Source organism: Malaclemys terrapin, chromosome 2 (genome assembly GCF_027887155.1).
Source record: "Malaclemys terrapin pileata isolate rMalTer1 chromosome 2, rMalTer1.hap1, whole genome shotgun sequence".
NCBI classification, from domain to species: Eukaryota; Metazoa; Chordata; order Testudines; family Emydidae; genus Malaclemys; species Malaclemys terrapin.
Genome location: NC_071506.1, coordinates 37,921,298 through 38,052,721, shown reverse-complemented (window position 1 = coordinate 38,052,721; position 131,424 = coordinate 37,921,298). Strand labels below are relative to the sequence as shown.

Genomic DNA, 131,424 nt, shown 5'->3' with positions numbered 1-131,424 from the left:
ACTAGTCACATGTAGTGTTGCCAAATTAAAACATTAATACACACTTTAAAAGCATATACAGCATATGTATCTGAAACAGTATAATAGATTTGAAAAGTATGAACATACACTAGCTTCCTTATACAGCTGTTGTTTCTTATGACAATGTCAGTCCATTCATTTCGGTGATGTTGGCCAACCTAATCATTTCAAATGATGATTTGTAAGCAAAGTCTTTACACGAGCTCTCCCTGACAGCTAGTGATGAGCTGGGGGCTGGGGGGGAAATACAATCAGGACCAGATTGTATTTACATTCACACCTAATCTACCCAGGTATCCAGCAAATAGAGCTGTGTTGCCCAAGTGATAAATTTTGGCTAGGGTTGGGTTACAAATCACTTGAATGCGGGGTCGGTACTGAAATTTTGTTATTCTTATTGTATGAGTAAAGGGCAGTAGAACTGTACTTACCCTGTGCCGATTGAGGGCGTCAAGAGAGAGGGTGGGGCCAGGTGTTTTGCTTGATGGTCTGCCTCAGTCACAAGTACTAGTTGACCTGCCCCTCTCCACTGTTTAAAGACAGAGCTGATTAGGTTCATAGATAGTCTTTTGGTTTGTTAAGTGACCACCAGAGCTGAAATCACTGATAATCAGGTCTAAGTGCTTAGACCTGCTGTGGGACAGTGTTTCTGTGGAAGAGACGGCCCAGCCTGCACTAGCAGTGAGATTCCCCCACTGAGAGCTCAGCTGAAATCACTGAGAGCTGGGTGGAATCTCGAGAGACCGACTTGCAGAGGTCACAGTGGCAGGTGGCAGCAGAAGGTGACAGTGTAGGGCCATTGTGACGGAGCAATAGAGTGAGCGGTGGCACGACAAACAGCAGCAACCAGAGCATTGGACTATGTTTTAGTGACTTCACTCCAGAATGCTAGATTTGTGACTGGGAAACTTATATAAATATACATTCCCTAGTAGGCCAACATTTTTTAAATGCATTATTTGCTAAGGTCATTATCTCACATCATCGCTATCTCAAGAGGTCATTATCTTGGGGAGTTTCTGTACTAAACTTTTTGATTATTATAATTATTTTTTATGTAAGAACAGCCATATTGGGTCATACCAATGGTCCATCTATCCCAGTATCCTGTCTTCCAACAGCGACTATTCCAGGTGCTTCAGAGGGAATAAACAGAACAGGAAATCATCGAGTGATCCATCCCCTGTTGTCCACTCCCAGCTTCTGGCAAACAGAGGCTAGGGACACTCAGAGCGTGGTGTTGCATCCTGGCTAATAGTCATGGATGGACCTAAGCTCCATGAACTTATCTAGTTCTTTTTTGAACGCTGTTATAATTTTGGCCTTCACAACATCCCTGGCAAAAAGTTCCACAGGTGACTGTGCATTGTGTGAAGAAATACTTCCTTTTGTTTGTTTTAAACTTGCTGCCTATTAATTTCATTGGGTGACCCCTGGTTCTTGTGTTAAGTGAAGGGGTAAATAACACTTCCTTATTAATTTTCTCCAAACCAGTCAAGATGTTATAAGCCTCTATCATATCCCCTCTTAGTTGTCTCTTTTCCAAGATGAAAAGTCCCAGTCTTTTTAATCTCTCCTCATAATCTGTTTCATACCCCTAATAATTTTTGTTGCCCTTCTCTGAACCTTTTCCAATATATCTTTTTTGAGATGGGGTACCATAAACATATCATGAAGGACTGGAAGTACCGGACATAGAAGAAGACACCAAAGAGTGCAAAATTACAACAAGAAACCAAGAAGGCTGTAGATATAGTGCTTCATGGTAGGCTTGAGTAGCCAACTTTAATTTTTGTGATGATTTTAAAATGTGAGTTAAATATAATAAAATGGTCATGAAACATTTTTCAGTTTTTACTCTGGTGCCGTACAGCCCACCTTTGCCCTCATGGTCTCAACCCTCATCAGCCTTCACCTCCTCTGAATATTCCAACACCCCCCCCCATTTCAATTCCTGGGGAAAACTGTACAGCAGTGGTCCCCCCTTATCCTGTCAACCATCCCCTCCCCGCCCCATGGAGCCAAGTCTGGGAGCTGGGTTGCGGGAACAGATCTCCAGGAACAGCTGGCAGTCAGGGCCCCTGGCGCTGGCTGGGAGTGGATCCCTGAGCGGGGAGCCTGGGGTTGAGCCAGGAATGGAGCTGGGTGCCACTCCCTCCCCACGCCCTGTGGGGGCTGGCCTGGGCCCCAGCCGTGCCCCCCTAGTGGGGACACCCCACAGTTTGGGGATCTCTGATGTACAGGGTTTGCAGTTTGGTTCAATGGCTTTCAGCACCCCCACTATAAACATTGTTCTAACACCCCTGCGGCCAACCCCAGCGAGCTTTGATCGAGCAGCGAAGCCTGGCTGCAGGAGCAGGGGGAGGTGGGCACCACTCCAGGCTGGGACCGGGGCAGGGGGCTAGGCTAGCACATGCAGCCCCACGTGCCTTACTCCAACTCACAGCTAGCTCAGGTAGGGCTGTCTAGGGGTGCTGCAATCACACCTCCTGTCGGCAGTGTTCATGTACAACTTCAGGGGTTCAGGTACCAAGGCAATGCCTGCCTTAAAATACCAGAAATAGCTCATAAGTCTTGAAGTGATAGCAACTAGCCATAGCATAGGAACATAGAAACTGCCACACTGGATCAGACCAGAGCTCCATCCAATGCAACAACCTGTCTCCAACAGTGGCCAGCACCTGATGCCTCAGATCTCTAATGGTTAGAAAAATGCACCAGCATTTAACGTAAAGGTTTATTTCATCTCAGTAACACCTAAAGAAGTGGTTATACACTTAAAACTCTTGCATCTAAAACAGCTTTTGCTATATTAGAAGAAATTATTTCCGTGTGGGTAAGGTTTGTAAATTAACTTGGTAAACTTGCTAATTAATGATCATGCAGCTCTTTAGCCCGCAGCTTTTTAAAAATCTCCTAAAGGAAACAAAATATTCTCTTTACAACATGGCTGCCTTTAAAGAAAATAAAAGTGGCACTGATACTGAACTTGCTTGTAAAAGCAGGCTAGTTTGCTCATGGCAGTATGCTGGAAATTAACATGAGGTGAAAAGTATTTCACCAGTATGCTGAAGAGTGACATTGGGACTGTTCAGGGCTGCTGTCAGAAGCTACAAACTAGTTTTATAAGAACATAAGATTGGCCATACTGGGTCAGACCAAAGGTCCATCTAGCCCAGTATCCTGTCTTCCAACAATGGCCAATGCCATGTGCTTCAGAGGGAATGAACAGAACAGGTAATCATCAAATGATCCATCTCCAGTCCCCCATTCCCAGCATTATGTCTGCTTTAATAGTGCCTTATAATTAAGGCTAAGATTTTGTCATGGATATTTTTAGTAAAAGTGAGGGACAGGTCACGGGCAAAGAGGGAAGAAAGAACATGATAAAAGGGAAAGACGTTTGCCATGCTCTCTCTCTTCCACCTCCATCTACAGACACCACCACTAAGCGACTGAAGTGCTGATCAAAGGGGAGAGCCTGGTTGAAGGGCAACCAGCCAGCCTGTGGTGAGAAGCATCTAAGTTTGTAAGGGCATTGAAAGTGTTAAGATCAGCTTAGAATGTATTTTGCTTCATTTGACCAAATCTGACTTGTTATGCTTTGATTTATAATCACTTAAAATCTGTCTTTTGCAGTTAATACATTTATTTTTTTATTCTACCTGAAGCAGTGACTTTGGTTTGAAGCGTGTCAGAGACTCCCCTTGGGATAACAAGCCTGGTGCATATCAATTTCTTTGTTAAATTGATGAACTCATATAAGCTTGCATTGTCCAGTGGGCATAACTGGACACTGCAAGACTGAGGTTCATAGGGTTGTGTCTGGGACCGGAGATATTGGCTAGTGTCATTCAGTTGCACAATCCAAGGAGCAGCTTACATGCCAGAGGCTGTGCATGAACAGACCAGGAGTGGGGGTTCTCACAGCAGAGCAGGGTAAGGCTGGCTCCCAGAATTGAGGATTGGAGTGACCTAGCAGATCATCGGTCCCAATAACACCAGGAGAATGTCACACCCTCTACCCCCTGTGGTGGCTGAGGGCTGTGGGGATCCCCCTGCCACCACGGCTGGCAGGGAGCTGCGGGGGTCCCCCTGTCCGCCGCAGTGGCTGGGAGCTGCAAGTTACCCACCCTGCCTGCGGCAGCTGGGTGCTTGGGGGCCCGCTGCCTCAGGTAATGGCGGCACGTCACAGCTCCCTGTTGCAGGTGCTGAAATCACGGAGGTCTTTGGAAATCATAATTCCATAATTCTGCGACCTCCATGACAAAATCGTAGCCTTACTTATAATTCATCATTTTTTAGCCTTAATTTAGCATAAAATAGTGAGAATTTTTTTGTTTTTGTGCTTCTCCTTTTGGTAATTCTCACTTTCCACTCACGTTTCTTAATAAGGCTTTGTACATTTTTATTTTTAAAACAATGATCTTAAGAATGTAATATTCAACCATTTAAAAAGAAGTTCGTCTCAGGCCAGTTGGAAAAAAAAATAGTGCTGGCGAAGGTGCCACACAGACAGCCCTGGAGCTATAAGTCTTCACTGTGTACAGAACGGGTACAGCATGAACTGGGGCTGTGCAAGCTTCCTGCACCCTAAGGAACACAAAGTCTGTCCCAGATAAGTGTCATGCATAAGAATAATTGCCAGTGATGTTACTGTTTCTCTTTGCACAGTCACAGATTCTTTTCCCTCACAGAGAACTGGTTATAGTATCTTACATATACTTAGTCTGATCTTCATTTTGTTTTGAATTATTTCTTTCACGGGGCATTTTTTTAATTCTCTTCACAAAACTTTCTGACCAGATTCTTTACAATGGAATAACAATTTGTTCAAACCATTTCACAGGGACTTGTTACCCAATTCCCCTTACTGTCACAGATTTACTGGAGTCTTTGGCATTCCTCTTATAGTCAGCTTTCCCATGCTAAAAGTGTGTACCTACAGGTTAGACTGGTCTACAAATGCTGTGGTTGGGGCATAAGAGCAAGTTGTGACACTTTTGAAATTCTTTCCTCTACATCGTGTAGTGGTTAAAGTGTATTCTGCCCTATTTGGAATTTATTATAGGCCCCCATGATAAAACTAACACATTTCTAAATGTTTACCATCAGTCTACCATGGCTGGTCTTGCAATTTGACAGGAATCAAAGGAATATATGCATCAGACATAAATGAAACACTTGGATCATTTTGAGAATGGCCTAAAGTATGGGCAGCAGGTAGCATAAGCAGGGGAAGGCTGTGCCTCCCCAAATAGCCTGGTGTGGCTCCGCCCATACTCTGCCCCCAGACACTCTCCTGCCTGCTTCAGTTCCCTTCCTGCTCTTCTGTGGCCAAGAGGCTGGGGCAAAGGCATACAAGGCTGGGGCTGAGGCCATGCCGCGCCACCCATCCATCCAGTGCTGGGACCGGGCTGCCCCCCCGCAGTGCTCTGGGGCAGCTCTGTCCGCCTAGTGCTCTGGGGCTGGGAGCGCTCCAGCCGTGCTGCCCACCCAGTGCTGGTGCTAGGGGCACTCCAGGGTTAGGGGTGCTCTGGCCACACCACCCGCCACTCCACTAAAGTGTGTATTTTTGTTCATACTGGAGGGTTGGTGCCAGTGGAAAGCAGTGCTCGGTCTCTGAATGGTCCTTCCTGCTGGTTCCAGTTGCTGAGGGGCAGATGGAAGGTTGGGTTTGCTGAGGCAATAAAGACTCTTTTTTCCTAGTTAACTCTTAGGTTCCAAGCAGTGGCTTGTGCTTAAGGTTGCCCCAGAAGGAACCTGAGGTATGAAGATAATAATTAGACACTTTTACCAAACAACAGCAAAGGTTCTGATCTGATTCTTGATGTTTGTTAAAGCCTAATACCAACAATATTTCTTATTCATTGTTAACATTTTTTGGCATTCAAGTGATTTCCCATCACATGCTGCTAAAAATGTTTGTACATTTTTAAAAGTAGCAGCTGTTACTATTAAGACAATAATGGACTACAGGTAATTTAAATTTTGTTAAAGCAGCAATGATTTCATTCTTCAGAATGACAATATAATGGGTATGATTAATGAAGATAACTGCTACCATCCTCAGCTTAAGCAAAAGGTGGCTATTTTAGTTATTAGCATTATTCTACTGTTCATTGTAGGCTTGTGCCTTTAGTTTAGTATTAGAGCAGTTGAAAACTTTAAATCTTTAAAAGAACATTTCAAGCAGTTAATAGATGCTTAGTAATTGTTACTCATCACTTATACCACTGACAAATCTTTCCCTATTGAAGTTTATCAGCCAATTTGTATCATATGTACTGTAATTTTCTACTGTCCAGTTATTTGTTAAGCGTTGAACTGTGTGAATTTACTAAAAACAGTGATGTTTATTTCTAAAAAAAAGCACAAGTTGTAGATAATTGAAACAGATCAGACTTCAAAGTTGAGAACATGAAAGTGTTGTAAAGCACTTCAAACTGTTAACTCATTTTTAAAAACTGACTAGATCAACATCCACTTCATTTGTGAAGTACTGCCCTGTTCCTGAATCCCACTACCAAATGTTATGATTTTATAGACATTTTCCTAGTTTAAAGAACGAGGAGTACTTGTGGCACCTTAGAGACTAACTAATTTATTTGAGCATAAGCTTTTGTGGGCTAAAGAAACGGATGCATGCAGTGGAAAATACAGTAGGAAGATATAGAGGACATGAAAAAATGGGTGTTGCCATATTAACTATAACGAGATTAATCAGTTAAGGTGGGCTACTATCAGCAGGAGAAAAAAAACTTTTGTAGTGATGATCAGGATGGCCCATTTCCAACAGTTGACAAGAAGGTGTGGTAACAGTAGGCGGAAAAATTAGCATGGGGAAATAGGTTTTACTTTGGCCTGGTCTACACTACGACTTTAATTCGGATTTATCAGCTTTAATTCGAATTAACCCTGCAACCGTCCACACAACGACGCTATTTATTTCGATGTAAAGGGCCCTTTAAATCGATTTCTGTACTCCACCCCGACGAGCGGAGTAGTGCCAAAATCGATTTTAGCAATTCGAATTAGGGTTAGTGTGGCCGCAATTCGATGGTATTGGCCTCCGGGAGCTATCCCACAGTGCATCATTGTGACCACTCTGGACAGCAATCTAAACTCGGATGCACTGGCCAGGTAGACAGGAAAAGCCCCGCGAACATTTGAATTCCATTTCCTGTTTGCCCAGCGTGGAGAGCACAGGTGACCACAGATAGCTCATCAGCACAGGTAACCATGCAGGCTGATAATCGAAAAAGAGCACCAGCATGGACCGTGAGGGAGGTACTGGATCTGATCGCTGTATGGGGAGAGGATTCAGTGCTTGCAGAACTTCATTCTAAAAGACGAAATGCAAAAACTTTTGAAAAAATCTCCAAGGGCATGATGGAGAGAGGCCACAATAGGGACTCAGATCAGTGCCGTGTGAAAGTCAAGGAGCTCAGACAAGCCTATCAAAAAACAAAGGAGGCAAACGGTCGCTCCGGGTCAGAGCCGCGGACATGCCGCTTCTACGCCGAGCTGCATGCAATTCTAGGGGGGGCTGCCACCACTACCCCACCTGTGATCGTGGATTCTGGGTCGGGGATAGTCTCATCAGCGACGCCTGAGGATTCTGCCGATGGGGGAGAGGAGGAGGAGGAGGATGAGGATGAGCTTGCAGAGAGCACACAGCACTCCATTCTCCCCAACAGCCAGGATCTTTTTATCACCCTGACTGAAATACCCTCCCAAGCCTCCCAAGCCAGTACCCAAGACTCTGACCCCATGGAAGGGACCTCAGGTGAGTTTACCTTTTAAAATATAAAACTTGTTTTAAAAGCAAACGGTTTTTAATGATTACTTTGCCTGACTTTGCATTCGCGGTCAGTTCAGCTACTGGAAAAGTCTGTAGCTACTGGAAAAGTCTGTTAACGTGTCTGGGGATGGAGCGCAAATCCTCCAGGGACATCTCCATGAAGCTCTCCTGGAGGTACTCCGAAAGCCTTGCCAGAAGGTTTCTGGGCAGTGCATCCTTATTCCCTCCTCCATGGTAGGACACTTGACCACGCCATGCTTGCAGCAAGTAATCTGGTATCATTGCCTGACAAAGCCTGGCAGCGTATGGTCCCGGTGTTTGCTGGCATTCAAGCAACATCCGTTCTTTATCTTGTTGTGTAATCCTCAGGAGAGTGATATCACTCCTGGTAACCTGGTTGAAATACGGGAACTTAATTAAGGGGGCAGAGGTGGCCGTTCCTACTGGGCTGTTTGCCTGTGGCGGAAAATAAATCCTTCCCTGCAGTTAGCCAAGCGCAGATGGGAAATTGGCCCTGAGTTTTTCGCGTTTGGCTAGCAGGGATCTTCCCTGTTACCAGCCACGCGGTGGGGGGAGGGGTACCGTGATCATCCCAGAGAATTCATGGCGGGAGGGGGGCGGCGGGGGGGGGGTTAGTTTGGTGCCTGCAGGGATCTTCCCTGATACCAGCCATGTGGTGGGGGGGAGGGGTACAGCGATCATCCCAGAGAATTCATGGCGAGAGGGGGGGGTGGTTAGTTTGTTTTCTGGTGCTGCTGAATGTTAACAGAAAAACCACAGCACTCTACAAGCTATGCTTGGTATGTGGGAAAGGAGGGCGCAGAAGCTGTAAGACAATGGCTTACCATGGCCGCATGCAAGCCGAATTCTGTTGCCCAGACCTGTGATCTCTAGCAGCAAAGCCACAGGCACTCAGCATTAAGAGGCAAAATTCGACCTTGCACAGAAATCACATGTGCTATGTAATGTGAATAGTGTTGGTCACCGTGAAAGAGTATAAGCATTGTTCTGCAAAATGTAGCTTTTTAAAAAATTCTCTCTTTTTTCCCCTCCCTACAGCAGCTGCAAATTCCTCAAGCCTCCCTCCTCCATCCTGAAGGTTATCACAGATAAGGCATCGTAAGAAGAGAACGCGAGAGGAGATGTTTTCTGAAATTATGGAATCCAGCCGCAGTGACAGAGCTCATCTGAATGAGTGGACGGAAACAGTTTCAAAGTATAGGAAAGAAGTCAGTGAACGTGAGGACAGGAGGGACCAACGTGAGGACATGAGGGACCAACGTGAGGAGAGGAGGGACCAACGTGAGGAGAGGAGGGACGCTCGAGATGAGAGGTGGCGGCAGGAAGACCAGAGGATGAAGGATGCAACGCTGGGGCTGCTGCGTGAGCAAACAGACATGCTCCGGCGTCTGGTGGAGGTTCAGGAACGGCTGCTGGAAAACAGACTGCCGCTTCAGCCCCTGTTCCACCCTCCCCCCATCCCCATGTTCCGTATCCTCCTCACCCAGACGTGTAAGAACGCGGGGGGGGGGGGGGAGGCTCCGTACACCTTCCCATTCCACCCCAGTAGACAGCCCAAGCAAAAGGCTGTCATTTTTTTAACCTTTTCTTTGTGGCTTTTTCCTTCCCAGCAATCCTCCTCCCAAATACCACCCGGGTTCCCTCCCTCTTTTTCTAATCTATTAATAAAGAATAAATGATTTTTAAATGATAGTGACTTTATTTGGTTTGAAAGAAAGCTGGGGGAAGGGGGAGGGTGGGTTCCTTACAGAAAATCAGTCAATAAAGGGGGCGGGTTTTCATGAAGGAGAAACAAACAGATATTTCACACTGTAGCCTGGCCAGCCATGAAACTGGTTTTTAAAGCTTCTCTGATGCACAGCGCTTCATGGTGTGCTCTTCTAATCGCCCTGGTGTCTGGCTGCGCGTAATCAGCAGCCAGGCGATTTGCCTCAGCCCCCCCACCCCGCCATAAAGGTCTCCCCCTTACTTTCACAGAGATTGTGGAGCACACAGCAAGCAGAAATAACAATGGGGAGATTTCTTTGGCTGAGGTCAGAGCAAGTCAATAATGATCTCCAGCGACCTTTTAAACGGCCAAATGCACATTCTACCACCATTCTGCACTTGCTTAGCCTGTAGTTAAACAGCTCCTGACTCCTGTCCAGGCTGCCTGTGTATGGCTTCATAAGCCATGGCATTAAGGGGTAGGCTGGGTCCCCAAGAATAACTATTGGCATTTCAACATCCCCAACGGTTATTTTCTGGTCCGGAAAGTAAGTCCCTTGCTGCAGCCCTTTAAACAGAGTAGTGTTCCTGAAGACGCGAGCGTCATGAACCCTTCCCGCCCAGCCCGCGTTGATGTTGGTGAAACGTCCCTTGTGATCCACAAGTGCTTGCAGCACCATTGAAAAGTACCCCTTGCGGTTTATGTACTCGGTGGCTTGGTGCTCCGGTGCCAAGATAGGGATATGGGTTCCGTCTATTGCCCCACCACAGTTAGGGAATCCCATTGCAGCAAAACCATCCACTATAGCCTGCACATTTCCCAGAGTCACTAACTTTCGTAGCAGCACCTGAGTGATTGCTTTGGCTACTTGCATCACAGCAGCCCCCACAGTAGATTTGCCCACTCCAAATTGATTCCCGACTGACCGGTAGCTGTCTGGCGTTGCAAGCTTCCACAGGGCTATCGCCACGCGCTTCTCAACTGTGAGGGCTGCTCTCATCTTGGTATTCTGTCGTTTCAGGGCAGGGGACAGCAAGTCACAAAGTTCCATGAAAGTGCCCTTACGCATGCGAAAGTTCCGCAGCCACTGGGAATCGTCCCAGACCTGCAACACTATGCGGTCCCACCAGTCTGTGCTTGTTTCCCTTGCCCAGAATCGGCGTTCCATGGATAGAATCTGCCCCATTAACAACATGATCTCCAAAGCACCGGGGCCCGTGGTTTCACAGAATTCTGTATCCGTGTCCGTGTCCATGTCCATGTCAATGTCCTCATCATGCTTGTCGCTGCGCTGCCGCCGCCGCTGCCTCCTCGCCTCGTTTTTCTGGTCCTGGCTGAGCATAAACTCCACGAGAACGCGCGAGGTGTTTACAATATTCATGACTGCTGTCTTGAGCTCAGCGGGCTCCATGTTTGCCGTGGTATGGAGTCTGCAGTGTTCACCCACCCAGGAAAAAAGGAGCGAAAATGGTTGTCTGCCGTCCGTTGCTTTCATGCAGGGAGGGAGGGAGGGAGGAGGTGAGGCTGTACCCAGAACCACCTCTGACGATGTTTTTTGTCCCATCAGGCACTGGAATCTTAACCCACAATCCCAATGGGCGCGGGAGACTGCGGGAACTATGGGATAGCTATGGGATTGCTACCCACAGTGCAACGGTGCAGAAATCGACGCTAGCCCCGGTACTTGGACGCACACCATCGAATTAATGTGCTTAGTATGGCCGCATTCATTTCGACTTTATACAACCTGTTTTTCAAATCCGAATTATATAAATTCGGATTAATCCCGTAGTGTAGACATACCCTTTGTGTAATGACCCATCCACTCCCAGTCTTTATTCAAGCCTAATTTAATGGTATCAAGTTTGCAAATTAATTCCAATTCTGCAGTTTCTCGGGATGAGGTAGTATCTTTTTATTGGACCAACTTCTGTTGGTGAAAGACAGAGACAAGCTTTTGAGCTTACACCGAGCTCTTCTTCAGGTTTGGGAAATTTACTTGAGTGTCACAGCTAAATGCAAAATGTGACACTCTGAGTACGTTTTTCAGACTTGAAGAAGAGCTCTGTGTAACCTCCAAAACTTGTCTCTCTCACCAACAGAAGTAGGTCCAATAAAAGATACTACCTCACCCACCTTGTCTCTCTAATATCTTGGGACCAACACAGTTACAACCACCTTTCTTTTATAGGCCAGTTCAAGTGGATTCTCCTGAGGGTTACCCCTCAAAGCAAAGTTTATTCAAACAGTAAAGGAGACAACATAGAGTCTAGTGGGAAGGAGGCTCCATGCTCTTTCTTCTCACCTGTGTTTGCTGAAATGCAAATGTGCTTTGTCTCCTGCCATCTCCTCTCCCTGATGTCTCAAGGACCCTGTTTACTTTTTATATTGTGCAGGGCTGTTTTGTTGGGCAGGGCTGTGTGGTTTTGAATGTGTGCTAATAAAATCATACAAGGGATTTCATAGCTTTACATATAATGTTGCTACATACATTTTACCATGATATTATTGACCAGTGAGTTATAAGTTTTCAAATGATACCTCACAAGGCATATTTTGTACAAAGATTATTACAATCGTGTGTAAGGTGTGAGTACAAGGGTGCTTAGGGTCACAGAAAGGCCCAGACAGAGGAAATGACTATTAGTGTAACAAGAAGACAACATACAAACTAAAGTTGAAAAAATGGGAAATATTTTCCTTCTATTCTTTCACAGGTATAGTAATATTAATCACATGGTGCTGCTGTGTATGTGTGTGACATACTGCCCTTTATCTGCTTTATATCCATAGACCATGTTTGCGGATGGGATCCAAATTTTATATCTAGAGCCCTGCAAATCTGTGGATATCTGCTTTATATCCGTGGCCCATGTTTGTGGATCGCAGATGGATGTAAATACAAATTCTGTATCTGCGCAGGGCTCTTCTGTAAGGAGATCCCTGCGGGGAGCAGGGATAGAAGCCTTAGTGGGGAGAGGCTTTAGAAAAGGTCAGGCAGCAGTTTCTGGATTTCAGGAAGGAACTATGGAGCTTATTATAGATTTGTTTTGGGCTGACACTGAACTGTTTTGCTAAATAAAGAAAACCTTGAAGAAAGGAATTGAAATTCTGCTCGGACAGCAGCTTTATTTGATATACTGGCCCAGGCACTAGCCCATCAGCTTACGTGTGACAGTGGGTAAAAACTCAGATGAAAGTGTGATTTAAGTTGAGAGACTCTCGAATTAGTCCCCACCATACCTCTGTGAGATAGATAAGTATTTGCTTAAGTTTCTCCATCAGTAAAGTGGGGTAATTGGTTACGTGACTTGGCCAAGGCCACAGATACAACAGAGATCAGAATTTAGACATTCTTGGGTCCCAGCTCCTTTCTCAGATCACTCACAGATATGCCTGTCTTTTAAAGAGAGAAGGAGGTAGGTCAAATGATGGATCAACCACTTTCAGCGTTTCTCTCTAAACCTTCTGCTATTCAGCTGAATACATAGTTCACATGAAAGACTCATTTACATATAGAGTAATTCAAGATACAGCCAGCCAGCAGGTCACATATCCACTAAAAAGTTTTAGGAGACATCTTGTCTTACTAACCTTGTCTCTAGCACCCCCCCCCCTTTTGTAAATTCATTCAGTCCAGACACCTTCCTCCTATGATTGCTAGCTTCTGCCCAATGTGACATCAATGAAACATGCTTTCTGCTAGTCTGTCATACAAACCAAGGCTAGAGCGTGCAGGCTGCCTGTAGGGGAGAAGCAATTTGCATTTTTTTTTTTTTAAACGGCAGCTTTCTGTGTATAAAAGTATAACAAGACATTTAAAAACAATTGGATTTTCCTTACTGCATTAAGAAGATTGTATGCCAGTCTAGGCTGAGTTTCAGAGTAACAGCCGTGTTAGTCTGTATCCGCAAAAAGAAGAACAGGAGTACTTGTGGCACCTTAGAGACTAACAAATTTATTAGAGCATAAGCTTTCGTGGACTACAGCCCACTATATGCATCCGAAGAAGTGGGCTGTAGTCCACGAAAGCTTATGCTCTAATAAATTTGTTAGTCTCTAAGGTGCCACAAGTACTCCTGTTCTTCTTTTAGTCTAGGCTGAGTAAGTTTAAGTTACTAACATCCTGAAATGCCTCTTCTGCTATTTGGAGCCAGTCCTGTATGCCCTACCACTGAAATTGCAGGAGAGCCTGTGCAGGAGAGGGCCTTTTCTGTGGCATTCAGCATCTTCCAGAAAGGTATTCTTTAAATTTTGCAGATCACCTTTAAACTGCAGTGTGCTGTATTTTTGTCTATCATAAGGCATCTGCACATCATACTACAAAGCACGCATAAACACAACACATGATCAGAAGAATCATCCAGCCCAACTTCACATTCAGTCAGAACCCTGCAAGTTGGCACAGAAGGATTCCTGACAGGCCTCATAGTATCCACCCCACCAGCTTGTGCAAAATATGGGGATCAAAAACTGGTCAAGGATTGGCCAAGTGAAATTTGCAGGGTTTGCAGAGTGCCCTAGAGGCTGCCAAGGAACCTCCCTCTCAGTAGTTCTTACAACCCAGGGTGCCTCGACTGAGAAAGTTCTCCCTGTAGCTTGGTCCTGGCTGAAATTAGGGACCAAGAACAGCCTCAGCATAACCGCTGGGCATGGACTCATCATTTTAGAGATTACACTTTGAAGGCCTTTATATATGAACACTTAAAGGCTTGTCTACACAGGGAAAGAGACCCGGAATAGCTATTGTGCTTTAAATTCACACCCTAGCTATTTTGCACTAACTTCCCCATGAATTCCCTGTGCAGACAAGTCCTAAGACCTTTAAATATGTTCTTAGACGTATCAGCAGCCAATGTAGATTCCACTGTGTGGGTTAATAGGTACAACTGATTCCCTTCCTCTTATGCCAGGAAGTACATTAACAGCTGCATTCAGCAACTGTTGCAGTCTCCAGATCAGCATTAAGTGAAGCTCAGTTAGAAGCATGGGGGCATTGTAGTAGGCTCACTGCCCTTGATAAGGAAGAGCATAAATGACCATGGCAAGGTATGTATCCAAGGGAAATGGGTGGACCTCCCAAATAATCCAGAGATGGCGACACTGAGCTGCATTCAACCACTGTCACAATATTTAAACCAACACTCAACTAATTAAAACTTTATATTTTAATGCAAAATAAAATTCTCAAGCTCTAACATTTCAGTAGACTGTTTTCTATTTCAATTTTTTTTAATTTCAGTTATAAAAATACACATATATAAGAAATGTGAGATGTTTTTATGTTGCCCTGTCTTCACTTTTTCTTCAAATTTGTAGCAAGTTCTAACTCCAGGGAGTGGTTAACTGGATCTTTAAAACTACAAGATCAAGAATGTTATAATTGTCAAGGAATCAGAAAAATGTATAAGGTATTGTTAAATTGAAGACTATTTTAATATAATTGATACTTTGCAACATATTTTTATAGGCAATTCTAAATAATCTATCACAGATCTTCCTCTCTTATCTTCTCAAAAACACCATCCTCTTTATTTGGTCTAACCAAAATCCTTTTTCTTGGTATAAAACCAGAGTGAGCTATCTGCAGAGAAACAAATACACAGTTAAATACAGTAAGAGCACACAAATCACAGTAACCAAAAAAAACCAATAGACATTCAGCGATAAGTATGAACATTAATGCAACTAAAAAAAAGCTTATCAGACATTATCCTATTTTATTGATGCAATGGATGGCACTTCTAGCTCAGCATTTAGGAGACAGATAATTGCTTATTGGAGCAGGAAACTGTAATGTTTACAGTAATGTTTATTTCAATGCTCTAATGATGGGACAAATTGGGACATTTGGGGCTGCTTTTTATTGGTGTTATGCCTGAATAATAATGTCCCAATCCAGCAAATACTTACAAGCATGTGCTTAACTATGTATGTGAGCAATTTTATTGAAGTCAGTGGGAATACTCACATGCTTTAAGTTAGACATGTGGGTTTGACACTTTATACCCCAAAGCAACACCCTGAAACCCCCATATTTACCATGGTGATATAATTATGATGTGTTTTGTAAAAGTATGCTTTGTGAGGTATCTTTTAAAAGTCTTAATCTGTTGAACATTAATATCCTGTTAAATTGTATGTGCTATCATTGTAAGTGGAGTTATGAAGTTTTGCTATATATATGTTACTGAAATATGTTGTGAAGTTGGACACACCCACAACCAGTCTTTCGGGTACAACAATGGTGCAGCCAGAAACTGATGGCGGCCCATTAAGAGGAATACACACAATCACAAGGATTATCCAGGAACTGTATAAAATGGAAACCTCTCGGAGATAGCACGTACACAATGGAGGTTGTTTGACTCACATCATAGCAAAGGATCTTTCCAGCAAGCTAGAAGAAGCTGTAAAAGGGGGAAGTGACATCATCATTTGGCCTCACTCCTCCACAACTCAACACCTGGACGTATGTCCAGAGAACAAAGACTGAACTGGGAAGGTGGTCCCAGGTTGAAGGGAGTTTCCAGCCTATGTATGGAAGATCTGTGACCAGCTTGTATTGTCTATCAGGGTGAGACCCTGCTTGATTCAAATCCTGTTTAGTTTACAGAACTCAGATTGTGGTTTTGCTTTTTATTTCTTACGTAACCAACTTTTATCTGAATGCTTACAATTTATAATCACTTAAAATCTCTCTTTCTGTAGTTAATAAATCTGTTTTATATGTTTTACCTAAAACATTGTGTTACTTGAAAACTGAAGGGAAAAGTGCTCAGGAACAAGGGCTTATGCCAGTCCTCTCCACAATGAGGGAGGAATGGACTGGGGAATAAACTTACACTGGTCAGGCTTCTGACCAAGGCAAAACGGTACAGCTCTAGGTTCCTAGGCTGGGGAGCTGGGGGGAGTTAGCTAGAGCCTCTCTCTTGTTAGTTCATGGGTGGCTGGGAGAAGCATTTGTGTAACTCAGCTGGATGTGTCGCTGCCTGTGAGTGCAGGACCTGGAGGGACCTGCAGCTTGTCACAGCATCACAGTGTGACAGGGAGCTCAGATTGGTAAGACAGACAGCTCAGCAGTACCCCAGTTCCAAGTTGCACCCTGGGGAATCCATCACAGTGGGCAAGTGTTTGCAGGACTGGGGCCTACATAAAGTAATTATTTATATCCAACCTTTGTGAATGGATGCATTGCATTCTGCTCTTCTTCTGTCCTCAAAGAGCCATCATTGTTCTAAGCTTTCAGTTGGGAGAACACATCTCTTCCAATAGGTGATGGATACTACTTCAAACTCTCCCACTACAATGTCACCCAATTCCTCTAGTGTCTAAGTTTGCATTTAACATGGGCCTGCCTCTACACTAATGTGACATGTATTTGTAGATTACTTTATCTGGAGAATTTAGAGCATAGGTTTTTCTTTTATGTGTCTTGCAAACAGCTGAAATCTTGAGTTACACATTAAATACATTGTTTAAAGCAATGTATAAAAATGTATGTTATATAAATTGTGGCAACCTTAGTTTTCTCTATCATCTGTACAAAATTCTGTTTATAACTTCACCTAGCAGTAACACATTAGTTATCTCAGTTCCCTTGTTCAGAGATTCCTCAAAGACTCAGGGCTAGTGTACACTACAGAGTTAGGTCAACATTAAGGCAGCTTATGTCGACATAATTATGTCAGTGGCCCCACTACAGCTTTCCTCCCACCGATTTAAGTGCCGTACTACACCAAAATAATTACTCCGCCTCTACAAGAGGTGTAAGGCTTATGTCGGTATAATTAGGCAATGCAATGTCTACACAGACACTGTGTCCCTCACATTGGTGGTCTTGTCAGTGGGGAATGGGGAGAAGGGGCACAGCCTGCTGGAAGCCCATAAGCCAGTGGGGTTGCCAGGCTCCTGGCAGAGAGCTGCCAACAGAGCTGAGGGACCGGGCTTTCAGCTCCCCACACAGCCTCTCTTAGGTTGGTGGAAGCACTCCTGGTGAGGAGACACACCCTCAACCCAAGAAGGGTAGTGTGGACATGCACCACCACAGTAATTACTGCGGTAGCTGTAAGTTGACCTAATATAGGTCAACTTAGGTTTGTAGTGTAGACATACTTTCAGTCATTCTAAACTTGTCTAGATGTTGGAACATTCCATAACATGGCCTCACTGTATTTATGGACTGCCTATCTACTGCCTGTCAACCATTGTTTTTATTTCCATCCAGCGGATGATTCTTGAACTTCCTATTAATTTTTTTTATAGCTGTACTGTATAATCTACAAAACAGAGACTCTTTATGGGCTATCTTGGTGGTCTAATAGTAGCATCCAAGAGGCGGCAAGAAAAACCAAGGTCAGATTTCTTGTTCCCATGAGTAGACAAAAAATACCCAGAAATAGTTCTCTAGAGATTATTTTGGGTAAACACTGGGAGAGTGGTTCATTAAACATCCATCCCTCCTGGGCAAAGGGGTTAAATTCAGCTGGAGCTGTCTGGAGTGGAGCTCTGGTAAATATTTTCAAATCCACAGGTCAGAAGCCCCAAACCCTGGGGCTCCAGGAAATACTCTGAGAATTTACTAGCTAGAAGGAAGATCAGCAAGGTGTTTGATCAAGATGGTAGTGGTGAAAGTAAATAGAGGCAGCCCAAGCAACTCTCTCTTTAACCTAAAAAAACCTGTTAGGGAAAGAGTAATTTTTATGCAAGGTTTTTCAAGCATCTTACCAAGTGATATTAAGGCTTCAACAGGGGGGGGTGGGGTAGGGAAGCCTCAAGAACCTTAACATTGAGATGTGTAGGAGACGTTAAGAGGTTCAACTGAATAAGATTGAATCAAATTAAATCTTTATTGTCTGCATTTTTGATAATGTAACAGTGCATTCCACAGACAGGCTGTCCAACAATCAATTCCCTCCTCCCTCAGGTTGTTAACATTACAGAATATTTACACTGCAAATTACAGTCTGGTGTCTTAAAACCAGAAATAAAGATTGAAGACTTACCCCACTGGTGGTCTTATAGCTTAGAGAAAGGATTTTGAAGTTTAGGCAGAAAGTATCAGCATCTCATGTAAAGATTCAATAAAATGGCTAATATTGTAGATAAAAATCAGCTCAAGCAAGCACTTGGATCTAGCATAAGTGAACAGTTTACTTTTTAGAATTCACTATGAGTGACATTCACTGCAGTACAGAGAGCCCTCAAGATCATATGCACCTCTTAAGCTGCATTTAAAGCTTCTGTATAGGGTCTTGTGTGGACCTCTGTACTGGAGTAAATGTCACTCTATATGTTACCAATGCTAATAAAGTAGGTTGGATGAGAAGTATGTTAGAATCAGAAGAGATGTCTCTCAAATGGACCATTCCACACAATTGAGAAAAAGAAGAAGTGCAAAAACTCTCACTTCTAATGATGCACCAGACGAGGCTATTGGCTCAAATTCTATGGTCTTTTCTCAATCATTACAAGCATTAGGTGAACGATTGACAGTGAACGATCTATTCAGACAATTTAGTTCCCTTTTTCCATTGACAAGTTATCTGCAAACAAATGTGGATTTTTACATAGGAATTGCAATACTGGAGCAAACTAGTGGTTCATCTAGTCCAGTAGCCTGTCTCTAACAGTGCCCACTACCAGATACCTCAGAGGAAAGGGACAAGAAACCTCTCACAACAGACAATCATTGAATAATTTGCTCATGGAGGAAAATTACTTCCTAATTTCAGCACATTTAGTGGTTGGTTAATAGCCCTTATACATCTATTTTTCTCTTGGTCTTATCATCATGTGGCAATGAGTTCCATAGGTTAACTCTGCATTGTATAAAAAGGACTTTTTTATTAGGTTTAGATTTGTTACCTTTCAATTTTTATATTTGGATCTTATTCAACTATTGGTTTAAGTGAACATATTTTAACCAATAGGTGCGCAAGAAGTATTAGCCATGAATGATGCTTTGAGCAATTACTACATGTAATTTGTTATATGCTCTATGTGACTGTGAAATTTTCTTGAATTCTTTTTACTTGATTGGGAGTTATCTAATCAGAGAACAGAAACAATACTATGTGAACAAATAATCCTAGTGAAATACTTGTTTGAGTATATAACTTGCACAAACATTTGCCAATGGATACACATACATAGACAAGTATGAACTTTTGCTTTCCACAAACATTCTTGCAAACAAAAAATTTCTACTCATGCAAATATTTGCAAAAAGCAAAAAAACCAAAACCCAACTCCCCTTCCCCCCGCAAAAAAATACATGGGTGGGGTGTGGGGTGCCCTTAAACCCATCAAAGCAAATTAGCATTTTTATTTAAACAAGATTCAATTCCTGTATTTGTCCAGCTCTGACACTTAGTCAATTAAATTTCCACTGAACTCAATGGGAGTCCGCCCAGGTAAGGAACCCAATGGTCTGATCAAACAGCATTAACAAGCAAAGCTGTTTGCAATTATGTTTTGTTTATACAATTTCTCACTTTGATAGAATATACCTGTGTTCACTTCCTACATTATTGTTTGTACAAGGTATGCTTTGTGAAGTATCATTTAAAAACTCAATGTGCTGATCAATAATATGGCAAAATGCATGTAGCAGCATTATATGTGAAGTTATAAACATAAGTTGAGATCATGATTAAAAGTATGTTTTCCAGATAAGTCTGGGGTTTGGCCAAACCAGTTCCTCAGAGACAAAGGGCGAGCTGATGCCTCAGCCAGGTGTAAACAAAGCTGATGAACCATTACCTACTAAGAGGCCATTCTTTGGCAGGAAGGGGTGGGAGAAGGGGGGCAAAAATCTACATCTTAGCAAAGAAAGAGCATGGAGTTTCCTTCCACGCAGACTGCCCATCATCTTGCTCCCAGCTGTAAACAGTTCTCAAAGTGGGGGACAGGACTATAAAAAGAAAGGGCAAACACCCCTTCTCTCTCTCCCCTTGTGTGTCTCTAGTTGCACGTAAGATGACAAAGGAAAACAGCCATTGCACTTGGGTTGGAAGGGAAGGTCCTGACCTGAGAGTTTGGCCAGTAATCTGCTGCAGCATATGGTGACAAACTTTGCTTGAATCTAATATCATTTGTTAAATTAGGCACCAGTAAGCAGTTTCTCATTATTTTTCTCATAACCATTTCTGACTTTTACACCTTATTACTTATACTCACTTAAAATCTTTTTGTAGTTAATAAGCTTGTTTTATTTGATCTAATACAGTGTGTTTAAATTGAAGTGTTTGGGTAACTATTTAAAATGATAAACTGGCATATTATTTCCTTAAATGAATAAGAGACTTAATATATTTGTGCTATCCAGGAGAGGGCTGGGCAGTACAAGACATACATTTCGGAGGGAAGATCTTGGACTGGGGATATGTTCAGGTCACCCTGCAGCGTAACTATTGCTATAAAGAGCCAAGGTGTGGCTGGCTGGCTGCAGAACACACAGCCAGAGCTGGGAGTGACTTACATGCTGGAGGCTGTTTGTGAGCAGTCCAGGTTGGAGGCTACAGCAGCAAGGCACTATAATGGGCACGGATGACAACTACTCAGGGCTTGTCTTCACATACAGCACTGCAGCTGTCCCGCTGGAGCACTTTAGTGAAGATGCTCCTACGCCTACGCGAGAGCGTCTCCTGTTGGCGTAGTTAATCCACCTCTCCGAGAGGTGGGAGCTATGTTGATGAGAGAAGCTCTCCTGTCGCCATAGCAGTCTACACAGGCGGTTAGGTCGGTATAACTATGTCACTCAAGGCTGTGGATTTTTCACACCACTGAGCAACATAGTTATACCGATACAAGTCTGTAGCGTAGACCTGGCCTCAGTGTGGATTGTACCTCGGTATGTCACACTCACTCACTGACCTGACTTTGTTGGACGCTGGATTTTTTACTCTTCAGGGATTCAGGCATCTCAATCTGCTACACAGAGTAATGAAATTTAAAACACAGTAAAAACGCAAAGAAAACAAGTATACAGACAAACCATATTGGGCCTGGCCCAGTTTCCATTGAATCCAATGGGAGCAGGAGTAGGGCATTAGTTCATTTATTTACACTTCCTTAATTCGGTTCAAAATCACTATAGCTACTAAATAGTAGTAGCAGCAGCATCTGAAAATTAGCCTCACTGCCACATTTAAAATGTTAGCATATCTCTACTACAAATAACTTGGGGTTTAAAGATTAAGTCAGTTTCAAATTGGTCTCCATCTCCATTTACCCAATGTTTGTTTATTAATTGCTTAAAACGGAACATAGAAGTCATTTGTTGCCTTCCTGTTCACTTTAATGAGCATGGCGATATCATAATCCAAGTACTAATCTGGCAGCCCACATGCATTCTCTTCCTTTCACTTCTTAAAGAAAAAGAATTGAACATAACAGCTGTTCTACAATACCATCAAATTTCAGGATGTCAGCAAAGGTATTGACATTTAGCACTCAGTCACTATAGCTAAGACCACCATAGAAACACCTATTGTGGGATAAGTATAAAAGTAAAGATTAATTTGGTCAAGGAGATATATATATATAAAAAAAGTGTGTGTGTGTGTGCGCGCGCGCGTAAGTAAAGAAGGCCAGAATCAGCAAGTAAAAAAAGTCCATGAGAATAAGTAGTAGTAGTTGTAGTGTGGGAAGGATGTATGGTTCCAAAAGTAACTAATAAAATAAAGAGCTCTAATAACAAGACAAACTGTCTTAAAAGAAACAAGCCTATACCTTCCCATTGTTCTGCTGGTAAAAAAAAAAAAAAAAAAAAATAATGGAGATATCCCATCTCCTAGAACTGGAAGGGACCTTGAAAGGTCATCAAGTCCAGCCCCCTGCCTTCACTAGCAGGACCAAGTACTGATTTTGCCCCAGATTCCCAAGTGGCCCCCTCAAGGATTGAACTCACAACCCTGGGTTTAGCAGGCCAATGCTCAAACCACTGAGCTATCCCTCCCCGCCAGCAAGGAATGGCGGGACAAGATAAGAAAGGAAAGGCCTTGGGAAGAAAGAAGGCTGTAAATCTTATCTGGATTAAGACTGGAAATAAGGGTGAGCTGTCTCAAATTTGTTTTTAGCAGAAGTCAGTAATTGGCAATGACATCACTTGTTTGTTAAAGGGTATAAAAAGTAAACTCTTAAAAGGGTTCATTGCTAATACAGTACCTGCCTGACCACATTGAGCAAACCAATATGGGTCTAATCACTCCTGGGTTTAGCCCATTTGAAAGTATCTTAATCATATGCTTATAAATGTTTTGTTACTGTTTGGATGTAGTAAATTGCTTATTAGTTAGGCTTTTAGGCATCTTTATAGCAACTGCATAAACTACCATTTGGCCTTTAGATTTCATAAAAAGAATTTATGGTTACATTGGTGTTTGGTGCTTTCCCATATTAATAATTTCAAATATTATGAATAAATCTAACACCTATAAAAGATGTTCCTGTTTAAATTTAAAAAAACATTTGAGGGCAACAGGGAACTTTCTGACTATTAGCCTTTTTACTTTTTAAGTTTACTAAACTTCTCTCTTTTTAAAAAAAGGCCCTTTCTGTCTCTGTGACTTTTTCCAAATTTCAGACTGATCACTGCAAACATGGTGAACAAAATATCTTAGCAGAAAACAAAAATTCAGACAGGACCTGAATACAGCAAGTGAGGGAAGACACATAAGTGTGGTTTGTCATGTGTGATTAAAGCTAGAGGGGGATAGAGAAAGACTAACATTAAACACCATTACGACAAAAGATCATCTTTGAAATCCAGATCACAATATTTTTTGCGACATTTCCACCACCTTGGCAATTCAATCTACAGTAAAAATACTGGAAGCTGCAAGAGCCTTTTCTACACTGCAGATGCCACTGATGCAGCTGAATTGATGGTAGCAGCAATGGAAATTTCATTCCCATAAAAATTCCCTAGCATAGACAAGTGAGAGTTGCTGGCCAGCTGCCATATACTTGAGCACCAAGAGATGCGGATAGATTGCTTTGCTCACCATTTCTTGGTCTCCTTTGGTTGTGTTCATCAGCTGTTCTGATATTATCTTTTTTAAGCAGCTACTCAGTAGAAATGCCTAAGTAGATAAACAGAATATATTCTAGTTTCTTTTGTTAAAGATTTACTCAACCCTATTTCCCCTCCCACTTTTCTTGGTAACTACTGAACTATTACTTGCCTAATCTGGTTAATTTTACCATGTGTTTAAAATATTTGTGCTCACCAAATTAGTTGCAATCCAATCTCACTGTGACTAAACCCTGACACCACCACTTAGAAAATTTAGGGTAGGTGTCTTTATTGTGGGTTCTGTACCACAAGTTATTCTCTTATCATTACCCCTATTTTGTGCCTCTAGAGCAGCTGAACTACATTCAAGGCTGGCTTAGGCAAATTGCATTGGTATTGACAATACCAAATTAAATAAATATAGTACCTACCATACTTCTAACACACCTTAGACTCAAATTTCTGAAGGGCTGAGAACCCAGAACTTCAACGGAAGTAAATGGGAGCAGCAAGTGCTCAGCACCTCTTAAATTCAGATCCCCTTGTGTCCACATGCAAAAGTTGTTGCAACAATGCAAATAGTATATATTTGACAGTATATTGCAATTGCTTGGAGCCAATCTCACTGCCATGGTTACAGTGGTAGTGTGAACTGAAAGCAGTGGGCATGGCGGCAGCACCACCAGTTCTATTGGGGCCGGATGCAAAGCCCATCAAAGTCTATAGGAGTCTTTTCATTGACTTCAGTGGGCTTTAGATCAAGCCCTGGGGTCCTCCCAGCACCTTTTCAGGCTATATTTTCTCTCTCTCACTTTTGAAGAAAGGGTCGCAGTTTTCCTACTTCCTGGAGCCTAGGGACAGCTCTAGTTAACAGATTCAGCAGGAAAATTAACAATGAGGGAATTTCAATTTGGCTGCTCTCTTCCCATAACAGTGACCAAAGTGGAAAGCCTCTTGGCTTGTGAATATGGGGGTGATTCATGTTCTTGTAAAACTCCGAGTAGCAGCAAAATAATGAGCTACTACATAAGTGGGTGGACAATACAGAGTCATACTGGAATGTAGAAATAATGCATGAAAAATTAAGCATTCTGATTTCACTTGTAAAGTCTTATCTGCTATTAATTTTGGCAGGTTTGGGGTGTGGGGAAGGAAAGGGAGGAGAGAGAAGGGGAAAGAAGAGAAACCGCTTATTTGAAGAACACACCATATTCCCTTGTTTGCTTTTTTTTTTTTTTTTTTTTTTAACAAAAGCAAAGCACTAGGGATGGGCCTGTAGCAAGACCCCCAGATTCCACACACACCCCTCAAAAAACCCTGGGTTTTTTCATATCCAGCTCTGAGTTTTGCAGCTCTGGTGCATAACTGTATATTGGCTACTTCTCTTTTTGAGCACCTTTTTCTTTGAACAGCAGCCAGAGACCTGATGAGTGAGGTGGGACAGTACTGAAGGAGGAAAAAGGGATTTTTAAAAATTATTATTATTTACAATATGCTGGTATAGATTTATATCTATCATGTACCTGTTTTTTATTTAACATGTACTTGTGTGTAATATTCATGTGCATCATCTACCATGTGGAAGATAGTGTCTAGTCGTTAAGCATTTCCACCACATTAAAATTTGTGACTATCCACTGGGCTAGTAAATAAAAAAAGAAAATTAACACCTCTGCATACCATTCCAGGCTTGCAGCCCAGTGCAGGGCAATTTCTTTTGCCAATCTCAACCCTCTCTCTGAGGAGAAGCATTTGAGCTCCCATGTAAGTCTGTCCTTAGACTGAACTGGCACAGACACAGCAGTTGTCTAGTTATAGGAGACACACACAAGCACTGAAGAGTAAATTCCAGCTCCAGTGGCTAGCAGCTTACTTTTCATCAAAGGCCTTTTTCTTTACTGCCCTGAAGCTAACCTGTTTTGTGTAAAAGACGATCCATCTCCATGAGTCCGAATCATTGTACTCGAACCTGAGCTCTAGGGTCTGCTCGTGTCCTTGGTCTTTTGGCTGTGTAATAGCGCCCTGAAGAGAAAGAGAAGAAACTGCCACAAAGAGGTATTAACTCAGAATCAGGGCTGGACTCTCCAGTCAGCCAGGTTCAGTTTGTGTGGCTTACAGGGCAAAAGTGAATTTGAAGCAGATTGAGATCTGTACTGGAAGAGTCCCTCTGTGAAGGGTGAAATCTCCACTAACATAAAGTTGACTAAGGTGGCTCTGCTACCTCATGTGCCAGTTCCGCTGTCCCACTCCACCTTCTAGCTTAGGGGAAGGCAGCTGAAGGTATGTATGATGGGGGCAAGGTATCTGAGAACTAGAGAGCTCTGACCGGCTCCCTGACAGCCTTGATCTCATACAGCCTTGATCCCTGACAGCCTTGATCTCAAAAGTCATTTTGAATTAAATGTGTTGAAATATTTAGGGAGCTGCAATGTCAACAAGGTACTTACTAGAAAAGTGACCTGCCAACACCTCACCCTGTTGATCTTGAAGCTGACTTCTTTGGTCTGGTTACTAGGTAACTTTATGCAGCAGCTAATCTCATTATTTCCTACATGAACAGCAGCAGAACAGCCTACTTCTGGATAGTCACAGGTGCAGGGATCAAGCTGTATATATCCATAGTGCTGCACTTCCTGAACCAGCTCTAGAACCTGCATCAGAAACACAGAATCGGAAAGTGATGAAATATAGTGTCCTACATGATCTTCTGTACAGAGGCAGTTGTGATCTAGTAACTGAGCAAGGCACAAGGAACCAAGACCTGATTTCTAATCACAATTCACTGTGGCCTTGAAGTCACCTCTAGACCTGGAAAAGTTTTTCCATCTGAATTTTTTTTTTTTTTTGGCTAAAAATGCAGATTCAGTAACACCAAGCCATCTTGCGAATTGGTTTAAAATTCACTAGTTGTTTCAGTCAAACCCCTCTCTCCCCGTCCTCCTCGCCATCTGAAACAATGGAAATGTTTTATTCTGACATTTTTTAAATTAAACTCTTTTTTTTGCTTCAGAAAAACGTTGTTTAGAAATTTCCTTCACTTTTATTAAACATTAACAGTGTTTAATAAATGCTCATAATTGAAACATTTTGTTTTGGAGTGAATTAAATGTTTAACCCAAAAAATTGTCTTCAATTTTTTGGAATTGCAGTGAACCAAAAAAATCCATTATTCACCCAGCTCTAGTCATCTGGTGTCTCTATCTCAATTTATCTGTAAAATGGGTCTGAAAGGCACCGGGGGGGGGGGAGGAAGAGGATAAATATGGAACTTTATGATGCCATTTTTAGAGTCACTTTTCAGAGAAAAACCACATTAAATATATGTGGCTGCAGCCTCAAGGGTCTACATCCTGAAATATATTCTCTCAATAGGTTTATATCATTTTAAAAGAGCACTTTACCTTCATTTTGTTTGCCGCTTTTTGTAGCGATTCCAGTTTCTGCATCTGTCCATCTGTGGGTTTGACCCAATTTTTCTCAATTTCCTGCAGTGCCTTATTTAGAAGAGTTAGTAAATTTTAAACTTAAAAATGGGGGGGGCAGGGGTATTTCCATCTGCCCTTTACTGTGGGAGTGGGGAAGATATCCCAACATCTTTTAAAACACGTGCTCAGATTTTTGGACAGCTGCACACAACTTTTAGTCTACTCAGCTCTTAGTCCCTGCACCAAAATGGTTTCTAATTCAGCGTTGCCCAATGTACCTGCAAGCCCCTGACCTCTGGTTATGAAAAGCAGTAACTATCGTTACTCTGACAACCTGCTCGTTTGCTTGTGCAGAACATGACTCCAGTACACAGAGAAAATGTAACAACACATGGAATGATGGGGCACAACTACCAATTTTAAAAATAAAATGAGCAAGCAAAAATGGTAATTAATCATGACACTGAAGGACCTCCCAGCACAATATAGTGGTAAGGACATTGGAGCCCTGTCTACACTACAGCTTCCACCAATACGATCACGGGTGGAGCTGCACGAGGGTGAATTACAACCGTGAAATTTGTTAACAGAGATTGCTTAAGACAATGCACATGCCAGGTTTGAAGCCTTTTGCGTTGAGTTCTCAATAGAAAAGGAGGAGAGGAAAAGTTATTACGGATATTTATTTTTTTCTACCTTCAGATAAAACAGAAGAAGCCTAGTGGAGTTTTATGAAATCTTCCAAAAAAAATTAACCTCTGGGCAGACTACCAGGAGACATTTTAATCCTCAAACGATTTTTTTTTTTTTTTTTTTGAGAAAATGGTAAGTAGTGGAAGTGTTCAGAACGCTAGTGTGATCTCAGCCTTAACACCACTAGCACATAATAGGACTTACATATATTGCCATGAGAAGCAAACGGACCAATGTCTAAATAAATCCCCTGTATACATGGAATAAATTACTTACACTAAACAGAATTTGCAAACTAGACAGTGTTATTTGTACATGAAAAAGTCTCATAGAACAAGCTCATCCGTAGTTATTTCTTTTGTTTTTAAATAAGAAAAAAAGAAAAAAAACATTAGGATAGAAGTACTTGGCCATACTTAATATTCAGATAACTTGCAACATTTAAAACATAGCTTTTACATTATGAAAATGGAAACGCATTTTGGGAATTAGCTTTTAGAAGTATCAGGAGTTTTCTTCTTTTGTTACCTGCATATAGAGTAAATTCACTGAAGCTCTACAGTCCATTAACATTTTATCAAGAGAGGGATCCATATACCTGACAAATGCAAAAATATTAAACATTACATTTCTAAGCACAACAATTAGCATTTCCATTCAGCAATAAATATGCACTTGGGAGTATAACCAAACAGTAATAGATACAGAAAGATCCCACTATTCAAAAGTAATAAAAGACAGCAATATGTCACATCTTTGAAATTACACATCTGTGAAGTATGTAAAAAAAATTACTCTTTACAGCATTGTAGCAAATGGGGGGAAGGATAGCTCAGTGGTTCAAGCATTGGTCTGTTAAACCCAGGGTTGTGAGTTCAATCCTTGAGGGGGCCATTTGGGGATTGGTCCTGCTCTGAGCAGGGGGTTGGACTAGATAACCTCCTGAGGTCCCTTCCAACCCAAATAATCTATGATTCTATGAAATAGACTGCAGTATGAAATAAATTAAATTGCTCCTCTGCTTTTATCACAATAATATGGAAAACAATGATTTAGAATCCAAGTATTAAAAAACTCCATTTAATATTTCTCTTGCATGTGTCTAAAACTTAGGGCTTACCTACACCGGGAAGTTTAGTGGCAGAACTATAGCAGTACAGTTATACTGTACAATACGAGTGCCTTTTTGTGGTTTAGCTTACGCTATTTCCAATACACATAAGCTAAACCACAAAAAAGCACTCAGACTGGAATAAGTGTCCACACAGGAAGTTATAGCAGTATAACTGTACTGCTATAGTTCTGCCACTAAATTTCCCTATGTAGATAAGCCCTTATAAACTGGAGAATTTAACAGAAGGGCTTATGTATGCCAAGCTTCAGTCCAGTTAAATTTAAAATTGACAAGTTACAAGTGTCTGAAAATATTTTTATATAGCTCAGTGACAGACACGTAAGCATAGTGGCACTGCTATAATTCAGGTCTTTTGTGATCTAATATTTAGCAATGAGATCTTTAAAGACAATTCCCAAAAAACAACCTCCTCCATACACACTGCAATTTGCAGCTCAGAACCCCCAGTCCTCCCATTTTTCTTGTAGGAGATACAATGCTGAATATAAAAAACAAACAAACAAACACCATTAACTAAAGAAAAGAAAATAAGTATAAAAGGTTTCCTTTATTGGTGGCTTTGGCAAAAAAACAAAAACAAACACAAAAACCAACAACAACAAACCATCTGTATCTATAGATTTTGAAAGTGTTCAAGAGTAACTGGCTGATTGCAATAGTGGAAATTCCATCAACAACTGTTACAGGATCATATAAACTGGTCAGTTCCAACATTACACTGAGAGGTCCAAAGACCAGCAGTTAGGAAACATTATATTCCTTACAAAAAAAAAAAAAAAAAAAAAAAAAAATCAGCTGTGTGTGTTATGCTCTCAGGCCAAATACACAGAATTTAAGTAGTGAGGATTCTCTTTTCTAGTACATTTATAATTTTAATGCATCTTCCAAATTTCTCTTCAGCTTCCAGCTCACCATTTTCTGATCCCAATCTTACAGTCTGACTCTTTCATACTCTGAAGACTCACGTAGGGAAGTTCAAATTCTGCCACTTTTTTCACCACTGGGGACAGGGCAGGTAGGAAAAAAAAAGGAGAGACAATCAGCCTGATTGGTTGAAACCGCACTGAAGCAGAACGGCTATTTTACTATTTCAGTAAGTGCTCCATGACAACATATGTTATGTAAAAGAAATGATAAAAAATGGTAGGTGACAATCATGTTGATTAGACACTCCCCACCCCCACCTCTTTACCTAATCTTTAAGGAGCAGTATACCAGTGTCTCCTTATTCTGCGTTATACTAATGCAAGGAGTGCAAGTAAGGAGGCCTAACTGAGAAATCAAGGAAAGGAGATTTAAGTTAGTATAGATCTCAAATAACGCTGAGCAGTTAGGGGCAGCTGCAATTATGGGAGGCAAAATAAATGTTTTGTGATTCGGATGTACACTAATAGGGTTGTGGCACTTTAGGTTATTCATTGCTTGAATAAAACAGAAGACAAACCACTATCACTAAAGTGCAGTAAGGAATACAAGTCACACAAGAGGTGACTGCTTTCAATAAGAAGTTTTCCAAACATAAAATTAAGGGCCTGATCCTGCCAGTGCTTACTCCTGTGCTTAGTCCCTAATTCAGCAACGTACTTAAACGTGTGTGTAACTTTAAGCATGTGAGTATTTAGGTGTTTCCTTAAGGTGGTTTGACTCTGGGGGTTATGCTGCAGCTTGGCAGGTTTTATCATCCATCACTGATTGACGTGTGTGTGTGCGCGTGTGTATATATATTTGAAAGCAGTTTGTACACGTACTTGGAGAATTCAATATGTCCATTTTTATAAAGTTTTAAAGTAAATAAAAGTGCAATATGTGGAAAATTTATTCCAATATGCTATGTATTTTTATACAACACAATTCAGAGATAAGTTAATTTGTGAATATGTCAAATAGTATATAAACAAATACACTTAACTATAAAACATACATCTTACCTAGATGTAAGATTCCAGGATTGCCCCTGGCTGTGTCTCACACTGAAGCCTAGAACTTCTGCTGAGTCAGTGTGAAGCAATGGAAACAGCTACAATCACGGTTGAGAGCAATTTTTGTTCAGAATGTCAACAGGTTGATAAGTGTGGTCTGTTACTGTCCAATTTTTAAGTTCTCAGCCACTTGGACTTTATGAATTACACTTGTGAAACAGTAAGGAGTGTGTCTATGCCATTGTTACACCCTTAATCACAAGACTCTGCTTTTCAGTGTAAACATTGTTTATTCTAGGAATACAAAACCTTTTGCTTTAGGAGTTTCTTGCAGACAGAGATCTCCTCAGAGCCCAGCTACAAACAGCCTTCTCTTGCATCAGCACATATTCTGAACACTCTAGGCCAGGGGTGGGCAAACTTTTTGGCCCAAGGGCCACATCTGGGTATGGAAATTTTATGGCAGGCCATGAATGCTCACGAAATTGGAGTTGGGGTGGAGGAGGGGGTGAGGGCTATGGCTGGGGGGGGCGGGCTCCGGGGTGGGGTGGGAGGGGGCTCCAGGCTGGGGCAGGGAGGGTGAGGTGCGGGGGGGGCCCCTCTGGGCTGGGAATGAAGGGTTTGGGGTGCAGGAGGGTGCTCTGGGCTGGGACCAAGGGATTCAGAGGGTGGGAGGGGGAATCAGAGCTAGGGCAGGAGGTTGGGGCATGGGGGGTAGTGCAGGCTCTGGGCTGGGGTGGGATGAGGGGTTTGGGGTGTAGGAGGGTGCTCCAGACTGGGACCGACAGGTTCAGAGGGCGGGAGAGGTATAAGGGGGTTTGGATACAGGCTCCCGGCCGTACTTACCTTAAGTGGCTCCTGGAAGCAGTGATATGTCCCCCCTCCGGCTCCTACACGGAGGCGTGACCAGGCAGCTTGCTGCGCACTGCCCAGTCTGCAGGCACCGCCTCCGCAGCTCCCATTGGCCAGGGTTCGGGGGCAGTGCCTGCGGACGGGGCAGCGCGCAGCAGAGCTGAGTAGGAGCTGGAGTGGGCACATGCTGCTGCTTCCGGGAGCTGCGTGGAACAGCCCCTGACCCTGTTCCCCAGCTAGAGTGCCAGAGCGGGGTAAGCCCCAGACCCGCTCCCCAGCCAGAGCTTGAGGACTGGATTAAAATGTCTGCCAGGCCGGGTACGGCCTGCGAGCCATAGTTTTCCCATCCCTACTTTAGGCCCTGCAGTAGCTCACTCAGTGTGCTCCCACCCTATTCTTAAAGGGGCAGCTCCTATTTCTCTTATAGAATTTCTATCAGCATTAACAAATATATACACAACAAATATTTTTATATTTAGTAATTTTGAATATGACTTTATAAAACATCATCTATTCCAGGGACCTCATATTGTGCCAAGAGTCCTAGACCATTGTAATATCAGACGTAATTAGACAAATCACCACCCTAACTCTACAGCTAAATTTGCATGCAACAATTTCATTGGTTGTATGAGGGAGAATGCACTGATTGGTTACTTGGCTCAACTGCCACACACGCAATAGCACAGACTTTCACCTACTACTCATGTAATAAAAGCTGGGGATTCCACACTCAGCATCACATTCATCCTTCCACATCCATAAAAGCAAGACATAGTCAAGACAGAGAAATGATAAATAAAATAACCATATGTAGTGAAGTTTAGCAGCGATAGTTGTATTACAAACCCATCAAGGGATTGAACACCTGTCATGATCCTAACACCCAGAAGTCTTTCAGCCTTAATCTTACATACATTTAAAAAAATCTAGATCACTGTAAAAGGTACTTCTACAGCACATTTTTTTGTCTATGGACCTGAAAATACTTCCAGGAGATTATCATCATCACCATTTTGCAGACTGGAAAACTGAGGCAGAGAGAGGTTAAGTGACTTGTCCAAGGCTACACAGAATCAGTAACAGAGTCAGGTAGCAAATTCAAGGGTGAAATCCTGACCTCACTGAAGTCAACAAGAGTTTCGCCATTTACTTCAATGGGGCCAAGATTTCAACCCAGATCTGAGTCCCAGTCCCGGGTTCAGTCCACTAGATTACAGCTGCCCAAATGGAGGGAGGGGCAGAGGGCATATGTGTATCACCAGCCCATATTGGACAAAAAACACACAGTACTCCAAGAGCCTTCTACATTTTGTGAGCATAGAGAATCACACCCTAGATTTAGGGCACATCCAGTTCCATCACTGTTATGACCTTTCTATGCTTATCAATTAAAAAGTGAAATAGTGGAATAAGAGGGCATAAATGAAAGCAAATTAAGGACTTCATTTTATAAGGGGCTAGAGGGGGAAATCTTCCAAGTGTTCAGATCTGAGTTTGAGATTACATAAACAGTTTTTACTTCAAAGTATAACCATTTGCAGAGAAGCCTGAAATAAAGCCAACCTAGCTCAATATTTACCAAAATAACCCACACAATAGTGACCAAATTACTATATGCCTTGTAAATTAAATGCAATGCAAACTGTGCTTATAGGCAAAGTCCACTATGCTATAGATAACCCCAACCCACCTGTGATCCTCTGTTCCTCCCTCGTGGTTGCTGGGCTACATATAGAGATTCAAAGGCTGGAAGTTCATCAGCTAACAGCGATGAGTCTTATAGCTTAAGTAGCATAGAGTAATGCTTTTAGATCCAGAAAGCCAATCCCCACTGGCAACGGCCCACCCAGGGGTGCATTATGTGACACATACTGCACATGGCTTACCAGAGAGAACTCCATTGCTGTGATCTTGAATAAAAAATAAGCTAAAATATCCTATTAATTCTCTTGACAGCCCCATCTTGTATGAGACAACCTTAAAAACAAAAAATGAAAAAAGGAGGTCACCTATGCATCCGATCATGAATTTATACAAGGTCTGGTCTCCAGCCATTAATGCAGTTTCAAAAAAAAAAAAAAAATGTTTTTTTTTAAACTGCTCCTTTATCCCTCTAGGCAGAAGCAGCCGTTAAGACTTAAACGTCAACCCTCCACATTCTTGCTACTGGCATCTCATGAGAAAGAAAGACCTACCTAGCTTGACTCTCAGAAGTAGATTCTGTTTTGCTATGGCCCCTTTATGCCACCCGAAAGATGTAAAGGAGGAATGGCCCCCAGCCCTGCTGGCAAAGAATGTAGGAACAGTCCTGTGCCAGTCCCGCCCCGCAACCTCAAGTGCGGGACGTGTGACAAGGAAGGGGTGGGGCAGGGAGAGGAATGGAAAGTGTAGGGTGGAAGAGGAGCTGAAAACACTCCACTCTGCCTATTTTCTGCTTCAGGCATCAGAAACCAGAGCTTAATTTAAAGCAGCCAGAGCCTACCCCCACCATTCCCACACTCAATAGGTACCACAGAACCTCCTGGGCTCACAGGTAAAAGAGTAAAAAAGGTGCCTCTTTCAATTATGAGCAGCCCATTTGATCAGGAAGTCATTGAGATGCAACTACGGAGAGGCAAGGACATGAAAAAACTTTCACCAGGAAAATGATTTTTCCATAGTTTAGTTGCTGGGTGTCTGAGTTGGCAGAAGAAGCAGTGGGAGAAGCAGGACTTGTTTGGTCTGAACACAAGGTGGAAGTACAAGTTTTCAGAGCGCCTTTAGAAGGTACCAATTCTACAAACCCATCCAGTTGAGAGAGCTGGAGCATAATATCACTTCCCCCCAACCCTCACTTAGAGCACTAGAATAAATGTTCAGAGGCCCAGGCAGAAAAGACCCTGACCAGGACTAACTTTCACCCTATATTTTCTTGACCCAAAGTCCCTATTAACTTGTTACCTGAAATTGCAAGGTGGCACTACAGAGTGTCAGAAACTCATCACTTAGTACAGCATCTCGCAGTGATCCAAATGAAGCACCTACTTCTATTCAACACACTTCATAGAGCTACCCAATGTGAAACATTCAGTTGGTATTGAGCTTAATTTTCTAATTCTTGGATCAAGGCATACCCCAGTGTACATTACTTCAAACCCCTGTAGACTCTACGCTATTAATTGGGAAGCTACCAGGGGGAATGTGGTGAGAAATATATAATGAAGAAAGCTCACACATGCCCCTAAGCCTGTCCCATGCTAACGGGAATCAAAGAACAGGCAGCATTTACAGTGCCAATGAATTATCAGAATCATTGCTGTTTGCCTATAGTGCCATAAGTGTACATGGCACTTTATTGTGAAGTGTACCCAAAGTACTACTGCACAAAGAGTGCACCGGCTTGAAGAGGATCTGGCCTTTAAACAGGACAAACAAGGGTATCAGAACAATATGCACGAGTGCTTAGATAGCAAGATATTTTTATGGAGAGATGGGATTGAAGATGCCAGTGACGAAGAAGGAAGCTACCGTCATGCTGATATAAATCTGAAGGGTACAGTATCGCCTCACTTAAAGTCGTCCTGGTTAACGCTATTTCGTTGTTACTTTGCTGATCAATTAGGGAACATGCTCGTTTAAAGTTGTGCAATGCTCCCTTCTAACGTCGTTTGGCAGCCGCCTGCTTTGTCCACTGCTTGCAGGAAGAGCAGCCCGTTGCAACTAGCTGGTGGGGGCTCGTAACCAGGGTGGATCGGCAGCCCCCCCACAAGCTCCCCCTATCAGCTCCCCGCTCCCCTAAGTTCCCTGTGCTGCAGCCACCCAGCAGGCTAACAATTGGTAGTTCAGCTGTCCCTCCCCCACTGCCATGTGCTGCTCCTACCCTCTGCCTTGGAGTTGCTCCCAGAGACTCCTGCTTGCTGTTCAGGCGGGGAAAGGGGGGTCTAATGTCAGGGTGCCCCTTCCCCCCACTCCTGCACCCCGCTTACCCCTTCTCCATATAGGGCAGGGAGGAGACACAGACGGAGAGAGACAGAGAGCCTGGGGCAGCAGCTGCTGTCCCAACTTCCTGATCCACTTAAAAAGACAATACACTTAAGAGTGGGTCAGCTTACTTAAAGGGGCAGTGTGCATCTCTCTCCCCCTCCCACACACAAGGTGTGTCTGTCTCGGTCTCCCCTCCCTCCTGTTTGTGCTGCCTTGATGAGAGGCTACATTAACAACAGGGAGTTAACCTTTGAGGGCTCAGCCGAGTGCTAGTTCATCATTTAGCAGCAAGGCATTCCCTGGGAAATATCCCTCCCTCTTCCACCCTCTAACTTCACCACCTCAACCAACCTTCACAATCATCATAGCTGTAAACAGTATTAAATTGTTTGTTTAAAACATATACTGTGTGTATATCTATATAATATATAGTTTTTTGTCTGTTGAAATTTTTTTCCCTGGAACCTAACCCCCCCATTTACATTAATTCTTATGGGGAAATTGGATTTGCTTAACATCATTTCGCTTAAAGTCGCATTTTTCAGGAACGTAACTACAATGTTAAGTGAGGCGTTACTGTATGTGCTTTTTAGATTAACTGATTTTCTTGTTTTGCAAGTCCTTTTTTTTTTTTTGGCAACTAAGCCGTGAAGAGCTCCAAAGGTAGAAAGAGGCTCAACAAACTTGAACATGATGCTTTTCAAAGGGGTGGGGGAAAATCGCTGTAGGAAGGTGTGTGGAATTCATTTCACTTGCATGATGTAGAACTGCTAGAACAACTTATCTACAGAATTAGTAAACAATGCCAAATGTATGTTTTCTTCAGGTATTCCCTCAAATAAGCATTTTTGCCTATGTCCTGCTAAAATATGAGGGAAAGCATCTCAACTCTTCACACACTTTTCCTTAAATTTAGCAGTTTCAACAGTATCCCATTTAGAAACCCATTACCTCTAGTACTCTTTCAGCAGTGTCCGATGTCTGGATATCAAGCTTAACATTCCTTCCATCGGCCAGGTAAACATCCAGAGAGGCTCTCTGTGTCTGGATCTTAAATGTATCCTGTTAAAGTGAAATATGAATGTGTTTTATTGCTGCCCTTCTTATTAGAGCCCTGCTGAAAAAGTGCTGGTGCTCTGCTTCCCTGTTTACCTTAGAGAAATGAACTGGACTATGGGGAAGAGACCCTACAGCATGATGAAGGCCTCGTCTACGCTTTACATTTAGCTTGACCCAGATACATCACTCAGGGGTGTGAAAAATTCACACTTTCAGCACCATAATTAAGCCAACCAAGCCCTGGCATAGCCGCAGTTAGGTGGACAGAAGAATTCTTCTATCAACCCAGCTACTGCTGCTAAGCAAGGTGGATTTCTTACACAGAGACAGCAAAACTCCTATCAGTGTAGGAAACGTCTACACTGCAGTGCTACAGCGACATACATGCAGCTCTATAGTTGTGCCATTATAGCCCCCATAGAGTTGACATGACCTGAGGGTCTGTAGGAGGGAAGGGGAAAGTACTGTATTGACTAGATTGCCACCCTTGTACTATAAAGCCAAAACCCAAGACAGGCCATGTGTGTTTAGAAGAATTATCCTTTCCCTGGGAAATTCCCGGGATTTAGTGTTACAATTCATTTTCCTTCCGAGGTGACACAATTTCCAGTGTGGTGTTGCCAAGACGAGGAAGGCTCTTTTGTCTTCCTCCAAGGCTGCAGATCTCTCTGCAGTTTGGGGTCTTCAGCTGATCATGGATAAGGGTAGACAGCAAGTTTTGGCTATGGCTACACTACAGCTTAAGTCGACATGAGTTATGTCGCTCGGGGTGTGACTTAGCCACCCCCCAACTGACAAGTTACACCGACCTACATGCCGGTCTGGACACGTTGGCGGGAAAGCTTCTCCTGCAGACATGGCTGCTGCTACTTGTTGGGGGTGGATTAATTAAGTTGGCGGGAGAGCTCTCTGCATCGGTGCAGCTACGCTGCTGTAAGCTCTCTAGTTAACCATACCCTTTCAGCCTTCTGTCTTCCTGCTTTGTTTTACATAGTTTGCCACTGTGACCAACAGGACAGGGATTGACTTGGATTTAAATCTTTTCTAATGGAGACAAATGTAGCACCAAAGAAATAGGCAATACAGTATGCTCAGACTACACAACTGTAAACACACACACACACACACACACACTATATATGATAATATGCACACTGAGGTATACAATAAAGAAAACCCATGAAAATACAGCCCAAATCTGAGAAAAGAACTATGAGGTCACTTATCTTATCCGAATGAGGAGGATGTATAAGGACCTGTTAAATAGGACTATGGGCAGAACAATTTGGATAGTGGGGGTGCTGAGAGCCATTGACCCAAACTGTAAACCCTGTATAGGATGGAAACCACCTCAAGCCAGGAGGTGCGGCAGCACCCCAAGTTCCACCACCTATGGCTAGGAAAACAAGCTTATGCAATTTAATGTTTATTTTAAAACATGGGCAGTTTAATATCCTGCCTACACTGTGTAAAGCAAACTGTTAACTACACATATATGTAAGGCGTAATATACACTACATTAATGGGTATTATGTGCATGGTATTAACATAATATACAAGTTTTGTGAGGTTATGTTAATTGAATGTATTAAGCTCTTCCATCAATTCTGTTCCCTTTTGCTAAATATCCCATAACACTTTGCAAAGCTGAAGTCAGCTTTGGCTCTAGCTGATATGAAATCTGTCAAAAGTCAAGATACATTTGTTCTATGTCCTAGTACAGGGACCTTCACGGGCAACTGGTTTGAAATGTAATATCCAAAACAGAGATAAGAAAAGTACAGAACAAAATGGCAAGTTAAGGAACTGTTACAAACTGGAGGGTTGGATTTTAGTGACAAATAGAGGGGTTTGTAACTTGTAAAACCACACTATAAATATACCTAGTTTAAATGCATATTTCCAAAGCACACCTACTATGTAAGGTGAACATGCTGTGAGATAAGAATTGCTTCCTGGAAGGAGGGCACGTGTCTTTTTTGTACTTTAGACAATAATTGGGTGAGAGTGGTTATTTGGTCTCGAACATTTTTAATATCGAATCACAAGTGTCATCAAAATTAACCAGCTACATATTAGCAACACAATCACATTGTGTGACCCAGTTACAAAACAGCAGCACCTGATTTGATTAAAACACAGCGTGGTCCTGTAGTGTAGGCAGAACTGAACCAGGCTCCCAAGCAATGCTGAACACCTGGTGAGGTTCAGATCATGGATTGTGGCTAAAACACTATTCAGTATTATCTACACCACAGGATTAAACTGGGTTTTAAGCACATTGAGATCTACTGTGTTGTACTTGCAAAAAGAACATGAGTACTTGTGGCACCTTAGAGACTAACAAATTTATTAGAGCATAAGCTTTCGTGGACTACAGCCCACTTCTTCGGATGCAAACAGAGTGGAATAAATATTGAGGAGATATATATACACACATACAGAGAGCATAAACAGGTGGGAGTTGTCTTACCAAGTCTGAGAGGCCAATTAAGTAAGAGAAAAAAAACTTTTGAAGTGATAATCAAGATAGCCCAGTACAGACAGTTTGATAAGAAGTGTGAGAATACTTACAAGGGGAGATAGATTCAATGTTTGTAATGGCTCAGCCATTCCCAGTCCTTATCAATCCTGAGCTGATTGTGTCTAGTTTGCATATCAATTCTAGCTCAGCAGTCTCTCGTTGGAGTTTGTTTTTGAAGTTTTTCTGTTGTAATATAGCCACCCGCAGGTCTGTCATTGAATGACCAGACAGGTTAAAGTGTTCTCCCACTGGTTTTTGAGTATTATGATTCCTGATGTCAGATTTGTGTCCATTAATTCTTTTGCGTAGAGACTGAAACCTGTGTTGTACTTGGGTACCACAATATGGTGGCTTTCCACAGCATAGACTGGATCCCTAAAGGACATGCTTGCACCGATGTACTTGCCTATGCAATTTTAAGGAAGCTCACACTGCAGCCGTTTAATTTACGCAAGTAATTGGACAAGCGAAAGTATGTGAGTAGCCAGCAAACTGGGCTGCAAAGGGAAACATCCCTACATACTTCATTCCTTCACTAAATTTGCTTGAAACCCACTTGCTCAGACAAGAGCTAGCCAGGTACAGGGCAAGATTCACCCTTTGGAGAGCTCCCTAGTTTTAGGATACATATAATAGATTCCAGACCTATATCATTTTTTCTTCTGAAGCTCAGTTTTCATCTTGAAACACTGCAAATATGTCATACTAAAAATACTTTTAAAACAGGAACCGTTGGAGGAGAATAACGTAAAAATCTAAGATAAATTAAAAACCCAGGACGCTCTCAGCATGCTAGGGCATAGGGATAAAACCAACAGTAGTTCAGTGTTCCAAAGCTGTCTTAGCCACTGACTTAGGAGACCAATAGAGTTCATTTGGAGAGCAGAAAATGTGCATGATCAAAACATCAGGTACGCTCATGCCAGTGGAAAGCAAAGGAGGCTCCAGACTTAGTGAAGTGCAGAGGTAAACCAACAAAAAGAGTGACAAAACAGAGGATTATTCAGCAGGGTTTCCTTATTTGGGAAGAGTCCAGGAACTCACTACTCCTATGTTTCCGTGCCCAATTTCAATCCCTCTACTAATGTTTATTATAATCAGAGCCCTGCACCTACTGCAATTCCACAGCTGGATAATAAATCCAGATCAGCAGAGTTGACTAGCAAAAATAAGTGTAGATTAATCACAGTTAACTCACACGATTAACTCAAAAAAATTAATTGTGGTTAAAAAAAAATTAACCATGATTAATTGCACTATTAAACAATAGAATACCAATGGAAATGTATTAAATATTTTTGGATTGTTTTTCTACATTTTCACATATATTGATTTATATTACAATGCCGAATACAAAGTGTACAGTGCTCACTTTATATTATTTTTATTACAAATATTTGCACTGTAAAAGTGATAAATAAAAGAAACAGTATTTTTCAATTCACCTAATACAAGTACTGTAGTGTAATCTCTTTATCATGAAAGTGTAACTTACAAATGTAGATTACACAACTGCACTCAAAAACAAAACAATGTAAAACTTTAGAGCCTACAAGTCCACTCAGTCCTACTTCTTGTTCAGCCAATCGCTAAGACAAACATGTTTGTTTACACTTACAGGAGATACTGCTGCCTGCTTCTTATTTACAATGTCACCTGAAAGTGAGAACAGGCATTTGCATGGCATTTTTGTGCTGGTGTTGCAAGGTATTCATGTGTCTGATATCCTAAACATTCATATGCCTCTTCATGCTTGGGCCACCATTCCAGAGGACATGCTTCCATGCCGATTATGCTTGTTAAAAAAATAATGCGTTAATTAAATTTGTGACTGAACTCCTTGGGGGAGAATTGTATGTTACCTGTTCTTTTTTACCCGCATTCTGCAATATATTTCATGTTATAGCCATCTCGGATGATGACTCAGCACGTGTTCATTTTAAGAACACTTTCATGGCAGATTTGACATAATGCAAAGAAGGTACCAATGTGATATTTCTAAAAATAGCTACAGCACTCGACCCAAGGTTTAAGAATCTGAAGTGCCGTCCAAACTCAGAGGGATGAGGTGTGGAGCATGCTTTCAGAAGTCTTAAAAGAGCAACACTCAGATACGGAAACTACAGAACCCAAACCACCGAAAAAGAAAATCAACCTTCTGCTGATGACATCTGACTCAGATGATAAAATGAGCATGTGTCAGTCCGCACTGCTTTGGATTGTTATCGAGCAGAACCTGTCACCAGCATTGACGCATGTCCTCTAGAATGGTGGTTGAAGCATGAAGGGACATATGAATCTTTACCGCATTTGGCACGTAAATATCTTAGGACGCCAGCTACAACAGTGCCGTGCGAATGCCTGTTCTCACTTTCAGGTGACATTGTAAACAAAAAGTGGGCAACATTATCTCCTGCAAATTATAACCAAACTTGTTTGTCTGAGCAATTAGCTGAAGTAGGACTGAGTGGCTTTATAGGCTCTAAAGTTTTACATAGTTTTATTTTTGAATGCAGTTAATTTTTTTTACCTAATTCTACATTGGTAAGTTCAACTTTATCATGATACAAGTATTGTAGTGCAATCTCTTTATTAAGTGAATTGAAAAATACTATTATTTTTTATTTTTACAGTACATTTATAATAAATATGAAGTGAGCATTGTACACTTTGTATTCTGTGTTCTAACTGAAATCAATATATTTGAAAATGTAGAAAACATCCAAAAATATTTAAATAAATGGTATTCTATTATTGTTTAATCACAATTTTTTTAATTGCTTGACAGCTCTAAAAATAAGCTATTTAATTAAAAAGATAATTCAAGCTTCTAGCCACGTATTAGAGAAGAAAACTTCCACACTGTAAAACAAATGCAAACCCAGGCAGTGTTGTCTTTCAGAGTCTGCTAACAGACAGCCTTAAACACCTCAGAGGATGAACTGTCCCATTCATCTCAATGAGATGTTAAGTTGTTGCCATTATGATTCAGAGGGCTTGTCTACACTGGCAAGTTTTGTCAATGAAACTAATGTCGACAAGGACAAAAAGCTGACAAAAGCAAAGTCTCCAAAGCGTGTCTACATTTGCTCCCTCTCTTGAGGGATCATGTCCACATTCAGTGCACCTTTATCAACAGCGAGAGCAATGGACAGTGGGTACGTATTCCACAGTGTCTGGCGACACCATCCATTGCTAAGTGTTGTAGGAATGCGGAAACGGAGTGTGACGCATCCTGGGATGTGCAAAATGTACCGTCATGCACCGCTTTGTGTCCCACCCCTCCAAAGATCTCTGGCTTCCTTTCATGCCGTTTTTCCAACTGTCATTCTTTTGTAGTGCACGCCAGCATCTGCAGCGAGAGAAGTTGAATCTCTCACTTCTCTCCTATGCGTTGTTAGCTGTCATGAGGACATTGTGCATGGCAGCACAGTTACTCGCAGAGTTACTCACAAAGTTAGCAGAGGATGAATCACAGGCACCAGAGTGTGATATGGACGACAGCAACTTATCAGTGCTTTGTGCATTCACAGAGCAGCTGCATACGGTAGACTGTTGCTTTTGGGCTGGGGAAATAAGCACTGATTGGTAGGATCGCATTGTCATGCAGGTGTTGGATGACAACCAGTGGGTACAGAACTTTAGGATGCGTAAAGCAATCTTCATGGAGCTATGTGCTGAGCTGTCCCCTGACCTGCGGCGCAAGGACACCACACTGAGAGCTGCCCTTTCGGTAGAGGGGCATGTTGCAATCGGTGTGGAAGCTGGTGAATCCAGACGGCTACCCGTCAGTTGCAAATCAATTTGGAGTAGGAAAGTCCACTGTTGGGGCTGTATTACTCCAAGTGTGCAGAGCAATAAATCGCACCTGCTGAATAGGACCGTGTCTCTGGGAAATGTGCATGAAATAGTGGACGGCTTTGCAGAGATGGTTCTCCCTAACTTGTGGCGGGGCGATTGATGGTACGCACATTCCAAGGTGCCTGACCACCTTGCCTCTGAATACATCAATAGGAAGGGGTACTTCTCCACGGTGTTGCAGGCACTTGTGGATCACCGGGGGTGTTTCACGGACATCAGTGCAGGCTGATCTGGAAAGGTGCATGACGCATGCATCTTCAGGAACAGTGGCCTGTACAGAAAGCTGCAGGCGGGGACTCTCTTTCCAGACCACAAGATCACAGTGGGGGATGTGGAAATGCCCATAGTAATCCTGGGAGATCCGGCTTACCCCTTACAGTCCTGGCTCATGAAGCCTTACACAGGGCACCTGGAGAGCAGCAAGGAGCATTTTAACAACAGGCTGAGCAGGTGCCACATGCGTGGCCATTTGAAAGCTCGCTGGAGGTGTCTCAATGGCAGGCTAGACCTTACCGAAGATAATATTCACATGGTCATAGCTGCGTGCTGCACTTTGCATAATCTGAGGGTGAAATGTTTGCTCAGGTGTGGAGCACTGAGGCAGAGCGCTTGGCTGCACAGTTTGAACAGCCAGATGCTAGGGCTGTCAGAGGAGCCCAGAGGGCTGCTATTAACATCAGAGAGGCTTTGAGGAACCTCTTTGACAATGAGGGGCAGTAACACGTCTGCTTTGGAGTTGCTTCCCTGGTGCATCCAAGTACAATTTTGGGGCCCAAGATCCATGCAACACAATGCTTTAGGAACCTGTTCCTGAGAGTGAATTGATTGCTATGCACGTTTGTAGAACACAGAATAAAAACGCTGTACCATTAAATACCTTAGCCTTTATTTATTGTTAAAAAGGGTAAAACCTCACAACTGTGTGTAGCTCCAGCTATCATCGTGCAATCTGTGAAAGGGGGTGGAGTGATGGGAAAACTCAGAAGTGCTGTGAAGTGAAAAGGAATGTGTGGGCACAGAGGGGGTGGGGTTGGCAAAGAATTGTGCATCTGCATGTGCTGCAGTGGAGGTCAACCACCGATCTGCTCAGTCTGCAGCTGTATCAAAGACTTGAGCATCTCTCTCTGATCCTCCATAACTTTTATCATCCGCTCTGTTGCTTGCCTAGCAAAAGCAGCATTCTCTTTTCTGTCCTGCCTTTTGGCTTCCCAGCACTCTTTCCATTCCCTGGTCTGTCTCTCATCGCGCTGCAGCACCACCCAGAACATGTCTTCTTTGCTGCGCCTAGGGTTTTTTCTTATCTGCCGAAGCTAGTCCACGGGGGTGCATGGCATGTTCTTCAAGGTCTGTGCTGAAAGAGAAGAGGGATTGTTACGTTCCAGCAAATGATTGAAACATTTTAGTAAAAAAGGCATTTTGCTAGTAGAAATCACTTTCTCTCCGAGACTCTAGGAAGGCACACAGCTCCGCGAGCACCCCAATCATGGTGAGTGGCGGGAAGGCGGTTGTGCATACGGACAAGAAGGTCATGGCTTGCAGAGCAGCTTTGCAGGGAACTCATTCTAAAATTATCCCACACTTTTTCCACAGGCAGACAACCTGCTGGCTGACATTTCGCTGCTGCGGGTAACCAGAGAAACCAGGGCACAGCTGCTGAATGCTTGCAGTTTTCACCCCGGTCAATATGCAGCTCAGTTATCTGCTGCTTTGGTCCCAGCTCCGGTGATTGCTAAATGGCAGGGGACAGTTTCCTACAATGGGGGAACTAACAAGGCTGCAATCCCTTGGAATCTGCAGCAGAAGATTAACAAGTACCTCTTTGAAACTTTTCAGAGCCTCTCTCCGGAGGATTCCCTGCAGGTCTCAATGTCCATCGACACCCTGCGTGGCCATGCAGATTAGCTACACAGGGCAATGTCCAACTCACAGAAAACACTACCTGCCTCCCACTTTTCGATTCCCTACATAAGCCACAACAATTTACCCGACATCTCATCTGCTTCCGGCTCCCCACTGAGCACTTCTGGAGTGGAGAAAAGTTCCTGGCTGCCTGCCCCACTGAGAGCACCACATCCTCTTCTAGCTTGACTTCTTCATCCAGAATTTCAGCCTGCGGGTTACCCTCTCTTTCTGCCGCCTGCAAAGTATCCACGGGGCTATCGGTGATGAAGGTGGGGGCACCACCGAGGATAGCATTCAGCTCCTTATAGAAGCAGCAGATCTTAGATGCACCAGTGGAGTGATGATTCGCCTCCCGCGCCTTATGGTACGCCTGCCTCAGCTACTTTATCTTTGCTCTGCATTGCTGCGTGTCCCGATCATAGCTCTTTTCACACAAGCCTCGAGAAATTTGCCCATATGTGTCCCAATTTCTATGGGTCACTCGCAGCTGCGACTGAACAGACTCCTTTCCCCATATACTGATCAGATCCAACAACTCAGCAATGGTCCAAGCAGGGGCACGTTTGGTGCGATAGCCAGCCATGCTCACCTGGGAAGCTACCTGGGAAGCTCCTCTGGGAAGCCCTCAGGAAATGAGATTTAAAATTCCTGGGTCTTGCAAGGGGAAGGGGCGGGTTGGCTACAGGGCAGCAGAGTTCAAACCGCTGACCAGAGAGGCAGCCTGGAAATTGTGGGATACTTTCTGTAGGCCAATAAAATTGGGGGGGGGGAATCTTGGTGTCTACACTGCATGTCTGTCGACAATAAAGGGAGGGGGAAAGACAATTCTCTCGCAGGGGTGGAAGTTGTTTGTCGCCAAAACTAGGCGTTTTTTCGAAAAAAGTCACATTGCAGTGTGTATGCTATCGCTGTTTTGTCGCCAAAAGCCAGTTTTTGGTGACAAAACTTGCCAATGTAGACAAGCCCAGAGTTAAGCATGGGCATTGTTAACTGTTTTACTACCAGTCATGAGAGTGGAATCATTCAGCAAATAAGCACATCTATTGTTGATGGATGAAGAGTGGATGTTTTGGATGCCACCAGTTGCATCCAGTGTGGTTGAGCACTAAGCCTAATCCACATTAGAAAATGTATCATTCCAACTTGAACCAGTGGGATTACACCTGAGCAAGTTACAATGGTGTAAAGCATTCAGACTAAGCATCCTGTTTTGGAGCCACAGTGAGCACTGCATCCACAGACAGGATATTCCCTGCAAGCTTTGCAAGACCTGTGAATTGCTGCAGAACTCCTAGCACAACTGCCAGCAGCAGGCGCATGTCTATTTGCACCTGTACATTACTTTTTCTGCCCATTGCCTGTCTAGACTGGTTCTGAGGTGCATGAGCACTGCTTACATTGAGAGGATCCAGGACTGGGCCCTACTACAACCTCATGCTACCAATACCAATGGCACAGGACAGGCTCCGGCCCCTCCCCCAAAGCTGCTGCTGCATAATTATGCAGAGTTGCACCTCCACTGGGTGATGGTGCTTGAGGAGATAGAGAAGATTTTTAGTTATTTTCATTTAATTTTTCAGTAGGTTTTTGTGAGTTTTATTTTGCCTTTTTTGGGTTCTTCAGTTTCTTTTTATTCTTTATTTTGTCACTGGACAAATGGTTTCCCTTTCTTTCTCTTGTGTTTCCCTCTGGGGGCCAATGATGGGAGTGATCTGGACTCCTCCATACAGTTCAGTCTCCTGTCCCACAATGCAGTGGGGTCCTGGAAAGGAGGGGGAGAATCCTCAGGAGAAGGGGTAGAGTGATGAGTAGTTGCTGGAGCATCATGTGGTGGCAAATGTGTTTACATAAGGGCAAACCTTGCTTGTATCATTTAATTAATGAGCCTACACTATTTAATATCTTTATTAATGACCTGGAAGAAATTAAAATCATCACTGATAAAGTTTTCAAGTGACACAAAGATTGTAGGAATGGTAAGTAAAGATGAGGACAGAGTGATATGACCACTTGGTGTCAGGAATCAGGGCTTGCAGCAGAGCCAGTCTGCAAGCAACCTAACACGCACAGCTGGCCTGTAGTAGGCTGCCTGATTGGTTGGAAGAGTCAGCAGACTGGCTCTTAAGCCCAGCAGCAGCAGGTCTGCAGTGGCTTCTCAAAGCATTTGCCCACACTTGTGATAGCTCCTGCCTTGGACCCAGCCTTGCCCCATTCCAGGTAACCCAGCTCTGAGCCCATGGCTCTGATTCCTGACTTTGGACTCCTGTTCCAATCACTAGGCCTGACTGCCCACATCCTGGTCTCTAACACTTGGTAAGCTGCACAAGCCAATGTGCATTTCAATATGGCCAAATATAAAGTCATACATCCAGGAACAAAGAATTTAGGCCATACTTACAGGATGGGTACTCCATTCCAGGAAGCAGCAACTCTGATGTGGTGGCCATGGTGAAAAATCAGCTGAACATCAGCTTCTAGTACAATGCTATGGCCAAAAGGGCTAATGTGCTCCTTGGATGTACAAATGGGAATATTGAATAGGAGTAAGGAGGTTATATTAGGTGATTTCCCCCCTCTCACACACACACACTAATATGACCACTGCTGGAACAGGGTGTTTAATTCTGGTGTTCCCAATTCAAGAAGGATGTTAATAAATTGGAGGGGGGTTCAGAGAAGAACCAGGAGAATGATTAAAGGATTACAAAACATGCCTGATAGTGACAGACTCTCTTTATGCTAAATAGATCCAGCTTCTTGAAAGTTAAGGGGTTGTAAACTTGATTACAGTTTATAACTATCTACACAGGGAACAAACATTAGATAATGAGCTCTTCGGTCTAGCAGACAAAAAGATAACACAATCCAATGGCTGGAAGTTGAAGCTAGACAAATTCAGACTGGAAATAAGGCTTTTTTTTGTTTTGTCTTTTAAACTGTAAGGATAATTATCCTTTGGAACAACTTACCAAGAGCTGTGGTGAATTCTCCATCACTGGCAATTTTTAATCAAGACTGAATGGCAGGAATAGGCTGCCATTAATTTAGACAGAGCTGTCTAAATAACACTAGTGGTCACTCCAGCTCCTGCAGTGGCCCAGGATCAGGTGGATGAAAGAGTGGCCTAAACCTACCTTAGCCCTGCTCCACCTGGGTTGAGAGGTTGGTGCTATGCCTCTTAGAGGCAGAGGACAGGATCTCACCCCCAGTGTCCAGTCACCTGTCCAGGAAGGTGAGGAGAGGCATCCCCTCTTGCATCAGAAGATTCAGCTACCTCCGAACCGCCCAACACTTAAACTGTCGCCAACCTTCCTGAATGTCAGAAATACCAACAAGTTTCAGAGTAGCAGCCATGTTAGTCTGTATCTGCAAAAAGAACAGGAGTACTTGTGGCACCTTAGAGACTAACAAATTTATGCTCTAATAAATTTGTTAGTCTCTAAGGTGCCACAAGTACTCCTGTTCTTTGAGAAATACCAACTTTTCCCTGCCCAGCTGTTGATCTCCAGGTTCCCCTCCATCTATAGTTCAGCTATTGTATCTTCAATACAAAACTTAGCCAAACATTTAAAATTTAAGGGGACCATAAACTAAGATGTATTCGGTTTAAACAACAAACAAACAAACCAACCTCAGACACCACAAGGGATAGCGTATGGGGTGTATTATCTGTTTTAACAGCATAGACTGGGGGAAAGTGCACTGGATTAAGTCAAGAGACTTGAGGTTTTCTCCCAGATTTATTACCAGTTTGCAGGGTGACCTTGCATAGGTCACATCATCCAGTGCCTCAGTTTCCCCCCCTGTAAAATGGAGACAAATACCATCTTTTGTAGGGCCCTTTTAGAGAGCTTTTCTTCTGTACATCTTAAGGAGCTAGATGTTGCTGAATTAAACTAGAGCTAGAACTGAGCTGCTGAATTAAAGTTTACCTGAATCTGCTGCAGAAACTACAGGGCCGTGGCACAACAGTTTCAGCTTGCTGCCGAGTCCCAATTATAACATTAGTATTTACTGGAGGACAAGCCACTAAGTTAGGTATTTCTTGAGAACTAGATAATGCACCGGTAGTCAGGTTAATTTGGGGATCTGCTGAAAGGTGGGAGGTAAGTGCAAAGAGAGAAAAATATGGAGAAAACCTACCCCAACTGGAATGACCACATTGAGTCACTCTGGAACTGCATAATACATAGTTTCCTTGTTTGCTGTCTTAAGTTCACACCCATCTGTCTCCACTAAACTACAGGCAATTGTTTCATTTTACAGTATTGCTGTAACAAGATCTCCATTTCCTTATCTCCAACATTTGTCATAGCAACATTAGTAAAATTTACTACAACGGAGTAGCTTCATTAGGAAAATTTACTACAACAGAGTAGCTGCTCCCCCCAGAAAGTTCACCTGTACGTTAAAAGCTTTTGGGTGAAAACAACTCAGACCATCTTTACCCAAAAAAGGTCGAAACCACAATTTCCATACATTAATTTAACATCTTACATGTTTGTCATATCCATGTTCAGCTAACTACAGTACAGACACCACCCCCCCCCCGCCCCAGAAAAAACCTACTTATGTAAAAGCAAAAGAAGAAAATAGCACTGTAAATTATATATTCCCCTGGATAGCTGTAAAAGTACTAAGGGAATTTGGGGTTAATTTGTTCCTGACATATTGGGAACAGTTTTATCATAGCTAGAAAGGGAATACAAAAGTACATTAATCTCCATAACACAGAAATATAAATTTGTTTATTTAAAAGTCCACAACTTTGGGAGTAAAGTGTGGCCAGGCTACAGCAGTGATGCAATTACCTGAGTGATTAGTCATTTACTTCTTATTCTATGCTATTTTAATTTTCTTTGAGGAAAGGAGCAAAGGCACTGCCCCATTACTCAAAGCCCAGAAACTTTCTCCAGACTCCAACTTCATGTTAGCTTTAAAATAAATAAATAAAATAATAATAATTTGGCAACCCCACCCTTCATAATTTATGCCATTATCCCTCTCTATATTCCCTAGGTCTTCTTGCCTCTCAAATACGTAGATTCCCAAGATCACATGAAACACCCACCCCACCCATCCAAATCCTTCTCCCTTAGAGTTGCTACTACTACCACCAGTAGTAAAATCTTTTGAACTACAAACGTTTGCTGCCCCCTCCTCACTATACAGTCCAACAGTTTTCTAACACAAGAATCCAGAACAATAACTAAGCTATTGAGTAGAGCTGGCCAGGAATTCTCCATCAAAATATGTTTTTGATAGAACAAAGCAGTTTCTGCACAATCAGTTTTCCCTGGAAAAGTTTTGAGTTTACCGAATTTTTTTTTGGATTTTCCATTGTTAAGTTAAAAATGAAATATTACATTTTGGGTAGTGTCAATATTAATATGTCTCGCCTGAGCGGATGCAGTGCCTCACTGGAATTGTAGGTCTGGTACCTCACACTCCCATTCCCCTCTATAGGCCAGTCTCCCTAGCTGAACCACCCATAGTGCATACAGCAGCCTCCCCTCTGACTGAGCTGCTGCAGTGCATTATGGGAGTCCCAAACAGGGAGTCGAGCCCATATAGGAGAATGGAGGGAAGGGGCATCCAAACTGCAGTTCCCATGAGGCACTGCAGCAGCTTAGGGGGACACAGATTAAAGTCAAAGCAAGTCAAAACTAAATGTTTTGACATCTCCAGATCGCGATTTTTCACAATGCTGCATTTTAACTTTTCATCCTGATTCAGGATCAAAACAAATTCTGAAATATCAAAATTTAGTGCAGGATGGAAATTATGAGAATAGTACAGCAGGTCAGATCAACGTTTCATAGATTTTTAGGCTGGAAGGGACTGTTAGATCATCTATTCTGACCTCCTGTATATCACAGGGTGTTAAATTTCACCCAAATACTCCTATATTAAGCTCAATGACTTTAGTTAAATTTGAGCATTTCAGTCCTCAGGAGACTCAATTGTTGTGTGCCGCAGGCAGAGAAGAGAGACCAAGGTGCCACCTAGGCCTCAGCTATGGCAAGGAACTGATTAGGTGAAATATGCCCAGCAGGTCCAAGCAGGCAATCCACACCGAAAAGGAAGGCAATCCTTGCTCCAAGATCCCTGACAATCTAACCTGGGGGAAAATTCCTTCTTAACTCCAAAGCTAATGATCAGTTTAATCCCAAGCACTGGGAGCAAGATATACCAGCCAAGTATCTAAGAAAGAGGATTCTCTGTATCACTTCAGAGCACTGGTCCATCCTGTCCAGTGTCTCATTTCCAGCTGTGGTCAGTCTCTGATGCTTCAGAGGAAGGCAAAAACAAAAAACAAACCTCAGAATACATCTGGTCAATTGTGCATCAGGGGGGAAAAAAATCCTTCCTGACCCCGTAGATGACCCACAAACTCTGAAGCATGAGATTTGTTTATAGTTACTGTCTGAATGCAGAGCTGCGAGTGTTAGGATTGCAGGCATTCCCCTCAATATGCTCCTGTCCTCCCCATGTCCATGAAGGAAAGGAAGGGGATGAACCAAGGAGATTCCAAGGCTGGAAGGGACCATCATGACCATCCCAAACTCTCCCCCTCCTGTCGTGGGCCATAAAATTTCTCCCAGAAACTGGATTAAAGCATAACTTTTAGAACGATATCTAGTCTCGATGCAATGACCAAGTTATGGTGCTTACGCCTCACATTGTAAGGCTTGTTTTCCAGCCCCTAGATCATGTTTGTGGACCTCCTTCAAACTCTCTCCAGTATTTCTACATCCATGTTGAAGCATGGACACCAGAACTGGACATAGTATTCTAATAGTGGTCTTACAATGCTATGTACAGAGGCATGATTACTTCAATCCTTCTACCTGATATTCCCCCTTTTTATACATCCATGGATCACATTAGCTCATTTTGCCACTGCATCACTGAGCAGTCATGTTGAGGTAATTACCTACCACAACCTCCAAGTCCTTCTCTGAGTCATTGCTTTTCAAGACAGAGACCATTATGTAGGCATATCATGCATTCATTGTTTCCAGATGTGTTGCCCTGCATTTGGTTGTATTAAAAATATTTTTATTGGATTGTGACAATTTAACCAGGTGATTCAGATCACTCTAACCGTAACCTGTCCTCCTCATTATTTACTTTTACATTTACACCAACTTTGCCATCAGATTTTTCCATCATTGTTTAGATCATTGATAAAAATATTGAAGTAGAAAGCAGTAAATATGGATCCCAATTCGCTTTGGTTAAGGAAAGCATAGCATTTTTAGACAAGGGACAAATCTTCAAAAGGAGCCTCAACCTGGTCTCCGTTAGGGTGGTTAGAGCATTCACCTAGGGTTTGGGTTCCAGGTTCAACTCCCTATCTAAATGAAGCAGAGCACAAGGCTACTGGCTATTCTTAGGAGGGGAAGGGGTCTGTCTCTCGTGTTTTCTCATGAAAATAATTCAGAAGGGCTAGCTTTCATTCCAGTGCAGAGCAAAGCAAAGGTGTTTTTTTTTGTTTTGTTTTGAGAAATCAAATTCTTGTTTTTCATTTAGCCATAGTGAGCAACCCTAATCTGTGGCTGCAGCTCCATAGAAGCCCCACCTGCAGAAACTGCCTCACAGATGCACTGTCTAAATGCATCTCCTCAGCTTGTCTACAGGCTGGGCTGGCTCCAGGACTCCCACTTAAGGTTTTGTAGCTGAACACTAAGGCCTTGGCTACACTTGCGGATTCACACCGCTGCCGCAGCAGCGCTGTGAAGCGCAAGTGTAGTCGCGTCGCCAGCACTGCGAGAGCTCTCTCACAGCGCTGCAAGTACTCCACCTCTCTGAGGGGAATAGCTTGCAGCGCTGCAGGCGCTGATTACACTGGCGCTTTACAGCGCTGCACTCGCTGCGCTCAGGGGGGGTGTTTTTTCACACCCCTGAGCGCAGCAAGTGCAGCGCTGTGAATTGCCAGTGTAGCCAAGGCCTTAGGTACTAGCTGAAGATATCTCGGAGCCATTAGCAATTATCTTTGAGAATTTCTGGAGGGTGAGTGAAATCTCAAAAGACTGGAGAAGCACAAACCTCGTAGCTATCTTTAAAAATGGAAACAAAGAGGACTCAAGGAATTATAGGCCACTCAATCTAACTTCAATACCTGGGAAGACATTGGAACACATTATTTAACAATCAATTTGTAATAGGGTTCCTTGTAACCCTATTATCAACCCCTGGCTGATAATAGGGTTACAAGGAATAGCCAGCATGGATTTGTCAAGAACAAATCATGCCAAGCCAATCTAGTTTCTTTCCCTGGTCTCGTGCAATGACACTCAATAGGCAGCCCGTGGACCAAATGTGGCCCGCCAAGCATCTTACAAAAATGTTTATAATTAAATTCACGAACAATGACGTGCAGCCTAACATTTGCCTAGGACTTCCTTAGTAAGTAACTTACTGGATCTTAAGTACTCACGATAGCATCAGCTACAATGGAGCTAGGATGCCGCCTGTTTTTTCATTAGTGATGGAAATGGAGCCAAAAAATGAATGCTAGTGGGAGTAAACATTGCAAAGTTGAAAGCAAAAACCGAGCTTTTAACCTAAATTGGATAGTGGATTTTCTTTTTATTATGCCATCTCATTTAAACGCAAAATCTTGGTGTTTAACATGCCAGACCACTGTGTCTGTCTGTAAGCTTGTCAACGTGAGGCACCACTTTAGACCAACGCGGCCTAGTCTCCTGGCAGTTTTGGAAGACATGACAAAATTGAAAATCTGAAGTCTTCATACCACACTTCAGATGTCATTCTCACAACATCAGGGACTGTACAAGAAAAAGCAACAGCTGCTTCTCTTTGCATAATGGTGGTACTAGCTAAAAAGAAAAGGCCTTTCCTGGATGCCGAGCCTGTGAAGGAGGGCACGGCGGAAATGCTAGAGGAGCTTTTTGCCAGAGATTAAAAACAAAGATGACATTGTGAACCATGTGATGCAAGTTCCCATCTGACTCCACGGCAGTGCGAAGACTGGAGGTAATTTACAAGGATTGTTTGTCAGCACTGCTTTCGGATTTAAAAAAATGCCAAATACATGTCTTTTGAAGTGGACAAACCAAGCGATTTAAGTGACACTGCCCAGCTAGTGCTGTTTGTTAGCTTTTCTGATGGTGAAATTTTCAAGGAAGAATGTTTGTGCTTAATGCCATTAGAAACCTACATCACAGGAGAGATCACTTTTGAAAAGGTAAAAAGGCTTTATTGAAAAATATGGTTTAGAAATTTGACCTATGAGGAAAGATTTAAAAAATTGGGTATTTAAGTCTTGTTTTTAAAGAAAGGAGGAATATCAGACCCTGTACACTCAAGCTACTTGCAAGGAATCTCCACTTCCTCTAATATCTGACAAAAAAGAGGGAGGGATGACAAGATCAACAGTAGAACCTAGAAGAAAACTAAGGTCAAGCTCATTTGCTCCTGGGTTTTCCGCCTCTCTATTTGCCAAACCTCAGGGGCTCTCTGTTGAGAAAGTTGCACTGGCTTAACTGAAAGTATGTTTTTTTTAAATGACTGAATTAAACCAGGGACTGTGTGGACACACTTGTTCTGGTTTAAGCCAAGTTTAATTCAGTTTAGATAAGTCCATTTGCAGGGCTTTTCCTACACACAAGTTGTACTGGTTTAAAACAAACAAACAAACAAACAAACAAACAAACAAAAAAACCCCAATGTAAATAAACTAGGACAAACCCTTGTCCAGACGTTCTTAAATCAAATTAAAGCTAGTTATATCAGTTTAGCTTGCACCTCTAAGGGTACATTTACACTACAGCGGGGAGTCGATTTAAGATACGCAAATTCAGCTACATGAATAGCGTAGCTGAATTCGACGTATTGCAGCCGACTTACCCCGTTGTGAGGACGGCGGCAAAATCGACTTCTGCGGCTTTTTGTCAGCGGCTCTTACTACCACCTCCGCTGGTGGAGTTAGAGTGCCGATTCGGGGATCGATTGTCGCGTCCCAACGGGACACGATAAATCGATCCCCGAGAGGTCGATTTCTACCCGCCGATTCAGGCGGGTAGTATAGACCAGACCTAAATTTATAAGCACAAGCTAAACCTGATTTAAGCCTGAGCCTGGTTTAAACTGAAGTAAGTGTCCACACACACAGGAGGACCTGTTGAAAGACTCAGGGTAAGGGTAAAAAAAAAAACAAAAAAAAACCAGGGGTGATTTCATGGTAGGAGTCGAATACAGACTACCTAACCAGGAAGAAGAGGTGGATGAAGCTTTTTTTAAACAACTAACAAAATCATCCACAGGACTTTGTGGTGATGGGAAACTTCAGCTACCCAGACATCAGTTGGGAAAATACAGCTGGGCACAGATTGTCCAACAAGTTTTTGGAATGCACTGCAGACAACTTTTTCTTACACAAGGTTGAGAAAGCGACTAGGGGAGAGGTTGTTCTAGATTTGATGCTGACAAACATGGAGGAACTAGTTGACATTCTGAAGGAGAATGGCAGCCTGGGTAAAAATGATCATGGAAATGACAGAGTTATGGATTCTAAGGAATGGTAGGAGCGGAAACAGCAGATTAAAGAAAATGGAATTCAAGAAGGCAGATTTTAGAAACTCAAAGAACTGGCAGGTTAGATCCCATGGGAAACAAGTTTAAGGAGAAAAAAGGTTCAGGAGAGGGTTTTTTTTATTTTTTAAAGGAAAAAAAAAAATGAGACATTACTAAGGGCATAAGCGCAAACAATCTCAATGCATAGGAAAGATTGGAAATATGGTAAGAAATCACCCTGGCTTAACCAGGAGATCTTCAGAGTGCTACAAAAAGTAGAATGGACCCTCCCCCCCAAAAAAAAACAAAACACCATTTTACAGATATATTAAATAAGGCCACCTTTTTGCTTCTACACTACAAACTTAGGTCAACACAAGATGGCTGACATCAACCTAGTCGTGCATTTGTCTACATTTACCCCTTTAGTGACACCACCTCCCTGAGCAGCATTGACCTCAATACATAGACCATGGCTCAATGTAATGCAAGTGTAGACACTGGTGACCTATGTTGACCCTAACAGTCCTCCTAATTGTGAACTCCACTGCCCAGGGGTCACAGAGACTGGAAGTCCCCCCCACCTCCTGCCCTCCTAAAGCCCTGGGAATTTTTAAAATGCTTTTCCTGATAGTCGAACTGAGCGAGCATGGTAGCAGCTCTCCACTGTTGTGTACAACTGCCCAGCCGACCATGCTGGATACACACTTTAAACGCACTCTGGGCTGGAGTAGACAGGGGGTATTGGATCTGCTGGGACTGTGGGGAAAGAGGCTGTGCAGGCACAGCTATGAACCATCTATAGAAACGGACATCTACAAGCAGATTGCACGGGAGATGCAGGAGATGGGGTACGACAAGGATCAGCAGCAGTGCTGTGTGAAAGCAAAGGAACTGCAGCAGGCATATCAGAAGGTCAGGGAGGCCAAGAGTCAATCTGATACCAAGCCACAGATCTGCACTCTTTACCAAGAGCTGCATTCCATAGTTGGCAAAGACCCCACCACCACCCCGCAGACTTCCATGGATATGTCCAAGAAGCCCAAGACACAGACCCCTAGCATGGACGACAAGGAGGAGAATGCAACTGGAGGGTCCAGCTATGCCATGAACCAAGATCTGTTTGAGACTCCACTGCAGTTCAGTCAGTCCCAGCAGTTGAGAATGGGCAAGCCTGATGCAAGGGAAGGAACCTTGGGTAAGTGTGTAAATATATTTCCTGTTACAAAGATGTACTGGTGGCTCCCCCAACTCAGCAGGACAGCTAATGGACTTTTCATTCATTTACTACGCCCCTCATGGAGGTGATTTTTTTACAGCGCTGGCAGAGCTCTCTCCCTGCGCTGCACCATGACTACACAAGCCACGTTAAAGCGCTGCTGCAGCTTTAGCGTTGCCAGTGTAGACTAGCCCTTAGGGCTTGGCTACACTCGGGACTTCACAGCGCTGCCACGAGGGTAGTCGTGCTGCCAGGGCTACGAGAGAGCTCTCGCAGCGCTGTATGTACTCCATCTCTCCGAGGGGAGTAGCTGGCAGCGCTGCGAGTGAGCGTGCAGCGCTGCAGGCCCTGATCACACTAGCGCTTTACAGCGCTGTACTCGCTGTGCTTGGGGGGGGGGGGGGGGGGGGGTGTGTTTTTTCACACCCCTGAGCGCAGCAAGTTGCAGCGCTGTACTGCGCCAGTGTAGCCAAGGCCTAAGTGTCATGCAAGACACGGTAAGTGATGCCTGCAAGTCTTAAAAGATATAGCAATGGAAATGAGGACTCTACAGGGACATATGGAAGTTCAAGTTTATTCATCTCTTTCAAAACTATTACAGAATTTCTTTACCATAAAACATTTTTACAATGTTTGATTGTGCTATTAAATATTTGGAGCATCTCAACCAAAGCCATGTTGTTAAGCAAGATTCTTTAATATCTAAGTGAATGTCTGTTAAGCTTTTATTTACACCAATTAAAGGCACTTAGCACAGAGAATGACAGAGAATGGACTTTTGTCATTCACAGAGCTTTCAGGTCTGTCCCAGAATCCAGCTCTTCCCAATAATGAAAGAACATACCCAGCACTATTGCTATGTGTATTATGAAGAAATCACTTTGTGTAAGTCTAATAATTATAAGATGAAGTTGTAAACAAAAATGTTGTGGAACTAGTATCTTTGCCAGGCAGAAAACTTAAAAACACAGCACAAGAAACAAGACATTCCAAAGTGGAACAGAAAGTTTTCTCTTGATTTTGTGTTGCAAGGATACATTGACTTTGTATTAAAATTTTTAAGATTTATTTCAACCTACCAAGAAATGTAGGAAGCAATTGACTATGTTGTGTTCAGTATCTCTCACTGCATACTTTAATAAATGTATTTGACTGTACAATCAATTTGAAACGTTACCCCCCATCAGATGTTCCCCAAAACAAAGAAATTCACATCCACCATGCAGACAGCCAGTTTCAACACTTACGTACGAATATGTCATTCCAAATCCAGTGCCCCACTCCCCCAGTCAAGACAACATAGTGGCAAAGTTTTTTCCACCAGAGCTCTGATAGAAAAGGCTTACTATCAGAAATTAATAGTTGAGAGGGGGAAATGACAAGGTAAGGGGACCTGTGACGGTCCTACTCTCTTTAGCCATCTTTATGGATCTGAGCCAGACCCCATGGGAATCAACAGGAGTCATTCTGTTGATTTTAAAGGCTTTGGATCAGAGCCTAAGATGCTATGTTCTTCCCTAAATAAATCTCTAAGAGCTGGTCTACATTGGCACTTTACAGCTCAGGGGTGGGAAAAAACACACCCGAGCACTGCAAGTTTCAGTGCTGTAAAGTGCCAGTGTAGACAGTGCACCAGCGCTGGGAGCTATTCCCCTCGTGGAGGTGGTTTGTTTTTTTAAACAGAGCTGAGCAGCGACTACACAGCCATGTTAAAGCGCTGCCACAGAAGCGCTTTAATATTGCTAGTGATGACATACCCTAACTCTCAAATACAGAGCGCTGCTTTGCTCACTGACTCAAGAACCTTTCCTGGTCTGGAAAAAAAAGAAGAGGCAGTAAATAAGCCACATTTTTATTGTGAAAAAATTTGTCTTTGCTTTGTGTGGAATGCTTCTTTACACAATTACCTGTAATCTTGCTAGCCCTAAAATTCACAGCAAATATGAAACAAGAGCAATAAAGTTACAAAGTTAAACATTAATTGTTACATTATGAAATTCTTTCAAGCATAACTTCTTCTCAGGAATTTCTAATAACTATTAGGATTATGGTCACACAACAGGTAGGTGCTTTCCATAACAAAAGACAAAGAGTCCCTTCGGAAAGAGCTGCTCACTGTGGTATTTAAGAGCCAAACTAAACATAAAATTAACATATTGCACATCCACAAACACCATGCGGGAGGGAGGGGGAGGGGGGAGAAAAGAGAGTTAGTTACTTTGGGAGTCATAACAGTTTCCGGATTGTGCATTTACTGCAATGTTATGGTTGATGTTTCAATGCAGTGGGGATTTTTGTGCTTATTATACTTGATATTCCCCTCCTCCTCCCCCTGCCCCACTATGGAGCAAATAAAAATGGATTTTGAAAGCAGTTCAGGTTGCAACACTCCATATACATGCCAAACTCTGCCTATCACCCTGTGTTACAAGATAAGAGAAGCTGACATTCACAGCAGTCATCAATACACTTATCGCCTCAAAGTACTGACACAACCGAAAAACATCTAGGCTTGCAAAACCCAAGAATGTGTATAATCCTTTCAGTGAGCTCTCAACAAAAGACTTTTCTGGGCATTATTTAGGGGCAAAAGATTCATCAGATATTCCATCAGGACATAAATAAAGCAAACAATTCCGAAGAAGTGGGCTGTAGTCCACGAAAGCTTATGCTCTAATAAATTTGTTAGTCTCTAAGGTGCCACAAGTACTCCTGTAATTCTTTTTATGGTGAGGTTGTACAGAGAGGAACAATTTAGCATGTGGATAAGATGATAACACCTAGCTCTTACATAGCACTTTTCATCAGTAGATCTCAAAGTGCTTTACAAAGGAGGTCAATATTATGAGCATATGAATACAAGGAAGCACACACAGAAAAGGCAGCCTTTGTGCAGAGGAGCTGAAGCACAAGTTCAATCGTTCCAAGCAGCTAATTGTGTTGCTGAAACATTCAAAACTTACCTGCTGTAATTTTCTAAAAAAACTGATGAAGACATCACTGTTTGTAATACTTGGATCTACAGTTACTGAAAAACAAAGGCATAGAAATCAAAGTTAATTGAAGGGATGGGAGAAAAGGGTCTGCGTCTGAAAGTAAGATTACCTGCAATGCCCCTCTAAGTTAACATTTAAGTATCAAAAGACTTCTGGTAGAGCTGTCAATGAGTGCTTTACCCATCCTTTGATTTAAGCAAAGTTTGCTTTTTATTGGATGGTGCTCAGATCACTCCCAAGTCCTGCCCAGTGGAAGGCAGGCACTGCATTAGGTACACACCCCGGTGGTAAAACCTGGCTCTATTGAAGTCAATGGAAGTTTTACCATGGACTTCAACAGGGCAAGGATTTCACCCCAATATTTAATATATGGGCCTAAAGTTGTGGTCATTTATTTAGGAGCTTATTTTCTGAAGTGCTGAGCACCCAGCAACTCCCAGTAACATCATCAGGAGCTGCTGGGTGCTCAACAGTTTTGGAAGTGAGGTTATTTAAGAGATTAGCCTTATGTTTTTTTGAAAGTCTTGGCCACAAAGCATATATTACATATATTTCATCATCAAAATGTCTCAGAGCTTCCTATTTCTTGTAGTTGAAAGGGTTACATTTTAAATTTATTGGCTTATGTGAAATTCATGCACGACATATTTATACCTGCACTTCAGATATATAGTTTTCCTATAAACTTCATGTGTCTTGTAACAATTCTCAAAACTCTGCTTGGAAATCTGAGAAAAACAAATTTACTTATTTCTAGAAAAAACGGAGGCCAATTTAAAGGCAAGAGGAGGGATATGATATTTGAAAGGGACCTGCCCAAAGACTCAGGTTTTTCCACTCTGAAGTCAGTGGAAATATCTGGCATGCTAGGACTGCAGGAACAGGCGCCCATGTAGTTTAATCCCAACATTCAGGGTATGCTCCCCTCAGGCCCCACAAATCATGACTTGCAGAATCCACAAACATATTCAACTGTTCAATCCACAAGTTGAAAACCCAACCACCTAGTGAAAGCAGAGACTCCGTACCACTCTGTAGATATTGCTCAAGCTGAGACCTCCTCTCATCAGCCATGGACTTGGTCATTGCAAGATAGAACTTTGGAGGGAAAGCAGGCACGGTACTCCCAAAGATCCGTCTTAGCTACAACGGCAGTCAAATAATGCTTAAGGTTAGTGAAGATCTGATATGGGCTTCTGTGGACATTACCATATTGCCCAGGTTGGAGATGTCCATTCACTTTAGCCCCAAGGCTACTGACAGCTCTCTCAACCTCTAAATGTATTCAAGACATACAACCCCTTCAGTGCCAAACAATGTAGTCAATAATGATACTTTCTTCAGAGCCACTCAGAGGGGACTCTGTCACCAATGCAAAGCATGCTGCTTTTTGTTTTGTTTTTAGCTTTATACAATCTGAGTAGCAGCTTGGAAGCAGTTTCTCAATTCCAAGTCAGAAGGATCGCAGCATATCTACTTCATTAAGTCTTATGCATTCTACATAGACAAATGCTATGCAGGGTCTTTGTCAACACTCAGTATTTGCTTTCCAAACTATCCATACCAAGATTTATTTGTAATACTGTATGATCACATGAACCCTCTCTTTTGGGAACCACTGACTTCTATCCTTGATTTGCATTCATGAATGAAAAGAAAGGAATCCTCGACATGCCATAATCCTGGCCACAGGTCTCCCTTGCATCACTGTATTTCTTTAACATATTACAGACTGTATAAAGTTGAGAAATATTTGGAGATACTTTATACTTCCAATTGGGTGTTACCATATTTTACAGTTAGCTGTGGTTGAATGGTGGACAGTAAGTTTTACAGAGAGCATGTTGCTTCCTGAGCACTTTCAACTCACGTTGTGACCAAGCTCAGCAGAAAATTGAACTTTGTTCTGAGAACAGCATAGAACACTCGATTGGCTTGGCTTTTGTTTTTAAAAATACATTATCAAGCAGAGTCACTTCAGGACTCCGTTTCTTTGTTTGTCACCCAACACAATACCAGTTTTCTTGCAGTTTAGATTCCACCAGAAAGTAGTGGAAGACACAGGAAATATGATCCTCTTAGTTCAGTTGAATTAAATGGAGATTTTCCAACTTGGCATTTGGACAATCCAATGGCAATCTTCCAGTTCACAGGAGGGAGGGATCTCAAACTAAAGAAGGAGCAACTGTTTTTAAAGTTACACTTTACAATGTTGCCAACTCTTGTGATATTATCCAAAATCCTGTGATACTTGGCATTTTTTCTTGAAGCCCCAGCTCCTAGAGTCACATGAATGTGAAATGCTCAGCTTTCACTTAAAAATAAAAGTTTCTAATTCTCTTGCTTGTGGAGGAAAGCTTGAAATCATGAACTGAGTGCACCCTAAGGCCTCAGAAACCCACAAGAAAAATGTATTATTTTTAAAAACATGATTTTTCAGCTAGTCAATTTATTGATTGGGGGGAGGAGGGGCTGATTCAGGATTTTTGAGCCCGTAGGGTTGGCAATACTGAAATTAAAGAAACTTGAAATTAAGACTTCCGTTCCCTCCTACTCATGCTGTTTGATCATGTGATTCCCAAAACTGGAAGTGCTCCTGCTTTCAGGACCTCATCTGGTCAGTTAAAACAAACAAATACACACTTAGACCCAGCTTTTGTAAACCCTTAAGGGGCCACCAGGCAACCAGGGCCGGCTCCAACTTTTTTGCCGCCCCAGGCAAAAAAGAAGAGCCGCCCTGCCATACCCCCCCACGAGCGCCGCCGAAATCCCCACCCCTCCGAGCGCCGCACCACCCGAAGCCCCCGCCCCGCCGAGTGCCACGCCACCGAATCCAAAAAATATATAAATAAATAAAAAAAAATCGAGCGCCGACCTGCGCCAAGTGCTGCACCGCCCAAAGCCCCCATCCCCCCTCCAAGCGCCGCACCGCGCCAACCCCCACACCCGAAGACCCCGCCCCCCTCCAAGCACCACGCCACCGGAAGCCCCGCCCCCCTCTGAGCACCACGCCACCGGAAGCCCCGCCCCCCTCCGAGCGCCGCGTCGCCGAATCAAAAATTAATTTTATATATATTAAAAAAAATAATAATAAATAAATCGAGCGCCGCCCTGCGCCAAGGTGCCGCCCCAAGCACGTGCTTGGTCGGCTGGTGCCTGGAGCCGGCCCTGCAGGCAACAGGCTGGCAAAAATGGAAAGCCAGCTGAAAGCATGTGCACCTCATAGAACCTCCTTAATTATAAGAGACTGTTGTAGTAAGTAAATAATAATTTAAACTGGTTTTTTGTTTGTTTTGTTTTTTAGCATTACCATATACTAAAAGGTGCACATTGATACTATTTGTTGGTTTTCGCACCTCCACGGCTCAAGGCCATACCTGACTAACATGAAAAGAGCATGAAAGGTAAACATTCTGCTTAAAATCATTTTTAATGGGAGGTGCAATCCCATTGTCACCAATGGCATGTGCTACAAGGAGTTTAAAGTATTTACGAAGGTGTTAAACTTCCATCCTAACCCAAGTGACTGATTAAAAGCTAGAGCTTGTTGTAAAATTAAAAAATTCTAAAAAAAGTTTCAAAGTTATTTCCATTTTTAAAGTGACTCACAATATTTACAAGAATGTTGAAAAAAAATGCCATAAAATTAACATTTTGAATTTTTTTTTTTGCAAAAAAATAAAAATAAAATAAAATAAAATAAACAAAACTTTTGTTTCCAAAGGGACTTTTTTTTTTTAAACCAGAAAAGCTTTGTTTGAAAAATTTCAGTCAACTCTAGTCAATGCTATTTCATTTAGTGGAAATACAGACTGATTTCTACAACGAGACACCATTTGGCCACGATTGAGAAATAACAGTTCAAGGATCAAGGTTTATTATACATTTAATGCCACTCTCTGGAAGCAGGGGAAATGGAGGTAGAAAACATCATAGGCATTTTCAGGAAGGAAGAGGCATAACTCTGACAAGCCTGGACAAAAGTTCCTCTCTCAGTAAAGCAGTTTCTGAATATATTAAGATTTGTGAGAGCTTTGCTTGTGGCACATGTAGCAGCTACTCCACTACCCCTATACTGGCAACACATCACCAGTTTCCAATTTATTAATTTACCTATTATTAGGTACTTGTAAATTGCCTTGAGAGAGAGAATATAAAAGGAGCGATATAAAACCAAATAATGTTTTCCATGTAGTGTTGCTGCATAAATAGAATAAGAACAGCAGCTTTTATATAATGCTTTTCATCCTCAAAGTTCACATACATACACTGATCCCTCCAAAGCCTCAGAGACAGAGAAGCATTCTCTGTTTTACAGACAGGGAAACTGAGGCAAAGATATGAAGTGATTTGCCAGAGTTCAGAGATGGAGTCAGAGCTCGAATCAGAACCTCCTGCCTCCTCGCCATGCCTATCACCCATGTAATGCAGCACTACCCATCATCATCATCATCAGTAGTTCGTACAAATGGAAATATGGACTATTTTAAAAAAATTCAAATCAATGAGAGCAATTAATCCACCTTGGAACAGACTGCTTGGTAAATTTTATTTTTTCAAACTTAGGCTATGTTTGTCTGAAGGATTTGGGGAGTGGGAGCGTGGGGTGGGGAGAGAAATCTCTCTCAACCTCAGTATCTCCCTTTTTCGTACTTCTAAGAACTATAGAAATTTTCCATTATAATTTACACACAAAATTTGGAGGGTGGAGGTGGGGAGTTATTTTAATCAGACAGAGCTATCAGTCTGCAGGCATTAAGTTTCAGTCCAACATGATTGGAAACTTGGTTGTTTCCAATACTCACCAGCCCAAAAGATGGACTTAAATTTTAAACGCAAACAGACAATTATTAAGGCTGTACCTGGCAGAGCTATGTTCTGGGGGCCAAATTCACTTCCAGCACAACATAGTTTGCAGATCTCCAGATGGCAGTAAATCCATCTAGAGAAGGAGCCAGAAGCACAAGCTGCTTGCAACCCTTGCTCTGCTGGGGAACCTCAAAGCCTGGTAATACATCCCAAAGTGGGCAAGGCCAGGCTGACTGGGAGAAGAGCTGAATCAATGTCTCTCCAGGGCTGCTTCCACTAGTAGAGCTCCTATGAACACCCAGACAGGTTTAAAGCTGTCCTATCGTGTGGAGAGACAAGCTCTTTCACCAACAGAAGTTGGTCTAATAAAAGATATTACCTCACCCCACCTTGTCTCACTGAGCTTTTCTTCAGGTCTGGGAAAAGTACTCAGTGTCACAGCTAAACACAAGATCGAACAGATTGTTTAGCACAGTCATACTCAGACCTCTGTGGCTCAGAAGCCAAATTAGCGATCAACATTACCCAAAAGAGCCAGGGTAGTGTGAATTAATTGTTTCTTTTTATTTATTATACACACACACACACACACACACACACACACACACACACACACACGTGCACTGGATGAGCACACCACATGTTGTAATAGGCATGTGTAGGACCTATGGATTTTGAAATGTGTGTTCTTGGGAGTATTGATCATCATAGCAGTGTTATGGCAGGGTCTGGTGCTGCTTTGAGTTGGTGGAACAGGACACCCACATACCCTGAGAGAACTTGCTTCAATACAGAAGAAAAACCCGTCTGCTCGCACACCCCTAGTTGTCATGTACTACCCCAGGCTGGAACTCACATGGGGTATCATTATACAATTACAACCCATATTTGACAAAGACCACATTCTGAAAGAAATCTTTCCTGAACTCCCTCTTGACCTTCAAACATCCCCCCAAAAAATCATCAGAAGTAAGTTCCCCACAGAACCTTTCAAAATCCATGGGACCTACCCATACCTATCACACCATTTGGTGTACCTCATCATCCAGTGCGCTAAATGCCCCAAAAACTATGTGGGTGAAATGAGAGAATCACTACACTCCTGAATGAACTCACAGAAAAATCATGAGACAAAAACACCTTAACCATGGGTGAACACTTTTCCCAGCATGGTCACTCCATTTCGGACTTTTCAGTCCACATCCTTAAAGGAAAACGGGACAACACATTCAAAAGATGAGCCTGGAAGCTTAAATTCATAACTTCCCATGATTTTTAGTGTCTAGCACTCCGTAAAAACATTGTTGGGTTTATGGCTCATTAAAATCTGTAACCCACTAATACATCTTCATCCTATGACCGCAAAGGTGTTAATTGCCTACTTCACCCTGAATGCTCTTTTATAACAATGTTAAGTGTTATGCTAAACAATCTGTTCCTGCTTGAATTTAGCTGCAATATTCTGGGTATGTGTACACTGCAATAAAAAACCCACAACAAGGAGTCTCCGAACCCAGGTCAGCTGAGTTGAGCTAGTAGGGCTCAGGTTTCAGGGCTAACTAAAAACTGCAGTGTAGATGTTTGGGCTTGGGCTGAGCCTGGCTCTGAGACGCTGCGAGGAAAAGGATCTCAGAGCCCAAATGTCTACACTGCAATTTTAGAGCTCTGCAGCTCAAGCTCCGCTAACCCAAGTCAGCTGACCCAGGCCAGCTTTGGCCATGCCACTCGTCTTTTTTTGCTGTGTTGATATACCATCTGAGTATCTTTCCCAGACCTGAAGATGAGCTCTGTGTAGCTCAAAAGCTTGTGTCTTTCACCAACAGAATTTAGTCCAATAAAAGATATTAACTCACTCACCTTCTCTCTCTCCAATATCCTGGGATTAACAGAGCTACAACACTATCTTTTGGAATCCACCTAACTGTGAAACCCTCCATTCATCTGGCCCAAGGCATACAAAGCAGCGAGTATTGTTTCTTTTCCATCCTTCCACAAAAATGCTCCTCCTCCACAGAAAACGGTCGCTTGTTTCAAGAGTAAGTGGCTGGAATTATCTAATCTTGTGGGGGTGTTTTTAAATGAAGTGTTTAGCCCCACCCACGCTGTCTAAACCAACTATTTCAGCCACAGCCACGTTCCATTATATGGTAAAAGCCTAGGGCAGATGGGGCATTTGAGATAAGATTTCTACCCTGGAAATAATAGTCAGAGCAGCATTACTAAAAGGAGTTAGAAAGGTGTCAAACTGTCCATAAAGAGGGATTAAGGGAGTTGTACTTTTGATACAGTTTGGATGAAGTGCACAGAAACGGGCTCCTAATTTTAAAGTGTATTTTAACTTGTTTCATATGCTAATAAAAATATTTGTATATGTAGATACCTAACAAACCCAAAATATAAAATTAGTCTGCTATATGAGTACACAAAATTGAAAAGCAAATTTATTTTAATCATTAAATCCTTTATACCCAATTACTTTTGTGATTGATTTTTAGAATAATTTTCCAAACAGCTGTTCATGAAAATCATGGCTGTTCCTAGACTGACTCAGTGAATGCTAGTACAGTGTTTAGAATCAATCAACATTATGCTTTTGTCTTCAGACTAATTGTTACCATTTCAGAAGTGACTCTTTGTACATTTAGTGCCTGGAAATAAGTCAACAATGAACATTCAGATAATTATGACACCTACCGGCTTTTTCTTCTTGGCTTTATAACTGCTTGTCAGGTTGTCATAGGCGTGTTATTCTAATATTTGTCTAGAAAGGGAAAAGCTGCATACTATTTTCATCTGCTTCTAAATTGTCCCAAATCTAAAAAGTCATTTGTTAACACCACAGTTTTTCAAAGTTGGAAAGTAAGGAGAATTTAGCCACCACAACCCCCATCAAAATAGAAGTGTTTTGTAATAATGAAATCCACCAGTTATTTCAATCTTCCCAAACAATTTGCAATAAAGCTCTCCTTTTCAAAACAAAAAATTATGTTCAGCCTCCCATACTTTTATAATAGAGCTTATTTTTCCTAAGACTCAAATATTTGAATGAAGGAGACAGTTGACATCTACTAATATAATCCTATCAGCCGGAGTTCTTCAAATCAGACTTTCTTTGGGTTAGTGTAGTTAGTGCTTTAGATTAAAAGCACATCAATATTTACCTGGCACCCTCCCTTTAAAGATTTTGATAATGATTTGTGTGGAGAAATTCAGGGAACACTTTATACAGAATACAACAGCCCCTACAGATAGAAAGGAAAAGAAAATTAAAAATGGTAAAGATTAGCGTTACCATACGTCCGGATTTTCCCGGACATGTCCGGCTTTTTGATCCTCAAATCCCCGTCTGGGGGGGAATTGCCAAAAAGCCGAACATGTCCGGGAAAATTCTCCCAGCTTTGTTTTGCCGGCATCCCTGCCCCAGTCCCCTGCTTACCTTAGAGCAGCTCCGGCAGGCTCTGAGCTGCAGGCGGATTACCCCGTGGCAGCGGCGGCTGCTGCTCCCCCCAGACACCTCAGCTCTGTGCAGCTGAAGAGCCAAGCTGCCCGAGCACTACCGGCTTCATGGTTTGCCGGGCAGCCCCCAGACCTCCAGACCCTGCGCCCGCGCACTTCCCCAGCGCAGCCGGAGCCTGGGAGGGGAAGCGCCCAGCCGGGGGCGCAGGGTCTGGAGGCTGCCCAGCAAACCGTGAAGCAGGTAGCGCTCGGGCAGGTCGGCTCTTCAGCTGCACAGAGCTGAGGTGTCTGGGGGGGAGCAGCAGCAGCCACCGCCGCCACCACCACCACGGGGGAATCCGCCTGCAGCTCCCCCTAGACACTTCAGCTCTGTGCAGCTGATGAGCAAAGCTGCCCGAGTGCTACCGGCTTCACGGTTTGCCGGGCAGCCTGCAGACCTCCAGACCCTGCATCCCCGGCCGGGCGCTTCCCCTCCCGGGCTCCGGCTGCGCTGGAGAAGCGCCGGCCAGGTGCGCAGGGTCTGGAGGCTGCCCGGTAAACCGTGAAGCCGGTAGCACTCAGGCAGCTGTTTCGCGTGGCTGGGAGGGAGAATGCGGGGCGCTCAGGGGAGGGGGCGGAGCCCCATGGAATGTCCTTTTTTTTAAAGGATTAAATATGGTAACCCGAGTAAAGATGCAAGTACATTACTTGCAGTAATGGCGAATGGAAAGATGCACAAACAGGAAAAAAAAAAAAAAGGCAAGGTTCAGTGTCATAGGCAAAAATGAACTAAAGAGTGAGACAGTCTGAGGAGAGGAGTTTCTAGAGATGGGGTAACACAGTACTTAGGAATTGCTGCACTGGATCAGACCAGCAGTCCAACTAACCCAGTATCATGTCTCTGACAGTGGCCAGAACTAGATGCTTCAGAGAACTGTTCAAGGAAAGCTGTAGTGAACAACTATGCAATAGTATGCCCACAGAGCAGTGGTTCCCAAACATTAACAGCCCGCGAACCCCTTTCACCAAATTGTGACATCTCGTGAACCCCCTCCTAAAAATGAATATTTCCAGGAATTTAAGTTTAAGTTTCCTCAGTGTGATGGATTTGCTTGCTTTGCTCTGCATAGGTCTTGGAAGTCTGTAACCACTGGAGAAAGATAAAGTCTCAGGTCTGGTTCGGCATCAAGTCTGTTTCTGTATTTGGTTTTCAGATGTGCATACGAGGAAAATGCTTTCTTGCATAAGTATGTTGTTGAAAATGGTAACAAAACTGCAGCAGCTTTTTCTGCCAGAAAGGGGTACTCGTTTCTTAAACTCAGCCAAAAGTTGATCAATGATAGATTTCTGAAACTCCTTTTCAGTTCGTAATCACAGGAGATCTCAATCAATTTATCTTTTTCCTTGGTGTTTAATATCTGTGTTGAGAAAGTGGTATCATCAAAAGGGTTGTGAATTCAGTCATTATCACCTGACATAGCTGGAAAGTAATCCCTGAAAGTTGTGCAAAGTCCTTTTAGGTGTGCAATTATATTGGTTTTAGTGCACTGATTCAACTGAAGTTAATGTTCTGCCAGGAAGTCATGAAGATTACTGAAACACTCAGTTTGATTGTTTTCCAAACAACTTCCCCGGAACTGCAACTTCTTTATCAGGGATTCAACTCGCTCTTGCACATTGAAAACTGTTATATTGAAGCCTTGAAGAGATAAATTTAGGTCATTAATTCTTGAGAAAATATCTGCTAAATAAGCTAGGCTCTGGAGCCAGACATTATTTTCCATACAGCTGGCAAGGTGGAAAGGGTGGCTGTTGGAAAAAAAAACTAGGATTTCCGTTCCAACCTCAAACAAGCGCACAAGGATTTTACCCCTTGAGACCCATCTAACTTCAGTATGGGCCAACACACAGTTGTGTATACTACCCATTTCTTCACAAAGTATGTGAAATATTCTGGAGTTTGTTGGCCATGATTTTATGAAATTCACCATTTTCACTGCATTGTCCAGCACTTCCTTCAGTCCCTCTGGCATGCTTTTTGTTGCAGGGGCTTGTCTATGGATGCTGCAATGAGTCCAAGAGACTTTTGATGCAACCTTTTTTGTTCAAGCTACAAATCCAGTATACTTCCCCCTCATTGATGTGGCCCCATCAGTGCAAATGCCAAGGCAACGAGACCAATCTATTTTCTTTTCTTGAAAATATGCATTAGTCAGATTGAAGATATCTTCTCCAGTTGTACGTTCTTCCAATGGTCGGCAAAACAACAAGTCTTCTTCAACCATACCTTCATTCACATAACATACAAACAGTAGCAAAATAGCTAGATTAGCTACATCAGTTGATTCATCCAACTGTATAGCAGAATATAGACTATTTTTCACTCTATGTACAATTGTGGTCTCTACATTATTTGACATGTCATTAATGCTTCATGACAACGTATTATTGGACAAAGGTACCATGTCAATCCTTTTTGCAGCCTTTTCTCCGAGCATGCAATGAACTACGTCTTTTATACATGGACCAATCAAGCGCTCTGTTATGGTATGGGCATCTGATGCTTTTGCTACTCGGTAGCTCACGTGGTATGATGCTTTAAGTGCATTTTCATTATCAGTACTTGCTTTGGATATAAAACTGGTAATGTCACTTTTCTTCTCAGCTAATTTTCGCTTGAAAAAAATCAACAGGCTTGTCAAGTTGTGCAGGATGCCTAGTTTCTAAATGAGGCCGAGGTAGAGAAGGTTTGAGGCTGCTGTTTGCTAGAACATCACCACAAATCACACACAGTGGTTTTGGATGTTCTTGATCACCAATGCATGTAAAGCCATATTTTATATAATCATCGTCATATTTTCTTTTCTTTGTAAGTGACTTTCCAGGACCATCATGATCATTAGATTTTCCACAATGTGGACTTGAGGAAACACTAGCTGATTCCAGCAGCTTTACACTTTCCTTTTTCAGCCACTTATCCATTGAACTTGTGTACAAAAGTTCTAATAAAAATAACAGAGAGAGACTGCTAACAACCAACAAACTAGAAACTGAGAAGATTCACTCACTGAAGCAAATCAGCACTCCAGAGAGAAGGACAATTACTGAGACACCTTAACACTCCCACACTGGCTACAACGTGCTTCTGGCTGGTTTGGCTCGCAAACAGCTTTTCTTCCGCCGAGGAAGGTGCCCTGGGAGGGACAAATTAGCTTGGACCACCCTCCACGTTCAACGCGGCCCCCTGCTGACCGCCCTGGATGCAAACATCCCCTGCCTGACAAGGACAGGGATCCGAGCTGCCACCTGCACCCCGCATGGAGTGCTGGGGTTCGGGGCTGCCGGCTCCTTGGCTGACAGGGGAGGGCTCGGGCTGCTGGATCAAACTGCCCGGCCCCGCTCCCCCCGAGCCTCGGGCTGCTGGCTCCACCGCTGATGGGGAAGGCTCAGGCTGCCGGCTCAAACTGCCCACTCTCCACGAGGCTCGGGCTGCGGGTTCCCTGGCTGACAGGGGAGGGCTCGGGCTGCCCGCTCAAACTGCCCAGCCCCGCTCTCCCTGGGGCTCAGGCTGTCTGCCCTGCAACTGGGTCCCAGCAGAGTCCTCTGGCCGCCATTAATGAAATTTTTCTTGCGAACCCCCTGAAACGTTCTGCGAACCCCCAGGGGTTCGCGAACCCCACTTTGGGAACCACTGCCATAGAGGAAGTTTCTTTCTGACCCATGCAGGGGTGTGCACAAGGCAAAGCCAGCAGGGGCTCAGCTGTCCCGTCCTCCTCCTCTCCCCCGTCCCCCCCCCCCCAATAATCAGCAGGGGATGCAGAACTCCTCCTGCTCCTGGGCTGCTGCGAGGAGAGCGAGAGCTCCTCTCCCTGGGGCTGTGGCGGGAAAAGTGCTTTCCTCACCGCAGCCCTGGGGCTGAAGGAGTTCTCCTGCTCCTGGGCTGAGGCAGGGAGAGCAGGAGTTCTGCACCCCTCACCAGGGCTGGAGGAGTTTGCTCGCCCTCCCCCCGCCAGAGGAGTTCTGCATCCTGCACCCTGAAACAGTAAAATTTAAATTCCTGCGCACTCCTCTGGACTCATGCCGTTCAGTGGTTGAATTATGACCAGAAGCATGAATATTTATTGTGGCGGATGTGGAGACATTATGCAATAAGTAGTATATTAATTTTATGAATACTGTAGGACCGGGTCAGTGAGGTGATGTTATTGTACGTTGGATTAGAAGGCTTTCCCGTATGAATGTACTGTTCTAACTTAATAGGGTAGGGAAAAGAACAAGCAGGGATGAAACACAGTAACAACCTCCCAGCAACCATTGTGGAAGCAGTTACAGGACAATGGCATACTTCCCAGCACTAGGCCAAAGTGACAGCTATTCTACCAATGCTGGGAACAAAGAAATCTAAAGAAAAAATGAACAGTATGGACAGATTTAAATTTAAATTTAAATCACCAATTTTAGTCATGATTTAAATCAGCAAGCACAAATCAATTATTTACATCCAGGCTTTCTACCATGTTTTGAATTGCTACTTTTTGCTAACTGGGAGATTCACTATATATTACACACACACTTAAGCAATTATATGGCTTAACATAGATTTTTCAGATTCTTATTTTTTATATTTTTATTGTTAGAAAGTGACAAGTGAGGCACTTCTTGCTTACTAGATGATTAATTTTTTTTATGTGATACATGTCAAGCTGCATTTTAAAATTGTTTTTGTTAATTAAATAAAAGCTACCTTAAATGCACTGAGTACATCATCATAAGAAAAAGTTTATCAAAATATGATTTACATTTAAAAGTAACTGCTTTATGAAACAAAGGAAACAAAGGAAATATTCTCTATAGTTAGCATATAGAACTGATTATTTCTGGTGACCATGTCCTCCAAGATTTTGGAAATAGTAGATCTAATCCTCTCACCCATAGTTTTTAGTCACAGATTGAAAGTGAAAACAAATTTTCCTGCCTTTTTAACTTCCAACTGGTTTCTCAACTTTAAATGAACTAGTCATTGAACTGAACTAATTGAATAAACTGAAATAAAGAAAACAGGTTCTCTGCACCTGCTATCAAAAGCTGGTTTATGTAGTGTTGTTATAGCTGTGTTAGTTCCAGGATAATGGAGAGAGAAGGTGGGTGAGGTAATATCTTTTTTTTGGACTAAATTCTGTTGGTGAGAGAGACAAGCTTTCGAGCTACACAAAGCTCTGTGTAGCTTGAAAGTTTGTCTCTCTCTCACCAACAGTTGTTGATCCAATAGAAGATATTACCTCATGCACCTTGTCTCTCTAAAAGCTAGGTTAGCACTTCAGCCAACTCTGCTTCCAGGTGATTAGCCAGTGACTTCCACCAGTTCAGTGGTTTGACTCTTTAAAACTTTGGTAGCAAACATATACTGCTTGAATTTTCTTTTATTTAATTTGAATTATTTTAATACAGTATAATAAGTTGAGGCCTAAATATGATTGTCAATTTTAAACAGGTATTTTTAAATTAATTTGACTTTAAAAATCATTTTTTAAAATCAATTTTTTATCTATCCTGCACTAAACAATTAAAAAGCCCTTCTCAGGCTTCTGAATTTTCAGAAGCTGTTGGGAGACAGGCTGACACAGTGAGAGACTTTACAGACAGAGTCTGAAGGAGTTGCACATTCACAGATCCTGAGAATGGTAAACCTTAGGGAAAGGCAGGCCTGTGTATAGACAGGTTTTATTGTTCAAGATTGGTTTTCTCAGAAATTTTTTTGTTCTAAATAAATAACACTTTGCTCTAATCAGACTGTTTGCTTTTTGGACACCACTGTCATAGAACTGCAGGTCTGAGCTTATGTCAGACCTAATGAGATAATCACAGCTGATCACAAGGGACTGCTGCTAGGTACTAGCTTGAGAGTGGGAGAATTGCATGATTACAACCTGAGACAGAAACTGCTAGAAGCCCAAGACTTGAGAAGGAGTGCCCTCAAAGAGACCCAGAAGGGTGAGAGATGCAGTTAACCCAGTGATGATGGCAGAGGATAGCGCCATGTGCTCCTGCTTACAAAACTAGAGGCAACTTTGACAGTAAATAAGACCCAAAAAAAAAAAAAAAGTAGTTGTTTTAGTGATACTGTTTATCTCTTACAGTGTAACTGTTCATTTGTCTACTTAAGTAACACCACTGAGACTATGGATAAAGCCACATCCCACTCTCCTTGAATCTGTGTACGCATGTGCGTTTTCTGAGGCTGAAAGGCAACGAGTGCCAGCCCTAGAAATTAAGTTTTCTGTTTAATATCTGAACAGATATAGCATAGTGTGGAAAAGGTTGTAGGACTGAGGACTATGATGTTAATATGGCTCCAAACTCTGTTCCAGGGATGATAAGACATAATTCATTCTTCAGGCTCATTTGGTCCTTGGCCTCTCTGCCAAGATGGCCAACAAAAGTACTAATTGTGGTTATGTTTTTTGTCATGGGACAGGTGTCCTCTGGGACTAGGACTAGGACTGAGATAACCAGTCAGACAATAACTTTTGAGCATTACCACTAGAGCTGGATTTGAACTGGTGACCTAGATATAAAAGTTTCTATCGCCCACAATCAATCTTTGGAGTCATCCAGTCTCCCCAGGCCTGCTTTGTTTCAATGTGGCACTCAGGGAATAAAGAGTAAAACCAAGAATGAATCCAAACTTGCCATGGAGGCATCAAAACTCATTTTACAGACAGAAAAGCTATTTGACAAGTGTTCATATCAGAAAAGCCTCTTCAAGTGGGGGGAAGTGAGCTAGAACTCATCAAATCCTCAATTTGGGCACTGGATAAGCTAGTGGTTCTCAACCTATTTATCATTGTGGGCCACATCCACACAATAGATATATTACCTGTATGGGACTAAGGATGTCATATGGGCCACAGCTGTGTGCTGATTGGGCTGTAGGTTGAGAACCACTGGGATAAATACTTGCAAGTCTGAAAAACAAACTGTTTTTCTGGCTATATAGCTTATTAGCATATCCCCTAGAAACAAAGGCTGACATTTTAAAGCTTAGGGCCTAAATTTTCTAAGCTTGAGAAGCCTGGAGAAAAGTACTTAAATAAGTCCCCAATTGTGCAATTAAATCAACACATGCACATTCCTGCACCCACACAAAGCCCCACTGACTTCAAGTGCTTGACAAACACATTGCAGAATCAAGATCTATGTTGTCTGCTTTTCAGAAATATAAGTACCCTCAATTCCTACTGAAGTCTGAGTTATAAATGCTCACTAACTCTTGAAAAAAAAAAAAAAAAAAAAAAAAAAAGGCCACTTATACAGGTGCCTAAATATAGATTTAGAGCTTCAATTGAGGGCATCCAAGCTTGAAAATTTTGGACATGCAGAGAAGATCTATTCAAAATGCTGACATGATTGAAACATGGACTCATGAAATCCATATAAGATAGAAAAGAAATCTGCAAAGAGGTGAAATAAAAGATTTTAAAGTTTTGTGGAAACTATATCCAGAACAAAATTCTGCCTTTTTGTTCTCAGAAATTACTACTCCAGTAGGACACTAAAGGAAGACTTAGTTGGACTAGCTAAAGAGAAGACATGTATTGGGTTACATCTTAAATAAAAATAAAGGAAAAATGAAAAAATTGTGTTTTAAGTTCTGAGTTTCATAAACATCCATCCAATAAAAGTAACAATGATTTATACTGTACATTTAAAAAATTCAGTTTCACATAAGACACAGAAGTGGAATTCCTCCAAGGGACACTTTCTGAATAAATGCCATTCTTGACATCCAAAACCAGATACAATTCCAGTGATAAATACAAAACTTCAATGTCAAGTTGTTCTATTATCTACAAAAATGCTTTCAAATTAGTTACATTTTCAATCAAGGACACTGGCTTTTATGATGATTGCCCTGTCAGTGTGACCCCATGCTGTGATGTTCCATTCTACAGCATCAAGAAATTTACACATTAAGTGGGGAGAGTGAAAAAGTAATAACAGATCACTGTTCTTGGCAGTGGGTCACTGGAGGCAATGGATACTCTGTGCGGAAGCAGAGGTCTGCCAATGTAGAATGGCTTGCAAGATAAGGGCCATAATACTTAGAGATAGAAGAGACCTAACAGACCAGGGGCTCTCGAACTTTTTCACAGCATGAATCGTAGTATCAAAATGGACCACTTTAAACACAGAGTTTGTCTCGGACACCACATACCATTTACAATCATGAAGACCACCTCCCCGATCCTTCATAAATTGCGTAACATCCCTGTCTCAACTGAAATGATTGCTTACAATTAGGGCTGTCAATTAAATCGCAGTTAACTCACGCGATTAACTAAAAAAAATTAACTGCAATTTAAAAAATTAATCGTAATTAATTGCAGTTTTAACCACTGTTAAACAATAGAATATCAATTGAAATTTATTAAATATTTTGGATGTTTTTATACATTTTCAAATATATTGGTTTCAATTACAATACAGAATACAAAGTGTACAGTGCTAACTTTATATTATTTTTATTACAAATATTTGCACTGTAAAAATGATAAAATAGCATTTTTCAATTCACCTCATACAAGTACCATAGTGCAATCTCTTTACTGTGAAAACGCAACTTACAAAGGTAGATTTTTTTTTGTTACATAACTGCATTCAAAAACAAAAACATAAAACTTTAGAGCCTACAAGTCCACTCAGTCCTACTTCTTGTGCAGCCAGTCGCTAAGAGAAACAAGTTTTTTTACATTTACGGGAGATAATGCTGCCCGCTTCTTATTTACAATATCACCTGAAAGTGAGAACAGACATTTGCATGGCACTTTTGTAGCTGGCATTGCAAGGTATTTACGTACCAGATATGCTAAACATTCATATGCCCCTTCATGCTTGGGCCACCATTCCAGAGGACATGCTTCAGCAGAGGAAGCACGTCCTCTGGAATGGTGGCTGAAGACGCTTGTTAAAAAAATAATGCGTTAATTAAATTTGTGACTGAACTCCTTGGGAGAGAATTGTATACTTCCTGCTCTGTGTTTTACCCACATTCTGCCATATATTTCATGTTATAGCAGTCTTGGATGATGACCCAGCATGTTGTTCATTTTAAGAACACTTTCACTGCAGATTTGACAAAATGCAAAGATGGTAGCAATGTGAGATTTCTAAAGATAGCTACAGCACTCGACCCAAGGTTTAAGACTCTGAAGTGCCTTCCAAAATCTGAGAGGAATGGGGCGTGGAGCATGCTTTCAGAAGTCTTAGAAGAGCAACACTCTGATGCGGAAACTACAGAACCCAAACCACCAAAAAAGAAAATCAACCATCTGACTCAGATGATGAAAATGAACATGCGTTGGTCTGCACTGCTTTGGATTATTATTGAGCAGAAACCATCATCAGCATGAAAGCATCTCCTCTGGAATGGTGTTTAAGCATGAAGGGACATATGAATCTTTAGAGCATCTGGCACGTAAATATCTTGCAATGCCAGCTACAACAGTGCCATGCGAACCCCTGTTATCACTTTCAGGTGATATTATAAACAATAAGCGGGCAACATTATCTCCTGCAAATGTAAACAAACTTGTTTGTCTGAGCGATTGGCTGAACAAGAAGTAGGACTGAGTGGACTTGTAAAATTTTAAAGCCTACGCTGTTTTATTTGCATGCAGTTATTTTTTATACATAACTCTACATTTGTAAGTTCAACTTTCATGATAAAAAGATTGCATTACAGTACTTGTATTAAGTGAACTGAAAAATACTATTTCTTTTATTTTTACAGTACAAATATTTATAATAAAAATATAAAGTGAACACTGTACACTTTGTATTTTGTGTTGTAATTGAAATCAATATATTTGAAAATGTGGAAAATATCCAAAAATATTTATATAAATGGTATTCTACTATTATTTAACAGCGCGATTAATCACGATTAATTTTTTTAATCGCTTGACAGCCCTACTTACAATACTTCCCTAGTGGCCCTTTTCTATGTATTTGCAGCTGTCTTCGTGCAATAAAGCAGCTGGAGTGGAGGAGGGAACCAACATGATGTTAACTTGGAGGTTTCCACAGACTACAGTTTGAGAACTTCTGGAATAGATTATCCAGTCCACCTATCACCAGGTATTGGACTGACTTCTGCAGTACATTTTCTACTGCTATTTCCAGTCTGCTGTTAGAATTGTTAAGCAGAGTGGCTTCCTTAGGACGCTATTAAACATAAGTGATCTGGACACTTATGGATGTGAAAATGTAAGTCTGATGGAAATAATCCAGCTATTTGATGTGTCTTTCACTGCTCAGGCAATATATAAACATAAATCTATTACACCCTCCTGTAGTACCCCTTTACTATTTCATATTTGTTACTAGATCAGAGAATGGGTGATCCAGAAGAATACACTAATGAAGATCAACAGGTTGTACACAATACAAAAGAGCTTGTTATGTAATTATCCATAACACTTACTGTTATCTGAAAATTATGTGATAAACCGCTCTAGGTATTTATAAAGCTCCCACTATCATTAATGGAAATTTTATCTTCACATCAACCCCTTAAGGCAGGGAAGTAATTATTCCCATGTTACAGATAAGTAACTGAGGAAGAGGGTAGATTAATTGACGTGTCAAGATCACAGAGTGTCTGTAGTCAAGTTAGAAACTGAACCCAGGTCTCCTCAATCCCAGTCCAATGCCCTATTCACGAGATCATATTTCCCACGACTCTGACTCACACAGTCCATAGGTGTGTTAATAGCAGGACCTTGGCCCCAACATACATAGTTGGAGCCTATATACTTGAACTCAAAACAATGTTAGCACCTTCCAAGCAAGAACAGTTTGAAAAAAAACCCCTATGATTTGAACTCTAGCATAGACAGAGCCTAAAAGAGGCTCTAGTGTTATTTATGACTCGGAGAGAAATGCTGCAATAGTTTTAGATGTCTTAAAAGCAGAGCAAACTTCTTGCAGTCAATGATACTAAAAATAACTGTGTGAAACCTGTTCCCCTGAATACTGGGTACATGACCATTACTCAATTCCCCTTTCATAGCTTTCAGATGTTGCCAGGTCTCAATAAGGAAACACCTTAAACCTTCACGGAGGAGTATTATGGGAAAAATGGAAAATATTTTGCAAAGAAATATTGGTGTGTGTGTGGGGGGGAAGATAGCTCATCTTTTGCATATAGCTCAGACCAGCATGCCTGGGGTATGCACAATAAAAGCCAAAGAACTGCCATGAAAATAATTGGAAAAGTAGGAGGAAAAAATGAAATCAAACTGCTTATAAAGGGTGAAGAGTTTACCAAAGAAGCATTAGATTTGTAATCACCTCCAATTCATACTTCATATTACCTGTTTAAATGCAAAGGAAATGGGGGACAGCCAAAAAATTCCATCTCCATTACCCAAAATTAAAAAATAGCTCTTCTTTGACACTAATATAAATTTCCAGAATATTGTATTTCCTGACACCCCTCCTCTCAATATTTCTCTGATTTGCTTCAGAGTTTGCCACTCCCTATGGTGCTGGGCACCTTAAAAATGTGTGTAATAACACATTCACTCCACAGCACCCAGACCTTTATGCATCTCCCTCCCACTTCAAGTACTACATAAGAAAAGCTCATTACCATCCACAGGCAACATTACAGGACCTCAGCCTGCATTCATTTCAATGAGGTGAAGAAGAGCTCTGTGCATCTCAAAAGCTCATCTCTTTCAGCAACAGAAATTGGTCCAGTAAAAGATACGCCCTCGCCCACCTTGTCTCTCCTCATTTCAATGGGGCATTTGTTGGCCATTTGATGGAAGTTCCCCTAGCTGAACCTGGCAAGGGAGAGGGAGAAGGGGGTTGGGCTGGAGTCTCTCACCTGATCGTTCCAGTGGTGTAGCTGGCTGTAGCGCACCTTGCAGAAGAGGAAGCCTTCCAGGTACACCGAGTACAGCTGAAAATACACCCAAGAGGCATCAGCTCCCCTGCCTGCACAGACACCTCCCGGCTCCCCTACCTATACAGCACCCCCTTCCTCCTCCACAGCCCTCCCTCCCTCCCCCCATTCCCCTGCCTCCCCACACAGCTCCCCTGCCTGCACAGACACCTCCCGGCTCCCCTACCTATACAGCACCCCCTTCCTCCTCCACAGCCCTCCCTCCCTCCCCCCATTCCCCTGCCTCCCCACACAGCTCCCCTGCCTGCACAGACACCTCCCGGCTCCCCTACCTACACAGCACCCCCATCATTCTCCTCCACAGCCCTCCCTCCCCCCATTCCCCTGCCTCCCCACACAGCTCCCCGTCCCACTCCAGTCCGCCCCGAGCCATAACAGCGCTGCCCGGGATCCCGCGGCGGCGCGGCCCCCCAGCCCTAGCGCCGGGGCCGGGCAGCCGAGATACTCCACCACGTAGCGGCCCCCGAACTTCTCCAGCAGCTGCTCCGAGACGGGGATGCTGAAATGCATCTTCATGGTGCTGCACGCGGCCCGCCCACCCTCCGCCTCGCCGGGCCACAGGGCAGGGCAGGGCAGGGCAGCGGCCGCAGCATTTGTTTTCCCACGTGATAGTGGAGGGGGCGGGAAGGTCTCCTCCCTCCTGGGGGCGGGGAGCAAACCGTTCATCCTGGCAGGTGCTGCTTCGTTCCTGTCTCCAGCTGGGGACTGCCTCAAATGGGGAAGCCTCCTGTCCTAGCTCCCGCAAATGAGGTTCATCCTGCTGCGGCTACAACTTCCGCTCCTCTCCTCCCCCCGCCCAATAGTTGGCCAGGTCCCTTCCATGGGTTTTATTTAACCAGGCTGGGAATCACCAGGAGAGCGCTTCCCAGCCTACAGGTATCATTGGTCTGATTTCCTGTGCTCTCCTTCTCGCTGCCCCAAATGTGAGCAAGGCCCCTTGCGTGACGACGGATATAACAGTAGGGACATACGCATGTAAAGGGCCGCTGGAGGCTGCCTTCCTTCTTTAATGAGTTTTTGTCCCACCCTTCCTCTAAGTGTTGGGCAGCTCCTAGCCCCAGCCTCAGCCTTGTGGCTTTTCAGTGCTGCATGGGACCAGGAAACCAGGAAACAATCATGGAAACAGGTACTTACCATCCAAGGAACCAAGTTTTTAGACTCCCCAGCCACCAGTATGCACCTAGCACGTAGGGGTTTGATTTATCTTTGACCATGTAATGTGGATGATAGTCCTGACTTCAAGACCCCTGCATTAGTCTCTAGGCAACCCATCTAATGGGACTGAATAAGCACCCCAGGGTGGAGAATCCTGCAGCTCCGATGTAGATCACTCTGAAGTATTACCCAATACTCCAGCTTCACTACAGGATCTTCATCAACAGAACAAATATCTCATTGATTTAGGATGGGCAGAATGTGTTATATGGTGGGGGAGGGGGGCGGAAACAAATTACTGAAGCAAATGAGGTTCATACAGCTTTTGCAGAGCGGAAATAACTGGTAGGAACGCAAGTAGAAAAAATAAAGTAAAATTTTGTAATATCTTTTGATATTTGATTTGTTTAGCTTCTTCATCTTCAGTCAAATAACTGACAACTTCTGAAGTCTGACAACTTGTGAATTCCGAAGCAGTTACCATATTACAGAAGCAGTCACTGTCAGGCTTTCAGTGTCTGCTATCGCACTGTGCCAACCTCTGTAGGTCGACCATGGCTCTATGCCAGGGATCGGCAACCTTTGGCACGTGGCCCATCAGGGAAATCCGCTAGCGGGCTGGGACGGTTTCTTTACCTGCAGCATCCTCAGGTTTGACCGATCGCAGCTCCCACTGGCCACGGTTCACCCTTCCAGGCCAATGGGGGCTGTGGGAACCGGCGGCCAGCACATCCCTCGGCCCTTGTTTGTTAACACATAATAAAAAGGTAAATTCTTAAAGGGTTCATTGCTAATACCTGCCTGACCAAGTTAGAGTCAACTAACATGGGTATAAATACCCCTGAGTTTAGCCTGTTTCTAAGTGGCTTGATCAGATGCTTATAAGCATTTTACTGTTTGGATGTAGTGATTTTGCTTGTTATTTAGGCTTTTTAGGGATGTTTAGAGCAATTGTATAAATATCATTCAGCCTTTGGATTTAATAAGGGAATTTATGGTTAAATGAGTGCCATGGTAATACCCGCACAAACAATAATAATTCCAACAGGTGGTCTGTCAGACCATGACTCCTCTGTGGCAAACTACAGGAGTTCTACCAGAGGGACAACCTGTGGCACTTTTAGTTGCAAAATCTCTCCCTCCTTTCCTGGTTGCCCCTTTTTATGGTGGAAGGAGCCAGGGTTGGGGGAGACTTACAGATGAAGGTGTGACAGCATGGAATACGTCTGAGCCAAATAGTGAGATCCATTTTATATTGTAACTTCCATTTTGGATTAGGACACCCATTTGTGTTATGTGCTGAACTCGTGTCTGAGGCCTTGTCTACACTACAGAGTTTTGTCAATAAAAGTCAGTTTTGGTGACAAAATTCTGGAGGTGTACACACTACAATACTATTTCCGCCAACAAAATAAAGCCACCTCGACGAGGAACATAGAGCTTTTTGCGGCAAAGTTAGATTGACAAAGTGTAAGTGGAGACACTGTGCTTGGTTATGTCACTTTAAATGGCCTCCAGGAGATATCCCACAATGCCCATCCTTACCACTCTGGTCAGCAGTTCGAACTCTGTTGCCCTTCATCCAGCTACACAGGCATCCGCCCCTCCCCCTTTAAATGGCTGGAAATTTTTGAAATTCCACTTGCTCAGCATGGAGAGCTCACATTGCATCTTCCCAGCTGACCATAGCAGCTCCATGCAGCAAACGCGCTCTCTCACTTGGAGCACACCGGAGTTATTGGATCTGCTGGCACTGTGGGGAGAAGAGGCTGTGCAGTCCCAGCTCCGCTCCAGCCATAGGAACTTTGATACCTATGGTCAGATTTCTTGTAGCCCGTTGGAGAAGGGCTACCAACAGGACATGCATCAGTACTGTATAAAGATAAAGGAGCTGAGGCAGGCATACCAGAAGGCAAGAGAGTCAAACCATTGCTCTGGTGCTGCGCCAAAGACCTGCTGCTTCTACAAGGAGCTGGATGCCATCCTCAACAGCGGTCCCACCTCCACTGCCAACAGCCCCATGGATACTTTGGAGGGACTAGAGACAGCGGACTCAACTCCGAGGACAAAGTGTTGGATGAGGAAATCAAGTTGTAGGACAAGATGGGACAGGTGACAGGGTTGTCTGGTACTGTGGAGAGCCAGGATCTCTTCTCAATCCAGGAAGGTTCGAGTCAGTCCCAGCACTCCAGCTCTGGCACACATGATGCAGGAGAGGGGAGCTCTGGTAAGTGATGTTTTTGAGTTAATGCTGCTCGGTTATATGAGGTAGAACTGTCCTTTGCTTTGTTATATGCTAGAAGTGGTTGAAGGGGTAGAAATGTACATGACTAGCTGTGTCTGAGTATGCTTCACATTCCCCTGTGCAGCTACAGAGTGGGGCAGAACGGTGTGTTGATGCATACCGAGATTTCACAGGAATCCTCCAAAGAGATCTCTAGGAAACTTTCCTGGAGGTACTCATCAATTCTCTACCCAAATTTCCTTGGCAGAGCTGCTTTGTTCCTTCCCCCCGTGGTAGGAAACTTTCCCACACCAATTGGCAACCACTTGGCAAGGACCAAAGCGGCACATAGGTGAGCAGCATAGGGACCCTTGCATCTTTGCATACCCTCAAGAAAGAGATATTGGCTTCAATGACCCCCGCCTGTGGAAAATGTTGGCAGCATTTACAATTTTGTCCCTGGTCACTTGCAGTGATCACCTCAAAAAAACAACTACACCCTCTGTCCCATCATGAGCACCCACCTCCGGGCCAAACTCACTATATTTAGGATAAAAAGCAACAGAGGGTCCTGTGGCACCTTTGAGACTAACAGAAGTACTGGGAGCATAAGCTTTCGTGGGTAAGAACCTCACTTCTTCAGATGCAAGTCTTTGCATCTGAAGAAGTGAGGTTCTTACCCACGAAAGCTTATGCTCCCAGTACTTCTGTTAGTCTCAAAGGTGCCACAGGACCCTCTGTTGCTTTTTACAGATTCAGACTAACACGGCTACCCCTCTGATATATTTAGGATGTTTGCCAAGCTGTGTGCTTGTCAAGGGACAATGAGAAATTGATTTGTATGTTAAAAGAGGTGTATTTTACTATGATTCAATGCTGTGAGTGCACTAACCATCATGCTTCTGTTTATTGTTTCTTGTGCTTCTGCAGATGTGGCCTTCAGGGGAACCCCATACACATAGGCAGAGCACCTCCGCCAGATTAAGGAAGTGACTGACCAGGAGCTGTTTCGAGAGATGCTCCAATCCTCAGATGCTGAAAAACAAGATCACAGGGCATGGAGAGAGACTGTAAATGAACATCATAGAACAGACAGGCAGGACAGGAAGGAGAGCCAAGAGTGAATTTTAATGGGTCAGGAGCGGATGATAAAAGTGATGGAAAAGCAAATGGAGATGTTGAAGTCTGTAGGCAGAATATATGCGGGCACCCCATCTCCTGCAGCCGATACAGAACTGCTTGCCATGCTCTCTCCAAACTCCTTCCACACATTCCTTGCATCTTCCCGGCCCATCTAAGTACCCTGTTCACTCCACCCCTTCAAACAGCTTCCAAAATTATATCTGGAGTTACTCACAGCTATGAGAGCCTACATCAGGACACTGCCCTTCACTATTATCTACCTTTACACCACTTGTTACTTGGTTGGTGAACTCTAATTACAGAACGCACAACCAGTTTAGGGTTTGTACCCTGTTTCTTAACAGTCTGCCCTGAGGTTGGTATTCTAGCTTGTGAATCACTCCAGAAGGTGGGTCCTACTTCACTTCAATTTCATTTATCACCCTACTTATCATCTCATTGGCAGTGGAGCAGTCAATGCTAGCCTTTGATCACCTCATGATGCCAGCCTCCACTGCCCACTTGCTGAATTTTAAAACAAACACCTTTGTGCTTTCTCCCATGCGACCCTATGTGCATGGGAGGCTGTGACCGTGGTCGTTGGAAGGGCTATACTGAGAATGCTCAGTCAGGGCAAACTACAAAGAGTAGGGCAGACGATCCCCAAATCTGGTCGTTTATTCTTATAATTAAATTCACCAAGCCAGTAACAAAACAGCTTCTGTACTACCTCGCTGATTACCGAGAAGCCAAAATACAGTTCCCTTTAACAATCCAGCCTTTGGCTCCTACCCAGACAGCCAAGTCTATATAGTGAGGGTTATTTAAAACCGTATTCACCATATATGAAGTTCTACTAATCCCAAGAGACCAGATGCATTACCCACCAGGTCAATGAATATTTCAGATCTTACCCAAAAACATACTTACAGTCAATTCTTATGAATTTAATCTAAAATTTCATAAAAAAAGAAAAGATTTACTATGGTTAAAGATTATTCATACAGATATGAGTAAAGTTCTTAGATCAGTTTTATTAGCAGAGATGGTGAAATTGCTGATTTTTAACAGTCCTTCCCGAATCAGTTCAATAGGTTATAGTCCAATAAGCAGTCCAGGTGCAGAGTTTGTTCAAATTCTTCCATGAGAAATTGCAGGGCTAATTCAGAGTAGACCTGGAGACCTCAATCCTGCAACTTGAACTTCCCATGACAAAGTTTAAGGAGATCTGAGATAGTAAGGATCAGTCCCCGAAGTCCCTTTACAGATGCTCCCCGGGTTATGCAAACCTGACTTATGCAAACCTGTACTTACAGAAAAAGTTCCGTAAGCTTTTTTTTTTTTTTTTTTTTTTTTTTTTTGCATAATTGTTGGGTATACGTCCCCGACTTATGCAAAATTCGACTTACACAAGGCGTTCCGGTATGGAACGCTTGCGTAAGTCGGGGAGCGTCTGTATAGCCAAAGCTCAGCTGATTAGCCTCTTATCAGCAAATGAGCACAGCAGGCATTCCTTGGATGAAGAATAGGTAATGTACATTGTTGTTTTGAAGTAAATCTCTATTTCATAGGCATACACTGATAACTAGTTACACTGATAAACCGTAAGGCAATTAACCATTCAAACGGTTCATAGATAGTTTACTACAAACTTCAAAGAGAAATAAACACAATTATTTTATTACACTACAAGTTTCATCTAAATGTTAATATCCCCTTTATATCTCTAAACTTCTAACAAGATATAGGTAAACACAGACAAATACAATCAGTATCTACTTCTGATTGTCTAACAATACAGACTTAAATTTCAAGAACTCTAGTCTATTTAACATGGATTTTCTAACTATCTTCAAGGAATGGCCCTGTTTACCATTTCAATATTTTTTCTACTATGTCCTTAAAAGGTTGCTTTTAGTTCTGTCAGCCTGCTAGTTGCTTAACCTTCGCTGGCTCAGTGTCACAGGGGCCTTCTCCCTAAACATCCACAAAACTACCTCATTAGCCTTCAAATCCCTGGTCAAAACTCCTCTTTTCCATGACACCTACAAAAAAACTTGACAAAGGTTAGGCTGCTGGTATACAGATACCACTGCATATCATAGTGACCAATATTCTCATCATTTCCTTGTGCTCCACTATCTGTTGGCTCTTGTCTTACACTTAAATTGAAAGTTCTTTGGGGCAGGGACTGTCTTTTTGTTCTGTCTTTGTACAACACCTAGCACAATGGGGTCCTGGGAGCATGAAAAAATAAGTGAACCTATGCAATATTGACTTTTTCCTCTTAGCTGGGGGGCAGCATGGTCCTGTGATTAGAATAGCAGAGTCAGGGGTTCTGGATCTATTCTTTGTTCTTCCACACATAGGCGCTGACTCCGAGGCTGAGCACCCATAGGAAAAAAATGGTGGGTGCTGAGCACCCACCAGCAGCCTACCTATCAGCTCCCCCCACCATCTCTCACCTGCCTGCGGGACCCATGGATCAGTGCCTCCCCTTCCTTCCCCACACCTCCTGCCCACTGCGAACAGCTGTTTGAGGGGTGGGGGTGGAGCAGAGGCAGGAAGAGGCAAGGCGGGTTGGGCCTTGGGGGAAGGGGTGGAGCAGGGAGGGAAGAGGCGGGGTGAGGGTGGGGCCTAGGGGGAAGGGATGGAGTGGGGGCAGGGCCTGGGGCAGAGCTGGGGGGTTGAGCACCCCCCAGCTCTTTGGAAAGTCAGGGCCTGTGCTTCTACATAGTGTGCAAATTGGGACAAGTCATTTAACCTCTGTGTGCTTCATTTTCCCCATCTATACAATGGAAAAATTATGTTCTCCAACCCTTATAAAGTGTTTTGAGATCTATGAACAAGTGCTGTATAAATGCTCAGGGAGAGTAATATATGTGCCAGCACTGAACAAAGCAACAAATGTGTGCAGGGATGAGAGGGAATTCTGGTGTCAGCTGGAGTTCTCCCATTCATTGAGACCTCAATGAGAGCAGGATCAACCACCCAGGCTAGCCAACAGACACCTAATTTCTGAGAGTTGTTTTACCTCCTAAAATATTTGTTTCAGTATTTTAAATTATTTTAGAGCTAACAGAATTATTTATTTTTACAGCTTACTACAAGATTATTCTTTTAAAGGGTCATTGTTCAAATTTCTGATACAACCCCCACTCAGAAATGTCAGTTTACTCGGTAGGTAGGGCACTGTTCCCTCGGGCTATGAGCCAGCTTAATCAGCAACTTCCTTCTATCGCACATTCCCTCAGGGCATTCTGTGTGTCAGAGGCTTACATTAGCTCAACTGATCTAGAGCAGAAAACAGGGAAACATTGATTCTCTACAGTACCACTAACCACTCAGCCCTAAGCCGATTTTGCTGAATCCTCTAGCATTTCATTCCCTCAGCCCTCCCCCATCTTCCATTTTAGCCACGGCAAACATTTCAGAATTGGGATGAGAGAGAGTCAAAAGCCACTGCCCCTAGCCTGAAATGTAGGGTTACTAGAATTAATTGATGGAACTGAGGTTCTTAAGCAGAGAATACTTTAGTGTAGTCACACACAAACGATGATACAGAAATAACTTGGGTTTTCAAGTATTCTCTTTGGGTTTCTGCAGAAGGCCTGGAGATCTGGATTAGATTTTGGAGGCGAAAATCTAATCAGTATCCCTGGTTCACGCAGCATAATCACAGATGCCCTCTCTTACCTCAGATAGGCTCTGTGACTACCACATCAAAACACAATCTGCATTTCAAAAAGTAAACAATGCCCTTCAGGCCAATTATGTTCCCTTACAGGGAATCAGCAACCTTGTCAGTGACTGTCATGGATAACTGGATATTGGAAGAGAGCCACTATCATTTTCCTAGACTAAGAACCTTGGCAAATAGGCTTTTGCCTTCTGCTCTAATAACCAAGATTTTGCATGAAATACCAAAAAAATCTTCAAAACAAGGATTTTATTTATCTTTAGAGATAATCCAAGTTATGATCCATAATTCTGACACACATTACCAGAGTCTCATGTCCCACTGTTTCATGTGATTAGGACTTATAAGAGACACTTGTTCTGCCAGGGTCTTCCATCTCCAGCAGTTCTGACAAACCTGCCTCTGCAGCTCAGAATACTTGCGACAAATTACAACATGGTTTTACCAAAGGCAGATCGTGCCAAACCAATCTGATCTCCTTCTTTGAGAAAGTAACAGACTTATTAGATAAGGGAAATGCGGTGGACCTAATATACCTCGATTTTAGTAAAGCATTTGATACGGTACCGCACGAGCAATTATTGGTTAAATTGGAAAAGATGGGGATCGATATGAAAATCCAGAGGTGGATAAGGAACTGGTTAATGGGGAGACTGCAGCGGGTCGTACTGAAAGGTGAACTGTCAGGTTGGAGGGAGGTCACCAGTGGAGTTCCTCAAGGTTCGGTTTTGGGTCCCATTTTATTTAATCTATTTATTACTGACCTCGGAACCAATTGTAGGAGTAGGCTGATAAAGTTTGCGGATGACACAAAGTTGGGAGGTATTGCCAATTCGGAGGAGGATCGGGATATTCTGCAGGGAGACTTGAATGACCTTGTAAATTGGAGTAACAGAAATAGGATGAAATTTAATAGTGAAAAGTGTAAGATGCATTTAGGGATGACTAACAAGAATTTTAGTTACAAGCTGGGGACGCATCGGTTGGAAATAACAGAGGAGGAGAAAGACCTTGGAGTCCTGGTAGACCGCAGGATGACTATGAGTCGACAATGTGACGTGGCAGTGAAAAAAGCCAATGCGGTCTTGGGATGCATTAGGCGAGGTATATCTAATAGGGATAAGGAGGTGCTGCTTCCGTTGTACAAGGCACTGGTGAGACCTCATTTGGAGTACTGTGTGCAGTTCTGGTCTCCCATGTTTAAAAAAGATGAACTCAAACTGGAACGGGTACAGAGAAGGGCCACTAGGATGATCAGAGGAATGGAAAACCTGTCATATGAAAGGAGACTCGAGGAGCTTGGTTTGTTTAGCCTAACCAAAAGAAGGCTGAGGGGGGATATGATTGCTCTCTTTAAATATATCAGAGGAATAAATACCAGGGAGGAAGAGGAATTATTTCAGCTCAGTACTAATGTGGACACGAGAACGAATGGATATAAACTGGCCGTGGGGAAGTTTAGGCTTGAAATTAGACAAAGGTTTCTAACCGTCAGAGGGGTGAAATATTGGAACAGCCTTCTGAGGGAAACGGTGAGGGCGAAGGACCTGTCTGGCTTTAAGATTAAGCTAGATAAGTTTATGGAGGGAATGGTTTAATGGGATAACATGATTTTAGTCAAATAAACAGCGTGCCATCGCTGGTAAATAGTATCAATGGCCAATGAGGGTCTGGCTGGAGAATCTTGCCTACATGCTCGGGGTTCTACTGATCGCCATATTTGGGGTCGGGAAGGAATTTTCCTCCAGGGTAGATTGGCAGACGCCCTGGAGGTTTTTCGCCTTCCTCCGCAGCATGGGGCAGGGGTCGCTAGCTGGAGGATTCTCTGCTACTTGAAGTCTTTAAACCACAGGATTTGGGGACTTCAACAGCAGAGTCGAGGGAAAGGGGTTGGGATGGCTTTTGTGGCCTGCATCATGCGGGAGGTCAGACTAGATGATCATAATGGTCCCTTCTGACCTTAAAGTCTATGAGATGAGGTACGAAATTCTCCCATTTCTTAAGATTAATCTTTCCGTTAGGTTTGTTCCCCTCCCCTGACATTGGGAGGGATTCTCCTATTATGGCCTTCCATACCCTACTGCAGCAATGTACAAGAGCTGTAAAAACTCATTAGCCAGCCATGGGAGAACTCCTCCAGCACAGGCATTGTAGGCTGCAAGCACCAGCCTAGCAAGCATGAATGGGGCCATTTCTGAGGCTGGATGGATGAGGACATAATAGTGATCTGCAGAGTGTGGGGCAGCTCTGGGTTGTGTGGAGTACAACCCTGTAAATCCTGCTAAAATTTAGAGCAGCTCCTTGGGCTACCTGTGACAGCAAGAACTATTTTGGCCCCTGCCTGGCTTAGAATGGGAGAGTACAAAGATGGCTTTAGGCCACCTTTGGCCTCCTGGAGACAAAGCACACAATCTCAGCCTTTTTTTCCTGTTCTCTCAGACTCATACGTAAAGCTTTTATTGACATGAAAATTCAGGCTAGTCTTCAAACTTACTAAACCTGAAAAGTGCCGGTCACCAGAGTATCTAGGCACAAGATGTTCAGGCTGCCCTGACAAAAAAAGTCGCTTATCTCTTCACAACCAATAGCTGCAACTTGTTTGTTCCTGATCACCGCCGGATTATGACATTCTGAGGCCCTAAGTTATGTCAAGTGTAAGAGGCCCCATATCATAAAGAAATGACTATAAACACTAAAGTTTTATATTTGCATATATACAAAGGCGAAATTGTAAAAATAGAATAATAATCTTCATTTTCAGCAGCCCTCTCTGTAACGATGACATCATGACAAATAAATTTTAGACAAATTCTTTGAACTAATTGTGTATGTAAGTAAAGTAGAAATAAACAATACAATATAAAAAAATACAGTAAATAATAAAATTTACTAGAAGAGTTCTCAGAAAATTTTTCTTCTCTGTTAGGGCATCTATTTGTGAAATTCCGTGTCTCAATACACAAAGACACTCTTAGGGGAGATAAGATGGCAATAGAGGATACCGGATGTGGATAACCCACAGTCTTAAAGTTCGACTATTAGTTATATTGATATGAATTACACCCAGGTAATAAGGAAACCATCAAAAATTGTATGTGGGTTGTATTTTTCAATAAATTGATTTTTGCTTTTATAGAAGGTTATGCTGAATTACCTAATATTGGTACTAAAATTAGTAGCAGAAAGTTTTTATTAAAAAAACCCAAACAAACAGTGGCAGAGAGGCCGGGGTTTGCCAGAGTCCGATAGAAATGTTGGCAACCCCTTGGTGCAGGGGTAGGGCCACACGGCCCGGTGCCGAGGAGGACAGGACTTTAAACAAATTGTCCGACGGCTCCTCCATCTCCTCAGCCTGGATCTGGAGGTTGGTGGTTACGCGTCGGAGAAGCTCTTGATGAGCCTTAAAGTCCTCCTGAGAGGGAGGAGGCAGCGCTTCTATGGACTCGTCCGGTGCTGATGAGATGACAGCTACCACCTCTAGGGCATCGGGTGGTACCGGTGGGTCGCACTCCACGTCCGGGTGCGGTGCCGGTGGTTCGGTACCCGAGGACTGTTCTCAGTGCTGAGGCGGGGATGCCAAAGGCGCTTGGGGTGCCCCAGCCACAGAGCGGGGCCTCACCAGTGTGGGCGCCTGGGGCCACGGTGCCCACTGGCACCACTGTCCTTGCCATGGTGCCCCTTGCCATTGAGCCGTCTGAGGCCCTACCAGGTTTACATGTTCCTGAGGGACGACGCGGCCCGGGGAAGGACAGCTGGGAGCTGTCATAACTATAAAGGGAAGGGTAACAGCACTCCTGTGTACAGTACTATAAAATCCCTCCTGGCCAGAGACTCCAAAATCCTTTTACCTGTAAAGGGTTAAGAAGCTCAGGTAACCTGGCTGTCACCTGACCCAAAGGACCAATAAGGGGACAAGATACTTTCAAATCTTGGTGGGGGGAAGGCTTTTGTTTGTGCTCTTTGTTTTGGGGGGTTGTTCGCTCTTGGGACTGAGAGGGACCAGACATCAATCCAGGTTCTCCAAATCTTTCTGAACAAGTCTCTCATATTTCCAACTTGTAAGTAAACAGCCAGGCAAGGCGTGTTAGTTTTTATCTTTGTTTTCTCAACTTGTAAATGTACCTTTTTGCTAGAGTGTTTATCTCTGTTTGCTGTAACTTTGAACCTAAGGCTAGAGGGGAGTCCTCTGGGCACTTTAAGTTTGATTACCCTGTAAAGTTAGTTTCCATCCTGATTTTACAGAGATGATGTTTACCGTTTTCTTTAATTAAAAGCCTTCTTTTTAAGAACCTGATTGATTTTTCCTTGTTTTTAGATCCAAGGGGGTTGGATCTTGATCCACCAGGAGTTGGTGGGAGAAAGGAGGGGGGATGGTTAATTTCTCCTTGTTTTAAGATTCAAGGGATTTGGATCTCTATTCACCACGAAATTGGTGAAGAGTCTCTCAAGGCTACCCAGGGAAGGGAATTAGCACTTTGGGAGTGGTGGCAGCGGACCAGATCTAAGCTGGTAGTTAAGCTTAGAAGTTTCATGCAGGCCCCCACATTTGTACCCTAAAGTTCAGAGTGGGGAAGCAGCCTTGACAGGAGCTGAGGCCGAAGTAACCGAGGAGCGCACGGTGCTGCAGGAGCGGCTGGACTGGTGCCATCCATGTTGGCTCCGGCCCCTGGATTTTGACCTCGACGACGAAGAGACATATACGTCAGAGGTGCTATCTCCGGACTCCCTGCGGTGACCGTGGCTACGACGCCTCGGTGCCGGTGACGATTGGGATGTACTCCAAGCCTGGTGCGCGCCGTGGTATGAGTGGCGGTGCTGATGGTGTCGTGACCTGCTATCACTCCGGCTGGAGGAAGAGCGTTGACGCTTTCTGTCCCGGCGCCTGCGTCCCCTGCAGGCTGAGGAAGATTCCAGTGACTCACTCTCAGAAAACCCCGACAACAGAGTGGAGATCTGGTGCGGGCTCCGGGAAGGTCTCGCGGATCGAGCAGGGACCTCAACCGCTGACCTGGCCGGGGAGGGCTGGTGGGCGCCCAGCTTTGGTGGCTTTCCTCGGGACCAGGGGCCCGACTTGGGTGGCACACCCGGTACCGGTAGGACAAGGATATCGCGTGCTGCCTGAGCTGCCTCCGCTTCGACGGGATTCAGAGGCACACGTGGACGGGGCCAGACTACTCCGCTCCACTCGAGTCGGAGGTCTGGGTCCCCAGGGAGATCGTGGGCTGCCCAATTTGGGTCCAGCCTCACCCCTGTCCTTGTCTCGGCGCCGCTGGGTCTTGCCTTGCTTCTTGGCAGGGGGCAGTGCCGACTAGTGGATGGGGCTTCGCTCCGCACTGAGGACGTGGTGCCCGGTGCGGGTTGGGTCGATGTACCGGCATCAGGGCCAATGCCGACTCCATAAGCAGGGCCCGGAGTCAGATCTCACGTTCGCGCTTAGTCCGGGGCTTGAAGGACTTACAGATTTTACAGCGCTCCCTTATGTGAGCCTCGCCCAAACAGCGAAGACACTCGGAGTGTGGAGAGTGTGGATCGCTTCTGGGCATGGAACTGCAACAGGAGTCGCACCACTTGAAGCCTGGGGCTTGGGGCATGCCCCGAGCCAGGCTACTAACTGGAGAAACTAGTAACGGTCGAAGATCGTACTACTACTAAGGAAAATGCTGCAGCAAAGCTGGAGCACAAGTTCCGATTACCTTCACTAGCAGCAAGAAGGAACTGAGGGTGGGGGGAGCGCGCAGCCCCCTTTATAGCGTGATATAGAGGCGCCACTCCAGGGGTCGCAGTGGGGCTCCCCCACTACGGGTACTGCTAACGGAAAAACTTTCGACACCGGTGTACGTGGTGAGCACGCACACCTACTGTGGAATACATATGAGTAATCACTCGAAGAAGAACGCAGTCTTTTTTCTAGGCAGACATCTCTTTTCATGTTTGCTTCTTTATCCTCTGTCTCCCCCAGGACCGCTAATTAATCTTGAGTAAACACCTTGGATACACAGAGTGACAACAAGCTATATGCACAAAAGAGAAAGAATTTACCAGAAAAAACACTGGTAATCTCTAGACAGGCATTGAGAAAGTGAGAATAACTAACCTATATTCAAGCAAATATAATGAATATTATAGGCTTTCATAGTCTATAAATCATATATGCACATAGTCTGAAATAACTTACTCACCAAGTACTCAGAATAATTTGATATATATGTATATCTTCTTTCACTTCTCTCAAAACTCTCTAGTTATCCTTTCATCAGCACTCTCTCATATTTACTGTGAAGGTTCCCAAAACTGACGGAGGGAAGCCAACACAAATTTATCTTTCTCAACGTCCACTTGACCCAAGTCCATAAGACGATCACCTACAAACTCAATCATGTGAAGCATGGATAGTGCATGAAGCAGAAAGTGGCGTGTGCACTAAAATACAGAATTGTACGTATGTACAGATCAAAAGAAGAAAGAACACACTAACATAGGAGTATAAGCTTTGCAGGATTGCATCATAGCACTGCCGTCTCTGACCTCACATTTTCCCCAATTTTATCGGCAGTGAGATTGTTTATTTATTTATTTATTTAAATAAGTTATGAAGGCACTGTCAGAATTTTACCAGTAGCAGCTGGCCAACAAAATGCTGCCTTAGGAGACTGATAACAGACTTACTCGTAGAAATACTAATTTTACAAGTGCAATTATCATTTTTTTCTCAGCCCTGGCCTTCCGCCTGTCAATAATGAACGATTAGTGAAGGGCAAGGGTAGAGTAAGGGTATTTGTGTAGCCAGATGTGTATATTTTTGTCATATTTGAATGAAAATGTCTATATTTAGAAACAATCTTCTTTTCCCCGTATTTCCTTTATTTATCAACTGATTTTGATAAAATTTGAAATGGGAGTCATTTTCCTCTTTTTTAGAGGCCCCTCATAGTGTGAGGCCCTAAGCTGTAGCTTAGTTAATTTATGCCTTAATCCGGCACTGTTCCTGATGAAGCCAGCATAAATCTTTTTGACAAGTTCCATTGACAAGAAGGCACTAGCCAGGCCTTCCCAGCTGAGGTTGCAACTACTCCACCTCAACAAGTGTATAAAGGGGATGTGGACTTACTGGAATCAGGGGCTATTCCTGAGAATGACCCTGTGTTCTCTCAAATAATTTTTTATATTTGTGTGTAAGCATCAGTGGGCTCATCAGCATTAAGCCCTATGACATTCCAGGGTACAATACAGACGAGTGAGGGGGGCTGCGTCACCCCTGCCCTGCAACCTCAGATGACTCACAATGCCTTGCTACTGTAGTTCTCACCTGGGTCACTCACAAACAGCCTGTCAGCACACAGGTCACACCCAGAGTGTCTGTCTATGGTCACAGTGCAGGTTCAGCAACTTTGATCCCAGCAGCCTGTCAGCAAACACCAGCCACACTCCAGCTTCAACTGGCCTGGGTCATTACTTGCAGTGACCCCAGTACACTCCCAGTCCTGAATCTCCCCTTCCCCCCCCCCCCCCCCCCCGAAATGTGTATTCTGTACTGTGCAACCCTCTCCTGGATAGTTCAGATACTTCAGGTTCATTGTCACTGTAGGGGAACAATATACAACAACTTACCACCATAAACAGAGTTCCCAAACAGTTTACAACACTAGATTAGTTTTGATTAAAGAGTGAAACAAGTTTATACAAAGAGATAGATTTTAAATGAGAACACATAACAAGGCACTAAAGTCAGAAATGAAAAATAAAGATAAAACACTTTCTAAACTTAAACTAGAGTTGGTTCAAGGTGAAATTCTTACCACAGGATTTTGGTGGCCTTGCAGACCAAGTTTCAGGCCAGAAACTGCTCAGAAGCTCTAGTGGTCTGTTTCTTTTGTCTTCTACGGTGAAAAAAGAGAGATGGACAAGGAGGAATAACATGGGGTGTTTTTGCCCCACTTTTATAGTTCAGTCACCCTTTGAAATGCATGTTCCTGAGAGTGACCCCTAGATAAAGTTCTTTCTGGCTGAGAGCAAGGAGACATGGAGTCTGGTGAGGAAGAGGTGCCAAGCTGTTTCTTTTCCCCGTGTTTGCTGAAATGCAGATTTTGTCTTCTTTCTTTCCCTTCTCACTGTCTGAGGCCTCTGTATACAGCTTATATGCAAATTGAGGTAAACACACATCCTTTTTTTAAGACAGACCTGCTTGACCAGTTCTACCTAATCGGGGTACATGAGTTTGAACATGTGCCTTTAACATCATACAGGGGGGATTTCTTAACTTTACACATGATGTTGCTACATGCAAATCACCATATTATTGACCAGTAATTTAGTTTTCAAATGATACCTTACAAGGCATATTTTGTACAAAGATTATTACAATACCGTGTGAATACAGGGCCCTCCAACCTGAACCAGCACAATCCCCTTCACGATCCAGGAAGAAAAAAGCCTTAGGATATTGTTGTTACCCCAGTCGGTCAAATGCCTCATTAACATCACACAAATGGCTCCTGATGAAAAGGGCCTGGGTACACCTTCATTTTGGAAAACCCAAGGGGACTATAGGGATGTCCTAGAAAACTCTGCATATATCTTCTTGTGGCGTTTCTGCAGATCATGCAGGTTTAAGGGGGGAGTTGCAGTCCAATGGCATGGGAGTTGGGGTGGGGGATGAGGCTCTCCAGCACCACTGACTCATTATTTTCATAAGAAAATTTTACAGCTGTATGAACCTCTGTAGAAATCCCCTCTCCACTAGTCCCTGCTGCCATCCTACCTTTGACTCTCCCTCCATGTCTGGCTTATGCTATACCCCCCGCAAAGGGTATTGACTGTGCTGATTAGAAACCCACAGGAATAATATTGCATTAACTCCTGCAGATAAGAGCTACTCTTCTGGATCTGCAATCACCTAAACTTCTGGAGCTCTTTCTATGCAGGGCTTCCACAAGCTTGGTAATGAGACAAAGGGGCTGCTACTGCAGCTTGGTCTCAAGCTCCTCTCCCTTTGACAGATTTGGGGCAATTAATTTATAGGCAGGGCCCGCTGTGTATTCTGTGATTCCATGGCTGGGAGATTTGTTGCAGAAATGTGCTCCAGACTTTCAGCTTTCATTTAAAAACAGTATGTTAGCAGCCCTTATGGTTACAGAAAAAAACTTCAAGTACATGAACCAAGCACAAATCAATGCAGTGTCTATTTGCCTACATCTGATCAGAGCAAGAACCAATAGCTCTGAGAGGAGTGACCTGCCCCATTTATCTCAGTTACAGCCTGATAGACTCTACAATTCAGTGGCTGGATAACTTCAAATTTTCCCAAGATGCTATGGAATTCAGCATCCCTGCCACAGTATTTACCATCTTGCTGAAGCCAATGTTTTGTTTTCTCTGTCACCCTGAGTTAATTGGAGGAGTTAATTAGATTACAGCATATGCTCCTTGCATTGTTCCTTGGAGCCAGGCAGCAGGGGAGTGAGAAGTGGAATCCAACTCCCAGCCAGAGGAAGCAGAAGTGAGTGTAGTCTGGCAAACTAGTTTTTCTGGAGAACAGTGCAGCAGCTAAGGCTATGTCTACACTGCACTTTTGTCAGTAAAACTTTTGCCGGTTGGGGATGTAAAAAACACACCCCAACTGACAAAAGTGTTACAAGCAAAAATCATAAGTGTGGACATAGCTTTGTCAGCAGGAGACAAAGCTACCGCCCCTCACTGGGGGTGGTTTTATTTTGTGGGCTGGAGAGAGCTCTCCTGCCAACAAAGAATGGCTACACTGTGTACCTTACTGTGGCACTGCTGTAGCAGCACAGCTGTGCCGCTGTAAGGTGCACAAAGTAGACATAGCCTGAGAGCTGGGGAGATAAATGATATAAGGCTCCAAGCTCCCCGCTTCCCTGGCATGTTGGGAGAAAGCGGTTTTGAGCTGGGTCTCCAAGACAACATCATGGGAGCTGAGATGAGGATCTGTAGCAGATAGAGAGCATGATGAAAAACCCATCCTTGAAAACAATAATGGTAGAAAAATCAACGTTTATATCAGCTTGAGCCTCGCTTTGTGTTTTGGGGGCTGGGAACAAAGGAGATTTCATGATGACCGGCTAAACCAACATTGTTGTGGAATTTAGGGGTTACCACCACAGAATCGGACACCATTGTGCCATGAAGTATAAGGAGTCCTGCTTATAATGAGTTTTCCACCACTTCCTCTAATCTGTGGGGAATACTGGAAATCATGATACAGCCCAGGATACATCAGTCCCACTAAGCAGCTCTATAATCTTCCCAGGGATAGCAGTAAATTTTGGGGTGGAGTTCTTACGTAGAACTGGTCAACAGTTTTCCATCAAAAAAATCTTGATTTAAAATCAGTTTCATGGAAACTCAATGAGTTAATCTGAATTTGTGAAAAATTATCATGTATTATTTTGATAAGGTCAAAGAGCCTTGTATAAGTAATTAAGTATAATTAATAATTAAGTCTATTGTACTTAATTTTCATTATTTGCAGTACCATAGCACCTAGCAGCTTGCTACCCAAGCATGAGAATGAGTAGAGGGCCCACCAAATAACATAGGCTATAAAGAAATCCTCTTGTTCTGTCTTAATGATCCTGAGTCTCAAACAGAAAAAAGGTTTTAAGATAGGACAGAATGGGGCACAACACATTTCTCCCACAAGGCCTTCCAATCCACCAAATATTAACTGCATATAATTAATTTGTGGGCCAGACAAGGTTTGACCTTCAGCCTTTCATTTAATCATGTGTATGCCTTCTGTACATTGTACGACATTGCTTGATCTATACTGACTTAGTCTGATTTAGGGCCCAAGCCCACAAACCATTTCTTATTGACTTCAGTGGGACTATCAGTTTTGAGAATAGGTCCCCATACAGCCTAGTCCTGCTTCCAGTGAAGTCAGCGATAAAACTTCCACTCCATGTCTTCTGTTTTCTTCAGCACTGCTGCCACTCAAAGGATCAGCCCAGACATCTTATCAATTTTATAACTAGAAAAGGGAGGAGTTTAATAGAGGTTTCCTTTTTGCCAAGCCAAATTGCTGCAAATCTGTGTGTTGCAAGCTCAGAAGAGGACTCTTAGTTCTGGAATTCATGTCCGGTCTGTCAGAGCCCAAGTATTCTCAGGGGAGAATGTGAAGAGACAGGGCCAGGCCAGGCTCAGCTAATCTTTTGTGCCTACTGGTTGTATAGCTTGTTTTAAAATCAAGTAATATGACTAGAGAATGTTTAAGGGACTATGAAAAAAAGATTTCAAACCCTGTTGTGAATAAATCAGAGATTGCGGGTTGCTACCAAGTGTTTCTGAAAGGGGAAGTAGGAATTCAGGCCATCCATCATCTACCTGCCAAAAACCACCACCTCTCAAAAAAAGGTAGATATCACTTATGAATGGGGAAATTATGAAGATTGTTATTTCATTGCAAATTTCTATTGCTCCTGCATATAAACCATTATTACCATACCACTGCTTGAACTACCCTAGAAATACCTATAAGTGAATAAATTGTTCAGTAATTGGGGACAATGATTAGGCTCAGACCACTTCGGATTCTTAAAACACCGGGTCCACCGACTGAATTAAACACACAAAAATCTGCATTACTTTAAGATAATCTAAGTGTGAGTTACGTAACATCCTTTATTGGCAGAGGAAACTTGCAGGTGTCAATTACAGAATCCCCATTAATTCTTCCATATCCCTGGGGGTATCTTTTTTGAGAATCTCCCTTCTTTAGACTGGCCCACACTCAAGTTCTTGCTTCAGCTATGGTGGATGAAACTCCTTCAGAGTAAATCAGCCTTCTTAAAGCCAGCCAAAAGGATGGATGGAGATCATGTTTCCTTCCAAAAAATGGGAAGAGTTGGTAAATTTCTCCTTGCTGCACAAGGGAGTGAGATCCAATTTCAATAGTCCTATACTTTAAATTGCTCATGTTTTAGGGTGGTCTACAGGAAGTAATTCAAAATCTTATTCATAAATACTTAAATATGTTCATGAAGATATAGAAAATACATGATACTAAGAATGGAAAACTAAAACAGGTGGATCCAGCTGTTCAGTTCACTTGTTTTAGTACTTGAGTTTACAATATTAGCGACAGGTGGCTAAATGTAGGTTAATCTGATTGGAAACTGCATAAAGGTATTATGAGTGTGATTCCAGCTCAGACTCTAGAATGACACCAATGTAGTTTGAGGCATACCAACATGACAGGAAAAAGGAAAGAGTATTAAATAAAACCGTGTTTAAGGAATTTTTATTAAAGCAAGAATTTTATAATCCAAATTACGTTTCTTTGCTCAGCTATCAATTCTCACTGTTAACTAAAACAGTAGTGATATTCTGAGCTTTTCCACAGTAAAGAATTACAAAATTAAAGAAAGGAATGCTTTAAATTTCTGTACTGTGCTGAAAATTCTTTTCCCCCGGGTTTATAAAACATTAATTTGTATTTTTTATTTTACTATTTTTTTTTGTTTTAAATCAATAGGTAAATCTAGGACCAGCATTAGTTTTGCTAGCCCTGGCATTTGCTCTGTACATAAGCTTCAAAGTTTCCTTTCCTTTTTTTATTTATTTTATATTTTGCAATGTTTTTCTCAATATTTAATCATTTTTCCATGTTTAGATTTTTTTTCTTCGGTGAAGCGAAGTTCTAGTTTGAAGTCCCGGATCTTTCTGTAAACAAGAACAGTATTAGCAGCTGCTAATGTGAAAAAAATAGTAACTTACAGGAATATTCTTCACTTTCATAGTATCTTCTATATAATGATCTAAAAGACCTTCACAAACATTATGTCATGTACAGATGGTGGAAAGAGGTACAGAGAAGTTGTGCCTCTTCCAAAGGTCATAGCTAGTCAATGAGAGTTGAAACTAGATCACCTATCTTTGTACAGCGCTTAGCACAATGGGGCCATCGTCCATGGGGCTATAGTAATACAAATAAATAGTTTGAATTCAAGTCCTCCCTACTCTAAGCACTGGACTATACTGCCTCATTCTGGGACAACTATTACCAGACAGTTAATTACAGCAATGGAGGACACCTAATTTAGTAACTATTTCCAATGGCAAGTAGTACTGTGTCATGAAGCCCAAAAAACATCACAGTATGGGCAAGCACATATGCTGGTAAGTAGTGTTATGATAGTAGTAGTGAAGGATCTTTGCAAGTAATTCTAATGTTTAATGATGGTAATTTGCTGGACATCAAATCTGATTCTCCTTTAATAGTGGAGAAGATACATCAGGTACCCAAGTAGAGCTCCAAGACAACCTACATTAAATATGAGCAAATTTCCTGGATAACATTACCAAATAATCCTTTTTCTTCAGATTTAAATTTTATTAGAGAATATTTAAAAATAAACACGGTACAAACGATTCAAGGAGTCAGTTGTCAGTTATTGGGGGGATCATACAGAGTATGGGGGGATGTTTGGTATATTGGGGTTGACAGCACACATAGTAAATACGAACTGTAGAGTCCCCAATTGGGGGGGAGGGCGGTGGGCGAAATAAAGACAGTTAATAATCGGTGAGGGTCAATCATTCACACATGGGGCACAAATAGTCATGGGCACAAGTAGGTGGGTTGGATGGTGGAGATGGGGCGACCCTCACGGGGTGGGATCCAGGGGAAAGAAGCCCTGCAGGGTGGGGGGGGTTGATAGGTCCCATCCCCCTTGCGGGCGGGTGAGGTCTCCCCGGCTCACTCCTTGGTATTGACAGTGGCCGGTGAGGTTGGGTGGGTTCAGGGCTCAAGAGATGAGGCCCATTGGGGGGTGGGGGGTAGATAGGCCACTTCCCTCTTGCCGGTGGGCAGGGTCCCCTTGGCACACACTCGTTATCGGCGGTGGTCGATGGGGTTGGGCGGGTTCAGGGCTGGGGCGAGGGGGAAGTATGGGTCCCCTCCCCCTTCCAAGTGGGCAAGGTCTCCCTGGAAGCGGTCGGTGGGGCTGGGTGGGAAGGGGCCCAGGGGGTAGGGTCTCCGACCCCTTGTCGGTGGGCGAGGACTCGCTGGCTCGCCCTTGGCATTGGCGGCGGCCAGTGAGGTTGGGTGGGCGGATTCACTACATACTGAGTTTGGCCAAAATTAGAATCGAAAGCATATTTTCTTTTCAAGTAGTGTGCACACATTTTCCCCTGTTCATCTAGGCACAAACTAATGATGGCAACAATTGGCCATTTAGATAGACTATATTGAAATTAGCATACAACTGTTGTATTTGCTCCTGCAAAATAACAGATCATGATGAAACCAGATGTTTTGAATTCTCTCTCCTCACTTCCCTAACCCCCATTTTAGGGACCAAGATATAGAATTTAAACTTTCATTTTTAAAAAGCATGTCCCTAGCCATTTCCGGTGAAGACAGTTGAAAAATGTTAACTTATATCAGGGATAGTCTATTTTTTTGCCAAGGTCCAAATTTCTTGGTCAAGGTGTAGTCAAGGTCCAGACTCCACAGAAAATAATAAAAATAATAATAATAATTATATGTAAATAAAAAGATTTCAGAGTCCGTTCAAAAACATTAGTGGTCCAGATTTGGCCTCCGGCCTGCCTACTGACAACCCCGATGTATAAAAAGTCAGGTAATGTGGTTTTAACTGGACTAAACACTGGATTGATAGACCTCCTGCACTGTAATCATGACTCTGCAATTCTGTTCCCTTTCTGGACCTGGGTCAAGTTATTTAACATTTCTGCCCCAGTTTCTCATCTGTAAAACGGAGACAAACTTAGCAACCTCATGGGGAGGACAATTTTTAATTGCAATATAAAAATTAATCAGCATGTAAAGAAAACCCTGTAGAGTGAATTCTAGATACACAGCTAGTTGGACAACTGTCACTGCTGAGGGAATTCTGCACCAAAAAGTTATGTGCACGATTTTAAAATTCTGCAAATTTTCTCAATAAATAGATGTGGTTCCAGCATGGCAGTGTGGAGCACAGACCACCGGCTACACTGAAGTAGAAGATCACTCTGAAACTCCCACTTCCCCCAGTACAGGGACTTGGCAGTGAAGCTGCACCCAACCCCGACAGTGCAAGGGCTGGGCCTGCCCCAGAAACACCCTGGGGCCCTGCCCCTCTGCACCAGGTGCATAGATACTGGAACTAAGGGTGCGGGGGTTACTACAGCACCCCCAGGCTTGAAGTGGTTTCCATTATATACAGGGTTTACAGTTTGGTTCAAGTGTGGAGGGGCGAGAGGTTTCTGTGTGGGGCAATCTGGGTGTGGGCAGTTCAGTGGGAGATCTGGATGCACAGGGGCTTGTTGGGGGGTTCCAGGTGCAGGGGCAATGGGAACTCTGCAGGGGATCCAGGTGAAGGTGGTTGGGGCTCAGTAGGGTATGTTTAGGGGTATCATGTCCAGGTGTGGGGAGATGAGGCTTGGCAGGAGGGTGTCTGGATTCTGGGGGGCTTGATGGGGTCGGGGTCCAGGTGCAGCTGGTTGGGACTCAGTGGGAGAGTCCAGATGTAGGAGGGTAGGGCTTGTCAGGATGAGGATTTGATGGACCTGTTTAATGGGAAGCCTCAGCTGTTGCCAAGGGGACACCGCATTCTGGGGATGCCGCATGCTGGGCTCCTGCTTCCCTCCCGTAATTCCCCTATCCCCTTTTCTTTCCCACCTCATTCCCCTCCCTCTGCCCTGTTCTACCCCCTGTTCCCTCCCCACTGCCTCTTTCCCCCAGCCCCACTGCGGGCACTCACTGTTACACAGAAAACAGGAAGACTCCCAACACACAGAAGGGGAGCACGACTGGCACTAGGACCCTGGAGGTGGCGTTCAGCTACAGAGTCAGCTGAGCCAACAACCTCCTTCAGCTGGGCAGCTCTGCGCTTGCAGAAGGGGGAGGGGGAGAAGAGGGAGAAGCCCAGTGCAGGTAACCCCGTATGCCCCCCCGCCCATGCCCATGGTTCACCGCTGGAGCCCTGCTGCCGCTACACCGATATAATGAGGTTTCACCTATAACGCGGTAGGGATTTTTGGCTCTCGAGGACCGCGTTATTATATCGGGGTAGAGGTATATATAGAGTATATATAGAGTAATTTATGACAGAATTTAACCTTCACATAGCTTCACATACTTCTTGTTTCAGGAATAAAAAGGCCATCTCTAAGTAGTCTCAAGTTTACAAGGTCCCAGATTAGAGACAAACTTTAGTGAAGTCCTGCATCACAATAGCTCTAGTAAATAGGTCAACTTTATGTAAAAATGTAGCTTTAGTTTATTCCCTTCTTTCCAAATTATTGTTGCCAGATCTGTCTAATGATAGTCTATTTAACAGTGGCTTATAACTAGAAACTTATTTCTAGGAGTACAGAAACTTTAGCTAGGGCAGGTCATATTAAAACATTCTTGACTAACTATACACACAATAAAATGCCAGTAGAACACCCTGATCAGATGAGAAAAACTAAGAATGCATTCTGTAGGAAAACTTACATATTAAACACTTGGAACCCCAGTAGGATTGTTAACTGCTTTCTGAGCAGCCTCTTTAGCTTGGTGGGCTTGTAGTACAGCTACAGCTTCATCAACCTAATAGGAGAAAACAATTGTTACAAAAGACAATGCTTTACTTAATTTCAGTAAATTTAAGATAGTGCAGCATCTAAATTACACACAATACACATGTAATATCAAAAGGAGGGCTTAGATGTTAAAAGTCTATCTACCTTCGAACGAAGAGACTCAGGAGACTCAAGCATATGAAGGAGTTCAGAGTTGTCAATCTCCAACAACATACCAGTGATTTTACCCGCCAGAGTAGGGTGCATAGCTTGAATAAGGGGAAACAGCCGTTCACCTAGAAAAACATTAAAACTCTACAGTTGGCTACAGTGATCAATGTCATTAAAATTTAATTTAGCCTTTAACAATGCTAAACATAGGCACTAAAATCTGTTAAGCAATCTATGGACTTGTATCTAAATTCCTCAAAATTATTAAAAGGTTAAGTATTATATCCTACCCACTTGAATGCTAAAAATAAAAACTCCTGGATATGATCATATAAAACTAGAGTATCAGTCATAAAAAACAAGATTAAAGGAGCCTTTAAAGTAATCAGCAACTGAGTCTTTGCTTTGCATAGAGGTTAACTGTTGCAGAAAAGTAGTATCAACCCCACTGCTATGTATTCCATGCTCTCACCTAGTTAAGGCTTTTGCATTAGGTAAACAAATCACTGGTTTATTGGAATAGAAAATATATCAACTGCCTAATCCTAACCTAAAGTGGTCCGGTATTTCATTCATGTTAAATGACACACTAAAACTTCTCCAGGGAATAGATCTCTCCATTCTACATCTGCTGAGGACAGACAGCAGTGCTATAGTCAGATGTCAAATCCTACAATGTGAAAAGGGGCAAGTACTTTCATCTTAAAAACTCAACCATGTATCCTACCACAGTAACATTCAAAATACTCCTTTACAACTGATTAGAAGCATATATTTTAAAAAGGTTGAAAACTATTTAATCTCTACAACAATTGGCTAGTGGGATCAAATGTACATACCTAACATCTGCTTTTGTTCTTGTGGAGGGGCAGAAGCCAACATGGAAGCAGTCAAGGGTTCCTGACCTTGCACATGGACAGCTGGCTGCAAGTTAATAAAACATTGTACTTTGAATGTTCCAGAATTTAACTTTAAACATATTTTATACCTCCACGACATAGAACATAAAAACAGCCATACTGAGTCAGACCAATGGTCCATCTAGCCCAGTATCATGACAGTGGCGAATGCGAGGTGCTTCAGAGGGAATGAACAGAACAGGGAATCTTCAATGCAACAATCATGCCTGCACATTTGTCAAATATTAGAAAAAATTATGGGTGAGTAATTTTCATCAAGAGGCTGGTAAAAGATGACTGATACTGCAAGGCACACTAGTGCTGACTCAATCCCTTGCTGAGCATCATTTATATATTAAGCAAAGCTCAAGCCCAGAATGTATCATCAAGCACTTGGGTAGTACAAAACAAGAAGAACAGGGTCATGTCCGCCTTAAGAATGCTTGAGATTTATTTTAAACTCCAGGCTTGCAAACTGGGTGCCACAATTTGGTACCTGAATTTTAGCGCAATGGGGGGAAAACTAATGTAGAAGCACAAAAAAATCTCAACCACATAAGGTGAGAAAACTCAAAAATATGTAATATCACAACAGAAAATAAGTTTTGTTCTCAATATATTTTAGATTTGTGAAAAATAAAGCTTTAACATCAGACTCTGTGGCTTCAAGGATCTCAGTGGTGAAGGCAGATGCTTTACAGTTATGATACAGATTAGGCAAAAGAAAAGTTTCCTCAGCAAAGACATCACTTAGCTACCAAAACCAAGACTACATACCTGCTGCATAGCAACCTGTGGCTGTGTGTTAAGATGTTGTTGAGGATTACGAACACCTGCAGCATACTTGTACTGCGGAACTGTGCGTACAGCAGGAGTGGCTGCAGCAGCAGCTGCTGCAGGACGTGGACCCATTGTCTGTGTTGATGTATTAGCTGTAAAGATTAACATGATTTATATGTTAATAATTCAGCTTTCATTAAGCTTACATTTTGTACAAGTTAATGTATTTACAGAGTGTTAGGATTATACTGAATATCTAATTTTAATATTGTATTATATTTGATTACAGCAATGATAGTAAATAAAAACACCAATGGTCAACCTGTGGGCTCAAAACCAAAAAGCATGTTTCTTTTCTCATTATTTTGCTAATTACTTGCTTCTCTTTAAACACTATAGAAAAAGCACCATGGAGAGAACATCTGCTTTTGATTAAACATCTTACTTGACTTTCATTCTATGCCAGTCATAATTAAGGGTGATTCTCTTTTTCAATTAAAATATTTTGCCAATTAAATTACTATAAAAATTACTTTAAATGATTAGATGTGTTCCTAATATATAGCAGACTAAAACATTCTGAATGTGCTTTTCTTTATATAACAGTGGTCCCCACTTGCTGCTGATCTTCAGACAGTACTGTCATGTGATACTGGTACTCCTTGTTCCCATCTGCAACAATGTTAAGAGCTAAAAATAAATGCTTTCTCAATATTATTCTGCCACATAATCCACTGCTGTGCTTACCACAGGAATGGTACAGATACAAATGGGAGGGGGAGGCCACCCATGCAATATCATTAAGATGTGGCCCACAGTATGAAAAAGTTGAGAACTCCTAGTTAGTAATATTAATCTAGTGGGTTAAGTTGATCAATATATTGAGCAACATTTTCTTATAGTTGAAAAATAATTGGAAAATACAGGTTAAGACTGAGAAGGGTTAAACAAGCAGCCCCCCCTAGAGACACTAGGGCCTCAAATGTGCAGTCTTGACAGGGCACATTCCTAAGCAGGGAGAGGGGTAGGTGATAGAGAAATCACAGTGAAGGAGTAGGAGGACAGCAATCTAACATGCGAGGGAAATACTGAGAAGTATGAAATAGCCATAAGCAGAAGAGAAATGGATGGTGCTATGGGGAGTAGGAGCCTCCTCAACCTCCCTTATACACGCTGGGCTAACATGTTAGCTGGCCATTAGGGAGGTTAGAAACCCCAAGTCAGCTAGGGGCAGGTACAATAAAGAGCAAAGTGGTGCCTACTCTGCACTATTTAGCTTCAAAAAGGTATCTGAAATATTATTCAGCATTAACAGAATCTCTGAAGTGTGGCCAAAAATGAGTTACATACCTAAAGAACGGTGGATATTGGTGGAGCCTGATGAAGGAACATGCAATTTTTAAAACCTGAAACTCACCAACACGTTGTGTTGACATGACTCGTGGAACCTGTGAAGAAGCTGGCCTCATGGTACTAAATGGCGGTCTGGGTGCTGCTGGGCGGATAGCACCAGGCATGTTCTGGAATGCTGCATTTAAAACAATGAGTGTTTAAGTTGCATCATTTAACAATACTAAATGGTGACGAAAGACTGTCAGTCATTTTTTCCCTTTGCCATCCTCACATGGCATGACAACTAATATTACAGATAAAGGTAGAAAGGGAAAAGTCAGCAGTCTAGTTTTTGGGGGGCTGGAATTTAACCCAATGACAATTTGTAATACAGCTGCTTAATAAAAACTAGGTGGTTTATTATAAAAACTACCTCATGAGTTATATTTTAAAAAGTTAACAACCTAAAATTAGGTTTTCTGGCAAACATCCGCAAACGGGAGCCAGAACTGGCATATTACCTTTCTATCAATTACATGTAATAACCAAACGTTTTTATTTTAGTGCCACATAGTTAACCTTCGCTAGACAATAAGTGTTCCATGAATGCCCCTTTATTTAGAAAGTTAAGGAGACTACTTACGATGAGGTCTAGCACCCTGAGCAGTCCAGCGAGGACTTGGTCTGAGTTGAGCAAGTTGGCTAGTTGGATAATATGCAGCACGGTTCTGAGTCTGTCAAAAAAATAAAGTGACATCTGTTTATTAATTCTGATGTACCTGTTCCACCCACCACACAAGCATTTCTAAGTACTTTCTTCTATAAACTTTCCTAATTAAAATATCTGAAAAAATACTGATTTATAGAATATAAATTTAGACATTTTCAAAGGTTCTTCATTACTTAAATTCATAAAGCTGGTGATTTTGGTGTTAACATACTAACATTACAGATGTTTGACTGAGTCATAATTTACTGCTAAATCTAAACAGATTCTATCAATGGTATAAAATAAGAAATTAATTATTTCTATACATACCGGTGGGAGAGCTGCCATGAAGTAACCTGAAGGAGGTGCTGGTTGGTAGGGGTTGATTACAGGATTAGGTACTGCTCTCACACTTGCCATTCTCTGCATATATTGGTTGGTGAGGTGAGCCTGGCGCTCTTCTTTGCGTTGGGCTAGAGCTACATATAATGGTTTAGTGGCCACAATTCTACCATTCATTTCTGTGACAGCTTTGGTTGCTTCTTCTGGTGAAGAAAAGCATACAAACCCAAACCCTTTGCTGCGGCCACCTTCCATCATGACCTGTCCAAAAAAAAAAAAAGGGTAGTTTTTTAAAACCAATCTGGAGCAGGATGCACAATTTGGTACAGGTAAGAATTGAATTCCAGGTTTCTGAATTTTTTTTTTTTTTTACACTTTCTTCAAGTGGAAGGAATATGATGTATATTGCTTAGTTTTGAGACATAATATACACCTCTACCCCGATATAATGTGTCCTTAGGAGCCAAAAAAATCTTACCATGCTATAGGTTAAACCGCGTTATATCAAACTTGCTTTGATCCGCTGAAGCGCGCAGCCCCGCCCACCCAGAGTGCTGCTTTACCGCGTTATATCCGAATTCATGTTATATCAGGTCACGTTATATCGGGGTAGAGGTGTGCCCACTGTCAATGCTACCTTCTGCTAGGGAAAAAGAATCCAACCCAGTTGACGGCAAACAGGCAACATCTCAAAATTTTGATCTAACCTACAATTTTCTAAGAATCAAATAATCTGTTCCAGATTTGAATTGAGGAATATATAATTTAAAAATCCTTTTTGATCAGTTGCTCTGCATACAATGGACCTGCCAACTCCCGTGCCAGGACCATGAATGGCACAGGATGATTTTTGTTGTTTTCTTTCAGAGCTGGTTTATTTATAAGTCTATCCTCTTGCAACACTAGTCACTTCAGGCTATTAGTGAGGAACAGTATCAATGAACCCTTGCATTGAAAAAATATTTGATTTTTGTTAGTAATGTCAGCAACCATCCATCCCAGATATAAATTGAGATATCTGGAGTTTGTCGATGGTTGATTGGTCTGAGTTTTTATTAAAGATCTGTGAAAAAATGAGAGAAAAATACTCATGCAATGGTTCATGACCATGAATGTGATGCACAAAAAGGAGTAATAAGGTACTGTAGACAGTCTAACGCATGTATTTTTAAAACTATTATGTATCACTGCATCCAAAAATACAACATGAATATACAGTTTTTAAAAGTGTATGAGTTTTTAGTAAGAATCTATACTCAAATTTAATGATGGTTGGCTGTAGGAGTGGTTGTACAATATGTTCACATCTTATTTTTGCCAGTTGAGAAAAAGTTGAATGCCACTCACTTCTTAGGTGACAAACCATGACTTTCCTTCTTTCATACAAGATATTGCAAAACACAAATTAAGTCTAAAATGCTAACTTTACCTTTGCACTAGTGATTGTACCAAATGGGGAGAATTCTTTTCTTAGACGTTCATCATCAATCCCATCATCAAGATTTTTCACATAAAGGTTTACACCCTAAAAAAATAAAACTACCCTCTTTAGAAAAGACAGAATTGCTTTATTTAAAAAGATTAGTAATAAAATAAACTTGTTCATTCAATTTAAAAGTGTAACCTGGTATCTGGTGATCCTGTCCTGCTTCATTTGTTCGAATTTGCGCTTGAGCTCTGTTTGTCTTTCCACTTTTTTCTGAGCCCGGCCAACATAAATTTGCTTTCCATTGAGCTCCTTTCCATTCATCTCATCCACAGCCTTCATAAATAAACAAAGGGTTACCAATGCTCATAGTACATTAAACCTAACATGTTTTTTCAGCCACTGACTAATGCAGTTTAAGTGCACAAGTTATATAAAATTTCCAATAAAAACTAAATATTTTCCCCACCTTCTGCCCCAACAAACAGATGTAAAATATGGTTAATTGAAACAAAGCCATCTCTAGAACCTCTTGGATCATATTTCATTTAAGTATAAGATATGTACAAGTGTATTTTCTGTCCAGTATATGGACTAAAGAAAAAAATGGGACAGAAGTAAACATTCATCAACTGTACTGTTAAATGCACTGAAGATATCCTCTAAGAATTTTTCTGAGACCCAAGGCCCATAGAGAATACATATCCAAAACCCACAACATGTTCATAGCCCTGTTTAACTCAGGGCTAGTCTAAGTTAAGTTGACCTAACTACATCACTCTGGGCTGTGAAAAATTTCACGCCCTCTGTGACATAGTTAAGCCAACCTACCCCATGGTGTAGATACCACTAGGTTGAAAGAATTCTTCAGTCAACCTAGCCACCTCCTCTCAGAGGTAGGTCAATATCTACAACTACAGCAGCGCACTTGTGCCCCATAGCATTTCTAGTATAGGCATACTCTGAATCATATGCAAAGAAGATGGTTAAAGGGCCATAAGCTTGAAAATCCTACATCTGAATTTTACTCAATTGTTAAACATGTAAAATTACTGTCAATTAAAGATTTAAGAAAAACTTTTCCAAATTTTGTTCACTTTGTGCATTTGACAGCACCATCCATATACTCAATTTCCCTTTTTTCCTCCTGCATCTTTCATGCATTTTCAAAATAGGACAATATTGAACATCAATTCTAAATTGGTAAGGGCACTCTAGCCAAGGCAATACTTGACACTAAGATTTTGAATTTATAGTATATCCCCTTCAGTGTGAAAGCTTTAGTATAGGTCTATGTCTATTAATTTAAAAGCTGTTTGTTAATGTGCATTTACCCAATATACCGGAATCATGTGTCTACCATTGTGCAAATGCATTACAGTTACTAAAGTGAACCATTTCCCGTAAGAATGTAATACATATATAGAACACAAGAGAGCTTAAGTACACTCAGACTAAGAAAATGTGCAGACCTACATGTTACTTATATATTTATAAGGTGGGATTTATTCTAATCAGTTGTGTGCACATTTGTGCTGATGACAACTGAGGGAAACTAAGATGCTCGTTCTAACTTCCATCCCTGTGGCATCAGCCTGCACTCAAAGCAGCATTCTTTCTGTCTTGCAAATCAATAGTGATAAAGATTATATAGGCCAAATTATGTCCTTTTTTTCCCCCAGTGTGTTTTGCAAAGGTGTAAGTAACTATAGTTTAAAGAATTGTCCATGTATACAAGATGGAATAGAGTACTCAGGTCAGTTGTCGTAGCTGTGTTGGCTCTGCAATGCAAAAAGAAATAAAAAGCAGCGCAAACCATATGCTGTTACTAAAGCAAGTAGATATGACTGAATACATACGGGAAACAGTTTTGTTGTGTAAAGTTTCCAGTCTTAGTAATTTTTAAAAAACAATGCACTCTCCCAACCCACTTGTCTTGGCCACCTGCTGTATCCTGTCTTTCAGATCATAAGCTCTTTGGAGCAGGGGTTACTTACTGTTTCCACAATGCCTAGCACAAGACCCAAACCCCACTGAGCTCTCTAGGCAATATTACAATATAAATGTTAAATAATTTAAAGGCCATTATATCATTTTTAGACAGGAATATTTCTGGGGAAGCTGCAAACTTAGTGATATGCTCCAAACGTCCAACCCAGAAGTCTGCTCAATGTGAATCAAATAAAAAAACCCACGACATCATCCAAAGTAGCAGATTTCATTCCTGTTTCCTCACATCTTTTTATAAAGATCAAATCAATAAAAATTTGGAAGGATCTACAGGATGCAAAAAAGAAGTTTGTATTCAAGACTCAAAATTACTAGTCTCCCAGAATGATGTATCTAAAAGAAAAAAAATCCTGTGTAAACTTACTTTCTGGGCATCTTCATGTCTTTCAAAGCTAACAAAGCCAAAGCCTTTGGATTTTCCACTCTCATCAGTCATAACTTTCACACTTAAGGCAGGGCCTGAAAAAAGTATGCAATATTTATATTATATGTACATTCTATATACCCATTTGTTTGGCGGTTAAATCTTAGTATTATCTGCAAGAAGTTAAATCCTAAAAAACTACAGAATTGGTAAATCTGTTCCATTCACAATACCATATGATGTTATGAAATCTTACATAACACTTGAAGATGTGGGTTTTCCATAAAAATCCATTTTCTAGCCCCCCCCCTTCTCTTTTTTTAATTATTAAAGTTTTACAACATCCACAGGTTTGCTAGGTGCTTTATAGTACAAAAGGACACAGTCCTGGTCCTGAAGAGATTACAATCTAATTTATATTAGTCAGCGTCTAAGGCTTGCATTATCACTGATGCTATACAGAATGTCTATTGGTCCAGAAATTTTCCAGTTGCTAAGCGTACAGCAGATTCCTTTCCCAAAGAATGCCCCAAGTGTGCTGCCATCCTCCGCCCCTAGAAGCAACTTTCTATATGAGAGATCTTTACTTAAGACTCTTGGCCAAAACTTTCTGTCACAGTTGCCTCATGTCAGGCTCTTAAACCTACATTTTGGTATTTAAATAGAAGTTGCCTGATTTTTCACAAGTACTGAGCATCCACAAACCCTACATATGCCAATTGAAGCTCAGCACCTCTGAGAAATAAGTCACTTGTATTTAGGAACTTAACATTAGGCACTTGGTGTTTTTCACTGAAGTTGACAGCAAGATTCTGCATAAACAAATGGGGCTTTCCTTGAAGAGTTTACCTTAACTGACATAACCCTGAAATGTTATGACAAATTTCAATATATTTTATTTCCTTTGTACAAATGCACAGGCAGGGCTGATACCCCCACCTATTAAGTTTGCCCAATACTTCTCATTATAAAACTGTTTTGATTTCCTTATAATTTTGCCAAAACAACAATTTGGGCTGAAATTTTCCACACTTGGTGTCTGCCTCAGGCCCAATTTTTCCAGGAAATTCCAGCTGAAACAGTCCAGTCATTTCAGAAAACAAGGTTAGGGGAAAATACATTTTTTAGCCCCTATTAAAAAATTCTGGTGACCTTTTCTTTGAAAAGTATTAGTGCCCCATGCTTTGAAGCGGGACTTGAATTTGGCATAGGAGTGGCCTTTCTGTCAAGGCATGCCTTTTGCTGGCACAATGAAAATCCAACCAAATTCGGCCAGTTTATAAGCCTTACAAAAACAGGTTGGAGAGGATGGGTCAAAAGACATCTGACCATTTCTGCAAGCAGGAGAGTCTATGCCCACTATAGCACTTCTAGAGCCTGGAATTTAACTTCACACTCCACCCTTTCACGAATGACAGCTGGCATCATATACTAACTTTAAAAGGACATTAGTCATCAAGCATGCATATGAATTATGAAATACTTTTTGAAACACTAGCAAGATACCTCATATGACATCTGGAATTAGAACAGTACATAATGATCCATATAAATCAGAACTAGAATTTCAAGTTTTGTAACAAGACTCTTTCCTCCATATAATTTGCTAAATGTCCTATATCACCACCCAAGTCAGTAAGTAGAAGATGGCTTGACAGGTGTATTAACAGGTTTGGAAAAACCATTTACAAAGTTTTTAACATCACTAGCTTCAATAGTGATGTCATAGTGTATGAATTACTAGGCCATGAATGACAGCACCAATACAGACTTCAGGCATTAAACAAAATTGCTATGCAAGCTTAAATTTAACATCTTGACACTGATATTGCTGATAGCTTAATTTTCTATATTTCCATCCTTAATTCAGAAACCAAGCAAACAATTGTGTGGAATAGCAGAAGACCCTCAACAGAGGGAAGAATGCACAGGGGTACCCGCATGGCAATGGAGATGTAACAAAGACATCATTCATTTACACATCTTTCAAAGAAACTATTCAATGGCCACACCAAACCTAAAAGGTCACTTCCTCATTTAATTTGAAACCCGAAGATCCTCAAAACAATTTATATGTATTATTCAAATGTAATGTCCTCCTGTTGTTTTTAAACTGGATGAGGACATTTCTGATGGCCAAGTTCTTGTGTGTGCTACTCTGGACAACTGAAATTCTTTAGTGGATATTAATTAATCACTTCTCTGGATATGAACACTGAACTGACAACTAACTGTTCAGCATACATGCATTTTAATTGTCTCTACACAATGGCCTGAATCCTAATGTTAAAAGGTTTTAACAAGCAAACTGAAGCTTGTCTATTTGCTGTTGTATAAACAATGTGGAAAATTAAGACATTACCAAACTTGCCAAAGAGTTCCTTAAGTCTTTCATCATCCATGTCTTCTCCAAAATTCTTGATGTAAACATTGGTGAACTCCTTTGCTCTAGCTCCAAGTTCTGCTTCTCGTTCTTTACGGGATTTAAACCTTCCAACAAATCTAGTTACAGGAAACCAAGGTGACTATAGGGTTAAAATGAATCTATCCAGGTCTAAGGTTTTTCCTAGACTACATACATCAGCACATGGCCAGACAAATATTCAACCATGGGTTATTTCTTAAACGTGGCATTGATCAATATAAAGATAGGCATGAAATCCAACAGATAAAATACTTGAGAAACAACTTTACAAGAGACAATTAGACTATTCTTTACCATTTAAATCACTTATCAGAGTAACTGATAATCTTACCAAAGACTTGATAGAATTGTAATTTTCATTAGCGTAAAGCTTACTTTTCAGCATCATTAATCAGACAATGGGAAAATTCTAGCATAGTGGTTTCTGCTACACTGAAAGTTTTTTGTAGCCTTCAAATATTGTTTCCATATCCCATCTGACTTTTAGGCAAGGGACTTTCACTAAACCCCCAACTTTCCTCTTCTCTCATATCATAGTGTTCCTCCTCATTAGTAAGGAGCTATGGAACTGGCTTGCTCTTGAATTGGCCAATGCCAAAAGCTGATTGAGAACAGTGAGGTCAGTTCCTACCACCAGGGGAGGAATGTGTTTTTAGCACAGCCTTTGTGCTGAAATGATTCTGTGGGCCAACAATCACAAATGCTACTACATGAACGATTCAATTTCTATACCAGTCTTCTCGTCTCTCCAATTATATTTTAAAATTATCCCACTGGTAAACCCACATCCCAATCGATATGGTTCAATAGTCTAAAGTTAACATTGCCTTGACTTGGTTTGTAGCTACATTTGGACTTTAATGTTGGTGATGTCTGGTACTGCGCAGATTTTGATAGTCAGGAAAATTGTTAATCTACTTTAAAATGTTCTTCAGAAGACTGGACTAGATGACCTCTTGAGGTCCCTTCCAGTTCTACGATTACATGATCTAAATAGAAGCCTGAAGCAAATGTAACTTTTATGATACACTAAACCATGTTTGGTTATTTAAATTACAGTTTTTTTCAGTGATTAACCTGCTGGAACTATTGGGCTAGTTAAAAAACCACCACCACCTATTAAGTGCCTCAATTCAGCTAAAATCATGGTATAAAATTACTTGTAAGACCCTCCCATAGCAACCTTTTACAGAGCAGGGTCTCATACCTCTAAGATATGGACTCTCCCTAGCTGCTGCCTGACTCTCCCTTCTCTATGTATAAATGAAGATAACAGGAAAAAAAGACGACCAGTAACAGGTCCTCATGTCCAACTGTAAACACCTTAGCTGCAACATTATTTTACTACCATAAATTGAGCTTTAAACACTTTAAGATGTCAATTTTTATTCACATTCCTCTTACCTTCAGCACATGTAATCAATATATTTACAGAACTACACTAGATTTTTAATCATTTTAAAATTAGCAACATATTTAGAAAAATCTGCCTTTTCTAGATAAACTTCAGAAAGTAATCTACTTCAGGTTGAATTACAGTCTGAGAGCCCCAGAGCATGTATTTCTGTACTTACACTTTGCGGTCATTAAGCAGCATACCGTTCATTTTTTCAATAGCTCTTTCTGCTGCTTCCTGTGTCTCAAAATGTACAAATCCATAACCCTTGGACCCATTTTCATCACATACTACCTATTAAAGAAAAAATGTCATAACATGTCAAACAGCCCCAGTACAGTTTTGTAGCTTCTAATATCAAATCACTGGGCACATCTGTTACTTTCCCCTTACCTTACAGGAAAGGATGTTTCCAAAAGCAGAAAATGTATCATACAAAGCTTTATTATCAATTGATTTGTCCAAGTTCTTGATGAAGATGTTTCCAACACCACTTTTGCGTAGAGATGGATCACGCTGAGACCACATGATGCGCACTGGCTTGCCTTTAATGACATCAAAGTTCATGGTATCCAAAGCTCGTTCAGCTGGAAGAGACACTAAAGTTAATGGGTAGTACTAAACCATTTATCTTTAGCAACACACTAACTCCACTTGAAGTTCATTAATTCTTGGTAAACTTGTAGCCATTAGAGATGTTTTGATAATGACTTTCATACTCCCATCTCAATCTCCAAAATAACTGAAATCGCTGAACAAAAAATTAAGTATGGCTATTGAATGAACATTAAAAGTAATTAACTCCATTCAACCAAAGAGAAAAATACATAGATTGGATTGCTGATGGTAGGATTTTCTCTGTTCCTGGGTTAACAAGATCTGTGATCACTGTGGACACCTTGTGCTGAAGATACGGTATGGAAGAGCAAGGTTCACAATGTATCAATTGGTGGCAACCTTTTCTACCCTAGAAAAGGTTTGCTGGCATACGAACACCAGCAAACCCTCCTAGTGCAGATATAGCTTATACTGATATCTGTTCTGCATGAAATAAATTACAACAGCAAAAGCACTTTTATGCTGATACAACTATATCTAACATAGGGGCTCTTATTGGTATAAAAAGTTGCAAAAAATTGTACCTCTAACTAAAATTACCAGCAGTTTCTTGTGTAGATCTGACCTAAGTCTAGTTCCTGAATAAGTCCAAGACAACCCTTAGAGCAACATGTTTACTAAGATGGTGTGATGCGTAGAAGGGGGATCCAAGAGGGATGAGGATGAAAAAGCAAGACTAGGACATATTAGTTTAACCAAGTTTATATGGTTTTCAAATATTCAAAGAAAGAAGTGAACAGAGTGAACAATGCATGTGGCAAGCATTTAACTTATTAGCATAGAAATACTTTGGACTTCTAAACAACGGATTTAAGGAAACACTTTGCCATACTTTTCATATACAAATACTTTCTACAGATAAAAGCAAAAATTTTTTAGAAAATTTGCAAGATGCATAAAGTATTAAGTATTAAAACAGCAATATGAAATAATGGAGAGAAGGTGGGTACATAATATCTTTCATTGGACCAACTTCTGCTAGGAGAGAGACAAGTTTTCAAGCTTACAGTTTACACAAATGTACTACATCTCCCAGACCTGAACACCTCTCTGTAAATGCAAGAGCTTGTCTCACATAGCAACAGAAGTTGATCCAAAAAAGATATTACCCACCCACCTTGTCTGTCTAATATCTCGGGACCAACACAGCTACAACACTACGTATAGACCGCTACCCCGACCGATATAACATGAACTCTGATATAACACGGTAAAGCAGTGCTCGGGGGGGTGGGGCTGCGCACTCCGGCAGATTAAAGCAAGTTCAATATAACGCAGTTTCACCTATAATGCGGTAAGATTCTTTGGCTCCCGAGGACAGCGTTATATTGAGGTAGAGGTGTAATATGAAATAATGTAAGTTAGTTTTTAAACCACTCCCGTGGAGTAGCTTATCCAGTAGAGGTCCACAGCCAACTTTTTTTTAGAAGAAAGAGTAGGATTTCTGATGTCACTATATTTGACATTTTCATCTTTTAAAAGTAATCCTCAGTATCCATGGGATGGTAATTCGTAGCAGTAACATGACAAAATCACAGGCATGTATGAAAAGAGTGAGAAGTTATTTAAGCAAGAAGTAGTGATGGTACTAAATTATGGTGGACCAGCTTCTTTCAGTGTTAATCTCTTCGTATAAGTCTGGAGAGGGAGTTCAAAGCAGAGCCCCAGTAGATGCCTTAAGTCTCAATCAATGGTATTCTAGCCTGTTGAACTGCTATCTGCATTCAGAGAAAGCGATGCGATGTAAGCAACAACCAAATAAAGAAAAAACCTTTGATACAAATAAAAAGCTGTAATTATCAGGACTAATGTTGTTCACTTTCAAAAGAAGATCAACTATGGAATTATCCCTTCTAACCTATGAGCCCTTAAGCACCATACTTTTTACAGAGCATTCTTTACTGTAGTAGTCATCCACAAAGATAACATGACTTCTATGAAAAGAACAGAATTGACAAATTATAAGCAAAATGGAGCCTGTCCTTTTCACAACAAAAGGAGACTTTGAATCATTTTAGTGTTATAGTAGGAAAATGTTAATGGAAAATCAAAATACTGTACTGTATTAGTAAGCTGTTCTTTTAAAAATAGTAACGTCATTTATTCTAAGTGGAAGAAGGGTCAAACGTATAAGGAGTTGTAGAATTTACTGCCAATTTCCATTTCAAAATCTCCTTAAAATTATTTCTCACAAGAAGAATGCTGCCTAAATTACTAATATTTTATGCATTTTTGAATTGCCATCTCATTTCTATTCAAACAGGTGCATATCATAGCCCAAACAAAATCTTTATATCCTGATCACTGCCTTTTTTGATAATGCACATGCCTCTGTTACTTCTATCTTATTTTCAGATTTTCACATTAAACTGGAGATGTCTTTGTGTTGAAAGATTATTGCTCTGCAGAAAGTAAGTAGGTACATACTACTGATGGGGGGTCTACTACTTGAAAGAAATTGATGGAAAATTGGTTCCACTTAAACTCTCATCCAAACAGACACATTATCCCTATATTCACATATAACTGTATCAGTTATAAAGTGGAAGGAGAATAAAATAATAGTATTTGCTCTGGAGAAAATATCAGGTTGCATAAAACACTTCATTAAAATTCTTAAACTGGATAAAAATTAAAGCTGCACAAAATGAAAGTTTATTCTCCCACTAAATAAACTAATGTAATGTACACACAAATTTAATTATGAACATGGAGTAGGGGAGAATGGACAATTTGGGTTATTAGTAGTGAGAAATGGAGTCTCATCCGAGACTAATAAAAATCAGAAGTTACCACCATCAAACCAGTTGGTGGCCAAGTGAAATGAATTGGAGGATTCAGAAAGATTCTCACTGGTATCACAACTGGAGATCATTAGAATCACTGTTGGCAGTCTTAGAAGGGGGGCCAAAAATGAGTTCATTATTTGTTTCCAGTAACACTTAAGGACTTGTGCATACACATTAATTGTTTGTAAAGGATAGTGTTCCATGACACATTCCCTAAACATTTGTTCTAGGGCGAGTCCAGACTATCCTATTACAAACATTAACTACAGTAAGTTAATGACCATCTTTAAGGTTGATGCAACTTTCCCATATAGACAAGGCCAGCGCAAAAAATCTGAACTGCTGTTGCCCATGATATACCTGGTCTGGATAAACAGGTGTCAGCTTCTATGGCTGCCAATTTGGCACCTTTCCTAAGAATTGAATTCACAGCAATTCTTAAACAATAACCTTTGTATAGAGAAAAAGTTTAAATTCCTTTTCCATCGGTAAAGCTATAGTCACTTGGCATAAAATGAGGACTGAATTCACTTTAACTTCAAACTAGATATCCCACTGGCCTTTTTACACATCTGTAAAGTTATAACTAATAAAACTGACTGCCTCCAACATATTTTAGCTTCCTTTCTGAAAAGGACTATGCATTAGTTTGTAAGAGACAAACAGATTAAATAGTTAATTTATTACAAAATGGCCACACCTACTGAGTTTACCCATGTTATACTTTTGCTGATTCTGCTTCAGCGTCTATTGAATGAGTCATTAGTTCCCATTTTAGTGGGGAACCGGACAGTCAGCTTCAGAAGTGACTGCACTTTATCACTTTAGAGAGACTCTGCATGGAATATATCCCATAAAACCAGGAATGGTACTGCTAAACATACAGAAATATATTTTAGTACACTAAACAAAATGCTGCGAACATTATTTAATCTAGAAATCGCCTGAAAAAAGCTGCTGTTTGAGACACTATTTGCCCCTAATTATCTCTAGCATACAGGGATTAGACAAGATACCTGTGTTCTAGCCCTGACTGACACTGACTCACTCTCATCAGATAAATCACAGAATTAAGTGGAGATACTTGCATACCTCACAAGGATGTCATCAGACATAATTAGTGTTTGAAAAGAGCTTTGAGTGTCCTGGATTATTGGTACTCTATATGTGAAACAAGAATTTCAAAGACCTCTTAACTAGTTACTAATAGTTAATAAAAAAATAAAATGTTAAAGTATAGATAACAATTAAGCCTAGATTGAGAAAAGGCAGATAACTAGTTTTAATTTGAATTTTGAATTAAGTAGGAGTCAAGGATGGTAGTTCAGCTTCAACTCAGTTTTCAGGACTTTAAAGGATTATCTGCAAAATTCTTCCACAAATACAGCTTTTGATGGTATTTGCAAAACTTGTTAATTTAAAAAATATTGCAAGATTTAATTCACTAGATACAGTTTAGATACATTTTGAACATTGCGGTCACTTGAACATGACACTGCAGGGGAAGGAGATTTTCAACCAAAAAAGTTGTACTTTTGAAAAAGACTTAGTTGTGTGTATACAGCCTTTCATCCCAAATGATCTCAAAATAATTTACAAACTTACATGACACCATAACAATATGGAAGGATCATTATCCATTACTGAAATGCAACTGCCTCTGGGTGAAACAGCAGGAGTTGAAGAACCAACAACTCTGTATTAAGAAAACATCTTATCCAATTGAAACTGCAAATAGAATTTAGGCATATAGCACAATGAAATTACCTATTCAATCCAGTGACTAAAGTGAGATCAACCCTTGTAATATACAAGGGCACGTTTCAATACAAAATCAGAAAGAAGAGTGGCATATGTTGAATCACCTACAACTTCCTAAAGCACTTACACATGCCATGAAGTTACCACATCAAAGTACTGACTGGTTCAGTCCCAACCCCACCCTTTTTCCTTGTGAGAGCTGTCTGGATCACAACACAAGGGCAATGGTTGTAGGCATTTGTCAATTTAAAACCAGACAAATTTATGTTAAAAATAAGCATTTAAATAATCTCATTCTGAAATATTAGTCAAATTAAATTAAAAGCTCTCGAAAGTGAGAGAGAATTGTTAAATAGGCTGAAGAGACCATATCTACCATCCAGTAAATATTGACAGTTAATTTAATACATATAGATGCCAGCAAACCAGACTTGGGAATTTGGTCATAGCATATACATAGGAAAACTAATTTCAAACACCAGTTAATGCACATGCCTGAACAGTGGGGAAAACAAGTGGTGCAGACTCCTTAACATTTCTAAAAATATATATTTTGGTATTTGGCAAATTGTGCTTTAATCAAAGCCATTTGAAATAATGACATTTCATAATCAGACGAGTCATTCAATTTCAAATTGGTCAGATGGAGTCTTCAAAATATAATTCAAAAGGAAGGCCTTGTATGCCAAGGTTCACTTTGAAGGTCTGTTTACAGATCATTTGCGAACTGCATAAAAATAATTTGTCTTGCTTTGCTTTAACCTAACTTATAGCTGCACCAACACTGTAGTGCAAGCTTTTACAACTCAACAGTACACACTGAGGAATTTATTGTAGACAAATTAAGTACCAAAAGCAAGACTGCTAGATGACACAAACAGACGGTAGATGTTCAACACTACATTATTTCAAAAGTAAAACCCTACATTTTGAGCCACACTCCTGCTATATAAAGCTTTAACTATTTTTTTTACATCCATCCATTTCCATGGACTTTATGTGACTTCATATCTGAGTACTAGGTTATTTCACAATGGCCTGACACTTCCACCTTTTACCACTTCACCACATTATGCTTACACACCCAATTCCTAGGGCAACAGTCGAGGTGCTAATTATTGTGGCATTTCCTTCAAACAGGCTTTAATTCCAGTTCCCTCCGTGTACTCAGCGTATTAACCTTGGGAGAAATCCCTGAACACACCCTTCCTGGTGCCCACCGATACTTGCACGAGCCCCGGTTCTGGAAACCAGGGAGTCGCTGCAGCGAGGTCGAAACTAGTTTTGAGCAGAGCCGGTCGGGCCGGCGGTTACAACTCGGCGAGGTACCGAATGCTCTTCCCGGAGACAGGAGGCCTTTGGGAGGCGAGGCCCGTCTCTCGAGCTTGATGGGTTCGCATTTGCTTTCGGTTCCCGAGTAAGCGCCTCCCCCCCGCCACGAGGCGCAGACACAGCCCCAGGCCGCATGTCACCGAGCAGCAGCAGCGGCTCCAACGCACAAACTTCCCCAAACACCGCGCCAAGTTTTGCTCGTGTCCCAACACCCCCCACCCCAACTTCCAGCTGGGAAAATACCGGGAGGAGAGGAGCCCCTGCCCCCTCCCAGGGAGAGGCCGGAGAGGGGCTTCAGGCTCTGCAAGGGGAACACAGCACCAGCCACCCAAGGGGGTGGGATAGACAGACTGAGCCCTCGCGGGGATGAGGGACACAGTGCTGCTGGGGGGGGGAGGGAGCACTCTCCCCGGTTCCGACCCTCTCGTCTCAGGGTGTGGGGTCTGCCCCATTGCCCCCCACAGGTGCTCACCGTCGGCGGGTTGCTGGAAGTTGACATAGGCGTAGCCCAGAGACCTGCGGGTGATCATGTCCCGGCAGACGCGGATGGAGAGGATGGGCCCGGCGGGGCTGAACTTCTCATAGAGCATGGCCTCGGTGACGTCGGGGTGCAGGTCCCCCACGTACAAGGAGGCCATGGGGTAGCTGGGGGCGCTAGGGTTCATCCTGCCGCCGTCTCCAGCAGGGGAAGGGGTCACACTGACGCGAGGAGGCCGCGGCGGCCCCGGGGTCCGTGAGAGGCGAGTGGAAGATTCGAAACTTAACGGCTCCGGGAGGCGGATTCTCGGCGGGGAGGGCCCGGCTCGCTCGGGGCCGGCCTTGGCGGAGGTCTCGGCTGCTCCTGGTCTAGGCGGGGGTCAGGCTCGCTCGGTGTCTCCTCTCGGCTGTGCCGGGTCCGGGGCTTCGCTTCACCGGGTTATTTTATATCAAACCGGCCGGTTTCGGGGGGATTTTTATGGGTTTTTTAGGATTTTTGGATTTTTTTTGGATTTTTTAAGTATTTTTAGTAATAAATGGTGCGGCGGGGCCGGGCCGGCGTGTCCGGGGGGCCGGAGCACACGCACTGCGCACACAGCACCGACAGCGGCCGGGGGACAAGGGGGAGGCCGCCGCCCCGGCCGCGCACTATATATACCCGCCCCGCCCCCGCCCGCCCCCACCGTACTGCACGCCACGCACCGACCGCACGCAGCGCGCAGGCGCTAGCACAGGGGACAGGAGACGCGCACAGCGCCTGAGCGCAACAAGGAGAGTTAGGGAAAGCCGCATGCGCCGAATAGGGAGTGGACGGTAGATTGAACGCAGGGGGAAGGGGAAGTGGACGAGAGCGCATGCGCTACGTGACAGCGGCGGGGACGACCGTACACGTGCAAAGGGAAGAGAACGAACTAGCTAGAGAGCGCATGCGCAGCAGAGATGTGTGACGACTCTCATGAGACGTAAAGCGCGTGCGCCGCTGAAAGTCAAGCTGTCTAGATAGGGGTACTGGCTAAGGATCTCGAGAGCGCGTGCATAGTGCTAGAGACAGAAGAGAGCGCATGCGCTAGAGGGGTGGGGGGGGGGTGTCCCCAGCCCAGCAGGGGAGGTCAGGAAGATACTGACCGCGCACGCGCGGTGATAGGACTGAGCGCTCGCGTCGCGTGTGGTGTGAGACAGAAGGCCCTAGAGCGCGTGTGCGGAGTCTGTCGCCGCTCTGGGTGGATAGGAGGCTTGTGCTGAGCTGTGGCTCGTGCCCTGAGCCGTTTCATGTAGGGGTGCTGTTGTTCTCTGAGCCGCCTAGGCGGGAAGAGCGGCTTTGCGCACGGCTGAGGCGGTTGCGCTGAGGGAGCACCTGGGTGATCTGGTGCCAGCCTGTGCTGCTCGGCCGCATCTCTATCCCCATCCTGCTCTGGGGCGCGGGGACAAGCTGCGCTGCCTCCCCGTACGCTGAAGGACAGGGCTGCCCGGCGGGGCTCCGTCTACCTCTGTTCCCCGACCTGGGGTACAAGGCGCTGGCTGGTGACGTTTGCCTGCAGTAGCCGCTGCCCTGCCTGCGTGTGTTCCCATGGCGCCATGAGCCTGGGGAGGTAACGCCTTACCAGAGCGTTGGGCTCAAGCTGGCCTTTGCAGGCAGAGACCCGTAATCCGTATCTTCCCTCTCCCCTGACCCACCCTGGGCTAGAGTTTGGTCATGCCCAGCTTCTGTCCACATTCAACCTGCAAGGCAGCAGTTCTCAGACTCCTGACCTAGATCGAGCTCCTAGTCAAGCATGATTGATTATACAGCACCCTTGTGGAAACTACGCAGTTGATAACACCGAAAATCAAGAGTAGGTAAATAAACTACATTCAGAAGCAGCTAAAAATACAGTAACAGGTGGAAACAGCGAGGAGATTTAGAGCTATGTGACTAGACAGCTGTCTGCTGATGATAGTTTGGAAACTGCTGCTTTAATATGAGACCTGCTTATGCGCAATATGAAAACTATCTATGGCTGGGGGCTTGTCTACACTTAAAACAGTAATGTGGCACTGCTTCTAGGCTTCTGTGAAGACCAGAGATGTGCACAGAAATTTAAATTAGACTGTTTTTGGATGGGCACATTCTGTGCCTTGCAACAGCCCCGGGGCTGGAGGAGCTGTCAGCTCCCACGTGGCCCTGGGGGCTGGAGGAGCTGTCAGCTCCTGCCATGGCCCCAGGGGCTGGAGGAACTCTGTTACCCTGCCATGGCCCAGGGGGCCAGAGGCACTTGCCCTTCCCGCTATGGTCCCAGGATTGGAGGAGTTCTGTGTCTCCACTGATTATTGGGGGGCCCTGGCCCTTGTGCACGCTCTTGGGGAAGTGCTGCTCCCATTGGCGTAGGCAACCTACCTCCCCAAAAGGCTGTAGCTAGGTTAACAGGAGAATTCGCCCATGCACCTAATGCTGTCTAAAGCGGAGGTTAGATCAGTTCAGAGGTGTGTATGGATTTTTCACACCCCTGGACAGTTATACTGACCTAGTTTCCTACAGTATGTCTATACTTATCTCCGGGTCCGGCGGTAAGCAATTGATCTTCTGGGATAGATTCATCGCGTCTTGTCTAGATGCGATAAATCGATCCTGGATCGATCCTGGAATTGCTCCCCGTTGACGCCGGTACTCCTGCTCGGCAAGAGGAGTACGCGGAGTCGACGGGGGAGCCTGCCTGCTGTGTATGGACCTGCGGTAAGTTCGAACTAAGAGAGTTCGATTTCAGCTACGTGAATAATGTAGCTGAAGTTGCGTATCTTAGTTCGAAGTGGGTGGTTAGTGTGGACCAGCCCCTAATGTAGACCAGGCCTAAATCTCTGTAACTTTAACTACAACAGTTATGCAATGGTTCATAAAAAGACATAAAAAAGTTAAACCCAACAGTTCCTTCCTTTTGTTGAGGGGAGCAAGGAGGTCTTAGCGCAGTCAGCTGAATTATTTAGGCCTAATTAAATAAATTGGAGATTAGACACCTTAATGTCACTTAAGTTTTTTTAAGGGTCTGAGTGGCCTACAACTCAAGTTTTACCTTTGGTCGGGTCTACACCTAAAACGTAGGTCCACCTAGCTGTGTCACTGAGGGGTGTAAAAAATTCACACCCCCGAGATGTCGTTAAGGTGATATAAAACCCAATGTAGACCCTGCTAGGTGAATGGAAGAATTTATAGTTGCAGTGCTGCCGTAGCACATATGTACCCTGCGTTCATCTACAGCCCAGACATTCCAAACCTGTGGGGAAAAAATGCAGAAATTGGGCTTGTTTTTGGCTTAATTGGCTTGTGAGTTGCTTGTTGACTAGTTTTTGGCTTGTTGGGCTTGTAGCTTGTTGCTTCTTTTTTTTTGATCGGCTACCGGCAAGCAGGGGCAAGGGGGGAGAAATTCAGGGGTGCACAGCAAGCTCACTACAGTCCCAGACTGCATGCCAGGGGGATCTAGTCACTTAGAGTGTTAGGGTTCTTAGGGATTGGCTTGTTTTGAAATGGGATTCGTTTGATTTTTGGCTTATTGTGAAAGTTGGGGTACTTATTTATTTCACGTGAAAATTGGCAACCGTGCTACAGCCTTAGGCATTTTTTCTTCATTTTTAAGTGCTTTATGTTGGGCCCTTAACTAGGTGTCCTGAATCTTATTCTTTTTTTTATTTTTTAAGGCATTTGCAGCACCCATCACTAAAAAATAGACCACTTCTTTAGGTGTCTAACTTTATGCACCCAGGGCTAGAGCTGGTGACTTAGGCGTTGCAAGACTCAGAGTTGTAGCACTTTGCTACCTAGTGAAATCCACAGTCCTGAATTAGGCACCCAGGATCTTTATCTAATGCAGGGGAGAGAGACCTCTTAAAAAGTTTTCCACTAAAGTCAGCAAACTGAGCAGGGAGCTGCTTCAGCCAGCCAATAGGAAATGGTTGGGACCTAAGCTCTTCCCCTCAGAGGGAGTTAGGCACCTATTTCCACGTGGATTCGTAGTCATGAAACCTCTCCTGGAGTTAGGTACCTGAGCTGTTTTTAATTTTTTATTTTTCAAGAAATACCAGAAGAGGTGGTGGTGCCTCCTCATAACATTTAGCTCAGTGGTTAGAGCACTTATCTGGAATGTGGGAGATCCATATTCCTCCCTGTTCCAGTGCATATTTAATTATTTATACACAGTGGAATAGTTTACCAGGAGAGATTGAGAAATGCCTCCCCAGAATATCCAATAGCCCAGTGGTTAGAGCACACTTCTGAGAAGGGGGAGACCCAAGGGCAAATCCCTGCTTTACATTAAGCATAGGGGGAAATTGAACCTGAGTCTTCTACCTCGCAGGTGAGTGTGGGGTTAGGTTATACTGTGAGTGCCAACCAGGTTGGGTTCTACAGGTAAGATAGGCATGGAATGGGCCAGTTTGAGGATTTCCACCGAGACTTAGGCTTGAGCTTGGTACCTGGACTGAGATGGTTGTACTCAAGTTCACTGGCAGAAACTTTGGGACCTGCAGAGTTAGATGGCAGCTGAGCAGGGATTTTGAGGATCTCGGTAGTGCCTAAATGTTGAATTTAGGCACTGAACTGCCACTTTAGGTGCCTAAGTCCTTTTGTGGATCTAGACCCAAGTGTGGAGCATTTTGTCCTTTGGATTTACAGTTCTCCACTGCATCATGTTCAAAGTTTTGCAGTGTACAGCAGCCTACCTCATCATTTTTGTTCATAAATGCCTGCTTAAGGAGAAGGAGTTCTTTTCCCTTTGCATGGGACTACAGATAAAGATAGTTGTTTTATGTGATATCCTAATGCTAACAGATTATTGATAGATTCTTCCAGTCTAAAAGCTGAGAATAAGTACTAGCTGGTTTTGCCAAACTATTTTGCCCCCATCTTGGTACCTAAAATCTGTTCAAAATAAATTAAATTTTACTTTGGATTTTATTTTAATAGTGCCAGTAGCTATTGTTTTAAAAATTTAAAGGTAGATTTGATTAAAAACCAGTTATGGGCTTTTGCCTCGTTCTCCAGAAATCAGTTTTACTGGTTGAGAATTTGTGTTCCAGGCAGGTTGGCTTTCATATTATTGAGGCTTTCAGTTTTACTGCTGGACTTTATCATTCTGTTGTATCACCTTAAGGCTTGGTTAACACTTAAGTTTTGCTGTTACAGCTATGTTGGTTAACGGGGGAGGGAGGGGTGAAAAAAGACACCTCTGACTGACATAGCTATGCCAGTAAAAGCCCTATGTAGATGCAGTTATACTGTCAAAAAGTCCTTTTGAAGATTGGTATAATATAAGCTATACCAGCAAAAGAACTTGGGCAGAATAAGATGTGTGCATAGCAATATTGGCAAACCCTTTCTAGTGTAGGCAAGACATCCGTTTCTGCTCTAGTTGTTCTGTCTGATTAGTCTATTGCTTTCACTTAACCTACAAATTTGACTTTTGATCAGTTAAGTTAGACTGTTTCACAGAATTTCTGTTGTCACAGTTTGCGGTGTTTCTGAATTAGATACTGAAGACTTAATACTACATCTGGGCATTTTTGGAGGATAAAAAGCAGCTCAGTTCTTCTTTAACTTTTTCATTAGAAGCCTATCACAAACCACTGTCATGATCTTCAACACATAAGACGTTAATTATGGGAAGAAATAACTGGTGCAAACACCATGGATGCAGTTTAGAAAGGCTGTGTGACAGTACTCCTCATAAAAAATCCAAACTTCCTCTTTATAAACATCCTCCATTTTAGAAGTGGAGGATCTAGCATTCATTTAGAATTGTATAGACTTGTCTTTTGTACTCTGTTAGGATAATTAAATAAAATTTCAGTTTCTTGGTGAAGAAAAACTGCTTAAATAGGCTGCTGTGTTCATTACACCACACATACCTAAAATATCTTAGGCTAAGAAGCATTTGCTTCACAGTAGTCTTAGATATACTACATGTTTTTTATCTTTGTTAGATTGTTTCTCTCCCTCCCCCTTCTGAGGCTTCTTTACATAGTTTCAGGGGAAAGAGTAAGAGCCCAGGATTTGAAGTCTTGTTTTCATTTCCTTTCACCAACATCTGTCATCTTGAGCTCTAAATAGAGCTGCAGGCGTGATTATTTGTGGTCTTTGGTGTCATATGTTAAGAGTGATTTTGCTAGGGTGAGAATCCTTAACCCACCGAAAGAATTGTATCTGGGAGGTGGGGAGGAGGGAGTTAGTCCTCCTGTGAAGACACTGAATTTTGTAATGGAGAAATGATAATCTAGGCAACTGGGTATTCAAACAATGTAATGTGATAATTTGTCAATGAAATTGTTTTAATCCAGATTTAAGAATAAATGAAGATTTCTGGTTTTATTTTACAACAGAACAGACATAAGTACAATCTTGTTTACAAATGTATTTGGAAGAAATAAGATAGTCAGATATATTAAAACAGATACAATCCAATTATATTTACATGCTAATTCACATTATAGTAGTTATTTTTTGCTGTTTTTAATCTTTAATTCTAAAATAAAGGTCTAGTGAGGAAAGTATATATGCATACACTATACAAATCTAAGAGTGCTAAAGTTGCAAAGTCAAGCACTTAAATTAGGAAATGCCAAATTTAAAGTTGCCCATGCAACCTTAATTTAGCTACCCTTTTGTGTAGACTTGGATACAGACTTGGTACATAATCACATGCAATTTTTTCCACAGAACCCTAGCCTCATTCAGTGCAGAGGAGAGACTATGCTCACTGAATGTGTTGCTGGTCGGAAATGTTCCAGCAAAAATTAATTCATTTACCTTCATGTAGGAAACATTATGATTCAGTGTTCACAAAACAAAAATTCTTGATTCATTGAGAAATTTTGGCAAATTTGGGTTTGTTCCAGTGCGGAATGAATCCAGATTACAATTCTTACGAACCAAAAATTGTGAGTTTCGTCAGCTCTAGTAACTATTTAATTTTATCCTCATCATTCTTTGTGGTCCCATTCCTTATTTATTATATATCATCCAAGCTCTGTATTGAGTACAGAGGCCTGTATTTAGGCCATGTCTATACTAGCACTTATATCAGCAAAACTTTTATCGCTCAGGGGTGTGAACCTTCTCCCTCCTTCCCCCAGGAGTGACATAAGTTTTGCTGGCATAAGCACTCGTACACAGTGCTATGTTGGTGGGAGATGCTCTCCTGCTGACATAGATTCTGCCGCTTGTTGAGCTGGTGTTATGTTGACGGGAGAGCTCTCACCTGTCAGCATAACATGGCTACACGAGTGCTCTTATAGCATCAGAGCTGTATCGGTACAGCTGTGCTACTGTAAGCTTGTAATTGTAGACACAGCTTTAGTAATTTCCTCAAGGAGTCTTTTGTTGGTGCTCACTGTAGCATGAGCACTTCATAAACATAAAAAGACATTCATTAAACACACCAGTGAATTGAAATGGTATTAAGTTCCCCATTTCTAAAATGGGGAACTTAGGCAACGAGATAAGAAAGCAAAAATTTTGGGTGCCCAATTTGAGGCGCCATGGCCTGACTTTTCAGAGTACTTAGCATTTAATAGCACTCTGACATATGGCTTCTACTGACTTCAGTTGTAACTATGGGCAGGAGCGGCTCCAGGCACCAGCATACCAAGCGCGTGCCTGGGGCAGCAGTCAGGGAGGTGGCAATTCGGCAGTGGGTACGCTGAAGGCATGGGACCGGCGGACCTCCTGCAGGCATGCCGCCTAATCCACGTTACCAGCGGACCTCCCGTGCTCGCCGCTGAAAGCCGCCTGACTGCCGTGCTTGGGGCAGCAAAATACATAGAGCCGCCCTTGACTATAGGTATTCGCCACTTGTGCAAACCTGGCCCAAGTTTTCTCAAATAGGATACCCAGAAAATGAGGAATACAGTTGCCAGCTGTGAAAATTCAGTTTGTGTGGCTTACCCAGCATCACCTGGGGCAGGGATAGAATCTAATTCTCATTGGTAGAATTCACTGCCTTAACCACAAAACCA

General features: G+C 42.5%; 2 protein-coding genes and 1 long non-coding RNA gene across 12 annotated transcripts; all 3 read right to left on the bottom strand.

Moving 5' to 3' along the window:
* Window positions 1-14,711: 14,711 nt before the first annotated feature.
* On the bottom strand, window positions 14,712-80,588 carry SNX31 (sorting nexin 31). 7 transcript variants are annotated; one of them, XM_054019596.1, is made up of 14 exons: window positions 80,542-80,588; window positions 79,805-79,879; window positions 60,696-60,810; window positions 59,635-59,699; window positions 36,516-36,626; window positions 33,488-33,578; window positions 29,740-29,827; window positions 28,221-28,290; window positions 26,976-27,068; window positions 26,022-26,225; window positions 25,489-25,596; window positions 23,564-23,641; window positions 21,432-21,488; window positions 14,712-15,138 (listed from the first exon to the last, which is right to left on the bottom strand). In XM_054019596.1, the coding sequence occupies exons 3-14, from the start codon at window positions 60,751-60,753 to the stop codon at window positions 15,043-15,045; spliced, it is 1,119 nt and encodes a 372-aa protein (XP_053875571.1). In that variant the 5' UTR covers window positions 60,754-60,810; window positions 79,805-79,879; window positions 80,542-80,588; the 3' UTR covers window positions 14,712-15,042. The 7 variants fall into 7 exon arrangements, with proteins under 7 accessions (XP_053875571.1, XP_053875568.1, XP_053875565.1 ...); XM_054019593.1 differs by lacking the exon at window positions 80,542-80,588 and adding an exon at window positions 80,333-80,525 and having other exon boundaries at window positions 26,976-27,059; XM_054019590.1 differs by lacking the exon at window positions 80,542-80,588 and adding an exon at window positions 80,333-80,524.
* LOC128832314 (uncharacterized) lies at window positions 43,878-48,246 on the bottom strand. The gene is made up of 2 exons (XR_008443959.1): window positions 48,114-48,246; window positions 43,878-44,354 (listed from the first exon to the last, which is right to left on the bottom strand). It is a non-coding gene; the product is annotated as an uncharacterized LOC128832314 (long non-coding RNA).
* Window positions 80,589-99,703: 19,115 nt separating the features above from the next.
* Window positions 99,704-124,071, bottom strand: PABPC1 (poly(A) binding protein cytoplasmic 1). 4 transcript variants are annotated; one of them, XM_054019505.1, is made up of 15 exons: window positions 123,443-124,071; window positions 116,864-117,057; window positions 116,649-116,764; window positions 115,012-115,151; window positions 112,650-112,744; window positions 110,474-110,611; window positions 110,279-110,374; window positions 108,838-109,110; window positions 108,442-108,532; window positions 107,884-107,994; window positions 106,464-106,618; window positions 105,627-105,711; window positions 104,782-104,912; window positions 104,549-104,644; window positions 99,704-99,926 (listed from the first exon to the last, which is right to left on the bottom strand). In XM_054019505.1, exons 1-14 carry the CDS (start codon window positions 123,633-123,635, stop codon window positions 104,552-104,554), a joined length of 1,911 nt encoding a protein of 636 aa, XP_053875480.1. In that variant the 5' UTR covers window positions 123,636-124,071; the 3' UTR covers window positions 99,704-99,926; window positions 104,549-104,551. The 4 variants fall into 4 exon arrangements, with proteins under 4 accessions (XP_053875480.1, XP_053875478.1, XP_053875479.1 ...); XM_054019503.1 differs by lacking the exon at window positions 99,704-99,926 and adding an exon at window positions 100,326-100,764; XM_054019504.1 differs by lacking the exon at window positions 99,704-99,926 and adding an exon at window positions 100,326-100,760.
* Between the last annotated feature and the right edge of the window lie 7,353 nt (window positions 124,072-131,424).

Excerpts from the sequence above, each read along its gene's own strand:
- SNX31 (XM_054019590.1), bottom strand. The coding sequence starts at position 80,398 with ATGAAGATGCATTTCAGCATCCCCGTCTCGGAGCAGCTGCTGGAGAAG. Across the intron at positions 33,579-36,515 it reads CTGCTGAAAGAGTACTAGAG|GTTGTCTCATACAAGATGGG; the intron begins GTAATGGGTTTC and ends TTTGTTTTTAAG. Across the intron at positions 28,291-29,739 it reads AAGATTGGGATCAGAAAATG|GTATATGGATCCCTCTCTTG; the intron begins GTGAGCTGGAAG and ends TGCATTTGTCAG.
- PABPC1 (XM_054019505.1), bottom strand. The coding sequence starts at position 123,635 with ATGAACCCTAGCGCCCCCAGCTACCCCATGGCCTCCTTGTACGTGGGG. Across the intron at positions 116,765-116,863 it reads GAAACATCCTTTCCTGTAAG|GTAGTATGTGATGAAAATGG; the intron begins GTAAGGGGAAAG and ends TTTCTTTAATAG. Across the intron at positions 107,995-108,441 it reads TCAGGGTGCTAGACCTCATC|CATTCCAGAACATGCCTGGT; the intron begins GTAAGTAGTCTC and ends TTTTAAATGCAG.